The sequence below is a fragment of the Eschrichtius robustus genome, chromosome 12 (assembly GCF_028021215.1).
Source record: "Eschrichtius robustus isolate mEscRob2 chromosome 12, mEscRob2.pri, whole genome shotgun sequence".
NCBI classification, from domain to species: Eukaryota; Metazoa; Chordata; class Mammalia; order Artiodactyla; family Eschrichtiidae; genus Eschrichtius; species Eschrichtius robustus.
In genome coordinates, this window is record NC_090835.1 from 79,260,376 (window position 1) to 79,398,684 (window position 138,309).

At 42.5% G+C, this 138,309-nt stretch overlaps 2 protein-coding genes across 9 annotated transcripts; both read right to left on the reverse strand.

Moving 5' to 3' along the window:
- Window positions 1–4,371: 4,371 nt before the first annotated feature.
- ADGRF5 (adhesion G protein-coupled receptor F5) lies at window positions 4,372–114,288 on the reverse strand. 8 transcript variants are annotated; one of them, XM_068558056.1, is made up of 23 exons: window positions 77,678–77,870; window positions 61,903–62,028; window positions 50,046–50,100; window positions 40,224–40,394; window positions 37,927–38,103; window positions 37,686–37,795; window positions 35,759–35,817; window positions 34,757–34,899; window positions 30,777–30,998; window positions 29,597–29,800; window positions 24,686–24,856; window positions 22,652–22,771; window positions 22,290–22,499; window positions 19,453–19,665; window positions 17,554–17,706; window positions 15,577–15,785; window positions 13,147–13,326; window positions 10,183–11,568; window positions 8,880–8,921; window positions 8,734–8,793; window positions 8,038–8,122; window positions 6,789–6,855; window positions 4,372–6,158 (listed from the first exon to the last, which is right to left on the reverse strand). In XM_068558056.1, the coding sequence occupies exons 2-22, from the start codon at window positions 62,002–62,004 to the stop codon at window positions 6,791–6,793; spliced, it is 4,137 nt and encodes a 1,378-aa protein (XP_068414157.1). In that variant the 5' UTR covers window positions 62,005–62,028; window positions 77,678–77,870; the 3' UTR covers window positions 4,372–6,158; window positions 6,789–6,790. The 8 variants fall into 8 exon arrangements, with proteins under 8 accessions (XP_068414157.1, XP_068414154.1, XP_068414155.1 ...); XM_068558053.1 differs by lacking the exons at window positions 6,789–6,855; window positions 77,678–77,870 and adding an exon at window positions 114,098–114,288; XM_068558054.1 differs by lacking the exons at window positions 6,789–6,855; window positions 77,678–77,870 and adding an exon at window positions 107,304–107,320.
- LOC137773426 (large ribosomal subunit protein eL21-like) lies at window positions 86,340–86,889 on the reverse strand. The gene has a single exon (XM_068558092.1). The coding sequence runs from the start codon at window positions 86,862–86,864 to the stop codon at window positions 86,382–86,384; it is 483 nt and encodes a 160-aa protein (XP_068414193.1). The 5' UTR covers window positions 86,865–86,889; the 3' UTR covers window positions 86,340–86,381.
- Window positions 114,289–138,309: the final 24,021 nt, after the last annotated feature.

Consider the following 138,309-nt stretch of genomic DNA (forward strand, 5'->3'; position numbering starts at 1 on the left):
AAGAAAAACATCAGGGCAGGGAATTCCCTGGCGGTCCAGTGGTTATGGCTGGACCATAACATGTTTCCAGTGCAGGGGGCACGGGTTCCATCCCTTGTCGGGGAACTAAGATCCTGCGTGCCGTGAGGTGCAGCCAAAAAATAAATGTAAAAATATCCACACGCACAAAAAAAAAAAAGAAAAGGAAAACATCAGGGCAAAAGAGCAGAAAATTCCAGACAGAGTGCTGTGACCCATGCAAGAATGTGATGGCAGGTTAACCCCATGAGAGATGGATGTGTCTCCTGAGGTATGAAAACTTTTCCAGTTCCACGGACGGGCCGCAGGTGGCAGCACTTCATTGGGGGTGGGGAACTTGAAGGATGAGAAGTGCCCAGCATAGGAGGAGCATTTTGACTTGGTTTTTAAGGAGTGAGAGGTCAGATGAACAAAAGCTTAGAGAACAGGCCAGCACCTGTGTGCTCAGATCTCTGCCCTGTTGGCCTAAATGTCAAATGTACATTAGACTGAGTACATTAGAGCTCCTGGGCTCACTCTACCTGCCACACCGGACGCGCACCACGTGGGGAAGGCTGTCTGCTACGGAGCTGTGTGCCTCTTTTCATCCGGACAAATCAAGCTTTCCCACGCGGCACTTCCTCTGAATTTCCACACAGTTGGAAGCCATCCCCTTGGGAAGGGTGACTTCTGTCACATTTGCATATTCAGCAGACAGAATAACGTTGACATATTTGCAGCACACAAGCCTTATTACTGATACCGCCAGAGAGACCCTTCTCAGTGTGATTACACTTATGGATAAATGAAAGTTTGCAGGTCACATATCTGCAGCTTAGGCCTCATACAGATTCTACAGAGCAGTGCTGGGTCCTTAACTTTTTTTTAATTAATTAATTTATTTTTGGCTGTGTTGGGTCTTCATTGCTGTGCTTGGGCTTTCTCTAGTTGTGGCGAGCGGGGGTTACTCTTTGTTGTGGTGCGTGGGCTTCTCACTGCGGTGGCTTCTTTTGTTGTGGAGCACGGGCTCTAGGCACGGAGGCTTCAGTAGTTGCGGCGTGTGGGCTCAGTAGTTGTGGCTCACGGGCTCTAGAGCACAGGCTCAGTAGTTGTGGCGCACAGCTTTAGTTACTCCGTGGCATGTGGGATCTTCCCGGACCAGGGCTCGAACCCATGTCGCCTGCATTGGCAGGCGGATTCTTAACTGCTGTGCCGCCAGGGAAATCCCTAACTTTGTTTTTTTAAACAATCTGAAGAAATAGCTTGTATCATTTTCTCCCCTGGACTGAGAGCAGGACCTGTGACTCTCATGAGATATCACTCCCATGAGGAGATTACATCACAGGGGAAAGGTGAAGGAATTTGGCAGATGTAATTAAGGTCCCTAATCACCTGGCTTTGAGTTAATCTCAAGGGAGATTATTGTGGGTGGGCCAGACCTAATCAGGTGAGTCCTTTAAAAGAGGGTCTGGAGATCAGAGACTGAAGAAGTCACAGAGATTCAAAGCAGCATAGAAGCTCTTCTGTTGACTTTGGAGAAGCAAACTGCCTTATTGGGAGAAGACCACGTGGCAGGGGATGGTCGGATGCCTCCAGGAGCTAAGGACCTCAGTCCTATTAACTACAAAGAATAAAATTCTGCCAAGCAATCACTGAGCTCGGAGGAGGACCCCAGCTTTCAGATGAGACCGCAGCCCTGGCCAACAACTTGAGTTCAGCCTGATGAGACCCTGAGCAGAGGACCAGGTTAAGCCATGCCCAGAAACTGCGGGATAACAAATGGGTGTGGTTTTCAGCTTCTAAGTTTGCAGTCATATGTTTCAAAGCAGTAGAAAACTAATACAGGAAATACAGGACCGTGTTGCAGAAATATCTATTGCTAACAGAACCCATGGGGCTCTGTTTCTGGCTGTCCATGAAAATTCCAACCAAGCCACATCTAAATGTCAGAACAGACATTTGTTTATTTGTTTCCCAGACAGTCAGGTCCTGAAAGCATTACTTCCAGGTCCCCTGTTTAAAGCCTCTTAAGCTTCTGGACTCCACATGCTGAGTGGGAGCGTGGATGGTGTGAGGAAAGACATCAGCTCTGCCAGCCAACTGAGCTCAGCTGTGAACTTCTGACACCCCTCACCTTCGCCCCCATACCTGGAGAATAGATGTGACCATTCACTGTAGAAGATGGAATTAAATTCTGGTGGACGTGGGGAAGCCTGAAACAACAGCAGTAGCCTATTCCAAGAGCACAGACAATTTATATAAAGAAAACTTCACTTGATCTTGTTAGATTTTTATTGTTATAAGCACAGAAAAGACACAGAGCTGTATGCTGGCATGCTATTAAGACATGACTGAAAATCCCAAGTCATAATTTAGAAACCTATAGCATCTCATTTCAAAGCTAACATCTTTGAAATGATGAGACACTATTTTCACTGACGTTCAAAAAATACATGAGAGAGACAGATCCACTGAAAGCACCTCCTTTATTTTGGACACTCAGGGAATCAGAGTACTGTTGGCCTGGGTTATTGACTTTCTCTTAGGGATGCAGAGCCCCATTTGACATCACCTTCACCTGCCACAAATAAAATGCATTCCACCTACATGGCATTTCTATGACCACACTTGTTTCCTTTTGTCTTCTCAAACGGTTGTGACTTTCTATTCCACTCGCCTCAGAATAACTCCTTCCCCCACCTCTGTTCTTGCTGGTTGCTATAATCTTTCTCATCTCCATGAAACTGTTTTTTTCAGTCTTGCAACCTCTCTGAGGGTCCCTAGATAAACCACAAAGGGCTATGGCTTCCCACGGTGTTTCTTAATTTCTGGCCTTAGCAATCTATATCCTGAAATCCCCATGGACCTGTATTTACCTCTTTCTCCAAGTAAACAATAAGGCATGGGGAGGAGAATGGCAGATACATGACTCATTCAAGAGATGATGTGTTACACTGGACTTAGAATATTATACTGGGCTTAGAATATTTCTGTAGTTTATATTCATTGCTCGTTGGTGAATGCTCCAACCTCACAACCTCTGAAGCATTAGTACAGATCCCTTTGCAAGAAACTGACTTAATAGAACATCCCTTAATGCAAGAAGGTTTTGGCCCATGGAACCGACTTTATACACTGAGAGATTTCAGGGACGTGGGGAAGTATTGCCCACTTTCCAAGTGAAGTTGACCCCATATCTCACTTCGTATCAAAACCAGAGCCCGTGTTCTCCCTTCCCTCGGAAATCTGCTGTGCAAAGCCTCGGAATTGTTGCTGATTGAGAACTGGTGACCTTGGGGCCAAGCACAGCTCCTGCTTTCATGTAATTTACAGATTCACGGACCACTCTTCTTTACAATTTTGAATTCTGTTGCTTATTTTAGGATCTTCTTGGCAAAGAGCAGTGGCTGAACTATGTGTCTTGCAGCTGAGCAGAAAACCAGCATTTATTGTATTTCTCCAATGTTTTGTTTGTATAGCTTTCCTGGAATTTGGATCCGGCGCTGTGACTAGAGAGGTGGGAGGTACATGCACACCTCTGTGTGTGTGTGTGTGTGTGTTGGGGGTAAGTGAACGCGCCCCCCCCCATGTTAATGAACGTGGACAGAGAGCCAGATCCATATCCTGGGGAGCCCTGCCGGAGGTTCCTGTCATTACAGAGGTCCCCTTCACAAAGTCAAACACAGTGATTCCCAAAGGATCCCTACAGAAGTGGGTGGAAGGTCAGTGTTTCTTGTCCCTTTGTGGTTTTGAACATGAGACCCACAGCCTCCAGTGTGCTGTGCTTTCCTTAGCCAATCACATCAAGGTGGCCATGCTAACATACTGTCTAACCCTGCCTCAGTCCTCACTGATAGAACCTCAGAAAGCAAATCAGCAAAGCCATTCTTTCCCTAATAGCTAAACCTAATTGAGTTGACCCTCCAACCTAACCTCTGGGTCTGTCTTCTAAGTACCAAACTCTGCCCAAAGTTGATCATTCCCTGAAAATTTTTAAGCCTGACAATCATTTCCTTTAGGGACTTTAAATAATGAACTATTCAGCTGGGATAATGATGTGACAATTTGCAGGCAAATGTGGGCGTAGATGTCTGCCTCATTTGTGAATATGTATGATGAAAAAAGAGTTCATTTCCTTGAAACATTAGGACTTCTGTCTCACCTCCCCCTCTCCATAAAGAAAAGAGAGATGAAAATAGAATTTAAAATTTAAAATAAACAGAAGAGATTTTAAAGAGTTAAAACATTTACAGAATACTCTTTCGAACCTCAATAAATAAATGGTTGCTGAATCTCGGACTCTTTTTGGCCTTTCTTCCTGGTGGTTGGACCCATTTAAATTTGTCCTTATGAAGACCACACAACCCACATTTTCAGAGAAGCCCCACATTTTTATTCTGTTTCACTGTCTCCCTGGGATCCGACTTTGATTTGGAATGTATGGTTGCTGTGGCTACAGTACATGGTTAACATTTTTTTTTTAATTAATTAATTTATTTTGGCTGCGTTGGGTCTTTGTTGCTGCACGTGGGCCTTCTCTAGTTGTGGCGAGCGGGGGCTACTCTTCGTTGCGGTGCGCAGGCTTCTCACTGCGGTGGCTTCTCTTGTTGCAGAGCATGAGCTCTAGGGCACGTGGGCTCAGTAGTTGTGGCACAGGGGCTTCATTGCTCCGCGGCATTACATGGTTAACTTTGATAAGGATGCTATTGTAATCTTTGCATTTTTATGAAATGCACACACACAAGCAAAATACACACATGCACATAATTCACAAACAATCTTCACCATCTGTTCATCAAGGTAAAGTGTCATCAGGAGCACAGACTAGCCGGTTGTAAAATTTCTTTCTAGAAGATTTCCAGGTGGTTGGAATAAACACAAATTAGACAGTAGAAAACTCTTAATGTATATTGGTCTAGGAACTTAGGAACTGAAAGAATTAATACATAGAGAGCTATACAACACACCCAGGGCCCCTAAATCCACAGTAACTACAATAATAATATACAATGCTGTAAGGTCATTAAAATCTATTCTATCATGCACAGAAAAGTACCTGGTTAAAGCTGTTAAATATATGACAGTTGAGGGGGATTCTGTATTTCAGTGCAATATATCACATTTGGAAATGAATGGATATAAAAAAATACATTTTTTGCTTTCAAAAAGTGGAACAAAGCAAAACATAAGGCTTTTCTGCTAAACTATAAAAGTGTAATCAGCAGTTGGTCTGCTGTGATCTAATAAAGCATGGTCATCACACTTTCTCTGTCTATTCATTCCACTTAGCTCCAGCCTTAACATACAGTAGCATATATGTATGTGTTTAGCATCAGGAGAATCATGTCTTCTTCTATGAATTTCTTGTAAATATTATCATCCACTTGAAAGCATCTTTGATATAATTTCCTCCCTAAGTTTTTCATTGCCTTTGTGTTTTTTGGTCCCTCTTAACTAAGGAAATACCAGGAAGATATTGAAGTTTCTCCACGGCTAATTTTCGATTTCCATTTTGGAGTCATTTTTGAATTTTCAGTGTTGCAGCACATGAGAAGCAATTGTATTAGGTCATTAACATGGAAATCTTAAAATGTGGTCCTTATGTTGTTCTTCTCTATTTTTTTTCTTTTCCTTCTAGTTTCCTCCATCCCTCCCTTCTTTCTTCCTTTCTTCTTGCCTTCCTTCCTTCCTTCCTAGAATTCACTGAAGTATTTCCTAGGTCCTAGCCTTTCACTTATTATTTTAATTAAAGCTTATCTTTGGGCCCAGGGTGTGAAAAGTAAAAATGTCTCTGAAATTCTATTTTACAATATAGACAGAGAAGTTGGCTTGAGTTTCACTTAAATACTATACACATTCGGTATCACACAAGGGGTGGGGGTAGGGCTGCAACATAAATGTAACAATTCCTTTTAGTCTGTATTTACAAAAGAAAGCCCCTTCCCTAATGAAAAAGTCTCTTCAGCATCTGCTCCCAGAAGCCTGCGGAGAAAACATTTTATCCATGGCTTGGAAAGGATCTCTTTTTCAGAGAACGTCCACTGTTCCCCAAGAGGTTCCATGGGCTGGATTTTCCTGTTCTTAGTTGAGCAATGAATAAGCACTGGATGTGTTTTCCAGGGATGAGCTGGTTATTTCCGGGGTGGAAACATTGTATGTTCCTGAAAAACAGAACAGCAGCTCAGGGGAAGGCCAAGTCTTCATGATTACTGGGGTGTGAACCTCTGCTAACCGCCCAGGGGGCGCTCTACTCCAGGAGCCAGGTAAGCTCAGGCCATGCCTGGATAGGAACACATGCCTGCCCTCCTCCCCAGACCCAGAAGTCCTGGAGAACAAACAAAGCTGTTCTCAAGCATGCGTGGCAGCCGACAAGACAAGCACTAACTATTTCACATCATACCAGCAGCCAGATTTCTACAAAAGACAGGGAGATTGCGACAGGGGCAGCCCTCGGCATGCCACCACATGCACTGGCCTGGGGGCATCCGTGGGAGGGAATATCCCTGGTCCTTTGGGTTGGTGTGACTTTGGGAAGTTCTTGGGAGGGGCCTGGGGGCTGAGCTGGGGAAAGGGAGAAAAGGAAAGAAAAGAGAAAATTACAGAAGAAAAGGCAGGACCAAAAAAGCAGCAGGAGTCAGAGAATGCCAACAAAAGTGCTGAGGATGGGTGTAGCAGGGCGGGTGGCCCGCGAACTACGGCACAGGCTCGTGTCAGCAGGGGGGTGGGGACTGAACACGGGGACGGTAGAGGCTGTGTGTTGGGCAGGGGAAGCCACACAGTGCCCACCCTACCATCAGATGGGCGGAGTGCCACGGCTAACAAGGTTTCCATCATTGCCTGGGGGGCCCTTTGTCGCTGCTGACAACACAAACCAAAGTTACAGTGATTATGGAACCCTCAAATAGGCCAACCTGGATCTGCATTAATGACCCTGAAAGGCTGAGTGGCAATGGCCGGGGCTCTCAGGCCCCGGGACCTCGGGAACAGGACCCCAACTCTTGATCTGACTGGTTCAGAAACAACGAACACATTTTATTGACCTTACATATTGCATAATTCTGATTCTGTGGAATCGTTTCATAGAGTTTTCACTGTTCTTGCTTTCATGCAAATGGTAAACATGATCCAGGGACAGTGCTGGCCAAAGGGAATCGTTCTAACATACCCTGGAGACTTGATCATTTCACAACAGGTCCAAGCAAAAGTGAAGGTCCTCCAGTTTCATGAGTAATGCATCAAAATGAAGCTCAAAACACCAAGTTCTCCAGAGTTTCAATAATTAATAGGCATTCTCAAAATTTGCTTTATATGAAAAGCCTTAGTCAGGAAGGCTTTTGATACATTTGATACATTTCTTCATTTGTGAGATTTGTTCAGTTTTGAGGAGCTGAAAGGAAGTCTGGTGCCTATTTTCCAAAGGGCAGGAGGTGGTGGTGACATGGGACAGGAGTTTCAGCTTGCCAGAATAGCTGAGACCCACTGCCCAAAGTCATTAACATTCTTTATCTTATGTCTACAAGGAGGAAATGTTCACTGCGCCATGCCCCTAATAGAACAGCTAACTTGGGTGATTCCGCATATGTATGCACAGTTTTATAAATGTCGATGTGTAAAAGAAGCACACTCCAAAAAAAGAAAAGGGAAAAAAAAGGGAAATGAAACTCACAGCATGGGATTCTATGGTAGGATTCTCTAAATATATTCTTCGCTGCACTGTAACGCAAAAACATGACCTACCTATTCTTATATAACAGGAATAGAAGAGAACTCCGTGTTTGACCAGGCCAGTAATTTACAGTTCCCAGTTTTATGGTGGATACAGTTTTTATGGAGAACTCTCCACAGGTTGAAGGCAATTGCCCTCTGTACCAACCTCTTGGTTGTTTGGGAAAATATAAGCAAGTATTTAACCTCTGCCCCAAATAAGGCCATTATGGGTCAATGCCATGAAATGGGCAGTGGGACGGTAGGGGTGTGAGATTCCCCCCAGGGCAAATATGTTTAGGTCAACCCAGGAAACATCTAGAGGTCAGCACGTACCTGTTTTACCAAACAAATTGTTAAATCTTCTTGATATTGGAGAACTCATAGAAAATACAGGAGTAGATGAACCTAGGGATGTTGACTAGAAAATAAAAAAAGAATTACAAAGCAAACGTGTTAGACCAAGGCCCAGTTTTGATCTGTAGGATGATTCGTTTGCTGCCTGCTAGTGGTCGCTGACAGCATCTTTCATCTCACTTTAAGGAGAGAGCCTGGATGAGCATGAATTTCTATTTCAGACAAATTAAGCAGGGGAGCCACCTTTTGAAACACTGTAATATCACCACCAGTATTAGGGAAATAGCTTCCAAATACATTTTTTACTGTTTGATAGGGTTTATTATCTTCTGACATGTGAAAACAAATATATTTAAGTGCAATAGTTATTTTCCAAGATGAACTACAGATAATTCTATTCATCATTATTCTTCAAATTTTGTTCTTTATGGCCTTGAGTTTCCCCAGAAGAGTGCTTCTCATTGAAATTTGGTTTTAACCTCCAGTTGATATTATCTGTGCTATTTGTAACCTCTATTTAAAGATGTGGGGACAGCATCTTAATGCTAGTTCCGTTCCATGACTATGTTTAATAGGCAGAATCAGGTAAGAAGCAAACACAGTGGAATAATCTATGTTATAATTGGTAGTGGAGAGAGAGGGGTTTGTGAAAGTCTCTACAAAGGAAGTATTTACCTTTGAGTGCTGTGAAGACCATCTCGACAGTGAAAACTTATTCAGCAAGGCTTCCTGTACCTGCATCATTTAAAAGAAGCCATTGTCAACTCAACATGTCACTGCAATTTAGACTTTTCTAGGATCATGACTGTCACTGTTCTTACCTTCTGATCCCAGAGGCATCCAAAGAGTAAAATGAATAATCCCTGAAAAAAGAATTGGGAAGAAGTGCATTTTAACCATATTAATTATATTAATCATATTCTAGTCTAGCAAAATAGGAAGTATTGTTCACCTGCCATAGAGTTTGTACTACCACTTTCCACATCTGCATTTATGGCCCAGTAGATGACAATGATGTAGTAGGTCCACACCAAGAAGGGACCTTTGATGTTATAATGTCATAAGGATACTTTCAATTTCCCTATTTCCACCCAATTGAGCACTGGAGATCCTGCTGGTTATGTTATTAAACATACGTCTTATGTCTACAGTAGCCCTCATGTAGTTGTGATGAGAACATAGGGCATGAGGTGGAATAATCAGTCCCTTCTAGTCAAGGCATATTATAAACATCATTAGACATGAGCCTTAGAGTTTGGAGCTGTGGACCCAGTAGCAGAAGTTAGGATTTGCATGGTCTTGGCATTAGCATCTAGGGCAATGTCTTGACATCACCTCCAGATGCCCTGGATCCTCACCAGCTCATGGGGACCTAGGTCTACCACTGATCTACTGGTCGAATCAGAATTAATCATCCCCTTCCTTGTGCTCCAAAGGCTTGTTGTCTGTACCTCTGCTAAAGCCCTCCTAACAATGTGGCTTGTATTATAGTTACGTGCGGCTGGAGAGCAAAGAGAATGTCTTTCATTTTCACATAAAGGAGCAAAATGTCTACCTTACATAGAGCATTCATTCTTTCATCCTTCAGAAGAATGTTTCCTGAGAACCCATTATGTGGTACAGAGCATTAATTTCATTTGCCAAATGGTTACCGAGCACCTAGGCTGTGCCAAGGTCTTTGCAGGCACTAGGAATGTACTGATAAATAAGACAGATGCTGCCCTTGACCTCACCAAGGCAGAGCTCATTTAATGCTTGTGGAAATTAACTGGAGAGATTGTTTGGTTTAATGGTGGTATTTTCATTTAGGAGATAATAAACGGCATCAAGATAATGTTAGATAAATAGCAAAATCCAGTGTAGGGAAGGGACTTTCCTCCTATTTGCATTATCAGGGCATTTAGAAGAGAGGTGCATATGCGACTAAGTTATAATGCAGGCGATAAGAGGCATGAGGTTCCATGGGAGCAGAGGAATGTGCCCTTTCTATTTCATTGAGTTCTTGTCATTACCGTTCTTTAGGGCTAGGCCCTCCTATGAACAAAAGTCCTTCCCCGTTCCTACCCCTGTTTGTGTTTCTATCATTATAGATCCTTCCTGAGAGCGCTGCCCTGCAGAACGTACCTGGAAGGCATTGAGGAGGGTAAATACAATATGGAACACAGCATTGCTCCCCTGGAACACGGTGGCGAGACCAAAACCCCAGGTGAGCCCCAAGAGTGGTGTGAGGACCCCAATGCTCTTGGTGATCTGGAACAGGCTGCTTTTTTCCTGCTTGCTTGGCTTGTCCCCGATGGAAGGTCTCAGGATCTTGGTGATGACCACGACCGTGATGGTCACGTTGACCACCACGATGATCAGTGCTGGGATAACGAAGGCCAGCAGGGCCTTAGTATCCTCCCAGTTGAGCCAACAGGCATTTTTCCTCGTGTAGACCTCCCGGGGCTGGGTGGCCCCCACCGTGATGACGGAGATGACCAGAGGGCAACCGTAGCCGAGAGAAAATGCAATAGCCTTCTGAATGGACTTGCTCGTGTCATGCAGGATGAAAACCAAGCGGTAGAAGAGCATGAGGCCCAGAGTCAGCATCCAGAAGAAGACGCTGAGGTAGGAGAAGTGGACGAAGAAGGTGGCGGCCACACAGGCCGTCTGGTTGAGTGGGTAGCGGTAGTTGTGGATGGCGGCGGCCACGATGAACCAGACGTCGGCGACCAGAAGGGAGGCGGCAATGTTCACGATGCAGATGTGGCGCATGGAGGAAGTCCGGTTCTTGGTGACCGATTTCCACACCACGGCTTCCACAGCGAGGCAGGCTGCCAAGCTCAAGATGGAAAAGCACAGCCCGATGTAGGAAATGATATCCAGTAGTATTTTCAGGAGAGAATCAGGGTCTGGGGAATCAGGGGACATGAGGATGGAGAATGATGTGAGGTGGTCACAGCTGCAGGACACACTGTCCTCGGTGACTTCTTTAACATAACACCCACTGCTGTCCCACCCCCCTGTGTGGTTGGCAAGGTTGAAGTTCCAGAAGACACACCTCGGTACCCCGCCCGAAGGGTTGTTGTTTTTGAAAGTCATCGAAATCCTGAATGGCGTGGTTATATTCTGGCTGACAATGGTTGTCATCACTAAGCTGTTTGCAAAAGTCTTTCCTGGAACATCCTGGGCCAGGATGGTTTTGAGAGTTGGGAAAGCCACGGTGACGATAAATGAATCTGGTTGCAGGTGTTCCAGCTGGCATTCATTAATGGTCACATTGCCCCAGAGGTCAGAGTCTAAGAAAACAAAGCTCTTTGTATAGGATTTGGGGTGGCCAGATTTTATGATCATGCTCTTCATCTGAACATTAGGTTGGGAGATGGTGCTATCTTCTGACTGTAAGGCTCGGGAAAATCTTTCCACTGAATGCAGTAACTGTGAGCTCTGATTGGTCTTTTGCTGTTGTGACGTCATCCAGGTATTCAAAATGGGTTTGCCGAGGATGACGTTGACCGTGGAGAGGACGTGCTGTAATTGACAAGGCATGGGATCAAACCAACCGAATGTTTTCAATCATAAGAGAGAAAAAAGAGAACATCTCCCTGGAAACTGGTTAAGTGGGTACAGGGAAGAAGAAAAGAGAAGAGAAAAATGCAGCATCACAGGCTGTGGAATACTGTGATCCACCTTCTTATGGAGGGAATTAGCAGGGGATGGGTCCTCACAACTGCGAGACTTACTAAACATTTAGCAGTCGTGACGGTGAGAACTACCCCCACCTCTCACTAAGGTCGACTCAGCAGGCTGACAGAGATATTTATTAATTGTTTTATTTTATTTTAAATCTCAAGCCTGTAAAGGCTTTTGGGTGGGTGGTATCTCACCAGCAAGGGTGAGGTAGTCTCAGAAGACCCTCTCAAATGCTGAGCATCAAGTAAGCCATGGGAGTGTTGTTAAAGGCATCTTTCTTTTTAGCTCAACATTTTGATTCTCTCTCCCATAAACTTGGAATTGTCATTTGTGGCTTCTCTCCATGGAGAGAAGTGGCTTTTTCTCTCTGTCCTTCTTTGCCTTGTTCTGTTCTCTGAAATGACGAACGCTGCAGTTAGTTGAATGGTGGCCCTTATTTGGAGAAAACCTTATTTGGAGAAAGGGTCTTTGTAGATGTAATTAAGGATCTTGAGAGAAAAATCAACCTGGATTACCTAAATGGGCCCTAAATCCAAGTATCTTGATAAGAGACAGAAGAGGAGAAGGTAAATGGAGAAGAAGAGAAGGTCATGTGAAGACAAAGTCAGAGGTTAGAATGAGGCAATTTGTTACAGCAGCCCTAGGAAATCTGTATAAGCTCCTTGGACTCCTGGTACCCAAGCTGCTTGCCAGTTACCTCTGGTTGGGTTTGGCCAATGAGAAGCATCGGCAGGAGATGAGAGGGTGAGCGAAGAAAGAAGCTGAGATATATTTTTCCTGCTACCCACTGCGCCTTCATTTCACTCTCAGCACACCTTTGGTGATAGTTACCTACTTCCAATACTGTAACTCCTGCTCAGTGATCCCTCCTCCAAGGCTATGGGTGCACTATTTCCTCTCCTTTCTGTATTAGTCCTGTATTATTAGGGTAGTAAGGGCTTCTAAATGTAGCTCGTCTCTGGGTGCCTGACACCTTATTTTTTTTTTAATTCCTGGTTTTACCTCCGTAAGTATCCCTTCATTAAATTCTCTTCAGTTGAACTCTGGTGGGTGAATTCTCTTTCCTCTCAGAACGCTGATTGCTTCAAAGATCATGTTTTGTGAGAGACCATTGAGAATCCCACCTCGTACATATTCTGAAAACCTTTCATTCCTAGTTTTCTTAGAAAGCAGGTAAGACTTCATTCTCTTTTAATGAAGAAACTAAAACAGACCTTCTCTAAAGAAATCTTCTTAGGATCCCAAAATGTACACTGAAAATATTCACTGATATGCTAAAAGCCAGAGCTGGCAAAGCGTTGCTCGGGAAAAGACAGAGAAGAAGTTGCAATGGAGAGAAGTTATGTTTCTTGACCCCAAGTCCTGAGGGATGAAAAGACAAGACCCCAAACTCCTGCAAGGCTTAAGCAAACTCACCATCATCATTTCTGAATTCACTTGGGTTGGAACTGTTGAGAGCAAATCAAGGATGTTAATAATGGCTCCCAGGCTCCCAGGAAATGAGTTGACTTCAAGTTTCACCTGGTTTGTGCTAATGGAAAGATTCTTTAGGTATGAAGGGAGCTTCGCATCCTGAGAGGGGCTCTTCATCAAAGCCTAGTAAAACAAAAGCCGACACAGACAGACAAAAACCAAAAAACTTGCCCATCAGTCATCAAATACTGCTGATACATCCATGACAAAAATCTCTCACATCTGAGTTTCCTTTTTGATTCCTCCATTCTCATAAGTATATCCCATAAGGTAATGTACTTATCTCTTAAACTGTGCTTGCTCTTCAGAATGGAATATTACATGAGACCTCACACACAGAAGGGGAACAGTAGAGTATATGTCAACCTGATGACTAGTTAAAAAGAAAAAGGAAGGGAAGTAGATATGATTGCTAGAGAACTAGATTAAAGTTGCATAAAATTGTCACTTGATTGTCTGGATGAAAGCACGTTTGCCACTCTGCTTTTTCTCATCACTTACCTCGCTGACCATGAGAGTGGTTTCTATCCCAAATTTCCTGGGATGGTTCTGGTTTATATCTGATGTCCCAGTGTAATTATAAACAGTGCCCTCTTTTATTTTCAAAAATGATACAAGTGAACTTATATACAAAACAGAAATAGACCCATATACATAGAAATCAAACTTAAGGTTACCAAAGGGGAAAGGGGGGGAGGGACAATTAGACCAACAAGGACCTACTGTATAGCACAGGGAACTATACTCAATATTCTGTAATAACCTATAAGGGAAAAGAATCTGAAATATTCTTTTTTAGATTCTTTTCCCTAACACAACATTGTAAATTAACTATACTTCAGTAAAACAAACGCACACACACACAAACAAAAAAACCAAAAAGCAAAAAGTATCCTGGTTTGGATGATAAACTATGTGGTCACCTTATCTATAATGATCACATTTGTGTTTTCTAACTATCTGACTCCTCAATATAATTAAAGAATGAACTAAAAGTTGGTCTTCTCCATAAAGAACTTTGATGAGTGTTCTAACCCAGGGGAGTTTCTTCCTCTGAATGCAGAAGTATTTGTTTTACTTAACAGAACTTACATTTGTGACATCTCTACCAGTGTCATCCTGTGTTTTAATTTCAATCTCGCTCCCATTAAATGATAAGCTCCTTAACAATGGGAACCATGTGTTGCATTTCTTTATATCCTTCTCATATCCCATAACCCCTAACATAGTCATTTAACTTCGTATGTAGTAGGTATTCAATAACATATGTTGAATGGATAAATTAGACGGAGCATGACAGGTCAGCATGCCCCCTTTCCATTGAAAGGGTATGTAGTATCTAGAATTGGGACCAGGGCCCAATGTTGAGTTCAAATTATAATTTCTATCTTCCTCAATTGGGATAGTTTATATTCCCGATGCTTTACCCATCAAGGTCTAACTCAGATGCCAAGTTTTTCAAGCAGGACTTCCTGATTATCCTAGCCCAAATTAATACATATATAACATCTACATTCCGTATCCAATCAGAGGTCAAGTTCTGATTTGGCCTCTTTACCCTGATAGCACCTATAATAATGCTTTATACATAGTCGGTATTTTAACGAGTTTGATGTAAGACAAGAGATAATTAGATAAAATGCAAACCAATATCACCCTTTTTTCTCAGTCCTTCTTCCCAGGATGCGAGGATTTGGAGCTAACCAGATGTTAGCTCCAAATATAGCTCATGGTCTGAAGATGTTACCCCACTAATTGCCTCATTTATTGTAACTCATGGAATTTTAGGAGTCTCGACCTTTCAGCAACTTAAGTATGAGAGGTAATTTATATTTATTCTGATGAAGTGAAACATGTTTTTCCTACCACATGGCAGTAACCTCTATTCTAGGTAAGAGAGGTCAGCTAGGCCCTTCTATAACTATAGTTTACCTCTAAGGATTAAGGAAATCTCAGACTTGTAAAAACATAAAGCCCAAACTATTTTTTTTGACTGCTGAACCTTACTTTTTGTGTTGCTCCCCTTTCTGAAAAGATTAGCGCTATTAGCGTGATATAAAAATTCTTCAAAGGAGAGCAGTTAGAGGGGATAACACGACTTCCATCTTGGCGGTAATGGAAACAAGGCATTAAGAAGTCAAGGTGAAGCTGTACAGCTGGTCCTAGGGCAGAACACGTATTTCGCTGCCTCCATATTTGGATTCAAGCAAAATATTCAGCATTTCTAGGGTTGCATCTTCTTTGGAATTAAATAAGTATAGCTTTGAGAGCAACACGAAGCAGCTCAAAGCCCATTTTCCTAAGTGCTGAGAAATAGGATCAGCTTGACACATCTCCCCACCAAGAGTTCAGAGTCAAGGGTTTAAGAATCACCTCAGCCAGCTGGAGCAGAGTATTTATTGGGGCGGAGATGCAGTTGTTTTTCTTGACCTTCCACTGGGAGCCCACACATCTGTAAGTTATGATCCCTCCAATGGGACTCCCAGGGATTCTGGGAACATTCGAGAACTGGCAAAGCTTCTGGATGACTTTTCCGGGTTCCCCAACACCTATGATAGGATCTTGGCATGTGACGTTCTCCCCTGCATTGGAAAAATGGACATAAAAAGGACAATTGAAAAGAGGAGAAAAGATAGTGGAAATAGGGTCAGGCTTAGGTAGAGTTTTGATCTTTGAACTCATCTCCTTTTTTCCTTTTAGTGACCTTTTCGGAGTTGCCCAGTTTCTTTATTTTGCCCCTGATTTTCTAAAGCCCCTTAGCGCTTTCCATGCAAATCTGATTCTAATCTGCGCTGGCTTTTTCTAACAGAATTTATTTCCTCAATGCCTCATTCCCACCTCTGACCTCCAGGAATCTTCTCTCTGATGTCTGTAAAATCTAAGCCATGGAAAATAATGAGAGCTTGATGTGTACTCATCAAGATAAAAGATAGGCAGGTTAACAAGGGTCTTAGGGACATAATGACTTAATCCAAGGGATTCTCAACTCTGGTGTATTAGAATCTCCAGAGGAGCTTGGAAAATACCAATGTCCAGGCTCACTCCAGCCCAAGTAGATCAAAACCTCTTGGGCTGGAATCAGGCATCAGCAGTTTTTTAAGCTTCCCCGGTGATTCTAGGGTGCAGCCAAGTTTGAGAAGCACCACCTTAATCCAAGGATATAATTAGTGGTAGGAATTCCAGGCACCCATGACCTGAATATTCTGGGCAATATTCCTAGGCATTTATTCCTTCTGGTTTCCCTTAAGGAAGACTTTTCTTTACCTCTACTCAAGACAGACTTGAATGGGAAAATGGCATTTATTGCAGAATCTCTAGTCTCCAGGGGACCCTGACTCTCTGATGAGCAGACCCCCTTCTCATCATCTTTTAAATTTAGCATGAATTGAGTTCTCAGCGATTGTGTAAAATCTTAGAATACCTAAGTAACATTCTATCAGGAAAAAGAAGAGGAATCAGACTTGGTATGAAGAAAGAAGAGCAGAACAAAGGTAAGTGAGTAAAACATGATGATGCCTAGGCTAAGATGGGGGGACAGTGGAGACATGACCTTGGCGGCCCCCTGGAAGAGGTGTGCTTGGTGGGGTCCAGAGGACCGTGACTCAGAGAGATAGGGAGCTCTAAATTGCTTCCTACTTTGTTGTCTAGGGCTCAGATACCAACAGATGTGAGAAGGACCTCAAATCCCTCAGTAAACTCAAACATGCTTGGTAATGGAGCCATGGATCCTACAGACATCACGGGTTCTATTAGAGAGAAGATTTCTGGGGGGAGGGGATTGCTTATGATGCAAGCCCAGGAGCATCCTTTACCCACTTGCCCCTCTGTTGCTACTGAGGAGAGCTCTTCGGTATGGGTTATTACAGAGATGGCTCCACAAATCACGACCTTTTACCTTGAAAACAGTATTTAGGGGGATATTGGCTCAGTGATGACAAAGGATGGGAAAGACAGTTTCTGATTGTTTTTACGTGACTCTTTTTACACAGTTTCTGATCCTTTTTACGTACGGAAATATGGCTTCATCTGCAAGGCTTTCTTGATCAATTTCTCCCCACCTAATCACTAGCAGAGTTAAACCGGGCAGCCTCTTCTAGCCACCCACAACTGTCTCGAGTTTAGAATCTACCACATTATATGTGATAACATTTTTAAATCACATTTATCTCTCCCCTAGGCTTGAGGCCAAGAAACATAGCTTATTGCTTTTCAAAGCCCCATGCTTAGCTCAAGGCTTGCTACATGAAAGTGATTAACATATATCTATTGATGGATGAATGAGGGAGTGAATGAATACATGAATCCCTGCTCGTGACTATAACATTTTAAAATAATTTAAAATGCTCTCACCAGGAACCAGATTAAGCTTCATAGATGGGCTCCGGACTGAATTATTAGCGGTATTGGTAATGTGACAAAACACATCCATATTTTCTGGACAGGAAATTGAGTTTGCCACGAAATGGTGTTTGTAGCACACTTGCTTTCCATTAACTTCTTTTGCTAAGGTACAATGAAAGAATGAAGTCAAAGCATTAGTATTCAAAGCACAAATTTTGTTAAAATCATCCAATGTGGATAAACTTGTCCAAACTTTTCCCAAGAATGTGCCACATTCATTTTAATGTGGTTTTCAAAATGCCTCTAGCCTAGAAGTAAGTAAGCCCACATTGGCATGTGTGCTAGCCAAAACCTTACCTCCACCATTCATGGCTCCAAATCTGTGCCCACACAGTTCTGGACAATCAGAATGCTTTCTCAACCTCCCTCTACCTAGCGAAATCCCATCATGTTCTGTGCCTTTATCCTATCCTGCTTTTGCCGCATAGGTTTAGAGGTCATCTTTTTACAGATCTGTCTCCTCCACCAGACCCTAAGTTCTTGGAGAGAAGATACCTGGTCTTATTTATCTTTGCATCTTCCAGTGCCTAGCTCAGTATTTGACACAAAGAAAGCAGTGAATGCATGCGTGTTGGACAAGAATGTTAAAACGCTTAAATAGCTCGGTACCCAGATTGATTTCATATCCCCCCTACCATGCAGCCTTCTCTAAATTGTCCTGTCTTTATGGGATCCCCATTTTTCTGAACTTCCATTGTTCTTTCTATCTGTAGTGTTCATTTTGTATATTTAATGTTCTATGTATTGTCTTTTACAACATATGCCCTTCTAGATATTGATATATATGCCCCACTTCTTTCATCTCCTTTTCATTGCCTACTGTTATGTTTTGTATTAAGCATAGGTCCCAAAGAACAGTCCTTGAAAGTATGAATGAGCTTATAAATCCCTCGTGAAGGTGTCCATGCATTACGATTTGCGGTTGTGAGTTCATATTTGGTTGACCTTAATCTACAGGAATCCTGAGGGATCTGGATGGAGGGTACATTCTACCAGAGAGGATTTAAATTTTTTGCCCAGGTACCACTGAGTGCTACCAACGGGCTACTTTAAGTTGATTACTCCTCAGCTTGGAGTTATTGGACCACATAGGTAGTATAAATTCAAGCCCCAAACCTGAATGAAGGCAGGACAGTTATACGTCTCAGGGGAAATTTTTGCCCACCCAGCACTGAGGCCAAGCTCTTAACTCTGGCAGATGAATTTTGTTTTTCTAGCTTCTTCTTTTACTGAGCATGTCATTATCTGAGGGTCCTGACATTGTGCTGATGGGGTGGGTTGCCTTAGTTACTGCGCTGGGAGCAAGCCCTTTTCTTTCATACACTTCAGACCCTTAAAATTCAAATTCAGGATTCTGAGGTTTCTGATATTGGCAGATGCCCTCAGGGAAACTCCAGCATTAGCTAAAGCATCTCCTCTATTTTTCTTTTCTTCTATGTTTTTGACCCTTGGTTATTTCTCTTACTCTCTTGCCTGCTCAGCTGTGCATTTAAAAGGATTTTTGCCATACTTTTATTGCATGCTGACTCATAGCATAGAGGGAGGGGTGATCAGAATATCGAGTCTACTATACTGAGCGCGTAGAAGGCTTGTGACGGTCACTTAATACTGTCTTCAACAGCTGTCACTAAAAACAGTGGGCTCACAGACTCTCAAGATTTTGTCACAAACCAATGAGCCACTGGTCACTAGCAAAATAGAAGGCAATAAAGCCTCATGGGCTTCCCTCTGTTACATTATGTCTCTGAAGCAATCCCTCTGTCTCTTTACCCCTATTTTAAGAGTAGATGTTTAGACTGCACATATACGGAATCATGTGTCCTTACAATTCAGCAGCGGGCATCTTACCAGCCGGAAAGGACGAGGAACCAGCTTGGAAAATGACCTTGTAGTCTCTGTCTTCCTCAATGCAGCACTTGATGTGACGGGAGCTAGTGCATGGAATGACAGCTTCCAAAGGATCAACCATGATATCGGGCTCTAGGGGCAGCGGGTGGACGGTGACATCTTTGGCCATGACACTGTATGAATTCTTGTATCGAAATATGCAGTGATAGGTTCCTGAGTGGAAGGAAGCCAAGAGGAGATGGAACGAAGTCATCGCTCCAAAAAGACATTTGCTGAGAAAGTTGAGAAGAGGCTTGGTTTTCCTTGTCAAGCTGGGGCACAAGCACAGCAACCCCCCCACCCCCGGGGCCCTGGACTAGAAAATGCTCCATCGGTTCCCCTCCTGGGTTCGCTATGCATTTGAAGGACTGACTCATCGCCACCTAGATATTCACTTACTTTCGAATAAAATCAAGTGGCTATCCAGAGTCATATAGCCTGTTGGGGGTGGAATTGAATTTCAAATCTGGTTCACAATACCTACTCCAAGGCTCTTTCTTTAACCGGGGTTGCAGGGGGGGCAGAATGCGAATTTTGGTGTGTGCTGGGCTGGGGAGTTCTTTGAGGAAAGTTGTCAGTGAGAGGGAGATGGAGCGCGGTGGTCTGGCGAGGCCCCCTCTCCCCATCTTTAAGGGAGTAGGTGCCTCTGGTTTGGGACCTCATGGCACCACTAAGGAATGTGGGGAGGGAGCGGGGAGGGAGGGAGAGAGGTTGACTGCGAGTTCTTGGGAGAGCTTGGTCTGTGGACTCTGAGATCAGATGTCTGACTCTTATCTAGAAAAGTCTAAAGAGGAGAGCGGGCCGACTTTGCAGGAGTGAAAAGAGAAGGCTGCAGCAGGAGTTGCCTGCATGCCCAGTGCTTGGTGAAGCAGAGTGGACTGCGGACAGGGCTTGGGTTGAGCTTCATGAAAGGAACTCTTCCTATTGGACTTCACACCAGACCCCATCAGAGGATGAACCACCATTGGATCAGCTGTCGTCGGGACAGTGGAAGATTATAACAGCATCTACAGTTAAGCAGGTCCTTTCAATGTTCCTGACATTCCTTCTCTTTGCCCCGACTCTGGAGGAGCCAGAGTAGCTGCTAGCCTGAGGGAAAACACGTAGAAGGAGAAGAGAGAGGAAACGCTTTCTGATTCCCATTGGGAGGGAGGGGAAATTTACATTGAATATAAGATAAAAGTGTAGGTGATTTAGATGAGAATAGATGATTTTTAGCACCTGAGTCTGGGACTGTTTAATAGTTGAGTGTGACCGGACCTGCCACAGCTCTTCCTAAGTTATTGCCTGATAGTAGGAAAGGTCAGTTGGGCAGAGCAACCGTCCTGTGTGAGTTCAGCACAGGAGAAAAAGACTCCCATTTCCTGATTGTATCTACCAAGTCCAGCCAGATAATAAGTAGTTATTTCTACAATATTGCCTAGGTCTCATATGAAAAAGTAAAGAACTCACAGGATCTGGACTGATTAAGCTTATAATGAATGAAAGCTTTAGAATAGAGTAGTTAAGAGTTGGCCTCTGTAGCAACAGTCTCTGTTTCCCTTTGACTTTGCTGTCTACTAGATGTATAACCGCAGGTAGTTTCCTTAACCTCACTGGGCCTCAGTTTCCTCATCTGTGAAATGGAGAAAATAATAGCACTCTCCTCTAGGTTTATTGTTTTAAATTAATTCATACGCTTAACTACTTAAAACAATATCTATCACATAGCAACGGCTCAAGAAATGTCAGCTATTATTGAAGCAATTCTATCAAATTCCCTTTTCTTTCAAAAATTTGCATTTCCTCCCAACCTAAACAATGTCTAGGGATAAGTAGAAAAACAAAAATGTGTTTTTTCCCCCTTCGGAACCAGGCATATAAAATCTTTAGGCAGAATTTTTATACCTCAGTTGGGTGAAACACAAGAGTCTGGTAAAAATACTTTAAAAAAACAATCCTCTTAAGAGTTTGGAATTAACATATACAAGTCACTAATACAGTAAGTCCCCTACATACGAACCTTTAAGTTGTGAACTTTCAAAGATGCGAACTTGCCCCTGTATGCCAGCTGTTGTACTGTACTACTGTACTTTTCAAGGTACTGTACTGTAAGATTAAAAATGTTTTCTCTATTTTTTGTGTTTTTTACGTATTTTTTGTGTGAAAAGTATTACAAACCTATTACAGTGCAGTACTATATAACTGATTGTGTTAGTTGGGTACCTAGGCTTAATTTTGTTGGACTTATGGACAAATTGAACATACGAATGCGCTCTCGGAACGGAACTCGGTCATGTGTAGGGGACTTATTGTATATAAAGTAGATGAACGGCCAAGGACCTACTGTATAGCACAGGGTACTATACTCAATATCTTGTAATAACGTATAATGGAAAAGAATCTAAAAAAGTACATATGTATGTGTGTGTGTGTGTTTGTATAAAACTGAATCACTTTGCTGTACACTTGAAACTAACACGACATTGTAAATTAACTATGCTTCAATAAAAAAAAAAAAAAAAAAAAAAATCCTCTTAACTTAATGGCAGAGCACAGACTCTAGAATCAAAGAGATTAGTGCTAATCCTGACTCTACAGCTTAAGTTGTGGAGATCTAGGCTCACTTTGCACATCTGTAAAATGGGAATAGTGACATCTTCCCCCAGAAGGCTGTTGCATTTAGTGTGAGTACATATGTCATATAGAGTGGCTGGCACAGGCATGGCCCAGGGCAGGCCCTCCGTGGATGGTAATGATTACAGTGTGTTTCCAGGGGTCCAGGCATCAGGGTCCAGAGTATCTGGGCTTTCACTCACCATTCCACTCCCTGGTCGAGGTCTTGACTGTCAGCACCGACTCTGCTCCATTAGGATACCTCCTCGTGGTATAAAACCTTTTGTATATTTTGATTCCAGCAGAAGTGTTCCAGTACGCTTCATCATAGTTACTCACATCGCTGATGCACTTTATAGAAAAGCTTTGTCCCTCAGAAACAGAAATTGGGTCCGGGGTTATTTTTAGGTTGGCTAAAAGAATGCAAACAAAACAGACAAAAGAAAACCAATAACAAGTAAAATGTTTAGTCTTTCTGGTGACATCAACACCTGAGTGAAATTTCACATAGAGACAGAAAGCATGGGCTGTCCTGATTCTACTTGGGTCAATGCGGGATTGGTACCTTGCTGCTCCGGAGCTTTACTTGTCTCTAGGCTGTTCTCGGTGGTGCTCTGAACTGTACCCATTTCCATCACATGCCTTGGGAACTCGCGCACTTCCCCTTTGTGGCTGGAATTATCTCCTAATGATCAGCAGGGCAAAAGGTTGTGAACTACGGTGTCGACTTAACCCGAACTCCCCTCCAACCTTTTCCAGGCGCCTCAAGGGGGACTCAATGCCTCAGTTCTTATAACCACATCATTCTCTACTCTTTTAAAATGACTTCAAAAAATACCATACTGTATTTTAATTTCTTTCTTCTGTATCTCTTCCCCATAAAAATGTGAGCCCCTTAAGAGTAGGACCCTCTCATCTGCGTCTTCACATCCCCAGCATTAGCACTGGGTCCAGTACCCAGCCACTGCTTTCTAAGCAGACGAGTGGTTTTTGGAATTACATGTTAAGTACAGGGATCACAGCGTTTACTGCCCAAATAATTTACCCAGCCACTGCTTTCTAAGCAGACGAGTGGTTTTTGGAATTACATGTTAAGTACAGGGATCACAGCGTTTACTGCCCAAATAATTATACCTGGGCTGGGAAGTACAGGCACCCTAATTTAAGTCCCTATTTACTCCTATTTCTGAGAATTTCCTTGTAAGTTCATGAGGAACTAGTCACCGAAACTGTTAACAAGACCGTTATAAATATAAAAGCTTCCATGAACATTCCACTGGTTTTGCCTCTGGTTCTCTTTCTACTCCTCTTTGAGCATAGCTGTCATTTCAGAATGCCATTCACTCTGTCTTCTCTACGTGAACAATGTCATACCTTGAGCCCACAGATGCTGCCCAGCTTTTCCAATCAGTGTGAAATCTTATTCTTAGTCATAAACAAAAGAAATCAGGGCTTTCCATAGTACCCTCCAGAAGCTGGGATTCAAATGTTCAGATGCAGCCCCAAAGTCACAGAGAAGGGATTCATATGCCCCCCACGTTGCCCTCCCTGGCTATAAGGATCTCGAGATGGTTTTCTAAGGCTGAGTTGTTTCTGAGGGTGGAAAGGAAAAGGCGCATGGAAGCCTCAATCTGGTTCTCTTGATTCTCAGGTGCGAATCAAACTACAAGACCAATGGTTTTCAGCGAAGACTAAGCATATCCCTGAGACAGCCAAAAGCCCACGGAATCAACACAACTCTCTGAGTTAAAACTTGCAGAGTATAACTGCTCTCACTTTAGAAAACCGCAAATACCTCAAAAGACCGTGAACTTTTCTGTAGCAGTAATGTTTCAGATAAATCTAATCTTGATCTTTGTAAAAGTGCTAAGTCATGATAGTAGAAAATGTAAACAAGAGTAACAAGTATGTTTATCTCAGTCCTTTCTCCAAATTGTTCAGAAGGGGGAACTGAGGATTTATCTAAATATAATAGTTTGTTTTTGTATGATGGGTGGGTAGAAACACACGTTTGTCTGCCCCATTTTGGCAGATAGGGATGAAGTTAATAATGCTTTATGATATGAGCAGAAGAAATGATACTTTTAAGAGGCCTAGAATTACTTAAAATATTTTTAAAAACCCACTTGTTACAACTGCAAAATAATCACAAAAGACCAGACTCTTAAATCTTCCTGCAGCATTCTCTCTGGAAAAGATGAAATGGGAGAGAAAGAGGGGGTGAAGGATGGTGGGGAGTGAGCCAGGCTATTGGAATTCAAGGGAGGGAGAATGGGATTATGGGAGGAAAAAGTGGGAAATTAGCTGTGTTATCCTCATTCAGTGACTAATCTGAGTGTGAAACCCTACTTCCCATCCACTTTCTGTCTTTCTAGTACAATGCAGGCTGTTCCATCCCTGCAACCGCTGTTTCTTACCCCTACCCTTCCTGCTTTTAAAGACTTCATAAGAATTTAAATGGCAGAGATGGAAATCCCATTATGTGGTTGCCCCCAGTCACACTCTCACTACCATGGAAGGCCCTGCTTTACTGCTCATGGATATTCCCAGTTGATTGGCAGCCCTTAGTTTGAAGTGCAAGGCAAAGAAGAGTCCTTACCCACAGAGACGAATGTCACTTTTATGTCTTTACTGCCTCTGGCTCCGTGGGCACTGATGAACTCACACGTGTAGACCACTGTCGTTCCAGACAATCCGCTCGGACACTGAGTGCCATCAGCCGTGAGGGTATATCTGCTGCAGCCAGAGTCTATGTCTGTTTCAGGGCTTCCTGCAACAACATAAGAGGTTCTTTTACTGTCACAGTTGGCTGACTGTCTGATTTGGTAGCAAAGAAGCCAAATCAGTGAAAAAGAATTCTTATTTCATTCGATTTCTTCTCTTTGAATGGAGAGGCAGGATGGTGTAATGGTTAGCCCTGCCACCTCAGGATCCAGGTGGCCTGGCTGCAGATTCCAACTTTACTACTTACCAGCAGGGTGTTACTACTGGGAAAGTCACTAAATCACTCTGTGCCTCAGTTTCTCCAGATGTAAAATGAGAATAAATAATAACAGCTGTGACCTGGGATTGTAGTCAGGTAAAAGGAGTTACTGTGTAAACACTTAGAACAGTGCCTGGCTCGGGCCGACCCCTAACAAAGACCCTTCGTGATGGCAGTTGGAGTGTGAAAAATAAAAAAAGAAGCCATGTGTTTGGATATGACTTCAACTGGAAGGAAAAAAATGTCAGATTATTTTGACTATTATTATTGTTGAAAGGAGGAAGAAACAGGACATGGACCTCTGATAGTCATCTCATTTGAGACCTGTTTTCATAACTTTTTCCTTCTTATTAGTATATATGTTTTAGTGGAAGCTTCAACGTCACGCTTTCTCAGGGTAACAGCAATTTACCCTTCAGAAGAGCTGCTCTTCCCTATCTTCCTTTCCATTCCCAAGATGCTGTGCCCTCCAAGCCATCCTCACATCCTGCCTGAGGCTCTATAGCAGCTTCTTGGCCATTTTTTCTACTCCTGTTCCTTCACTCTCTCTCCTCCAACCCTGTCTTCTGCCATGTACTTCTGCCATGTACTTCTGCCGGGCATTCTTCAAACACTGGCAGTCTTCCAAAAATTAAAGAAAAAAAAACCCTTCTGATGAACTCTATCCAGCCTTGGCTGGATGATCAATGATATTTAAAATATTTTGATTGATAAGTCACCAGTTTTTCTCCCCAGTCCCCAAAATGGTTGTTCAGAATACCAAACTGATTTCCCACCTTGAGTAAACTACCTCCTAGTTCATAGGTACAAATGTCCCTTTCATCTCCAAGGCTCACCCCTCTACTTATTTTTGGAAAACCTACTTCCTCTAATTCCTCCAGGACCTCACTCCATCCTTTATCGTTCCTCTCCCTTGACTGCAGAACAATAGAAGTTACTGAATGCAGCCTGTAAGTTCGCGTTCTGTTTTCTGGAGTAGAGCTGGTAGGCAGTTGCAAGTTTGCTGCTCAAGGTTAAAGAATATCCAGTGAAAATTTCTCACGACACTGAGGATACGTGAAGGCATGGTTTGCAAAGCTTTCATCCTTACCAGAAAGCAGTTATTGTGGCAGATGCAAAGTATGCAACTCTGTTTTAAATGTTGACATTTATCTTCTTTTTTTTTTCTCCTCTCAAAAGTCTCGCAAAGTGGGTACCATTGTCACTATTTAAAAGATGAAGGTCTGGGACTTCCCTGGCGATCTAGTGGTTAGGATTCAGTGCTCTCACTGCCGCTGCCCAGGTTCAATCCCTGGTCAGGGAACTACGATCCCGCAAGCTGTGCGGCGCAGCCAAAAAAAAAAGAAAAAAAGAAAAAAAGATGGAAGTTCTCAGAGTCAAGATGACCCAACTTGCTCTGCAGCAGGAAGAGGGCAGAGCTGGAATGACAGCTCTTGAGGACCAGATTCTGTCTTACTGGAAAGCACGGGTTGTAAAGCTAATTTTTCTAGAGTAGAAGACTGGGCTCAAGTTCTTTTTTTTCTTTTTCCTTTTTTAAGCCCAATTTTGTGTGCATTCCTACAAGTAGAGAAATCACTATTTAAAATCAGATTTGTCTACGGCATCATTAGGAACACAGAGAGAGGTGTGGAGGGGGAGGAGAGAGAGCGGTGGGTGAGGAGGGGAACCCTTGGTGCTCTCGGGGAGATGGTGGGCAGCTCACGGAAAGCCTCAGTCTCCTCATGCGTAAAATGAGGGATGGGATGAAATCCGTGGTTCTCACAATAACATCTCCTGTGAAACTGAAGAAAATTAAATTGCCTGGAGCCCAAACGTGGAGACTGTGAATGAGTGGCTCTCAGGTGGAAACTTGACAGCTGGTCTTTTTCAAAAAACAACTGTGGGCACCCTCAGGGGCAGCCAGGCTGGAAGAGGCCGCCTCTGACGGGGCTGTTTGCCACTTCTAGCTGCTTCTCTAGGTCTCGCCTCAGCCCCCGAGGCAGGCCTGTTTCTAGCGGCCCTTTATAATGTGACTTGAAGGCCACAAGACCGATTTCTACTCAATAAAGAAAAAAAAAGTCTCACTTATCTCTTACTTATGCCCTACTGGGCTACAAACATAACATTTCAGATGGCACAGAAGCATAAATAATAACACACAATTAAAAATGTCAGTGGGGTCATTGGGAAGAAAAGACACAAGAAGGGAGACCGTGGCGTTTGAGCCTGTCTCCCCACCATGAGTCACTCAGGGAGCTCTTCCATGTGGTCATCTACACCCTGACAGTCAGCCAAGAGAGCTGACTTTACACCCTCTTGTAAAGACTCAAATCTCTTATGCATACTCTGCGTGACCATGGGCCCAGGGAACATGGTAGGCAGGGCAAAGAAGAAGTTGACGAACTCGTCTGGAAACTGTTCTGTCAAAGAGGGGATTAGACTCTGTTATTTTCTCATCATCACATAACAAGAGCTACGGTGAGAATACAAACGCTGTTGCCTTTAAATTTCCCCAAGTGGTCAGTACCTTCCCGTACAGGCAAAGCTAGTGCTAAGTACAGGCGAACTAGAAGCTGTACTAATGACTATTAGTACCTCTGTTATTTCTACTACTAGTAGTAGTACTATTAATACTATTACTTCTGTTACCATTACCGTTTATATCATCAACCCATGCACCATGATTTGAAATAGCCCCAGAAAGCCCTCTCTATTCGAAAAAGACCGCCTTCTTAAAGCTAGAAATTCTGTCACTGCAGATTACTTCCTTTCTGTCTTATCCTTTGCCAGAAATGCTTTGAAAATCCAGTGCAACCGTTTCTGAGAAGAGGTAATACTTTCACTTCTAGAAGCTTTGGGGTGAATTATCTAGCTAGACTGCTTTCTGCTGAGCTGGAAAAACAGGTGATAAAAGAACTGGTGGAATTTGGAGAAAGACTGCCACAGAGAGGGGACGGCAAGGGAGGCGGAAGGAGGGCAGGGTGTTGAAAGCAGGGGCTAAATTCATCAGAGAAACAACCCTGCGATCCCCCGGCGGCCAGCCCTGTGGCAGGAAATCCATTGTTCTGCCAGTCGGTTCAGCCCACCCTGGGCATTACGAATGTCTGTAGCAGGGGTGGCCACAGAGAAGTTCCTGAGCGTCTGCACAGCAGACTTCCTGGTTCCTCTGCCGGATGGCAAGGCTTTTCACCTCTCACAGTTGAAAGCGTCTAAGTCAGTGCTCCGGGAACTGTGCAAGGTCCTTCTCCCATCTGGCAGTTCCTCCAGGATGCCTACACCTCCTCTTCCTTAAAAATTAGGGAAGTGACTAAATGGACCATATGTCAACAGGTTCAACAGTTACCAGATGCTTTTCCCATTCTCTGGAGCACTTTAAGGTAGAAAACAAATGTGCTTTTCAAACTAGATGTGCTCAGAAAACGTTACATCCAAATTGATCCTTATTTTATTTATGATTTAATAATGTCTGATAGCAACGGCTTTATAAAATAAAAGCTCCACCGCACTGATGTATTTCATGGGTAAAGCCACATTTTGCTTTAAGAATTTTTTGCTAAAGAAGGTGAGCAAATAATACTGTCATTTCTTAAGGGAAAGACTGGATTTTGTTATGTGAGGTTTCTAGGCAGAAAACAGTCTTCTGTTTCAATACAAATTCTGCTGGATCAACTCACTCTAGTGCTGGCTCACCAGGCATGTGTGATATAGTTTGACCAAGGCAAAGGCTGTGAAACAAGGTGAGTCCCCATTCTTTTCTTTTCCTAATTATGACAACCTTGGATAAGTCATTTAATTTGAACCTCGATTTCCTTGGGAGGCAAAAAAATGCCAGCTTCAAACTTGTGGTCAAGTTTAAATGGGATTAAAAGTGGTAACATATCTTTTAAAAATTGGTTGATCATAAACTAGTATACAAAACAGAATCACCAATGCTATTTTAATTTCTTCTTCTTCTTATCATTCACCAGTATAAACTGGAAGGTGGGGAATTTCCAGTGAGATCTCAGATCTGCAGACAGTATTGGAAATTGACATTGGTTGAGAGACACACAGGTTGACAGAGAAAGATATAAAACCAGAGGCATGGAGTCAGATAATACAGAAAGAGACGTGGTTACAAAGGCAGAGAAGTGGGAAGGACAGACACCAAGAGGAGAGACACAGGAATGAGACTCTCAGAGTCAGACCCCAAAGCAAAGCCAATGACCTCATCCTTGGTTCTTTGCTGAAGAGGGAAAGGAGAGGGCAGTGGGGACAAGCTTGTCTTGTCTGTAGGCAGGACACCATGGACCTACATCATCCCGTCACTCCCTCTTGGGTCTTCTCTGCCAGAATCTTGTCTACAACCCAAGCATGAAACCTGTGTGTATGTATTTTGGGAATTTTGTTTTAGAATGGCTAAGTTGGAGCTGGCATCAAACCTCATACTTTTTCAGTCTGGAAAAAAACCCAGTCACCTGACATTTGCTCTTTCACCGACCGCATCTCCCATTTTCACTTGGCCAAGAGGCAAAAACCTGTTTGGGAAAGGGCTTCTAATAGTCTCACCTGGAATGTTTACAGTCCCCTCTTGCTTCCATTCAACTTGAATCCAATTCACCGTCATCTCACTGCAGCAGCTCAAAGACACAGGATTGTTGTCACACATCACCTTCATGTCTTCATTTGCCAAAATCTGGATGGATGTAACATCTATTTTTTTTCTGGACCCGTATTCAAAAATATCTAATGTCAGTTTGCAAATATATTCACCTGTATCGAATACACAAAGGCATTTATGATTACTATTACATATGTCTATTTCCTTAGAAGAATGATAGCCTCATCTCACGTGTCATGATGGTACTTCATGAAACATCACTTTCAAAAGCATCTGAGACTTGGTCTAAACAGCCTTAAAGGAACATTCAGGAAGTGCAGAAGGTCAAGGCAGGTATTTCTGATGCCATAAGGTAAAAGAGTAGAGAGCTGTTCTCAGGAAAGAGCAGAAATCTGAGTCCTCGCTAGTAAGAAAAAAAGTGTGGGGATGCTTCAGAGGTAGAAAGGGAAAATGGGAAAACCTTGGAGAATTAGGAGATCATGGATAATTTTGGCATCCTATTTAACTCTGTGGCAGGTCAGAGTCAACAAACATATGATAGAACCCATGTGTCTGCAGCCCAGTTTCTCATTCAGAGAAAAAGAGATGCCCCTGTTGACATCTGGGTTACGATGGGGCTATTAAATTCTAGAATGTCAGGTATAAAACTTATGCTTCTGTGGTTGCTGGGGAGGGACAAGTGGGAGGGATTAAAACAGAGGACAAGAAAATGGGGAGGGGGAGAGCAGGGACCCGTATGTTCACTACCTTGATTGTGGTGATAGTTGTACGGGTGTACACACATGTCAAAACTTATTAAATTATACACTTCACATATGTACAGCTTATTATACACCAATTCTACCTCAACAAGGCTCTTCTAAATTTTTTTAAAATGTTAAAAAAAGGAGTCTACTTTTTGTCTTAGGTTCCAACTCATAAGCTTCGGTAAATGTGGAAAATTATATTTGTCTCCCAAGACTAAATTTGCTTGGCTCATTCGTCATGGGATTAATTTTCAGTTTTGAAAAGTTGAGCTTGCTGACTTCTTTTTGAAGAGGAAAAGGCTATCTACACACACCACCACGGTTTGATTCTTTCTTAGCCCTTCATTCCTTTCCTCGCCCTGGTTACTGGATGGTAACCCACCCGCGTCATCCTGAGTGATGTTGTAAATGGTGAGGCGAGACACGGAGGTCATGTTGTTGAGCACGTAGGTGTAGACGGAGAATCTGCTGCTGTTCTGGATGTCGAAGCCTGTTTCCACGTGCTGCCAGGATACGTTGGAGGACAAAACTTCGTTCTCACACATCAGAGTTACTGTATCCCCTTCAAGGATGATTTCTGGGGTGATGGAGAACTTTGTTTCATCTGGAAACCCAAACAAAAGGTATTAGGGTCCCAAAGCAAATAAATGGAATTAATGCTACTCCCTGAATGCCACCACCACTGGGGTTTTCAAGAGATCTCCATGGCGATGAATGAGGCAACACGTCTTCCTCACTCCATCCCTGGGCAGCTGGGATCTGAGGCGCCAGAGTGACAGTCTGCCAGCTACTAGGGACATGGTTCCCAGTTTGGGATCTTTGCAGGTTTAACAGTCCTCAATGGTACTAATGGGGATCCCAAAGCTATTTTCAATATTTCAAACAGTCTGCCACAGACCTAGAGAACAGACTTGTGGTTGCCAAGGGGGAGGGGGTTGGGGGAGGGAAGGACTGGGAGTGTGGGGTTAGCAGATGCAAACTATTATATACAGGATGGATAAACATCAAGGTCTTACTGTATAGCGCGGGGAACTATATTCAATATCCTGTGATAAACCATAATGGAAAAGAATATGAAAAAGAATGTGTAATATATATGTATAACTGAACCATGTTGCTGTACAGCAGAAATTAAAACAACATTGTAAATCAACTATACTTCAATAAAATGTATAAAATAAAATAAAAATGCAAAACAATTTTTAAATAGTCTGGTAGAAAATTGCACGTTTGCTTATGAAAAAGCCACCCCAGCTAATCTAAACATCAAGTTTCTTTGCTACTGATTTGAAAGATAGCAACTGCTTCTTACTGATAACTGATACCTCATGCTGACTGAAAGCTCTGTCCTGTGTCTCTGATGAATTAAGAGTGGGAAAATAAATTAATTTTTTACAGTAAAGTATGCTTGGGAAATAAGAATGTTTTTAAAGACCTAACACCCATGGGCCCATAAGAGTGGGAGCTTATTAGATACACAGGTCTGTATTTGAATCCTGGTTCTGTACCAGGCATAGCTGTGTGGCCCTGGGGAACTTGCTTAGCATCTCTGAGCCTCAGCTCCCTTGTCTGGAAAATAGGAGCAGTGAGCACTACCACGGGAGGTGATTTGGAGGAATAGTAACTATTCTTATTGCTTTCACAGTAAAATCCTGGGGAACCCTGGTATTAAGCCATTTCACAGACAGAAATGAAAACACAGTATTTGCTAGTGTGTTTTTTATGGCTGTCCCTTGTTTACACAACATGCAGATTTTTCCCTCTAAGCTGTGCTATGTCCTTCATGAGCTCCACGTGTTGAGAAAATCAGAGGAGCTGGGGAAGGAGGTTTGGCAACTCCTCTTTTGGATGGTTCTTTTGGTTTGCTCACACCACACCCTGTTCGTACTGTAAACATGGACTAAAATACCATACAATTAATTTAGGGTGCTATGATGTTCTGGTCAAAATATCAAGGTATCTAAATATTCCTTATCCCGTTTTTTAGGCTCCTGGATAAAATAAGATTTCAGAAAATCACATTCAACTATTAGGAAGCAAGGCCATCTGTGAATATTTCATGTAGTGAACTGACCAGGAAGGCACACAAACTTATGTTACTTACTATGTGGCCTTGAGCAAATGATTTAAATCTAAGCCTCCATTTCCTCACTTGTAAAATGGTGATAATAGTATCTACCTCACAGGATGTATGAAGATGAAAAATGTGTAACACACTGGGTTTAACATAGAAAAGATACAATAACAGTGCCCGCTTTTCATTAGTACCTTTGTTAATTACAATGATCAGGAAAACTGCCGGTTTTCCATGGTTATATGGAATTGATCATAAATATATTGGGAGTGATTAAAGAAAGGGGTGTTCTGGTTAAGGGACCCTGCTGATTGATCAAACATCACCAGAGGATTAATATATGACAAAATAAAAGGGACTATTCTGAAGATTGCCATGTGCCTTTCCTGTTTCATGAAGATGGACTTAAAAATAATTTCCTGATACCACCTCATTCATTCAGCATGTTTCTTTCTTATTCTCTTCCTCTCCCCTGCACCCCTCACTCCTGCCGCCAGATAAAATTATAATTTAAGAAAAACCCACCCAGGGACTTCCCTGGTGGCCCAGTGGTTAATCCTCTGCGTTTCCAATGCATGGGGCGTGGGTTCGATACCTGGCTGGGGAACTAGGATCCCGCATGCTGCGCGGCCAAAAAAATAAATAAATAAAAAACAAACCTACTCAGCTACTTGACTTTTTTGGATACTTGTATTCTGGATAAACCCCACTAACCCTATGGAGAGCAGGCTGGTATTTAAGCTCCCGGGGGGTGGGGTTGCATGTGACATAGTTCATGGTCATTGGTCTAAGGCTGTGTGTATCAGGGACAGAGACGAATGTAGATTCTCTTGCAAAAAGGGGCATCGAGTGTCATTCACAACAACTTCATGTCTCTTTGGAAGAATAAGCCACAGACACTAGAGCACTTTGGTGGTTTTGGACTGTCAGCCGCCAATCAGGAAAAGTGCTGGATACTTATTCCTGGAAATGGCTGACTATATTCAGCACAATTGAAATTTTGGGGAAAGGGTCATCGTAATTGAAGCTCATGTATGCTAGAGTTTGCTATTCTCCTGTGCCCTCAGAACCATAAAGAAAAAAATTTTTTCAGGCCAAAGCATCTGCCGGTTGGTGGGATGGCGTTAGGGGTCAGGAATGGGGTGGCGATGCTGGGATTACTTCCGTGTGAGTCTGCACCTGGAGGCCACTTATTTCCCTGCCTTGAATTTTTCAGTTTTCATCTATGGGGTTGCTGCCTTATTCATTCTGAATTTTTATCTTGCTGTTTTTCTCTTTCTTATGTTGTAGCACTTTCTTACCGTTGTGTATATCCCTTTCAATATTTTATTTTTAAAAATGATCCGATGTCTAAAAATATTAGCAGTGAATGTAAAGAAAAAGAGTATGAACCTGTTGTAAGGATGGTCTGACTCCTGAGAAGGGGCACTTTTCCTTCCAGCTGTGCCTCAGACAATCCCTGCAGTGCCCTCCCCATGGTGACCTGTGTTGTTCCAAAGGGGAGTCACCTTCACTCTGGAACCACGGACCTGAGTTACACAGAACACCTACTGGCCAGTGCTGGTCCACCAAATCTCTGCTCAGTTGGCTCCCCTTTCTATCCCCCAAGTAACAATCGATCCACCCACCTAATTATACAACAGAGCTCAACTCTATACCCCACTTGTAAAATGAGGGAGAACATCTACAATATCAGGACTCTTACCACTGCTACCTCTGATCCAAAGCAGTGTTTCTCAAACTCTCCGTGCATCAGAATCACCTGGAGGGCTTGCCGAAACACAGATTGGCCGAGGTTGGTCTGGGGTGGCCCCAAGCATTTGCTTTTCTAACAAGTACCCAGATGGTACCGATGCTGCTGGTCTGGGGGCCACACTTTGAGAACTACTGCTCTAAAGTAACAACGGTCCCCCTAGACAATATCAGTGTATTTCATGAATATCCCCCACTTCCACCACCACAACGTTAGTTCTACTTTTTTGGATGTTTGGGGTCTGTTAATTTAAAAAAATCCATAAACCCAGATGGCTCTGTGGCCCCCTTGTAAAATCTCTCCCTCCTGGGACCGCCCGCCTTCCCCAGTCGCAGTGATATTAGCAGTGTAAGGAGGCTCTGAACTGGTCTAAGATGGGGGGAAGGCACCAAACTTCTATGCCAGGAACTGGAGAGTCCTCTCTCCGTGGAGGACACTGTAATGTGATTTCCCAGGTTTAATCATCATGATAAATGTCGTTACGGTATCTAAGTAGAATCTACATATTGGAAAAATGTAGCGATGTTCTACTTACTGCTGTAAGTAACCTGGAAGGAACTGCTGTCCATCTTGTAGGTCTGATTGAGGTTCTGTGTTACTTGCTCGTTTGCTCTGCTCATTAATTCAGGCGATGCTGCTGATGTCGTGACTTCATACACCACAACCACACTTCCAGGCCTGGATGGAGACCGCTCAGTTCAGTAAAGCAGTGAGTGAGCTGGAAGAGTCTAGATCCTTCTGGTTTATTTGCATAAAGAAAACTAAATGGCAGGAAGAGCCCGGGGACTTTATCTTCAAGGGTCCACTGAAATCCAACCTGTTTCTAAGCTCTAGCTGAAAGCCTGAGGCAGGGCTCGAACACTCAAATGTCTGCGGATGGGTAACATCAATGACTGGAATAGCCAGATGGGGAGGAGTGAATTGAATCCTACAAGGGGGTCAAAGGATATAAGCCACAAGGTAGAGACTGTTGTCACACAGTCTGCTGGCCCAGGTTACCAGCTGTGCTGAATATCCAGTGAAGCCCAAATCCTCAATGTTTCTGTAAACATTCTGCATTTTTTAATTGGCAACTAACTTTTTGAAACACTGTGCAAACACACTCAGGGCTGCCCGGTGCCTAACTCCACAGGGGTGCATTCACGTGACAGTGTGCAGCTCTGTGGCCAGGGCTAGCTGGCTAACTTTTTTTAATAAAGGCATCATTGCATGCATGACTTTATTTCATTTCTGTATTTCTGACTTCCCTAGATGGCAAACGTATCCCACATCTTTGTTTGCAAAATTCTTGCGTGCATAGAATGAACACAAGTCTTTTTCTCACCTTCCTTCTAAGTAGGTACATCTCTAAGGAGTGAGCTGCTGTTCTCAGTATTTCCTTTCACTTTAAGCCCTGGAAATCTGACATTGTCTTCACCTTGACCAGACTGCTCCCATTGGGCATCCCAGATGGTGCCCTTCTAACGGGCTTTTGCTTTTTCACTAACGTTTTGGTATCTGCCATTGGATAAAAATGAGCCGGTTATAGCGTTCTTACCTGAACTCTGTCACTGTCACCAATTTGAAGCCTGGTAAAATACTGTAACCCTCCCGGAACTGGAAAATAAAGCAAGACAAGTGTCATGGATCAAGGTCCACGGAGAGACGGGTCAACAATTTGAAACAGAGTAAAAAGTGTCTATTTCTTATCACCCTGGGTAAAATGCTCTCCTGTATATTTTGTTAGCGCTAGCACTGGCAGATCTTTGAAGAAGTAATTCCTATCCACCTAGGTCATCCTGGGTTCTCCAGGAAGCAAACACCAGAGTAAATGTGCAAAAAATTTACTTCGGGAAATGCCTAGGGGAAAAAAATGGGAAGGCAGTGGGGAAGGCAGGGAGAGCCATCAGACCCGAGTGAAATTGGACAGGAGGGGAGGCTGGATGAAATCATCCTAGACTGAGCCTGGGAAGGTTCAGTACAGCCTTCAAAGGAGTCCCACGTTTGCTAGACAGACCCGCCCTGCTCATTCACTAGCAGCAGGCAGCAAGCACTGCCGCGCGGCAGCAGCCGGGGGCCCTCAGTCAATTGCATTTCCTGTAGTTGGAAATCTTCGAGGTGCCTTCTCGCAGCTGCCACACTGCCGGAACGGATCCCTCACTTAACATATCACAGCTTTGGTTGAGCCAATGTGTTTTTTGCTGATGTTTTTACTTCCTTTTGTTTCCCTGAATTCCAACCCCACAGGAAATTCAATTTGGATCCAGTCATATTTACAGGGCGGATGCCACGTGCAAAGTGCTGTGTTAAGTAGCTGGATGGGTGGGATCCAAAGATTAATACGTAAGTCTCCTTTTTTCCTCAGAAGTGTATACTTTAGTGCGTCATGTGTGTGCATGAGGAGAATTCTTATGCTGTGCAGAACTATTACATGCCGGATATGCAAATCAGATATCCTACAGCTCTTCTGTATCAGAGTTTCATCATGGCGCCCATGAACAGTGGCAATATTTGACTGGGTAAGCAAGAGGCTGCTCCTGGCTTGAGGCAGAGGGTTGGCTGCCCAGAGAGTTGAGGGGAGTCATTACCTCCGCCCACCTGTAGCAATTTGTACCACACCCGTTGAGAAGCTCTGTTCCAAATGAATTGACTCAAGCAAAGCATTTAGGTTTAGATGAATTAATCCAATGTAAAGCACTTAGAATAGTGTCTGGCACACAGTTTCCAATGAGAGAATATCTTCTTTTTTTGCATGAGTAAATTTACATATGTGTACATTCTTTTTAATATTCTTTTCCTTGTGGTTTATCACAGGATATTGAATATGGCTCCCTGTGCTGTACAGTAGGACCTTGTTGTTTATCCACTCTATATGTAATAGTTTGCATCCGCTAACCCCACACTCCCAATCCATCCCTCCCCTTCCCCCACGCCCCCTTGGCAACCACAAGTCTGTTCTCTAGGTCTGTGAGTCTGTTTCTGTTATGTGGAACCTACAATATGACACAAATGAACCTATCTACATGAGTAAATTTAAATCTGCCTTAAGTGTGAATGCCTTGGGACCTCCAGTGTAGAGTGGTGTGGAATCCTCTGTGCCAGACTTGGGCTGGTCTGCACAAAAGATGTTAGGGGTTTCACCCATGTGATGTGTGAAGATGAATAGAAAGGCACCATCTGGTGCTTTTAGACCAGGTTCTTGGACCTTTTAGTAGGTTTCTGTGAGTTGATGCCACCAAATTTTATGTGAATCAATTCTATCCTGGGAAGAAGTTCCACCTATAGGTCAAGATGATGTCAAATCTTCCCCTGAACACCGTCTGATTTGAGCGCTTCTTAATTCATCATCCCAGAGGTATAGAAATAATTTCAACATTCACATTCATAAATCCTGACAGATTCAAGCAAACGACCCACTGTAAACGCAATAGATTCAGTTCAGCTCAGAGTTTGTTGGTTAAGAGCCTCCTGGGACCAAAACCCACCGCTGTTTCCAAGTCAGTCTTGTAGGACCTATAGAGGGCAGAGGAAGAGTTCCTGAGTTCTTCTTGAAAGCCCACATTGAGTCTGACCGACATTCGCAGGGTAATATCTGCTGAAGAACACAGGGCAATATTTTAAAAATCCCATGTCAGCATTTGAGTACACACAGGACAGAGAAGCATTTGGTTGAGTTGATATCAAACAGCCACTCAACAAACAAACATTCAGTGAGCAGTTACTTACCTCCCTGGAGCTGGCAAAAAGGTCCCTTGGGAGGCAGTCCCTTAAGGCAACTGCAATGATGCCCTGAAGGGGAGCCATCATGCCCTTGGCAAGTGAGATTGTGGAAGCACCTTTCCTGAGGCCACTTATAGCCTTTCTCACAGGAGCACCAGGTTTCATTTCCAGTAGGTCTGCAGACTGTCATCAACCAGAACAATGAGGAGAGAAAAGGTAGTTACCGCCTTTGTGTTTATAGATGACAAGTATTTATACTTGTAGGAAACCCTGACTCCACTCCATATTGCCCTTCTGGGAAGTTCAGTAGTACTGCATGAGATTCTCATGATTCCCGTACATGTCACCTTGCTGTTAGGCACGGCCCCCTAAAAGATGACAGCTCTGACTATCCCAGGGGCTGCCTACAATGATGAAGTGCTAAACAGATTCCCAGACTAGAGGGTATGGCAGCCAGCCTCCAAGATGGCACCACCCATCCCTGCCTCTGGGTACTCACACCCTTTTATAACTCCCTCTCATGTTGTACTAGGTTTGGTCTGTGTGCCCAAGAGAATATAGAAAGAAGTGGCGGTGCATCACTTCTGAGATTAGGTTATAAAAGACACTGTGGCTTCCCTCTTGGCTATGCTCGCTCTCTCTCTCTCTGATCACTTGCTCTGGGGGAAGCCAGCTGCATTGCATGAGGACATGTCATAGAGAGGCCCACATGATTAGGAACTGAGGTCTCTAGCCAATAGCTAGGGAGGAGCTGAGGGCTGCCAACAACCGCATGCGTGAGCCTGAAAATGGGGTTTCCAGGCTCAGTTGAGCCTTCAGGTGATTGCAACTCTGGCTGACGGCTTGACTACCACCTCATGAGAGACCCCAGAGCCAATGCCATCCAGCTAAGCTCTTCCTGGATGTTTGGCCCTCAGAAGCTGTGTGACATAATAAACATTTGTTGTTTTTTGTTTGTTGTGTTTTGGTTTCTTTTTTGGCCATGCTGTGCGGCTTGTGGGATCTTTGTTTCCCAACCTGGGATCAAATCCGGGCCCTCGGCACTGAAAGCACAGAGTCCTAACCGCTGGATCGTCAGGGAATTCCGAGTTTGTTGTTTTAGATGCTAATTTTGGGGGTAATTTATTACGCAGCAATAGATAACAAATATAGAGTATAAGTAAAATTCTAAACTTGTGCCTTTTACATTTCAAGTCAAATGTGAACAGCCTAGACTCCAATCCCATTAAAAATTGACATTGAAAAATGCTCTGAAAACAGAGGGCTTGGAATTTATGTCTAAAACTGGACTAAAGCCACATCACTGTGAGCTGTTTGTTCTGCAGGTGGGTATCTAGGCAAAGGCCCACAGAGTGACCACCCAAAGGAAAGCCATCAAATAATTGTTCCTGAAATAGGAGGGACAACCAAGTCCCCCGGAATCCTTGGACATCGCTCCCGTCCTGTGGTCCAGCAGCAGGAGGGGGTGAAGCAGAAGCAGAAGCAATGGAGGAAGTCAAGGCTGCTAGTGAGTGTGGTGAACATTGGCCGGGGGTACTTCGAAGGGAACCTACAAGATCCCCTTTGTCAAAATCTCTCTCCCGCTGACGTGAAAAGCAGTTTTTTGGTTGTTTTATTTTTGTTGTTGTTGTTTCTCACTTACTTATTTTTGAGATGGATGTGGAGGTGGTATTAGCAGAGCTTTTGACTCCCATGTAAAATACAAATGTGCCTTAAGAGGATGGCAAAAGCGACCACCCCTGGACCACCTAACTGCATTTAGTGCTTGATACACATTGGCCTTAAAAATCCTCAGTTTTGTGTACTGTGATTAAAAATGCCTTTCAGATAATCAATAAGAACCTACTGAATAGCACAGGAAACTCTATTCAATGCTTTGTAATGACCGATATGGGAATAGAATCTAAAAAAAGAGTGGATACATGTGTATGTATAACTGACTCACTTTGCTGTACAGTGGAAACTAACATTGTAAATCAACTATACTCCAATTAAAAAAATTTGATCAAAAAACATGCCTTTCTTGAAAGGATCATAAGGTAAGCTGTTGGAAGAGTGGGTGGGGGAGGCACAGGAAGAGGGGAACGGAGAAAATTTGGGGTGCTTAGATATGAGTATCACGGTCAGTAAGTCTAATCTTCCTTACCCAGCCCAGCCATCCCACTGCATCCTCTCTGAGGTCAACCCTCCCCAGGCTACCCCCCTCCACACCCCACATCCCCCTCTAAAAGGAAGGAGCTCAGAGCAACGTTTCTCCTGATTGGCCCAATCCTCCTATTTCAAGCAATGTGTCTTTTACTCACCTGTTGTCACCTCGATGCTCAAAATGTTGGTATCTGGGTCAGTGTCATCCCCTTGAACTGGAAAACTGAGGTTATTCAAGTAAGCTTTGCTAAGCTCCAGGAAGGAGGCGTCTTCAAAACTGACCTCAACATCAACAGTGAACTCTTGGGCTGCAGGACGGCTCATGGCAACTGGAACGAAAAGCATACGAAGGCTGTGAGAACTCACTGCGGCGGGCAGAGAGAGAACATGATGGACCTTTCAGCACTTAAAGCCAATGACGTTTTAATTAGGTGGTTGGGATGAACAGATGCACACTACTATATATAAGACAGGTAAACAACGAGGACCTACTGTGGAGCACAGGGAACTCTGCTCAGTATTCTGTGATAACCTATCGAGGAAAAGAATCTGAAAAACAACAGATATATGTACATGTATAACTGAATCACTTTGCTGTACACCTGAAACTAACACAGCATTGTAAATCAACTAGACTCCAATATAAAACAAAAAGCAGAAGTTTCTTGGGAATTCCCTGGGGTCCAATGGTTAGGGCTCCGCACTTCCACTGCAGGGGGGTGGTCGGGGAACTAAGATCCTGCATACCGTGTGGTGCGGTTAAATAAATAAATAAATATAGAAATTAAAATTAAAAAAAAAAAAGCTAATGACGGGGACATGTGGATGCCAGACACATCAGCCTTTAAGAATTTCTAATGAACTTTTTTAGAGAAGAAGAAGTTTGTTTACTGATCACCACCAAGCCCTCCCTTCATGATTCTTCCTCTCTACGACTCTGCTATATTAGAGGAGAAAGGAAACAGATCTAGCTTGTATCAGCGCTGTGGTCTCTGGCCATTTGAAAGCTTCACAGGCCAAGCTCAGGACTTGTCCGTCCTCTCCATTCCCACATCCCCCTTGGTGTCCAAGGCCAAAGGTGACTGTGTGGAGAATGGACTCGAATGGGACGCGAATAGAAGCACGGAGACCCAGCAGGGAGGCTTGGCAACCGTCTAGACAATAAAAGCCACGGTCCTGACTCACCAGAATGAGTCAGTATGTTTCTGACACCATTCAATGGTCACGCATGTATTTTGAGAGCTGAAGGATGCAAGCACGGCTTGAAGACCTCTGGGAAATGTCATGTAGTTAATTCCCTTTGTTCTTAGCCTGTGTGCACAGCGTGGGCTCTTTGTTCTTACTCTGTATCTCTGGTGTCCAGCACATGCTAGGTACTCAACGACAGCAAAATTGGCAAATTGGAAATTAAAATGAAAGGGATCTTCAGCAGTTCATTGTTCTTCCAAATTGTCTCAAGACTGGTTGCCCGGCTGGCATTCTAGGTGAGTCTGCCTCCCAATCCAGGCAAGCCAGACAATAGATCTATTGGAATGTTCCTGCATAATTACCACTATTACATCATGTCTGGGCTGTTGGTTGTAAGTTCTCAAGGGCAGGAACTGCTTCTTTCACTTCTCATGGCCTTACCCCCTCCATCTGGCATGGAGCCCAGCACATAATAAATTCATGTCCAATCAATTCTTGATAAACCTGTGATTTCTGAGTTGAGTCACAGATTCACCTTTCTGTCATGGCCAGAATCTTTGGCTCATTCCTGGTTGAAATACATAACTGGAGCAGAAGCCATGGGCTTGGTTAGTAGCTAATGAAGAACCTTCAAAAAATAGGAGAATTTTTAATACAGATGCCTTGAGAAGACAAGTTGTGGCTTATTTTGTCTTGCCAGTCGAATAAGGAAAAGATTAGTGAATACCTGCAAGACTTTTACTTTAAAATATAAGTAAAATCTGGAAGTATGATACATATATATATGTATATATATAAAACCATAACATTAAAATTCTATGTCTGTTTTCTAAAAAGACAAAGAATTTCCCCCATAATATCACGAGATTTGTTTTAAATATTCCAAGGATTATTTATGAGAAACACTAAAATGGAGTAAGTTTACCATGGGAAACTCCAACTGATAAATGTTTATTGTAGAAAATGGTAATATTTGTCCACTTACAGCTGTAAACTATGTTTGTCTAGGAGTTTGGTTTTACTTATCAACCTTGTTGAGAATTATTTCATTTTGGCGTCCTTCAACTTGCTGTAATTAACTTGCTGTAAAAAATGTCTGGGCACATTTTCTTAAAATTAGGAATGCATCTTAAGGTATGTTTCCTCCTTATAAAAATGTATTTACAAGTAGAACACAGTGACTTTTAAAACCCAGTGCGGAATCTCAGTTTGTCACGATATTATGGCATTGCTTGAAATTTCCTGTTTTCTTTCTGATTTGCAAACGGTTCTGTGATGCAAACAAGCTTCCTGGAAGGACTGCTAATCTTAATCTGAGTGATCCTAACCCTAGACATAGTATGTGGCCTGCTGGGAACATTTGCAAGGAGGGCGGCTGCATGATATTTGTAAGGTCTGTTTTAGAGCACATTCTTTTTCCTGAAAAGTAATGCAGCAATGTTTATACCCTCCGGAGGAGTCAGAAGCTCCAGGATCCTCTTTGCTGTGGTCAGTCTACTCTCCTCCCAGGAATGAATGTAAACAGGATTTCCTGGACGGTAGCTGCTTTTGAGATGAGTGAGGTCAGTAACAATCCCGTAGCACCCACTCCATCACCTGCATTATTGCCTCCCAGGGTCTGATCCCAGCATGATTTCAATGCCTGCCTGAGGGTCGTCAGTATCACCCATCCCTGGGCCCACCTCTCTCTGCTCTTTACAGACGTAATTGGAGAATGAGCAGTGTGCCTGAAAAGCACATGGTGCTTCCTGGATGTCGTCATTCCCCACTGAAGCCAAGGTAGTTCTTCCGCTGAGATCCTACAAGGAGCTGAGCCAAAAGCTTAAAATACCACTAAGAGGACAGTTCCTGTGACTTTAGCGAGTTCTAGTCTATGGCATTTGTGCAAATATTAATTAAAGCACCAGCCTCTAAGACCCCCTTCCCCTCAGCCACCTTTTACGTGCTTGACAACTTCTAAGGGAGTTTCAGAATAACCCTCAGCCTGAGCACCAGTTTTCCATAGAGACTGGTAAGGATGGGGAACATTTAATAGAGAAAGAAATGTCTTCTTGAAAAATGGTCAATTCTTCAAAACAGGCTCAAAAACACCATAGTAACTCAGAAGGCTACAGGCTTGCCCTTGGAAATCATCTATTCCAGTGGTCCCCACTCCTGACTGGTGATTATCCACACGTAGGGATTCTACACACACAGATATTGTGGAACCTCAACCCAGGTGAGTCAAAGTAGAATCTTTATAAGTTAGTCCCAGAAATCTCTGCTTTTAGGCGTGAGAAGAATGATTCCCCCAAAGAGTAAATGACTTGCCCCAGCTCCTGCTGCTTGCTGGTGGTGCCCAGAACTTGGATCTCTGGACTTCTAGAATGGGGTTCTTTCCATTACCTCACTCTGACAGTGTGACTGATAGAATCGTATCACCCCTAATGGTGCCATGTGTTCCTCAGGAAAAGAGAATAAAGGATGTTTTGGAGGTGGGGTGGGCATGCAGTAATTAATAACTTCAAAGATAGAGATAGCTTGGCTGGACCTACCAGGGACCATTGGCTTGGCCCTGAACCCAAAGCATCATGGTGTTACGGGCAAGCAGAACACAGAAACACCACTGGGCCTCCGGTCCCTGTAATGCCCAGGGAGAGCATCTGAGTTTAAGGGAAGAAGCCCAGACGCTCAGGATTAGTATGACTTGTGTAGGGTGGGGTCAGGGGCCCAAGATTTGGGGTCGAAAGGCCACGCCCTGTCCACCTCACCTCCTCCAAACCTGAGGACTTCAGAGCTTCGGAAAGTGATACTGGTGGGCTTGCCCCAGGCTACAAGGGACCCAGGAGGAGCAGGACGGTTCCTCCCGCTCTGTGTAAGTGTGTATTTTAGAGGCCCTTCCATGCTTCTCTGCTGCCTCTGGACCACCTGATTCCAGACAGTTCAGTGTGTTCTCTTTGCCTCGGGCTCCTTCGCCCTGGTGTTATTTGTCTGAGTTCTTCTGACTTACCGATGCCCCAGTGGAAGGTAACACATTCCAGGGGTCATCAGTGTCACAGATGCAGGCCTGGGAGGCACAAACCAACCAGGATTTCCCCTCTCCTTTCCCATTAATCACTGCCCGCCACACTGCGCTTATCTTAAAGAGACGTTTCTGGAAAGTTGGCCACAAACTGTGACAAGCAGTTCTGGGTCTTCATCACAGCTGTTTAAGCAAACAAGACTATTTTTGCCTGGCCACTCTCCTGGGAATTATGGCTTCTCAGAAGTCGGGGCCTAAGTCAATGTATAAATGAATCTGTCACCTGCAAGAGAGTGAAGCCTGCTGACATCACTCGGGAGAAATGAGGTTCGTATGGTTTTCTCTTGACCAAAGGGGCCCATGCATCTTTATCACTGAAGATTTGGCTCTCGTTTCTCCCCCTTAGTCCTGTAGCAGGTAAATATTAAAAGCTACCTGCTCTGCTTTTTTCTTGACGTGTTCTCGTAGGTACCAATTTGGCAGCATCTTCTGGATCTGCTGTACCTTTGTCAGCAGAGAGTCAAAGATCCTGTTCTCCCTTTCGGTTTTGAAAGGTTTGTTCACACAGAAGAAAACTGCCAGAACCCCAGGCTATGGTCTGGGGGGCAGGCATGGATGGGGGAGAGGGAGGGCAGCACTGTGGCATAAAACAATGGGCTGTGAGGCCTGGAGAAAAGAATCAATTCTACTAGCTCATCACACACCCAAATCATCAAAGTCAGCCCCATGTAAAGCGATGCTAGTGGCCCTCACTCAACAAATCTGCTCCGAGAATCACAGCTGCGTAAACTTCCTCTAAATATGGTTAGAGAGAACGCAGTTTCCTTCTGCAATATATGCATAAGAAAAACCCCAGACCGTCATTAATCTCCTCGCATTCCCTCTGCCTGGACCTCCCTCCCCCCTCCCTTCTTCTGTCCCATTTCTGCTCCTTCTTTCATGCCTCAACCTCAATCAATTCTTTCCTGGTCACTCTCTGAGTCCATGCGTGTTCAGTGACCTGAGGACTCACAGAATCAAGGCATCGTGAAGTTGTTTGAGTATTTTAAAGATCACCTTTAACCACTCATCAGATGCCATGATGCCCTCTATAAACACTCCTGCCAGGTGCTTATTCAGATTGGCTTAAGTACCTTGCATGACACGAAACTCACCTCCGTATAAGACGGTCCAACCCACCTTTAGTTAGTTCTGTTAGAAACTTACATTTAGCCCAGACCTATCTCTCTGTAGCTCCTACCATTTTCTAGGCAGTAGCTTTGCCTTTTTCAGGCTCCCAGTATGGGATGACTCTGCTTTGGATCTTACAGACTTTGAATTTGACTTATGGTGCGTGCATATCCTATCCTTACAACCAGATTAAAAGTTGATAGCAGCAGTCAGCATGTTTTATGTTTTTTGTGCCCAATAGGTGCTTAATAAATGTATACTAATTAAATATTAAAAACACTTCTTTGCTAAAAAAAAAAAAAAAAAAAAAAAAATCATGGCACGGAATCTCACAGGCAAGATCCAGAAAGTCATGTTGAAAACTCTGACTCTTAACTATGAGCTAGGACTTGGAGCCAGAGAGAGCTGGGGTAAATGCCCTCTCACCTGGGAGGCTACTGAACCCCAGTGAGCCACGCTTTGCTCATCTGTAAATTAGGAGCACTATTTTCTCTGCAGAATTTGTTGTTAAGGAGTCAGGGTATGAAGACCCCTAGCAAATTGCCTGGCATAGAATAGCCATTCTGAAACAGCGTGTAGAAATAATAATACTGATCATAATAAGTGTAAGGATTATCATCTATGCAGCCGTCTGCTGGTAGGTCAACTAAACCTAATTCTCTTCCAATCAGGTCTCACTTTTGAGATAGGTAAGCAAAGAAAATCCCCACCAGGCAGAGAGCACCAGCCTCCTCTTCTTACTTTGCCTCCACTACTGCCTGCTCGGAGCACGAAATGCCACATGTTATCATAAGAAAGATTAAAGCCAGGAAAATCCCCAAATCTGTTCCTCAACCTGGAGAATGCACAGCATTTCCTGAACACAGATCAAAACGAGACAGCACACCCGGCCGGGCTGCAGGTCTGCAGAAAGGTCAGGATTTCCGAGCTGGCAGCTGGCAGCCCAATCTGGTAGGAACCTTGCTCTCACTGAATCTGTGAAGATGTAAGTGCCTCCAGCTCGGGCTTAGGACATCCTGGGTCTCCCTTTCTCCTACCAGCCATTCCTTTTGAAACCAAAGAAGAACCAGTGGGGACTCTTCAGCCCAGGACCCAAGACACGTTCCCAGTTAAGCTCAGAAATCTGACCTGGGTAACTTCATAATTGATGTTGAGGACACAGTTGCGTTACCTCCAACCTAAGAAGCCTCTTTTTAAAAAAAAAAAAAAAACTTTAAAATCAGTCCATCCCGGCACTTTATTTATTTTTGGCCGCACCATGCAGCATGCAGGATCTTAATTCCCCAACCAGGGATCGAACCCGTGCCCCCTGCAGTGGAAGCATGGAGCCTTAACCACTGGACCCCCAGGGAATTCCCAAGAAACCTCTGCTTTCAGTCCCCTGTGAAGATTGCCCTTAAGACTAAATTTCCCGCTGACTGTTGTACTTCCAAAATAAGATTTTCATTCCAGCTCCGGCTTCTACCTGTGGCCTCCACCTCCCCAGTCACCCGGGTCTGTGCACTCCCAAGTATCATATAGATCATCCCTCCCTGTCACCCCCATGTCAAGTCTGTCCCCAAGTCCTTTTGACCCAATTCTCAAAATGTCTCTCACAAGCGTTCGCCATGTTCCTTTCCTAACGTCATTCCAGGTACCAGGGCCAATGACGGTCCACACTGCTGAGGGTCCTTGCTGGTCTCCCGGCACTAACCTCTTCATCTAATTCCTTCAACCGCAACCATCTGGCAAATTTTCACTTCAGATGGCTTCCACCAATGCCTTCTCTGTGCCAGCCTCTGGGCTGGTCTAGAATCCACTTCCTGGTGGAATCAGGACAGAATTCTGGAGGCTTTGATGGATGCTTATGTCCCTCTGCTCCCCAATAGCCACTAACAAGCAGGTTCATACTCTTCTTGCCTCTGGCCTCCGAGTTTTTGGTGAAGGTTTCTCTGCCCCCACAGAGTTTTGAAATAGTTTTCCTAAAATGCTAATATTGTGGCAATCAACCTCCTGCCTTCAGTAGTTCTACAAAACCTTCTCTGTACCAGGGATATTTCAGGCTCTGTCAAATGCAATATTTTTATAAATCAATCAATTAAATTTGTTTTTAATTTTAAAAACCATTAAAACAAATAAAAACATCAAATACCCACCCCAGATAACTATATTAACATTTAAAAAATAAGTACATAATATTATTTAATCCTCTCAACAACCCTGTACAGTAAAAATATATTTGTATGTATGTATATATATGTGTGTGTGTTTGGATGTGTGTGATATATTTGTGATACATAATATGTGGTAGAGGAAGAAGTCCATAGCTCTGAGAATCAATGTGAGTATTGATCCTACCTTTATAGGATCAAACTTTAAAGCTCTAAAGAGTTGGTCCAGTGCCTCAAAAGGAAATTCCTTTTGAGAATTCTCTTTCTCTTGGAAACTTTGTTTGCCCCTTTCTGGCATGAAGGCTTCAGAGCACAGACACTTCTGTGTGGCATCTGCTGCATGTAACCCTCCTATTGCTTGCTTTCCTAGTTTTCCTGGAGAGCGATGCTCTTAATTGCAACTTATATTCTGAGTATCTGCGGCCTAGTGCCTGGGCCTTTCCATGACCAGTTCTTACTTCAGTGATTTTGTACAAGTACCAAGGCCAATCCTTCTTCTGCAGATGATGGGTTGAGTCATTAACACTTCCAAAGTGACCCTAGAGGCCCAAACCATGTATAAAAAATGGAAAACATGTTTTCATGGTGATTTATCATCATCGTGACTGTTTTTAATGAAAGCACGTCTGGAAAAATTTTGGAATGTCAAATCCTTAGAAGAGGAAGTGGTTTCCTCTCTGAGGGCTAACCTCTCATGCTGTCACCAAGGATCATAAATAGCTAGGCCAGGAAGTGCAGAAAGATGTTATTTTTCCAGGTGTAGGTCACCAACTGGTCCTGAGGCAGGTGGCAGCCTGAGCCCTAGAAGAAGCTGGCAGAACCTGGAGCTGGAACTTAAGTGGTTTGATTTTAAGAAGAAAAGTCTTTCAAAATATTGAGTGGGGACATCTCTGGTCCTGTTCCTGTCATGGGGGTGGGAGGGTTTAAGGGGTTTTCAGGGAGGGGGTAGAGGTGATAATGCTTGTTTTAAAGCACAGGAAGTACAGTCTGTGCTGTAGATCACTTTAGGGAAGGAGAGGAGGGCAAGTGAGGATCCCATAGGGATATAAAACAGGGTTAAAATAGAAAAAAAAAAGAGAAGGAAGGGAAGGAGAGAGGACCAATGGTATGAACTTGCGGCGAGCATTTCAAAAGCTTAATACAATATGGTTGAATTCTCATTTCACGCACGGGGCTGCAGGCGGATCTTGTTATGGCCCTGTAAAGGGCTCTACCGGACGCCTTTATCCTGCCCTCGGGGCAAGCCTGCTCCCTCTGGCTGCCTAAAGTCTCTTTTAGACCACCAGACTGAACAGACCAAGTCCCAACATGCCTGGAAAAGGATTCAGTCCCAATGTTACAAGTGAAGAAGTTTCTAGATGGTTGGCCCAGCCACGAAGCCAGCAGACTCTTAGCAAAAAGGAACATATCCTCTGAACTCACACAGGGGCAGCTATGACAGAGACTCTTTATTTGTTCACTCATCTTTTGGGACACTGGGCTACATGCCAGGCTGCAGAGAGGAAGAGGGTTCAAGGGAGCTCGTGTCTCCTGGGAGTGGCAAACAGGAAGCAAAAGAATTACAATGCATTGGGATAAATGTTGGGCTACTAGGATGTATTGTGGGTAATGGGAACCCAGGAAAACAGCCCCTCCCTGTCTGGGGAATTGATGGAAGACCTTCCAGGGCAGGAGCCCATGGGAATTGAGTCCCCCAGACAAGCAAAGGTGGGGGGTGGGGTGGGATACAGACTCTGTGAAAAGCAGCAGAAGGAGAGTGAGTGGGCAAAGCACATAGGGTCCAGTGAGCGGATAATGAGATTTTATCTCCAAAGCAATTGGCAGCCCTTGAAGGATTTTCTGCAGGGAAATGAGAAAATCAGGTTGATGCTTTTGCAAGGTTGCTGTGGTGGAAGAAGGAGCTGGTTCTTGGAAAATGCAGCCTCCAGATGTACCCACCTGCTCAGGGTCCCACACGAGGGAGGGGACACTGAGGACCGGCATGCAGGTGCTCACAGCTCACAGGGCTGCCCCCAACCCTCCAAAGGGCAGAGCCCTGTGTTTTCCAGACAGCTTCTTTGGAATTCAGTGGCAGAAAAGGACTTGGGTCTAGCGATTCAACTGATCCACAAAATAAAGTGCTGAGTGAGAGGAGACAAGGTTAAAAGAAAAGAAAAAAGGCAAGGCTGCTGGGCTGAGAAGAGAGAAGCAGGCTTTTTGGTGGTGGCGGAGGGCAGCTGAAGGAAGGGGCCTCGGGGAAATCTTCAGGCTCTGAGGAGAGGTGATGGGAGAGGACACGAGCCTTGAATGTGCTGATAAGATCCCTTTAATGTCATTTGATAGAGAATGGAGTTCCTTTGCAGTTACTTCTAGAAATTGAACCCTGAGGTGCTCAGAGACTGAATTATGTGGATCCCAGTGTTTCAAAAAGTTACAACAAATGTCATTTGATGGGATTTACTAGAAAAATGGCCAAGCAAAGAGTTACATACCAGCTCGTTTTTGCCTTACTGGGTCCTCCCCTGCTAGTTCGTGTTCACGGAGAAGCTGAAAGAACATTTTAGAAAATAGTCAGTGAATGTTAGAGACGTCTTTTCACGATGGTTCTCTGTTCACGTGCCCCAGGATGTGCAAGCTGAGGGTAGGGCTGCAGATTCTGGGTCAGCACCTTGTGCCCCGGGGATGGCGGGCAACCGGTGATTGAAGGGTCGGGGAAATGAAATGGATTCGTCTCTGTGGTATGATCTGGGCATCGACTTTTTATAGACCAGTCTCTAGATGCAGGAGCGGAAGAAATCAGCCTATCTGAGTTTCTCAGAGTTCCTGCAGCCTGAGGCTTGTCAAGAAATATAAATGGTGCTGTCCTCCACTGTACTGAGACATGAACCCTGAGTCATTCGCATGACCTTTTAGACGAGTCTCACGACCTCTCCTCCACACTCAGCCTGTCCCCATCCCAATACTTCTGCAACATTAGGGCTGTTTAGATTGTGCACACTTAGAAATTATTTTCTCCTCCTCTGGCCCTTTTTCTCCTAGATGGTTCGATGGTTGCCTTCTGAGGCGGGGGCTTTGAGAATCAGCTCTAGAGCCAGAATGCCTGGGTACAGGCCCTTACTAGCTACGCGACCTTGAGGAAGTTACTTGTCCTCTCTGAGCCTCAGTTTTCTTTTCTGTAAAATGGAATAATAATAGTGCTGACCTGATAGAATTGTTATGAGAAATAAGCCAACCACAACGTGGAACATAGTAAACTCTTAATAAATGTTAGTTAGATCATATAGTACAATAATTAAGCATAAGGACTCTGCAGAAATTGAATTCAAATCCTAACTCTGCCATAAAATGGCTGTGTGACCTTGGGCAAGTTACTTAACCTCTCAGTGCCTCAGTACTCACATAAAGTAAAGGGATAAAAATAGCTTACCTCATGAGGTTGTTGTGAGGATCAAATGATTAATCAATGTAAAACACTAGAATAGTTTTGGTGACAGAGTAAGTGCTATTCTGGGACAGGACATCACGCTGTTCTGGGGGCACCATTCACATGGACCCCCCCTATTTGCATACTGCTACTTGCTTCATCTCCATAAAGCTCATCTACTGTCATCATGTGGCTTCTTTGTTTAAGAACTGACATTGATTGGCTTTGCTGCTGAGTTCACTGCCAGCTCCGTAGCTTATAACCTTACCTTGACCTGATATGGGGCTCCTAGCTCATCCCTGCCTCCAAGTGAATTTTCCTGTGATGTGTTTCCCAATCCAAACTTCCTTAAGTCTCAGTAGAAGAGCCAAATAACCCCTGCCCTCCAGGGTGTGTGCTTTACCATGAACCCCACACACCAATGAACACCACCCGAGAGACAGCTCGCTCTGCCATCTGTGGTCTCTACCATTTTTTCCTAGTTATCTCACATCATAATGATAACAAAAATAATAATTCCTAAGACTTCTTCAACACCCTGTGCCAGGCACTGTTAAGTACTTGGTGTGTGCTTATTTATTTAATCCTCATGACAATCTAAGGCATAGATACCGTTATTATCTGCATTTCACGGATGAGAAAACACAGGCACAGAGAGGTCAAATAACTTGCCTAAGGTCACACAGCCTTGAAATGGCAGAATCAGGACTCAAACCCAGCTAGCCTGCACCCTAAGTTTGCGCTTATCCACGTAGGCATCGCATTGTCTTATCAGGAGATACCCCGGAAACTGTGGGGGAACTGGGTTCCTCTCGGTGACCCAGTATCTCTTAACTAGTGCCTTTTCTCTTTCTTTCTCTGTTGTCTCCTCCACCCCCTCCTTCTTTTCAACGACTAGTATTCACGTCCACAGGAACTGTGGAGGGACCTGAGAGTTCACAAATGTTCTTGAAGAAATGAACAGAGGAATGATGGCTGATGATTAGAATTTCCAAAGCCCAGGGTGCTGCTTCGTTTGCAGTGAGATTATTTCAGGCCTACCGAAATGTGCAGAAACCAAGAAATAACAAAGTCAATGTATAGGGCTGGTTCCTGCGCGGCTTGCCCTGGAGCCTTCTCTGGCTCTGTGCCTGGGCAGAAGAAAAGGTTCTTCCACTGCCTTGCTGCCTCCATCCTCCCTGGGGCTTGGGGGTGGGGAAGGGGAGCCACCAGGAAGCTTTCTCTGTCCACTCTTCATGGCTTGCTGCTGGGGAACTCAGCCCAGGAGAAGGTGACTACCGGTGGTCACCTTTGGGAAGCTCTCCCAAGCTGAGATTTCATTTCTCCCATTTTCCAGGGGTGCTAAAAAATTAAGGACTTGCTGCCGGCAGTTGTGGGTTAAAATCAAGGTACATTTCAATCCTCTCGTGCAGAGCATTTCAAATCTTTGTGAGCATTAAGGATCACCTCCCTCCCTCCCCTAATCCGATTTAGCAGGTCTAGAATCGGGTGAAGAAAACTGCTTTTTTAGGGGCTTCCCTGGTGGCGCAGTGGTTAAGAATCCACCTGCCAATGCAGGAGACACAGGTTCGAGCCCTGGTCCGGGAAGATCCCACATGCCGCGGAGCAATGAAGCCCGTGTGCCACAACTACTGAGCCCGCGTGCTACAACGGCTGAAGCCCGCTCGCCTAGAGCCCGTGCTCTGCAGTAAGAAGCCCGCGCACTGCAACAAAGAGTAGCCCCCGCTCGCCACAACTAGAGAAAGCCCACACGCAGCAACGAAGACCCAACACAGCCAGAAATAAATACATAAATTAATTAATTTAAAAAAAACTACCATACGATCCATTTGATGGATAAATGGATCAACAAAGTAGGATATACATAGAATGGATCCATATTCAGACTTAAGAAAGGAAGGAAATTCTGATGCATACTACAACATAGATATATTTTTAGGAGATTATTCTAAGTGAAATAAGGCAGTCATGAAAAGACAAATACTGTATGATTCCACTTGTATGAGGTACTTGTAGTAGCCAAAATCACGGAGACAGAAAGTAGTACAGTGAGTTCCAGGAGCTAGGGGGTGCAGAGTTAGGGAGGTATTGTTTACTGGATACAGAGTTTCAGTTTAGCAAGATGGTTCTGCAGATTGGCTGCACAAAAATGTGAATATATTTAACACTACTGAACTATACGCTTAAAAATGGTGATGATGGTAAATTTTGTATTTACCACAGTTTTTTTTAAAAGCTCATCACCCCATGTTGCTTTTAAAATGGTAAAAGTGGGAGCTGAGTGGCAGCTTAGGGCAGCATGAGCTGATAAGGCAGGTTCAAGGGCACCTCTCCAATGGAGGTCTTCAGCCTCTAGGCTGGATAAAGATATTATATCTTGAAGGCAGATCTAGGGGGGACAATTGGGGCCTTTTGGCATGGTGGTGGGAGCTTTCAGGAAGACAAATTTAAAGTTCCACCCGCAGTCCTGGGAGGCCTATCCCCTGATCAGCCTGGGCCACGAGGCAGATGGAGGGGCTTTGTTAAGGACGCTGTGATGAGGGCCGAGCCGGCCCAGTGGGAGGGCACTGCTGCAGCTAGGAACACTGGGAAACTCTGGAACAGAGGTAAGGCTGACCCCATTGCTGAGATCACTTCAGGCTCCGGCTTTCTCCCTGCACGCTTGGGGTAAGTAGAGCTCTGTACTGACCGTGCAAACTCACAGGAAAAGTAATGTTTCCCTCCTCTATTTATAAGAGCGAGCTGCTGCATATGATTGCATGGGCTGTATCTTGCATATCGGAGTTTGGAAGAAGACATACAGAGTATACCTCCCAAGTCATGAGAGAAATAAAAAAGACAAAACCTAGGTCCAAACAAAGAAAGACACAAAAACAGAAGAGAGGAAGGAAATGCATAAACTCATAAAACAACATCCTGAAAGTAAGAGCAAGCATTTTAAATATGACATCAAATGTGAATAAATTATACTCCCCAAATCACAGTCAGATTAAAAAAAAAAGAACCTCAAACATTCCTTGTTTATAAGAGAACCGGTAAAACAAAGGAATATACTGAAAGCTAAACAAAAAATAAAGAACAAAGATCAGGCAAACACAAATAAAAAACAGAACTGACCATTGGAATATAAGACAAAGAATTAAAATTGAAAAGTACCAAGCAGGGCAAAAAGAGACATTTTATCATGGTAAAATCTACCAGCGAAGCTCTAAAAATAGTGACAGACTGGATAAAGTAGCACTAAAGTATTTTAAAAAGTCAGTAGAAAAAAATACTATTACAAGAGGAGAAATCATAATAGCAAACACCGATAGAGCCTTTTTAAACATGTATCAGGCACAAGGAGTTTACTGGGTCAGTGGATGGAGGGCGGTCAGGACTCATATTTCTTTTCTTTTTTTCCGAATGCCTGTTGGAGAAAATCTCATGTAACCTGTGTGAGTCAGTCGTGAGTGTTTCTGCTTCTGGAAGAATACATCTGTGACTATATTCGAGTGTATCAAATAAAGGGACCCTGCATTTTACCCTCTCCAGAGAATAAACTTCCAGACTCCTGCCAGAGTGGAGGAAGGGCAGCTTGCCCAAGTGCATGGCATGGGAGAGGGGATATAGGGACCCAACCACTTTTCCCACATCCTTCAACCGGTCTCCTTGTATCAGCATTCTCTTCATGCCCCACTTTCAGATGGGTTTCATCAATTCTTGGACTTTTTTTTTTTTTTAATATTTGTTTATTTATTTTTGGCTGTGTTGGGTCTTCGTTTCTGTGTGAGGGCTTTCTCTAGTTGTGGCAAGTGGGGGCCACTCTTCATCGCGGTGCGCGGACCTCTCACTCTTCTTTGCTGTGCACGGGCCTCTCACTATTGCGGCCTCTTGTTGTGGAGCACAGGCTCCAGACGCGCAGGCTCAGTAGTTATGGCTCGCTCAGTAGTTGTGGCTCATAGGCCTAGTTGCTCCACGGCATGTGGGATCTTCCCAGACCAGGGCTTGAACCCGTGTCCCCTGCATTGGCAGGCAGATTCTCAACCACTGCGCCACCAGGGAAGCCCAATTCTTGGACATTTTGATGAATATTAAGCTAGCTTTCTCCACTGTTGGCTTAAGATTCAGCTTTCTTGAGTTTTCCAATCTGATTGCCAGTTGACTATTTGTCTTCTTGTCTCCAAAATTCTGTTTTATAATTTCCTTTTCTGCTCCATCATTATACTTTTACTTTTATTGATGCTGCATCAGATTTTAAGAGGAGTGTGTTCAACATTATTTTGTTGACCAAGCATATTCCTGGCTCTGCTCACTGCTACTGAAAAGATTTACCGCAAAAATAAAAACTATATTATCGGGACTACGGGAGGCCTCACACCAAAGAGTACTTCCCAGAACTTCTGCTGCCAGTGCCATTGTCCCCGCAGTGAGCCACAGCCATGCCCCGCCTCTGCAGGAGACCCTCCAACACTAGCAGCTGTGCGACTGGCTGAATCACAGATGGGAAGTAGAGCTGTGGGAAATCAGAAGAATTAAAAACTGTGTGGCTGACAGGGTCTTGGTGCTCCGGCCAGATGTCAGGCCTGAGCCTCTGAGGTGGGAGAGCTGAGCTCAGGACATTGGTCCACCAGAGACCTCCCGGCCCCACGTAATATTAATTGTCGAGAGCTCTCCCAGAGACCTCCGTCTCAACGCTAAGACCCAGCTCCAATCAACGACCAGCAAGCTCCAGTGCTGGACTCCCCATGCCAAACAACTAGCAAGACAGGAACACAACCCCACCCATTAGCAGAGAGGGTGCCTAAAATCATACTAAGTTCCCAAACACCCCAAAACACACCACTGGACGTGGTCCTGCCCACCAGAAAGACAAGATCCAGCCTCATCCACTAGAACACAGGCACAAGTCCCCTCCACCAGGAGGCCTACACAAGCCACTGAACCAACCTTAGCCACTGGAGGCAGACACCAAAAACAACGGGAACTACGAGCGTGCAGCCTGCGAAAAGGAGACCCCAAACACAGTAAGTTAAGCAAAATGAGAAGACAGAGAAACACACAGCAGACGAAGGAGCAGGGTCAAAACACACCAGACCTAACAAATGAAGAGGAAATAGGTAGTCTACCTGAAAAAGAATCCAGAGTAATGATAGTAAATATGATCCAAAATCTTAGAAATAGAATGGAGAAACTACAAGAAACGTTTAACAAAGACCTAGAAGAACTAAAGAGCAAACAAACAATGATGAAAAACACAGTAAATGAAATTAAAAATTCTCTAGAAGGAATCAATAGCAGAATAACTGAAGCAGAAGAACGGATAAGGGACCTGGAAGATAAAATAGTGGAAATAACTACCGCAGAGCAGAATAAAGAAAAAAAAATGAAAAGAATTGAGGACAGTCTCAGAGACCCCTGGAACAACATTAAACGCACCAACATTCGAATTATGTTGGAGTCTCAGAAGAAGAAGAGAAAAAGAAAGGAACTGAGAAAATATTTGAAGAGATTATAGTTGAAAACTTCCCTAATACGGGAAAGGAAATAATCAAGTCCAGGAAACTCAGAGAGTCCCATACAGGATAAATCCAAGGAGAAACACTCCAAGACACATATCAATCAAACTATCAAAAATTAAGTACAAGGAAAAATATTAAAAAGCAGCAAGGGAAAAGCAACAAATAACATACAAGGGAATCCCCATAAAGTTAACAGCTGATCTTTCAGCATAAACTCTGCAAGCCAGAAGGGACTGGCAGGACATATTTAAAGTGATGAAAGGGAAAAACCTACAACCAAGATTACTCTACCCAGCAAGGATCTCATTCAGATTTGATGGATAAATTAAAACCTTTACAGACAAGCAAAAGCTAAGAGAATTCAGCACCACCAAACCAGCTTTATAACAACTGCTAAAGGAACTTTTCTAGGCAGGAAATACAAGAGGAGGAAAAGACCTACAATAACAAACACAAAACAATTAAGAAAATGGTAATAGGAACATACATATCGATAATTACCTTAAATGTATATGGATTAAATGCTCCAACCAAAAGACGTAGACTGGCTGAATGGATACAAAAACAAGACCCGCATATATGCTGTCTACAAGAGACCCACTTCAGACCTAGGGATGCATACAGACTGAAAGCAAGGGGGCGGAAAAAGATATTCCATGCAAATGGAAATCAAAACTAAGCTGGAGTAGCAATTCTCATATCAGACAAAATAGACTTTAAAATAAAGACTATTACAAGAGACAAAGAAGGACATTACATAATGATCAAGGGATCAATCCAAGAAGAAGATATAACAATTGTAAATATTTATGCACCCAACAGAGGAGCACCTCAATACATAAAGCAAATGCTAACAGCCATAAAAGGGGAAACTGACAGAAACACAATAATAGTAGGAGACTTTAACACCCCACTTTACCAATGGACAGATCATCCAAAATAAAAATAAATAAGGAAACACAAGCTTTAAATGACACATTAAACAAGATGGACTTAACTGATATTTATAGGACATTCCATCCAAAAACAACAGAATACACTTTCTTCTCAAGTGTTCATGGAACATTCTCCAGGATAGATCATATCTTGGGTCACAAAGCAAGCCTTGGTAAATTTAAGAAAATTGATATTGTATCAAGTATCTTCTCTAAACCACAACGCTATGAGACTAGATATCAATTACAGGAAAAAAAACTGTAAAAAATACAAACCCATGGAGGCTAAACAATATGTTATGAAATAACCAAGAGATCAATGAAGAAATCAAAGAGGAAATCAAAAAGTACCTAGAAACAAATGACAATGAAAACACGACGACCCAAAACCTATGGGATGCATCAAAAGCAGTTCTAAGAGGGAAGTTTATAGCATTACAATCCTACCTCAAGAAACAAGAAACATCTCAAATAAACAACGTAACATTACAACTAAAGCAATTAGAGAAAAAAGAACAACAACAACAACAAAAAAAACCCAAAGTTAGCAGAAGGAAAGAAATCATACAGATCAGAGCAGAAATAAATGAAACAGAAACAAAGAAAACAATAGCAAAGATCAATAAAACTAAAAGCTGGTTCTTTGAGAAGATAAACAAAATTGATAAACCATTAGCCAGACTCATCAAGAAAAAAAGGGAGGACTCAAATCAATAGAATTAGAAATGAAAAAGGAGAAGTAACAACTGACACTGTAGAAATACAAAGGATCATGAGAGATTACTGCAAGCAACTATATGCCAATAAAATGGACAACCTGGAAGAAATGGACAAATTCTTAGAAAAGCACAACCTTCTGAGACTGAACCAGAAAGAAATAGAAAATATCAACAGACCAATCACAAGCAATGAAATTGAGACTGTGATTAAAAATCTTCCAACAAACAAAAGTCCAGGACCAGATGGCTTCACAGGTGAATTCTATCAAACATTTAGAGAAGAGCTAACACCTATCCTTTTCTAACTCTTCCAAAATATAGCAGAGGGAGGAACACTCCCAAACTCATTCTACGAGGCCACCATCACCCTGACACCAAAACCAGACAAAGATGTCACAAAAAAAGAAAACTACAGGCCAATATCACTGATCAACACAGATGCAAAAATCCTCAACAAAATACTAGTGAACAGAATCCAACAGCACATAAAAAGGATCATACACCATGATCAAGTGGGGTTTATCCCAGGAATGCAGGGATTCTTCAATATACGCAAATCAATCAATGTGATACACCATATTAACAAATTGAAGGAGAAAAACCATATGATCATCTCAATAGATGCAGAAAAAGCTTTCGACAAAATTCAACACCCATTTATGATAAAAACTCTCCAGAAAGTAGGCATAGAGGGAACTTACCTTAACATAATAAGGGCCATAAATGACAAACGCACAGCCAACATCACTCTCAATGGTGAAAAACTGAAATCATTTGCACTAAGATCAGGAAGAAGACAAGGTCGCCCACTCTCACCACTATTATTCAACATACTTTTGGAAGTTATAGCCATAGCAATCAGAGCACAAAAAGAAATAAAAGGAATACAAATTGGAAAAGAAGAAGTAAAACTGTCACTGTTTGCAGATGACATGATACTATACATAGAGAATTCTAAAGATGTTACCAGAAAACTACTAGAGCTAATCAATGAATCTGGTAAAGTAGTAGGATACAAAATTAATGCACAGAAATCTCTTGCATTCCTATACACTAATGATGAAAAATCTGAAAGAGAAATTAAGGAAACACATCCATTTACCATTGCAACACAAAGAATAAAATACCTAGGAATAAACCTACCTAAGGAGACAGAAGACCTTTATGCAGAAAACTATAAGACACTGATGAAAGAAATTAAAGATGATACAAACAGATGGAAAGATGTACCATGTTCTTGGATTGGAAGAATCAACATTGTGAAAATGACTATACTACCCAAAGCAATCTACAGATTCAATGCAATCCCTATCAAACTACCAATGGCATTTTTCACAAAACTAGAACAAAACATTTCACAATTTGTATGGAAACCCAAAAGACCCCGAATAGCCAAAGCAATCTTGAGAAGGAAAAACAGAGCTGGAGGAATCAGGCTCCCTGACTTCAGACTATACTACAAAGCTACAGTAATCCAGATAGTATGGTACTGGCACAAAAACAGAAATATAGATCAATGGAACAGGATAGAAAGCCCAGAGATAAACCCACGCACCCATGGTCACCTTATCTTTGATAAAGGAGGCAAGAATATACAATGGAGAAAAGACAGTCTCTTCAATAAGTGGTGCTAGGAAAACTGGACAGCTACATGTAAAAGAATGAAATTAGAACACTTCTTAACACCATACACAAAAATAAACTCAAAATGGATTAGAGACCTAAATGTAAGACCAGACACTATAAAACTCTTAGAGGAAAACATAGGCAGAACACTCTATGACATAAATCACAGCAAGATCCTTTTTGATCCACCTCCTAGAGAAACGGAAATAAAAACAAAAATAAACAAATGGGACCTTATGAAACTTAAAAGCTTTGGCACAGCAAAGGAAACCATAAACCAGACGAAAAGACAACCCTCAGAATGGGAGAAAACATTTGAAAATGAAGTAACTGACAAAGGGTTAGTCTCCAAAATATACAAGCAGCTCATGCAGCTCAATATCACAAAAACAAACAACCCAGCCTGAAAATGGGCAGAAGACCTAAATAGACGTTTCTCCAAAGAAGATATACAGATTACCAACAAACACGTGAAAGGATGCTCAACATCACTAATCATTAGAGAAATGCAAATCAAAATTACAATGAGGTATCACCTCACACCGGTCAGAATGGCCATCATCAAAAAATCTACAAACAATAAATGCTGGAGAGGGTGTGGAGAAAAGAGAACCCTCTTGCACTGCTGATAGGAATGTAAATTGATACAGCCACTATAGAGAACAGTATGGAGGTTTCTTAAAAAACTAAAAATAGAACTACCATATGACCCAGCAATCCCACTACTGGGCATATACCCTGAGAAAACCATAACTCAAAAAGAGTCATGTACCACAATGTTCGTTGCAGCACTATTTACAACAGCCAGGACATGGAAGCAACCTAAGTGTCCATCGACAGATAAATGGATAAAGAAGATGTGGCACATATATACAATGGAATATTACTCAGCCATAAAAAGAAAGAAAATTGAGTTATTTATAGTGAAGTGGATGGACTTAGAGTCTGTCATACAGAGTGAAGTAAGTCAGAAAGAGAAAAACAAATACCATACGCTAACACGTATATATGGAATGTAAAAATAAATGGTTCTGAAGAAACTGGGGCAGGACAGGAATAAAGTTGCAGACATAGAGAATGGACTTGAGGACACAGGGAGGAGGAAGGGTAAGCTGGGATGAAGTGAGAAAGTGGCATGAATGTAAAATAGATAGCTAGTGGGAAGCAGCCGCATAGCACAGGGAGATCAGCTCGGTGCTTTGTGACCACCTAGAGGGGTGGGATAGGGAGGGTGGGAGGGAGACACAAGAGGGAGGGGATATGGGGATATATGTGCACATATAGCTGATTCACCTTGTTGTACGGCAGAAACTAACACAACACTGTAAAGTAATTATACTCCAATAAAGATGTTAAAAAAAAGTATCAGGCACAGTTCTAAGGCATCTTATAAATATTAACTAATTTAATTCTCATAAAGATCAGTAAATCAATACTCTTATTTTCATCATTTTACAGATGAGAAAACTGAGACACAGAGAGAATCACATCAGTCTCGTGAGATTTCATAACCACTAACACGCCCTGTCTCTGGTGCATGGAGTAACCTAAGGAAAGAAGATCCCAAGGATCCCCACAAGGAACAAGGGGGTACTTATCACCCTCTTGAGTTAAGCTAAACTCCCATTAACTTCCCAAAGGTAAACGACCTGGCTAATTTGTTAGCAAAAAGCTTGGATGATATCTATGGCCCTTTCAACTATATCAGTCTGTGATTATAACACAGACACAAATTAACACCTTTTGAAATGTGTTCTAGTCTGATGCTCGTGTTCAAGTGAATCCTTTGAGAACATAGGTCCCGCTCAGTCCTCAAAATCTGCTTTATAGGTGTTGTTGTCAGTTTCACAGGGTGGAGCTTCAGGCCTAGAAGTGGCAAATTCATTAAGGAGGGAAGCCAGGAGGATGTTCCCTTGACGCTACCACTGATTTCAGAGCGTGGCCAGTTGTAGCCCAGTAGATACCTTAACATCCATTTATGTTCACCACCCCCTCCCACCATTTGTGACATTTTCTCAAAGACCCTAAATATTTGTTTAAAGCAATTTCCGTCTGTGACATTCCCAGGAAATCAGAAAAAATGTGACAGGGAAAACACAGCAGACATTTACTCACAGCAGACATTTACAGCAGGATTTACTCACCGAAGGATAAACAATAGACTCTAAATTCAAGTTCAGTGTAGCTTGGGAAGAAACAATCACAATAATCAAGAAGCGCAAAGTGGTTCTCCTCAGGGATTTCATGTCTTCAAGTTTGAGTTGCCTTGCCTGAAATGGAAATAAGATGGTTTAGAGATACAGTAATTCATTTATCAACCACAGAAAGAACTAGCAAACCCTGTCTCAAAGTTTGCACTACAAAAGGACCTTTTCAGTGAAGGGGAGAGAGGAAAGAGCATAAATACATCAACTGTAGAGAACAGTGTCTGCTCCAGACCCCGGGTGAGGGAAGGATGATTTTAGGAAGGATGGGGGTTCGGAGGGCTGGCGATGGTACCTGCAAACAGGACAAAGATGGCAGATGTTTGGGTACCTTTCCTAGAGACATAGAGAAGGAGAGAGAGAAGGGAAGAGAAAGGAGAAAGAGGAAAGAGAGGGAAAGCAAGAAAAAGGGAAAGACTACTCAGTAGAAAATACTTTTAACCTTGTGGTTCAGTACATAGCATATGAACAAAAGGATTCAGAGAACAGTACTTTCCTTCGCTATGTGCACCACACTCTGATAGTTTCAATTCTATTCTTTTATCTTACACTATTTTTTTCTTTTAATTCTGGCATTAAACCATTACATTGACTTTATGACCCACATTAATGGGCTATGACCCATTAGTATGAAAAATCCTGGACTTTGTCATAAAAATACAAGTTGTATTTTAGAGATTTTTAGAGTGTATAATATGGAATACTCAATATATTGATTTTTTATAGCTATCTTTTGCAATGCTGGTAATGAAAACAAAGTTTTTCAGCAAACAGATTAATCATTGTTGCATTTGAAAGTTAGAGTATCACGTGGAATAATCCGACCTCTCATGGGTCTGAGGACCACGACAAACTACTTTGTGTAGATTCCTTTCCTTACTGACATTTTTATGTCCATGTGTTTTTGTGAAAAGAATACTTGACTAAGGAGATATGGCTTAGGATCCAGGATGACTACAAACTAATTGCATCCTTGACACTTCTCTGCATCCAGTTTGCTCATCTATGAAATGGGGATACTTAGACCTCCTCTAATTCTCTCACAGACTTCTCTGAGGCTCAGATGTGACTAAAAGCCATGCAGAGCTCCAGGGATGCCGGCTGCAATGGTTTCACCCTGACCTTAGTGGAATCCAGAGGGCAGCCATCAAGAAGGACAGCCCTTGGTCCAGGCGTTGCCGGGGGCACCAGGGGACCTGGCCAGGATAACACACGGAGAGATAGCCAAGACTCACATGCCAGGGAGGATTGTGTTTCAATCACCAGTTGTCGCTGCCTCCCTTTCCTCTTCCGCAGTGGAAAAGAAGGAAGAATAAGGCCCTGGAAAACTGACCCAATTTGCAGATCTGGCAATCAAATACATTTCTAAAATTCTACAACTCAACGGCTTTTGGAAAATGCTTTGCAATTTAGGTTACAGGAATAGATATTTAAGACCAGATGCATCTACTGCAGGGAAAACATAACCACTCATTCCTTGTTGAAGGGAGTAGGCTTTTGTGAGCATGGAGCAGGCTGATTTAGCCTGGGGATGACAGCTGTTTTGGGGATGAATCGGGTATTTTGGAAGGAATTTAATCTTTCTAGGCATTGACTTAGTGCACTGTACTGGCTGGTTCCATTTTGAGGCACTTAATCAAGGAGACGAGAGTTAGTAACTGAATAGTTAATGAGCCTCCCTTAGTACGTGACAGCCACGGAGGGACTCAGGTATTAAAGGAATTCAAGCTGACTCCACATCTTTCTCTCGTTTCCCAATGTTGGCCTTTGTCAGAGTTAGCAAGGATTATCTTGGTCATGATAATGACCAAATAAATGGTCACAACCTAAATGGTCATGTCTGGTCCTTTTGTATAATAGCCACTGGCCAATACTGTCCACTGTCCCCATCTTCCCCCAGCCTCCTTGGACATAGTTCTTGATGAAATTGACATCCTTTTCTCTGTTGACCTATTTTGTGGCCACAAAATCACAATTCAGTAGAAATACGGATGTAGGAAGGATTGAACTGTGAGGAGGGGATGTTCTCTGGATACAGAAGAAAGATAACAGCTACATACAGTCATCAGTTACATGGTAAGGGTGAAGGGCGGGTCCTCCACTTGAAGGAAGAAGGCCATCATTTTGAGGGCGAGGTAATATTAAAAATATTTGACAACCAATATGGCGCGAGCCTGACCAATCTGAACAGTGATACCAGCTGAAGATCAGTTCAGTTTTTAGGGTTCCTGCTATGTTTGAGGAGAGCCTTCTGAAGACACACTATTCTCACCTATATCAATAATGTCTCAGTAACCGTCCAGCTGTTCTCGTCAGTGAGGAAGCTAGTGGAGGCTGTTTAACTTGGCTAACGGGGAAGAGAATCCAAATCCATCCAACGAAAAGCCCAGAGTAGCACCCCACGTCAAGGCAATGTATCTTCAGTAGGGCCCCTTTAATTGTAAATCCCTGAGAAGTTTATATTTATTCCAAATTCCTGGAGTAAATGGCAGACCACAACTAAGAAACTCAGAGACAAGCAGAGGCAGAAAGGGAAAGAAAAATATCTGATGTCATTTCCAATTTCTTTCTCCTTTTAAATTATAAATTCTGGACACTGTCTACTAAAACTCACCAACCTATATGAGCCTGCTATATCTTAGAAAAAGCTGGGAGATATGACCTCATGCTCAGTAGTAACCCTGGGGTGATGAGCAACTTCCTGGTTCCTCAGACTCTTGTTTTCCTGTCTGTGAAATTAGAAGAGAGGGGGAGGGAAATCAAGCACCCTGACATCATATGTCTCATATGCCGGGAGGAAGTCGCCAAGATTCTCAGCATCACTGCACTTGGAGGACGAGGGTCTGTGTTCCTTGGAGCAGTCTTTAACAACATTCCCTTTTGGAGGGATGTGCACCAGGAACATTCATTGTGAAACTGACCTGAAACACATCAGGGAACAGTTCTCCCAAATCTTCGAAACAACCAGTGTTTCAAATCAACTGGTCTCCAGGAAACCCTTCATCAGCCCTGAGCTGCCGTGATTTGATCGAGGGGGTGGGAGGAGGAGTCAAGAGGCTTGTACACCTTGCAAGTTGAGAAGGCTGTTCTTGAAATGGCCACATCTGTGTGGTCTGATGACCCAATGTCATCATCAATTTATGATTCCAAGCTCCGTATAAATAGGGCAATCGTGAGACTCGTTCTGGAAATGATTTCCTAAGCTCTACACAGCTCTGCCCTCCTGTGCTCTCTGGTGTTCTCGGCCCCTCTCCCCTGGGGACCCCAGCCTCGATACTCTCCTTGGCTCCTCCTGGGGAGAAGGAAGGCAAGAGGTGAAAGCAAGGCCACATTTGATCAGCCTCTGCCCAGGTGCCTCGTCCTTCCTGCAGTCCAGGGCTCTGCCCCTGGCTTGCTCCCTGAGCACAGCCCCTCCCCTTAACATTGCCTGGGTACCACCACCCTGGAAGGAAGTCCCCTGGAGTATCTGAGCATCATCTGCTTAAATGGTTCTTATCCCTGGCTGCACATCAGAACAAGCACCTGGGGGAATTTCTCTTTTTTATTTCCTCTTTTCATTGGTTGATTTGTTGTTTTAATATCATGCCAGACCAACTGAATTAGCATTTCTGGCAGGGTAGGGAGCTGAGCATCTGTATGTGCCCCAGCTGTTTCTGATGCAGAGGGAGGTTGGAGGTCTGCAGGTCCACGTTTTCAGCATCCCATTTCTCTATCCACACTCCTGCCACTTTCCATCACCAGCCTATAGTCCTCTGTCTACTAAAGAAACTACGTAGAAACAGAATCTTAAGGGGGATGCATTTAGGAGGCAGTCAATCAATGGTGGATGAATGAATGGTTTCATGGGAGTATGGACTCAAATGTGATCTACCCAATAGTTTTTGATGCAATTAAGCAGCCAAGTCTGTTATTTGAGGTTGTATTATATATCTCACATAGAATCAATCATGGTGCACAATTACGAACCAACAAACATTGAGAACTTTCTGTAGGCCTAAATTCGTGCTACGCATTCATGAATTGACATGGTCCTTGTCCCTAAGAAGTTCTCAATCTCATCGGGAAGGCATAAACAGAAACTGGAAGAAAAAATGTAAGCTTAAAAGACGCTATTTACGGGGCTTCCCTGGTGGCGCAGTGGTTGGGAATCTGCCTGCCAACGCAGGGGACACAGGTTCGAGCCCTGGTCTGGCAAGATCCCACATGCCGCGGAGCAACTAAGCCCGTGAGCCACAATTACTGAGCCTGCGCGTCTGGAGCCTGTGCTCTGCAACGAGAGAGGCCGCGATAGTGAGAGGCCCGCGCACCGTGATGAAGAGTGGCCCCCGCTGGCCGCAACTGGAGAAATCCCTCGCACAGAAGCGAAGACCCAACACAGCCATAAATAAATAAATAAAATTAAAAAAAAAAAAAAAAAAAGACGCTATTTACTAAATGCCTACTAGGTACCAGGCACAGCCCTCAGTGCAATTAATATGTTCATTCATTTAATTTGCCTCTCACAATAAGCCTGTGAGGTAGGTGTTTTAATCCTAATTCATAGATGAGAACGTGAAGGCTCTCAGAGGGGTTACCGAACTGACCCAGGCCGCCCAGCTAGTAAGTAACAGAGTGACAATCGCCCCCAACTTGGCCTGTCTCCAAAGTGAGCTGCAGTGTGAAGGGATGAGATGACTGGATGAAGTTGGACAGGGGGAAGTTGGGTGAGTTTGGGAGTGACCGAGGTCGCCAGCCAGACCCTGAAGGATGGGCAGTGTTTTAATGCATAATGGGGCAAGAAAAGAGAATCCCAGGCAAAGGAGAAGAGCATAAGCAGAGGCCCTTGTCTCTGTTTAAAGGGAACAAAGCAGCCCAAAGGGCGATGTTTAGCTGTCCCTTGAACTCCTTGTGGACGTTGCCTTGGTCAGCTTGTCCAACCACTGTGATGAAGGCTCGGCCACCGTCCCTGGGAGTGCATTGTTCTCCTGAGCAATCACCATCAACAGAGAAGGCAGAGCTATTTTTTGCTCTGACTTGGAAAGAAAATGAATGTAATGACATTAGGGGTCCAGTGATTCTCCCCTTCCTATAATAGACTGTAGTGGAAAGAGCACTAGCTTTGATGCAAAACAGGCCTATGTTCTGATTCCAGCTCCATCACTTAGTAACTGTTGGTGAGACACTTAACCCCATGGAGCCTCAGTTTCCTGATGTGAATAATGGGGATCACAGTACCCGCTTTGCAGCATTGTTGTAAAGATTAGAGATCGTGCCCACGAAGCACAAAAATGCCTGGTCACAGCTGAATTTGTTAAGGGCTGAGTTGTGTCCTCCAAAATTAATATGTTGAATTCCAACCCCCCAGCAACTCAGAATGTGACCTTATTTGGAGACAGGGTCTTTAAAGAGGTCATTGCATCAAAATGAGGTCATATGGGTGGGGCCATAATCCAATATGACCAGTGACCATATAAGAGGAGATTAGGACACAGACCCACGCAGAGGAATGACCACATGAAGACACCAGAGGAAGACAGCATCTACAAGCCAAGGACAGAGGCTTCTGAAAAAACCAATTCTGCCAACACCTTGATTTCGGACCTCCAAGCTCCAGAATTGTGAGAAAATAAATTTCTGTTGTTTAAGCTACCCAATCTGCAGGACTTTATTACAGTGCTCCTAGCAAACTAATATAGAATTCAATAAAAATGATACCTCTTTTTATTTTTTATCACTCAAAAAGTGTGAGTGTGGCCCTCTGGTCTGCTGCCCAGTATTTACTATTTATTCTGGAAATGTTTTTATGAAAATTGAAACATAGATTATTGGTGTATCTGAATAGAGCATAAAACATACACAGTTTAAAACTGAAAGACAAATGAGAATTCATCTCTAGTTCAAGCACTCTTGCCAGCCCTCTACAAACACACACACACACACACTAACACACACACATGCACACACACACACCTCTTAGTTTTTTAGATGAGAAAACTAGGGCTTGGTAAGGGCTATGTGTCTCAAAGGCAGCTAGGTGTTGAGTCAGTCAGGACTGAAGAGCTCAACCAAGGATTCTTAAAATTCGATCAATAGATAATAATGTTGTCCTACAGTCAGACAAGTTGTTTGTGATAGGATGGTGGAGAATAATTATCAGCAATGATGGTGATGATGCTGATGGTGATGATGATGCTGATGGTGATGATGATGGTGATGATGGTGATGATGATGGTGATGATGGTGATGATGATGGTGATGATGGTGATGATGGTGATGCTGATGGTGATGATGATGGTGATGATGGTGATGATGACGGTGATGATGGTGATGATGATGGTGATGATGGTGATGATGATGGTGATGCTGATGGTGATAGATCCCTGTCATTTACTGGATCTGTTTCAGGCATGGTGCTAAGCTCTCTCCAAGGATTATGTCATTTAACCCTCTCAATGATCCTATGATACCACTAAATTATCCCTAATTATTCCATATTCAAAAATGGAAATGGAAGGTTAGAAGGATGAGTAGCTCACCAAGATTGCACAGTTGATATGTGGTAGTGACAAAATTATAAATTTTGCAATCTATTCCATTGGGAAAAGGTACCATTTGGCCTATGAGATCTTCTCAGTGGGATATCAATGAGAATAAATGAAAAACTTTCTCTATATGGACCTTAGACCAGGCAACTGAATTCTAGCCTCACTTTGGCACTGATTGGTTTGTGAACTGGGGCAAGTCACTTCACCTCTCTGAGTCTCAGTTTTCTTTTCAGCAAAGCCAGGGAGCTGATGGTCCCTGGTGATTTCAAATTTGGGGTGGAGGAATTGGCCTCTGAAGGTGCCAATGCTGTTCAAAGAGTCTAAAATTTCTCACAATTATTTCAAATCCATTGTAACCTCACTTAGGCTTCTGAGCCTAATCGAAACTATCTCTTGCACTTATCTCTCCCATCTCTGGTTGACTACACAGTCCAGGCCTTCACTGCCCCTCACATGCACCACTGCGATGGCTGGATTCTTTTCCTCTCTGCCCATCACCTATGTAGATGCAGGATTGACCTTCTGGAAGTGCTCTTCTCATGTGTTACCTCTGTTCAGCTCCCAGCTGCTTTCGGAACAAAGGCAATGGCTTTTGCTGATGCTGAAGGCCCTTGTGACCTGGAGCTGGCTTATTTCATAAGCATCTATCATATTTTCACTACTGTAGCTGGCTGCTTTTTCATAATTTAAAATAGTGCAAGAGATTTCCCAGTGTTCATGCAAAAGTAATAATATGAACATTAATCTTTGAGACTTAATCCTGGGAGTGGGGAAAGGTAGTTATTATGGTCAAACTATCTTTCAGTGTTTGGCAAAACCAAAGTAATCCTGTCATCATTTACTTGGTTTCTTTCTTTTTTTTTTTTTTTTTTACTTGGTTTCTTGATCTCCCTTTTTTTCCTGCCCCTTTGCCTCAACATAATCACCACATATTCAAATTCTATCCACCCTTTAATGCTCAGGCAAACGACTGCCCCCTGGTTGGAGATTCCCTGCTCTGTTCAGCTATAAATGGGAGGTCAGGACTTGTGAATATTGTGGGCACATAAAACTCAAGATGTTTGGTTAAGAAGTGGAGGAGAGAGAGTAGCGATTCTTCCCATAGGTAAACTGCTTGGTTTCTGTGTCATGCACAGAAGGTGATGTTATATGCATGGCTTTCTTTTTAAGAAAGGAAGAATTGCATTGCATGCTAGGACACTAACAAGGGAAGCCATGCATCTTACTAACCCTTGGCCTGTGTGTGACTAACTAGACAGGTATTGTATCCTTTGAAAAAGCCAATGGTATATCTTCCTATGCCCGGTTCCCTATGTTCTGGGGCACATACTATATTATACTACTACTAGAGAATAATTCAAAGCAGAGTTCCTCTTGATGGCAGATGATGAATGGTAGTACGAAATTTCAGGACTTCCATTGCAAATTTGACTGAGATTATTATTCTTTGCTCAGGGTTGCAATTAAGACAGGATGTCATCAATAACCTTCCTCCTGAATTGCAGAAGTGCAGATTAAAAGTCCTCAAGGGCTACTTTAAGAGCCCGCCTTCACAGATCTGTATTTTCAAACACAGAAGTGATAAAACTTACCTTTGCTGACCTTATCTAATGAGATGATTCATCCGTCACACATGCAGAACTATAAGCTAAATATTTATTTAACACAAACACGAAACACAATACCAATGAAAGAACTGCCTTGAAATTTTTTTTTTTCTATTTAATTTTCCTTTGCCTTAAAATAAAGTCCTGCAGTAGCATTGTGTCAGGGTAGCTCAGTCCTATCAGATTACAGAGGAACATTTGTTTGTACACAATGGGGTCAAGTTTTCTAAAACACACTGCACATGTGTGTGGCATTGATAACCTTTTATCCTTCTTTCCTTGTAAATCACTGGAGGATTTTAACCTTTGAGCAAGAGATTGCCATCTCCATGAAAACATTAAGTTCCTAACTCTGCTCTTATCTCAACCATCTTGCTACTTTCATTTACCACATGGAGGGGGGTTTCCCTAAGCCCTAGCAAAACAATGCATTTCGACTGCCATGGAGGGTGGCCCTGGGGTTGGCTGCCAGGCTGTATAGAGCCTCAGGGGGCTTGGGTGTTGGTCCAAACCTTTACAGTTCTGTGGTTCTACTCTTTACGAGGTGAGATTCAAAATAATACTGAGTATTCTAGTAACAACAATAGTGGACCAATCAGAGCAGTCCCCGGTCGCTGCAAGAGGAGGGGCCTCAGGGCCCTCATTGCCATTAGTGGGGAGGTCTGTGCAAGGGTCCAAGGCAAGCAACTGGGTGACCGAGGCAGAGGTGGGAGGGGGCACTCCGGACACTCCAGGGGCCCCGGGGCAGCAGTTATTTATCTACCTTGTGGTTTCAATTATTCCAACATTTTAATATTCGGCAGGGCCATCTTAGCCCTCTGTGTTCCCTCCTTTCCCAGCCCCCATTCACTCCATATCTCTGACATCAGGCATTGGTGTCCCTAGCCAGTGACTTCACTTCTCTTAAATTTCCATTTTGTTAGACTTTAAGAATAATGTATGTATGTGTGCTACTTAAAATGAAAAAAGTATCATTTTTCCCCCCAAATACAGTAGCCTGAGAAGTCATGGCCATTCCAAAATTTCCTTAATCTGGATAGTCTGACGTTAGTCCTCACCTTATTATGAAAAGTATTTTCTAAAGGGTAAGCTGGGACAAAGTGAGAGAGCGGCATGGACACATATACACTACCAAACGTAAAATAGCTAGCTAGTGGGAAGCAGCCGCATAGCACAGAAAGATCAGCTTGGTGCTTTGTGACCACCTAGAGGGGTGGGATAGGGGGGGTGGGATAGGGAGGGTGGGAGGGAGGGAGATGCAAGAGGGAAGAGATATGGGAACATATGTATATGTATAACTGATTCAGTTTGTTATAAAGCAGAAACTGACACACCACTGTAAAGCAATTATACTCTAATAAAGATGTTTTAAAAAAAAAAGGTATTTTCTAAAGTGTGACATTCTTCACTAGCGCTCGTCCTCCCTGGTTTCTTGTTGGTTTCTGACCACACTTAATACCTCCTCCTTCACAGCCCCCTCTTTTCCCCTGGGGTCTCTCCTCGCTCCAGTCTTTGTTCCTTTCTCTCCTCCTATGATTCCATCCTCCTCATCCTACACTGTCTCACTGTAGGCCCTCCAAACCTCCCTTGGGTCCTTGGATGATCTCCCTTGACACCCTTTCTCTTAGGGAGCTTGTCCACATCTATAGTTTTAATTATCAATTTACATGAAAAGTCCCCAAACTTTATTTCCACCTTGATCTCTTTGCTAAATATTAGGAGCATCTTTCCAACTGGACTATTTCCACCTGGGTCTAAATTCAGCTCATCCAGAACTAATGTGTCTCTTCTCTCCTAACCCACCTCTTCCCAGGTTTGCCAGCTGCTGGCTTCATTCTTCAGTTTCACAGACTCACAACCCCACAGGTATTCCTGGTTACAAGAATCCAGGGCAGGAGTGGGTGGAGCAATTCCACCATTTGCTAAGTCCTGTAAATACCTCCACTGCCATGTTTTCTTTTCCTCGGCCTCCATATTGGTGTGGACATTACTATCTCATCATTATCATTATCACCGGGATGACTGCAGCAAAATCTCCTGAACCCTCCCTCCTTTCCTCCCTGTCCAATATCCAGTACCATCAGCTGATTCATTTGCCTAGAACACTATTTTTCATAGATTGCTACTGTACCACATTCAAGTATTCTGAACATTCTCAAATGCCCAGAGAATATTTGGGCTGATTCACCTGGCAAGCATGGTCACCGCCACCTAAGGAAAACCCCAGCCCTGCTACATTTTTCTTCCATGACACTTGGATACAGAACAGGCTGACCTACTCACAAGCTTTTATTGTACCTTTTTTTGTAAAATGTGTCCTAAATATGAACAACAAATATTCGTTGAATGGATTGCTACCTCTTAGCTTCTTCTCACACTATTCTTGGCAGCTGAAATGACCCATTCCTCCCTTCTGAGATTTACTCATTACTTCAGGTCTTGCTTATTCCCTTAGTAACAACAATTGCTATCATTTATCAAGCCCTCGCTATATGCTGGCATTAGACTAAGCGCTCTGTATGTACTAGGCTCATTTAATCCTTAAATCCTATATTGTTTGAAGTAGCAATATCCCCATTTTACTGATGGAGAAACTGAGACTTCGGCAAATTAAATCACAAACCCCAAGTCACACAGTATGTAGCCAACTCTGTTGCCGAGTCTGAGCTCTTACCCTTTATAGCACATGCCTCTTTTCTTGGTGTTTCGAGAGATACATCATTCTTTGGAACACAGTGCATTTCTCTCCTCCGCTACTCTGCTGGCCCTGGCATTTGGATTTTTTTGCAGCACTATTGTGGTTTTTGGAGCACAGCATAGTAATTAGGCCTCTGGACTGGTAAGTCAGACTGCCTGAGCTGGAATCCCAACTTCACTACTTGCCAGCTTTGTGTGCCTCGGGCAACTTATTTAAAATTGTGTGTCCTTTTGTCTATAAAGTAGGTATTATAATAGTACCTGAGGTATTGGATTATTGGAATAACTATATGACTTAACAGTCTTTGTAAAGCACTGAACACAGTGCCTGGCACATAATAAATACTCAGTAAATATTACCTGTTATTATTAAAATTCCCAAGGCCTGTGCCTTGCCTCCCATTCCGAGTATAAGCTGATTAAAGGAAAGGATTCTCTGTCTTTGTAATTCCACAGCTCTTTGCACACCTATCAACGTAAATGCTTCCACTAAGCTGTGACTTTAAAGGTTTCACCTTTGTGATTATCTTTTAGGAAATAGGCAAGACTCCAGTTATTTTAACCATCATCACTAGAATCAGACAATGTGAGTTGAAATGCTGAGCTGGTAAATAACGTGTGAATTCATAGCGCCTCCACAGTCAACACAGATATTTAACCCAACAAGCCTTCCTGCAGCACCTACTCTGTGTTGAGACTCTCAGGACCTGGGGAAACTGAGGCTGAGAGGGCCCCCCCCCCCAGTGCTCCTTATAAAGGAGACAAAAATTACAGCGATGAGTGATACTAATTTGGATTATACTGAGAAATGTCGGTGAGGAAGTTTCTAGGGACACATCTTCTGATTAAAATACAGCTCTGGGGATTCCCTGGTGGTGCAGTGGTTAAGAATCTGCCTGCCAACGCAGGGAACACAGGTTTGATCCCTGGTCCAGGAAGATCCCACATGCCGCGGAGCAACTAAGCCCCTGAGCCACAACTACTGAGCCTGCGTGCCACAACTAATGAAGACCGTGCATCTAGAGCCCGTGCTCTGAAACAAAAGAAGCCACTGCAATGAGAAGCCTGCGAACCACAACGAAGAGTAGCCCCCGCTCGCTGCAACTACAGAAAAGCCCGCGCGCAACAATGAAGACCCAACGCAGCCAAAAATAAATAAGTAAATAAATAAAATCTATTTAAAAAAAAACAAACAGCTCTGAATTATTGTCTATCCATCCAGAAAGTGGCGGATCATGCAAAGGATAATTAGTATTTCTTTTTCTGGGAACTGAGACACATGTTAAAATGACATTGAGTAGAATAGATGACCCCCACCCCCGTAGTCATTTGGCGGTAGAAGAGCACGTCCTGTTTACCTAAAACATTTCATCTGATTTTGTAAACTCTGCAAGTAACAGGGAGCCAGTGAATCTGCAGGGAAGCCAGTGGGGTCGTTCTGATTTAAACTTGAAAGGCAGTGCCATTGTCTGGGGAGTGGAGATGCCTCTTCATTCTCACCTGCAGACGTGAGAGGGGGTTGTTCCTCTCATAAATAGGAGCCGCCAGAATCCTAATACATGATGTTCACAGCTGCTGGCACTTCTGGCCCCAACTTCTCGGCTCCATGAAGCGGTATCACTTCTGCTTCTCAATTTAGACTTTATCTCTTACAGTTTGGACTCAGTGGTTCTCAACCCTCACTGCGTAACAGAATCACTTTGGAGGTTTAAAAACAAACGAACCAAACAAAAAACCATGCCCGAGCCCTTTCCCCGGAGATTCTGACTCAGTTGTTCCAAGGAAGTGTCTGGGCATTGTTTTCTTCTTGTTAAGTTTCTGGGGGTGATACCAATGGACAGCAGGCATTAGAATCTGCTAAAATCTGGACCAGGCAATAGCTTAGTCTGTCTACAGACTTCCAGCACAACTGGGAATCCATGCTGCTACCAAGTTGATAGAATCTAGCCAATCACATTCGTTCTCTATTCCACATGATTTTTATCCTTATGTTGGAAAGGCAGAGATCTGGGCTTCTTCTTATTTCAGTGCCCCCAGAAGATTAATTGAGAGATGCTGAGCAAACAACGAAACCTCTGAGCCTCTCATTTTTGTATTCCATAACATGGGAACAAGCTACCTGCTTTAGCTATGACATGGTGAAGGATGAGGAGGTCTCTATCAGGGGCTAGCACTCTGCAGCAGGGTGAAGTGATTAATTGAATTACCCCGAGAAAGAGTCAAGGCAGGCAAATTTAACAGGATGGTCAAGAAAGCACCAGAGAATGTCCAAAATCAGCAGGGCCAGCTGGCCCTCTAGTTTGGGGTAGAGAAACCTTGGGAAGGGCAAGAAAATGCCAAATAGCAGCTGAAAGTATTTTGTGATTATTCTTGGACTTGACATTGCTCATGCAACTTCATTCCAGATCCTCTCTCCGTGACCCATACCGACTTGTTCACAGTGTTTTTTTCTTATTCACTTGTCTCATAATAATGTTATGGAAGGAAAAAAATAAAAGGTCACCTTTTTACAGAAAGCTAAAAGAAATAGAAAATGAACCCATCTGTTAAACCCAACTATTATCCATTAAATAAAAAGGGAATCTCTCCCACCCTCTCCCCATTTTTCCAGAGCCAACCACTTAATCTAGCTGGCTAACTGTCATCTACCTATCTATCTATCTATCCATCCATCCATCCATCTATCTATCCGATTAATTTTCTTTTCTTTTACTTTCCAGAACAGAATGCCTTTGATGGCCTTCAGGAGAGAAGCCCAAACTACTAGTTGAAAAATCTAGAATCTAATCCCTGGGAAATTGTTATGAATACTATTATTTGCCAAAGCCAAAACCAACACAAAAATAATAATGCTGAAAATGAATAAAACTCTTTCAAACTTTTCTAAATATTAAAAGAGCTGTTCACATTCCCCATGTATTATTTTTTCTTTCCAGTGAGAGGAAGGTATTGTTAAAGACCAATACATGGATCTGACAATGAGAATTTCTTGTACTCCTACGTGCCCTGACTTGTCCTAAGAGCTGGGAAGACAGAAAAATAAGTCATTTAACTGGTAATACACACAGCAAACAACTGCTGGGATAACTTTGGGGAGGGGAAAAAACTAATGCATATCGGGTGTGCAGGGCTTGAAAAATTGTTAGACATAGTCTATTATAGTACGAATATAGTCATGCATTACTTGTGTAATTCAAAAATGAAAAGCCCCAAACATTAGCCCTTTATGAAGGGAAAAACTGGGCTGCAGTGAAGTGGTGTGGCCTGGCTTTCTACAAAGTACAAGAAAACGTGGTTTAAACCCAAACATGGGCAGAAGACCTACACAGACATTCCTCCACAGAAGATACACAGATTGCCAGCAAACACATGAAAGAACGCCCAACATCACTCATCATTAGAGAAATGCAAATCAAAACGACAGTGAGGTATCACCTCACACTGGTCAGAATGGCCATCATCAAAAAATCTACAAACAATAAATGCTGGAGAGGGTGCGGAGAAAAGGGATCCCTCTTGCACTGCTGGTGGGAATGTAAGTTGATACAACCACCATGGAGAACAGTATGGAGGTTCCTTAAAAAACTAAAAATAGACCTACCATATGACACAGCAATCCCACTACTGGGCATATACCCTGAGAAAACCATAATTCAAAAAGAGTCATGTACCACAGTGTTCATTGCAGCTCTATTTACAATAGCCAGGATACGAAAGCAACCTAAATGTCCATCGACAGATGAATGGATAAAGAAGATGTGGCACATATCTACAACAGAATATTACTCAGCCATAAAAAGAAACGAAATTGAGTTATTTGTAGTGAGGTGGATGGACCTAGAGTCTGTCATACAGAGTGAAGTAAGTCAGAAAGAGAAAAACAAATACCGTATGCTAACACATATATATGGAATCTAGAAAAAAAAAAAGGTTCTGAAGAACCTAGGGGCAGGACAAGAATAAAGACGCAAACATAGAGAATGAACTTGAGGACACGGGGAGGGGGAAGGGTAAGCTGGGACGAAGTGAGAGAGTGGCATGAGTGTAAAATAGCTAGTGGGAAGCAGCCTCATAGCACGGGGAGAACAGCTCCGTGCTTTGTGTCCACACAGAGGGGTGGGATAGGGAGGGTGGGAAGGAGACACAAGAGGGAGGGGATATGGGGATATACGTGCACGTATAGCTGATTCACTTTGTTGTGCGGCAGAAACTAACACATTGTAAAGCAATTATACTCCAATAAAGATGTTAAAAAAAAAAATGGTTTAAGCAAACCACACATCATACGGCATTTCCTTCCTTCTAGAACACTCGAGACAAGCCTGCCTGCTCTTGATCCCAGCACTTTTCTTGACATCCTTCCCAGCGCTGACTTGCAAACCCCTTTCCCCTCAGTGTGGGTAGGGCAGCATCTTACATTTCACATTCCCAGGACTGCCTGGGACCTGAGGATACCCGTGCCCCTCCTGCTACACTCGGGGTAGCCCCCCCTGCTGCCTGGCATGGAAACACTCACATAGCAATTCAAAAATGCTCTGGTCTTTACGGTATTTTCTGGCTCAGGGATGGGATAACTCATTAAAAAGAAAGAAAAAGAAAAGGAAAGCTTTTTTATTTTAGAGGAAATCCTAAAAGCATCCCAGCTCGCTGCCTGACACTCAGTCTCCCTAAACGCAGTCTCACCAACGTAACCAACAGCCTGCATGCAAAATGCCCTTGACCAGACATGCTTTGTGCTCCCAACATACGTGTCACAGCTACAGAAAAGAAAATCAGGCAGAGGGTCGTAACTGAAAGATGCCTTAAAGGAGTGTCAGAGTGACCTAGCTGCCCCTGAGGTCCTGCTACAAAGGGAGACAGACCCCCATTAGGAGAAATGCCTGTTACCTGCCCAGCACCGTTGTCCCAGGCCGGCTCCTGCTCTGATCAGACGTCTAACAAACTTCCAGGTCTCCACTACGAGGCCATTCACCCCATAGCCTCATGCTCGGTGAAGGGAGAGTCAAGCAGGACTCATCGGGAGGGCTCAGGCAGGTCCGGCAGCTCCAAGCCGAGCTTAGTCTCGCTGCTGACCGGTGCCTTCCTGCCGTGGTCCTCCGAGCCTCACAGGGCCATCCCCGATGGCTAGCCGCTGTTTGAAAACAAGAAGTGATTTCCTGGTCCTCTTCCCTGGATGGCGTATGCGATTTCCCTCACGCCCATGGGAAGTCCTTCAGGTCATTCTTATCTGGAAACCTATTCACTGAGTGGCCGGACTTGTTTGGCCAATGCCCTAGTTTTTGCTTCCCTTTCTCCAAGAAAAAGTTCAGAAAATGAAACCAGAGAGAACCCCAAATGTGTTCGAGCTCATGGCCGGTGTAGGATGCCTGGTTTAAACCTTTGAAAGATGTCCACTAAATGAGATTGTGTTTTCAGAAGGGAAATTAAAATTATCAATGAGTTTCATTTCTAGTGGCACTAAGAAATCAGAGATTTAAAAAATCTTGAATATGAGAAGACCTAGTGAGGTTGTTCAGTCCTAGCCCTGGGCTTAAGGGAGGGTTGCACTTCAAATATGTCACGTTCAGGGGCATCCAGATTTCCAGGGAAACTCTATGAATATTTGTGCATCTAACTACAAATTCTGTAACACTTAAAATATCATCTCAATAACACTAATGTTTAAAGATAAGGAGATACCTGGAAAAAGGCAGGTTGGCAGGCTGCAGTCAGGTGGTTGGGTTTAAAATGAATTAGAATCACTATGTATAAAATAGATAGCCAGTGAGAACCTACTGCATAGCACAGGGAACTCTACTCAGTGCTCTGTGGTGACCTAAAAGGGAAGGAAATCCAAAAAAGAGGGGATATACGTATACGTATAGCTGATTCACTTTGCTGTACAGCAGAAACTAACACAACATTGCAAAGCAACTATACTCCAATAAAAATTTTTTAAAAAATGAATTAGAATCAGAATCAGAGTTTTTGAGCCGAAAGTGACCTTACTCATCCTCTTTTTACAAGGGAGGAAACTGAGGTCCAAAGAGAAACAGTGACTTGCCCAAGGTCAGAACACAGATGGGAAGTAATAGGTGGTCATCTAATTGTTCTTAAACTTCAGTGTGGGGAATGGTCTTCAATTTCCTACCCTAAAACGCTGCCCACAGAAAGTCTGATGAATGGCTGTCCTAGAGCCCAGGAATCTGCATTGTAAGTGCTCCATTAAGTCTGACGCAGGCCTTCCCCAGACCGCATTGAAAGAAACCCTCCTAGTGTCAGGACTGTGTGTCAGTGCCAGGACCCCAGAGTCAGACTGTAGGGATTCAAACCATAGGGCCACTGATTCCTATTTCTGTGGCCTTGGACACGTTATGAGACCTCACTGAGACTCAGTTTTATTATGTGTAAAAGTGGAATAATAATACTGCTGAGGCTGTATATTATATAGGCTCTGGTAAAAGACTGGCATAGAGGAAGAGCTCCAGAACTGGAGACCTGGGCTCAAATCCTCCAAGCTCACGGGCCTTCCCTGTCCCACACCATCTCCCTCCCTCCTTGCCAGCCTTCCTTTCCAGCCAGAGCTATCGCCCCGAAGGAAAGTCAGCAACCAGCAGTCGCACTCAGGCTGGGGACAACGGTGAAGTATTTTGTCAAAAAGAAGATGAAACTTCAAAATATTGTTATTCTACTTCTCGGTACTGATTCTCAATTGTATCCTCCAGCCCACTCCATGCCATTGTGGAAGACGTTGTTGGTTGCCCCCTGACAGCTTACCCTCCACTTCCTCCCTGCTGCCAGCCTGGGCCTGGCTGTGCTCAGGGGGTGCATTGTGATAGGTTTAAAACACAGTGAAGTCATTCTCCTTGCTGAGCCCTGGGTGTGCTTGGACATGTGGCACGTTTGTGGATGTACTTTACCTCTGGATTTACTGTCAGTGGCACAGTAAAGGGCCTTATTATTTAATCCAGTTCTAATGGCATTACCTATAGTAAAGTGTGAATCACTATGAAAAATAAATCTTTTGATTCTATAGAAAATACTCACTGTCATACAGAGTGAAGTAAGTCAGAAAGAGAAAAACAAATATCATATAATATTGCTTACATGTGGAATCTAGAAAAATGATACAGATGAACTTATTTGCAAAGCAGAAATAGAGTCACAGATGTAGAAAACAAACTTACGGTTGCCAAGGGGGGAAGGAAGGGTGGGATGAATTGGGAATAGGGATTGACATATACACACTACTATACATAAAATAGATAACTAATGAGAACCTACTGTATTGCACAGGGAACTCTCCTCAGTGCTCTGTGGTGACATAAATGGGAAGGAAATCCAAAAAAGAGGGGATATATGTATACATATAGTTGATTCACTTTGCTGTACAGCAGAAACTAACACAACATTGTAAAGCAACTATACTCCAATAAAAATTTTTAAAAAAAGAATAAGGAGCAAAATAACATCCCTATAGATAAGAAAACATGGCCTAATCTTACCCACAAACAAGAACTGTGAATTTCTATTTCAAAATAAATTTAAATACATTTTTAAAAAACATAGTAATCAACTATACTTCAATTTAAAAAGTAATTCTATAAAAAATAAATAAATAAAATACTACCCTTGACCAATAAGTAAATAAATAAATAAGAAGAATATTAAGACACATACACACAGAGCCAAGTAGCTTAAATCATATTTTAGAATACAGTTGATCCTTGAACAATGTGTGTTTGAAGTGCGTGGGTCTACTTACATGCCGATTTTTTTCACTAACTACACATGACTGTATGACACGATCCACAGTTAGCTGGTTGACTCCTTGTATGTGGAACCAGGATACGGAACGCTGATTGTAAAGTTATACACAGATTTTCGAGTGCGCGGGGGTGGGTGCCCTTAACCCCCACGTTGTTCAAGGGTCAAATGTATTCCAACTTTCTTATGCTAAATATTTGTGGTATTGACTTTTTCTATACGAAATGGACAAAGACATTCCAGATTCTTTTTTACACTAAAAACTTATAATATTAAATTTAAGTAGTAGAAAACACCTGAGTCTTGAAAACGCAAAGTAGCCTGGGGTTAAGCGTGTGGACACGAGATCTGCCCACTAGTAGCTCCTCAGAAACTTAACAGGTTATTTCATCTTTCTGTGCCTCAGTTTTCTCATCTGTAAAATCAGAGTAATAATAAGACCTACCTCAGGGTTGTTGGGAAGATTAACTGAGTTCCATACATGTATAAAGGCTTATAACAGTGCCTGGCACTTAGTGAGCATGTGTGTTAGCTATTGTTATTTCTGCAGAAAAGAGGTTTTTGTTGTAATATCATGTAGGGATTTGGTACCGTCTTTGCCTTTGTTTTCGGCTGGCTTTGCCTCTGGTTCCGCACAGACTGCCACTTTGAAGATGCCTCTAAAATATACCTTCTTGTGTTTGTCATGAGATGTGGTTCCTTTGGGGGTATCTTGAGTGGATTAGTATAGATGTAGATGAATGACACCAGTTGCGTTGGAAGGAATGAAGAAAACGTAGGAGGAACCTGTACATTTTCATGGGGGTAAAGGACACTAAAAGAACTTTGCGGGCTGACGGCTTTGGAAAGTAATTGCAAGAGAGAACTGAATGTCTGGTGACAGAGTTCGCCCACTCCAGGAGAGAAAAGCTTGCAGACCTTGATACTTCAAAAAAGAGTGACGACGTGGGAGACCTTGACTCGGATGCATCTTGTCTTAAAAAACACCCTGGTGTCAGTCAGCTCCTGGGTTAACGCTTCTTTGAAAGCTCTGTCTTTTCCCTGTTTGCGTTGGTTTGTGGGACACCATCAACTCTGACACGGGGCAGGGCGCTGTCAAGGTGGCTGTCCCTTTGCCTCACTGAAGAGCAATTCCGCTCTCATCCATCGCCCGGTTTGTTGCTAGGAACACTCTGTGCTCGTGGCACTCACTTTACAGTGAAAACAAAGACAAATAGAAAACGGGACCACCATACGGTCTCGGCTGCAACCCAGAATTCACTGCTGATGGGAAGACTTTGCCCTGTCGCAGCTACAGCTGCCCTGTCGTTGGCTGGGACGGAGCCCTTCTCCCGAGTTCTAAGATGTTGTAGTTGGTGGCAAATTGAATCCAGACTTCAACCAGACTGCGATGGTGCAGCCTGCGTAACTAATTCACTAGTCGTGTTAATCTATGTTTGCGTTAGTATGAGGCGTCTCTTAAGACTTGAGTGGATAACCTCATTGGAGACAGAGCTATTTGCCCAGGCAGAAATGTCAGCACCAAATAAATGTGTCTTTCCCAGCATGCTCCAGGCTGTGTCACGCCTCTGCCCTTCTCCTTTCTTCATCTGGCTAACTTTTAATGTCCAGTTAAATTGCAGATGTTATTTCTTCCAAGGACCCTCCTAGCTCTCCCCGGCTGGGCCATGTGTTTCTTCTCCCTGACCCCAAACTATCAGGTATGTGTCTTTCTGCAGGTACCAGACTGCACTCAAATGATCATTTTAATGCTTAATGCATTGATTGTAAGCGCCTTGAGGGCCGGGCCCTGTCTTATTTATCGTATGCCCAGCTCCTCACTCGGTGCTGGCATGTCCTAGGTGATCTATAAAAGCAAACAAAAGGACTACCATATGGTCCAGCAAGCCAACTCTTGGGCGTGTATCTGAAGACAACCATAATTTGAGAAGATACATGCACCCCAATGCTCACTGCAGCACTATTTGCAATAGCCAAGCCATGGAAGAAACCTAAATGTCCAGTGACAGAGGAAGGAATAAAGAAGATGTGGTACATATATACAATGGAATATTACTCAGCCATGAAAAAAGAATGAAATGATGTCATTTGCAGCAACATGGATGGACCTAGAGGTTATCATACCAAGTGAAGTAAGTCAGACAAAGAAAGACAAATATTATATGATATCACTCATATGTGGAATCTAATTTTAAAAATGATACAAATGAACTTATTTACAAAACAGAAACAGATTCACAGATTTCAAAAACAAACTTATGGTTACCAAAGGGGAAATGTGGGGAGGGAGGGATAAATTAGGAGCTTGGCATTAACATATGCACACTACTATATATAAGATAGATAACCAACAAGGACCTACTGCATAGCACAGGGAACTCTACTCAATATTCTGTAATAACTTACATGGGAAAAGAATCTGAAAAAGAATGAATATATGTATATGTACAACTGAATCACTTTGCTGTACACCTGAAGTTAACTCAACATTGTAAGTCAACTATACTCCAATAAAATTTTTTTTAAAAGGCAAACAAAAGGAAACTGCTTCATCTCATTCCATTGCTGGGTTCTCCTCTTAACATTGGCATGTCCCATGGCTCAGTCTTTGGAACTCTTCTCTGTTGACACTTATTCCCCAGGTGATCTCCACCAGTCTTGTGGTTTAAATCTTTGTGCTGATGACTTCCAAACATCTACCTCAATCACAGACCTCACTCCTGCACTCCTGACCAGTATATCCAACTTCTCACTTGATAAATCCACTTGGATCTTCAATAGGCTCTCAGACTGAACATGTCCGAAACGAAACTCCTGATCCTCCCTCCCAAGCTAGCTTTTCCAACAGTCTCTCCCATCTCAGGAAAGGGCGTCTCCATCCTTCCAGGTTAGCCAGACCAAACCGCTAAGACTCATCCTTGAGTCCTCCCTTGCACACTTTATATTTAATTTGTCAACAAATCCTGTCTACCTTCAAAATACACACGTGGTTGGGTATTTCTTACCCCTTCCACTGCTATCACTCTCATCAAACCATCATTACCTCTTGCCTGGATGATCATCATTACCTCTAATTGGTCTCTGTGTAAGACTGCAGTTAAAATGGTCTTCATAAGATATAAGCTATGTAATATCCACCTGTGCTCAGCCGTGCTCTCATCTCACACGGTCAAGGTGAAAGTCTTTTCAGTGGCCTGTAAGGTCTACACCACTGGCAGCCTTGCTCCTCCCACCATATCCTCCCTTAATTCCTCTCCTTCTTTCCACGTTGCTCCAGCCATGCTGGCTTTCCTGTGAGCCAGCTTGTTCCATCCCAGAGTCTTGGCACTGGCCATTCTCTCTGCCTGGATGCTCTTAGCCCAGATATCCTCGTGTCTCACTCCCTCGCCTCATTCCCACCTTTGCCCAAACATTGCTTCCTTAGTGAGGCCTTCCTTGACCACCATATGTCACACTTCAGTCCTCCCAACCCCCTTCCCTGATGAAGTTTTTCCATATCACATATCACCTCTAATACACTATAATGTACTTATTTATTTTATTGGCTGTCTCCACCTTCTAACCCTCCACTAGGGTGTAAGCTCCCTGAAGGGAGAGATGCCTATTTGGTTCATTAAAGAAGCATATTTGAAAGTGTAACATGCAAGCAAAGGTAAGAATGCCATGATGCTAGTATATACACAGCAGAAGTATACACCAAAGTCCATAATTATTCTACTTGTAAAACACTCACACTTCCACGTCTTGGCAGGGTAGGCCCTGTTTGTTTTTTTTTAATCCACAACCAGATGTTGGTAACGCTTTTGACCCAGTGTGACTCAGGGTCAGCTCTCCTTTGTTATTTCTATAATGAGGCCAGGAAAATTCCCCTCTGGCACTGACCTGTCCTTATGCAAGGAAGAAACCGACAGAAAATTGGGCGGTTTTATGGTATACAAATGGTCTTATTCTTATCTTTCGTGTGTATATCTTGGCAGAGACTCTGCTAATTGGAGTTGGTCATATTTGTACTCAGCTGCGGCCTCTCAGGTTTTATTTGCACTTGCTGTTACTGGATCCATTCCACCAATAGACAGATTTATTATGCCTTCTTGGCGTAAGTATCTTTCAGATACTTACATTATTTTGCTGTGGTAGATCCCAGAGCTTTCCATCTTTTGGACCAATTGGATACAGTTGACTGCCATATTCTACCCACCTTCTTATGTCTCCCATGATGGTCCTAGCTTTGGTCAGAAATCCAAAGCACCCTCCAAGTGAAGTCCTGTTTTGGACCACTGCCAAGACTACCTTCCCTGCCTTTTCTTGGAAGAGGGAGAGACAGCATATGGGAAAATGGAGACAGATTCAGGACACAGGTCTGTAGAGGTGTCATCAACAGCCCTTTCTTGGCCTTTGTTGGCCTTTTCTTATGCAGGGTTGACCATCAATGGCCTGGCAATCATCTCTAGCCTTTAGATTCCACCTTTGGCTCTTACAGGTGACCCACTATCCCATCCATGTAGCAGGAAGTGCATACTGTTGCCCATAAGTCAGCCACATGCTGCAGCCTTGATGCGCATGGATGTCAGAGTTATTGATGGACCACGTGTATCATTGACTCCTCCTCCTTTATTCCCGCTCCCATCCCCACTACCCTCACTTTCAGCAACATGGAGAAGAGCTAGGTATTTGAGGACACGGGCATTCCTTCTTGTCTTGGTCTGGGAAGGAAGCTATCTTGAAGGAAGCTGCATCTGGTCTCAAGTGTGCAAGTTCCTTTGTACATGAACATGGGTGGTCACTCCTCTTCTAACTTCTGCTCCTTCACTGTGTGTCCTGGGTGCAGGTGCTCCGCATCGGCAGGTATCATATGCCTCAGGCAGCAGTGAGGGTATCTGCTAACATCCGGCAAACCCTAGTCCCCATAAGGGCACTTTCCATCCAGATTCCCTGGCTCTTTACTGTTTTCAGGGCCTCAACACTTCCTCTGCCACCAAAACAAAGGTTCCCCCATTTTTGCCTTTGATTGGAGAGGTGATTTCCTCAGAATTTATCAAGTCAATGAGTGAATAACCATGATGCTAAAACCACCAGACAAATATGAGCTGAAGAGTCATACATGCCAAGAGAAAAATCAGAATCACAGGATTTGAGAGTCAAGGGGACCTGGTGATCATTCATTCTAGCGACCATGCTAGAGGGAGTTGAGAGGCTTCACCAAGGTCACAACATCCATTAGTGTCAGAACCAGAATTAGAATTGATATCTCCTGTCTTCCCAGGCAGGACTCTTAACATTGTGCTTTGGCGCCTGCCCCAATCCCCTCTGGATACTCAGATACCCTTTCTTCTTACCTCTAAATTAAGACAATTCCCCAGGTACAGGTAAGGGGTTGATCCCTATATCTAATGCCTAAGATACAGTGATGATTTCTGAGTAGAGAGAGACAGTATTAAACTTGTGTTAAACCTGTAGTCTTTTCTTTATGATGCTTGGTCCACAATTTAATTAGTGCCAGAAATGATGCTCTAAATAAATTATCCCAATGCCTATATTCTTTCAAGAAAGAATGTTAAATGATTCTTTCTATTGTGTTAGGATACAGCTGAACTGAAAATGTAGTGAAGGGCACCATAGTGGTCTGAAAAATATGGCGCCAGGTAACATCAGCAGTGTAGACTGTCACCTCTGTGGGAGGATTTGAGAAGCAATAGAAAAACCTATGTCCACCTGCCTCTAATTCCTAAACTTACACTTTTAGAGACAAATTGCTTTAAGTGAAGGAACAACCTCTGCTCTGACTCAAATGCCTTTGTTTTTTTGTTTTTTTCACAGTCCAGGTCTTTTATTTTCTTTACACCCATCATGCCATGAATTCATAGGGAATGGGCTCCAACAGTTCAGGCTCCTTTCCATTGGTTCTCACGAAGTGTGCTCCTCTGGGTGGAGCAGGCTGGCGCTTCAGCTGAACCCAAGTACTTTTCTCTTTGGCTTCCTTCTTTTTCTGATCATTTTCCTTCACCCGTTTCAGGAAGCTGTCTCGGCTCTTAGAGTGCTTAATATGCTCGATACGCACATTAATTCTCTTGGCAAGAATCTTGCCCTTAACTTGTTTGTTTACAATGATGCCAACAGCATGCTGGGTAACATTGTAGACTCTCCCAGTTTTGCCATGGTAACACTTGTGGGGCATTCCTTTTTGAACAGTGCCCATTCCCTTGATATCTACAATATCACCTTTCTTGTAGATTCGCGTGTATGTGGCCAAAGGAACAACTCCATGTTTTCTAAAAGGGCGAGAGAACATGTAGCAGGTGCCCCTCCTCTTTCCCTCTGTGTTGGTCATTTTGGCGAATTACTGGAAGATGGCGGTTCCGGCCGAAAAGTCAAATGCCTTTGAAAGGTGGACGTGTTGTCCATTTCCAATGAGTTACATATAAGTATGAATTAGTTTAAGAAGTCATCAAAGAGGCTTTAATAACAAGAAGGCAATTGGGTAAGGGGGGAGGGATAAATTGAGAGGTTGGGATTGACAATATACACACTACAATATATAAAATAAATAACTAATAAGGATCAACTGCAGAGCACAGGAATTCTGCTCAAAACTCTGTAGTGGCCTATATGGGAAAAGAATCTAAAAAAGAGTGGATATATGTATATGTATATGTATAACAGATTCACTTCGCTGTACACCTGAAACTAACACAACATTGTAAATCAACTACACTCCAATAAAAAGTTTTTTTCAAAAGAGGGCAATGGGGTTAGAGAGAAGTGGGGGATAGTGGAAAGGGGGGAGTATTTCAGAGAGCAGTTCTTATCTGTGCCTGAGAGCAGACAAACAGCTTATTTATTAAAATTATCCTGCTAACTGTTGGTGGAATTGCTACAATCACATGGCCCGACAATCCTCTTATTTATGTTAGTTTTCTCACTCCTCAAAGTCACCATTTCACATCTTCTCTTCTCTCCTCACTCTTGGCTGTAGTCTTGCCTCCTACTTCATTGAGAAAACAGAACCAATCAAATGCTCATCTTCCTATGTGCAAACTTCCCACACTCTTGCACCTGAACTGCCCTTTCTGACCTCTGGTTTGAGAGGATGACTCAGCCCTGCTCCTGCCGACGACCTGCCTCTTCCTCCACTTGGCTCTGGGCGCCATTTCCTCTTTCATCTTCAGCACTGGATCAGTCCCAGTAGCACACAGACATGCTCTAGAATCTCTCTTGAAAAACCATTGAGATCTGTCTCTTTCTTCATTGACTGCAATATTTTTCTGCTCCCCTTTACAGCAACTCTTGACCAAAGAGCTGAATACATTGACTCTGTCTCCATTTCTTCACCCCTCTTCTTTGGCTCCCAAGTCAGTCAAATCCATCTTCCTTCCCTAGTTCTGTGCTAGTGACTCTCATGACAGTCACCATGGTTTCCACATCACCATGGTCAATGGTCCATTTTCTGTTCTCATCCTCCTTGACACTGCAGCAACATATGACAGAGTTGGCTGCTCCTGCCTCCTTGAAATCCCATTTTTTTCAGGCTCCTGTGGCATCCAGTCTTCTGATGTTCTTCCTACCCCACCAGTTCCTCCCACCTCTCAATCCCCTTAGTGTCTTTTCTTTCTCTACCTGCCCTCTAAATTTAGGCTGCCCCAAGCCTTGTCCATTGTCCCACCATCCTTTTCCACCTGTACTTTCTTCCAGGGTGGCCTCATCTGGTTCCACACTTGAAAAAACATTCATGGATGAGGACAAAATAAAGATATTTCTAGACATGTAAAGACTGAAACAGTTTGTATCTCCCTGGCCCTGGATGAAAGGACTGTAGGATTAAAAAAAAAAAAAAAAGATTTTGGGGCATGGACCCTTTTGGCCATCTGGTGAAGACTATGATTCCTTCTCAGAATAATGCTTTTAAATGTATAGAACAAAATACATAGGATTACAAGAGAAAATAATTATATTGAAATATAGTTATCAAAATATTAAAATGATGTGATTTAGTAATATATTTACTTCTTTCTTAATTTATTCAATTAAAAGATTTAATGAGGCAGCTTTAATAACTATCACACATTTCATGTGGTGATGGGAATAAACTAGATTTTTGAGGGTCTGCAACATAGTAATGTGATACCAAAATATCTGCGATTTCTATTGGTGACAAAGTCATAGGTACCGCTAATACTGCTGTGGCTTGTTACCTAGGTTCCTAATTAAAGGAAATCCTAAATTGCAGTTAGAGGTTAGTAAAAGTAAAGATATATTTTTCCCATTCAAGTTTGTGGACCCACCGCCAAATTTTATTCATGTGACGTCCATGAACTTAAGATAATGTAGTTAAGAAAGAAAAATGGACACTCAAGAACTGATCACTTAAAACCTATTTTTTAACTATTAGTTTTTAAAATTATTAGTTAAAATGACTAATTTGGAGGAGAGATTATAATAGAAAATATGAAACTACTATGTAGCTGTGACAAGGAACATAGTAGGTATTCAATGAATACATTTTTAATGAGTGAATCAAGGGGAGATTTTGTTTTACGGCTCATTCCCTTTTCAGGGGCTAGGATGTCTATCCCATCAGGAGAATCCTGTGTTTTCAAGGGCACAGTCATGGCGTGGTTTTGGCTGCTAACACACCATGCCCACCAAGGCCCCCCAGGAGGGTTGCAGGAGTCCCCCTACATAGATGGGGAGGTATTCCACCATCTTAGCCAAAGAGTAAAAATAACTTCTAAGGTAGAGCTAGAAATCCCCAGCACATAAGAGGTGCTCAGTAAATTTCCCAAGACCTACAATACAAAGGTAACACTACTAGGTCAATATCACCTTCTGGTCAACCAGCGAAGGCCATTCCTGTGCTAAAGATGGCCACCCCCCATCCCCCAGGGACACATCCCACCTCCCTCCTGAGTCCCTGCTCCATGGCTCCTGCTTCACGTCTTAACAGTGGGGTTCCTCCACCACCACTTCCCTCAGTTCTTCAGAGCCATGATGTATTCTTTTTAAAATGCTCTTTCAAGAATACATACTATGTCAGGCACAATGACAACATTTGTTTGAGAAAGAACTCGGAAAAGGTTGGGCTGATGCCTGTGTCTGTGAACAACAATGGTTCTGAACTCCAGCCCCAAGAAGGGGCCTAAAATAAGCTCGCTGAGGAGAAGCATAAAGTTGGGAGAACAGTGGTGAGAATGGAAAATGAAGCACAAATGGAAATTAATCAACATTTCTGAAGTTCAGCTACTTGGGGAGCAGGAAGAATGTGCTTTTAAAAGCCTAGAGATGTGGAATGCTGGAAAACCAGATGGCTTGTGATTGAACCCTGGGGAAATGAGCTATTCCATCATTAGCAAGACCTTGTTAGACCACGAGCACCACTTTTTATTTTACCTGAAGCGAATCTCTTTTAAAGAAAATGGAAAGGTACACACTTTCCAGATACTACACATATTACTCAGTAACCTAGCTCCTGTTCAAAACAACTTGCTTGTTTTAATATTAGGAAAAGCATTAGTTGTTCACTTCAAGTGCCCTACCCATAGGTTTATGAAATTCTGTCTCCCAAAATCTAAGTTGTGCATAAGCCATCTCTTTGGACTCTCCTTTATTCACTGGTCTGTTCCGTTTCATACCATGATGGCAAACTCTTGAGACCCTGTCTGACCTTCCAGTGTGCTTGGTCATCAAGTTGGTAAATCCAAAGTTTAGTTGCCCTGCATTCTAGCCTGTACTTTTTGAGTGTTTCAGGGACAGATGGAGTTAAGAGATGAAGGGAAAGGTGTTCACAGTGGCCGCTACAGCCCTTGGCAATGGCCCAGCACTGTGCAAACTGTCACTGTGATGCATGGAAGTTGCCCAGCTCCCCACAGTTCCACGACCTACCCCAGGACAATGAGTCCAGGTTTCCAAGTTCAAGACCGTTCCTAACTACATCACCACCTATAATTTAAAGCTGGCTTCTTGGGACCACTGAACTGTTTTTAGACCTGATGCATAGTACACAAAAGCATAGCTACCTGTTAACAATTACATGGTGATTCCAGGACCACACCCCTTCAGTTTACCTTGTCTGACCTGGAACATTAAGAGAGGGAAAACAACATATATTGATATTTCTAGTCTTTTCCTGAATTCCTCAAATGTTGTTCCATTTTGCATTTGACTTAGGGTCAGTGAGATCTGGACTTTGTGCTTTACCCAATGGGATATTCACACACATACCTCTTCCTGGGACTCTCTATTTGAACCGGCTGGACCCTCACTAAACAAGGGCACTCTTATGAATGAGCTCCAGCCCTTGGATCACTTACTGGTCTACATGAGAAATGTTCCCATATCGTCCCTTCTGAAGTGCCAGAATCACCTTATACATCAAATGCCTGATCAGGGATATTTATGTATACTAACAGGAGCAATATTTAAGTATACTTCTATGGTTGGCATCATAAAATTTCCCAGGAATCACGTAACGACAAAGAGTGAAAACTGGTTCCCTAAACCCATGAATACACACATGCACACGGGCACACACATGCACGTGTACACCTCCCTCTCTCTGTCTCTCTGTCTCTCTGTCTGTCTGTCTTTCTCTCTCTCTCTCTCTCTCTCTCTCTCTCACACACACACACACACACACACACACACACACACACACACACACTTCTCTGCATTGTAAAATCCAATTGAAGAAGGCAACAGCCTGCACTCATAATTCCGGACCATGGAAGCATCTAGTATATTTGACATCTGGACCAGATTTTTTATTAACTCTACCCTCTTTTATATGAGAACATTATTTTCAGTAATAGTCCTTATTTTCTTGATTAATTCTTTAGATTTAAAACAACTAAAAAAGAGAAAAATTTTTCACTTAAATATTAATTTTCGGTAAAACATTGAGGTGTGAGCTAAAATGTGTAGTTATCAAATAAAAAGAGTACACCATGAGGGTGGTACTCTCCTTCACTGTTTTCAATTTTAAGCACAAATCAAAACTCTATGAAGTCCCACAGAATGACAGAATTGAAGCAACTCTTGTTCAGTTTATTTGTCTATACAATTACTGTGCTAATATTACTTATTTTTAGCCTACTGTTCAAATGCAGGGATATGTCATGCCCCAGGAGATAGAGTCACTTCAAGCAACCTCAGACAGTTCCAAACCATTAGGAACTTATTCTTGGAACAGGAACATGTAGTGGAGTCCCTCTGTGCCAGGAGCCAGTATATGACTGAGTTTTCTGAATTAACTTCTATGTAGGACACAATCTTTATTAAATATATGTGGAATCTAGAAAAATGATACAGATGAACTTATTTGCAAAGCAGAAATAGAGACACAGACATAGAGAACAGACATATGGATACGGGGGGAAAGAGGGGTGGGATGAATTGGGAGATTGGGATTGACATATATACACTACTATGTATAGATAACTAATGAGAACCTACTGTATAGCACAGGGAACTCTACTCAATGCTCTGTGGTGACATAAATGGGAAGGAAATCCAAAAAAGAGGGGATATATGTATACGTATGGCTGATTCACTTTGCTGTACAGCAGAAATTAACACAACATTGTAAAGCAACTATACTTCAAAAAAAATTAATAAAAAATAAGTAATACAAATATGGTAACTAGCAGCTTAGATTCTATTACTGAAACCCGTGATGAAAGCAATTGTTTAGAACTTAGACCAACAAAAGTTTTTTTTTGGAAGAGTATTTTGTCACTGACATTGTTTGGAATTGCCACTGCATGGTGATCATATTAAAAAAAAAAAAAAAAAGACCTTTAGTTGGTTTTATTATTGATTTTAAGTTCTCTCCAGACATGTACCACCTTATTGCCTGCACCCAGGGGGACATTTCCCCACCACCCACCCTCGTGCCCCGGATTCCAGAGTGTTTCTTGTAAGCTTGTCATGCAACTACAGGAGACCTTGGTGTCAAAGGGTAGCTCATTCTCTCTTTATCAGCCTCCTCTGTTTTAACTTGGAGCAGTCATTTTAGCGATACAGACCCAAAGAGCGTGGAGGAAGGACTTGCCACCAGCCAATGTAAGTGGAGGCGAGCCCTTAGTAAAGGAAGACCACGTGAACCCCCAGACTCTAAAGGCATTGCCCATCTTCTCCAAGGGAAGCTCATCTTCCCAGAGTCCCCCACCTGCTCCTCATTTCAGCTCCCTCTGGAAACATCTCCCTGACCCTGAGGAAGGAAGAACTGCACAGTCTCTTTCTCAGTACACTTCTAAGCCACACTAGGCCACCGGGGAAAAAAAAAAAAGTGTGTGTGTGGTGCTGACTGGGGGTCAGAAGGGAAACCAGCTTTCGCTCCACTTAATCCTGAAGGAAGGAAGCAGGAAGCCCTGCTTTGGGGATTGGGCAAAGCCTCCTCCAGGATGGGCTATCCTGTTCCCTCCTGACCCTCTCCCTGATCAAGGATCCAGCACAGAAAACAGAGCCTCTGCCACATGTCCCACGCCTCTCCCAGGAGCAGAGACAAGAAACAATCCTTAAGGCTACTACTAAGTGTTTATATACGCCAGGCAGTGGGTCAGGACCCAGCTGGGCCTCACATCTCTGAAAGGGGGGGACGATTTTCATCCCCATTTTACAGAAAATCTGTAAAGCTCAGCCTCAGAGCCTCTGAGTTGGCGAAGATAGAACCAGAGCAGCCCATGTCCTAGGCCTATCTGTCCTGCCTGGGGTAGGGTTGGCTGGGGGTGAACCCTCCCATGCCTCTAGCATCTGTAGAAACCAGAGCATGAACCTTCAGACCCCTGCTGTTGTGCTGTTGGATGTACAGCTTTGGGGCCCATCTATTACTGTGAATCAAGTCTGGCTGCTCACAGAGTAAGACTGAGAAGTGGGCATGAAACTAACACAATATTGTAAATCAACTATACTCTAATATAAAATTTTTTAAAAACATAAAAAAAAGAAATGGGCAAAGTGAATTTCTTGATAACTTATTAGTATAATATGTGTATAATCAGATGCCGGGCATCTTCTCATTCTTACATCCAGGTCTTCCTGCTGTACCTGCCCCTCAAAATATCCCTTTGCATGAAAGCATTGTAAGCAAGGATGAATTGAGTTAAATATCATAATAGGGACGGTGTGTGGGGTTTGCATCACACATTCTGTGGAATTCTTTCAATATGCCTCTTCTTCCAAGTCATGCATCATTCATTCCTTCACCAAATGTTGTTGAAAACCTGTGCACCAGACACTAATGGAGACCTTGGAGATAAGCAGTAACTAACACAACTGTCCCCGAGGAGTTTCATTCCAGCTGGAGGAACGTGCTGGCTGGCCTCTCGGTTCATCTCCACCCTTCTCTGCCCTGCTCTGTGCCCCGGGGGACCCACCCCACACCCTGCAGTGCCTTGTCATCTGGGAGAGCGGGAGATGCCAGCAGGAGATCGTAGAATGGGAGGAAAGGGGAGCCAGGGATGTACTCCCCCCCTCCTTTTGGGGCTCCACCCTCAGCCATGGATTCTGGGGAACCCCCTCTCCCACATCCACAGGTCTTGCCAGGCTCCTCTGACACCCCACCCAAAACTTCTGGCCCCTTCCTGCCCTACGGGAGGTGATCAAGGGCTTCCTGGTGCTGCTAGCGGCTTGTTGACCAAATGCCTTCACCTTTTCAGTTAACCTTTGAGAGCGATTTCCTTCCTGGTGTGGCCTTGACTGATACAGTAATATTGACAATCAACAGACAAATAAGTTATGTACCAGATGAGCAAAAATGCTATGTAGAAACATAAAGGCAGTAAGGAGTGTGTGTGTGTATTCACATGTGTTGGTGGAGGTGGCGTCACGCCCCTCTTTCTAACAAGTTACTGGAAATCCCCTTACCAACCCTTGCCCCATCCCTCCCCAGCCTCACTAGCTCAAATCTCACGTTATTGGGTGTCCCACTGGGTCCTCAATTTTTCTTATCTGTATGAACCAGGGCAGGTCAGCCTATGACAGCGCCAGCCTTCAAATGTGTATCCCAATTTCCCAAGCAAAGTGCCCTCCACCAGTTACCATCCTAGTTCCGAGGTGATAGTACGAATTATCGACAACCAGAAATGTTTTTTATGACATGTAGTTTGTGAGTCAACATGATTTATAGTTTAATTTTCTGTGTTTGGGAAGCCTGTACACTCTTCAACCATGGAAAGCTTGCAGAACAAATTCCAATACTTGCCCTGGAAACTATTTGCTAGAAAAAGGACAACGCTCAGGGTGCCTTCAAAGTATCTTCCTCTCCTGCCCTGCCTTTCTGCTGGTCTTAGACCACTTGTTGACTGCCAAGTCACGCTCATCTATTTCTCTATTTTTTGTTGTTCTCCTCCCCTGCACCTCAGATCCATGGGTGAGACCGTGGGGCCCACTGCTCTTCCCACCATATGAGGGAACCTCTTGGTGGGTACCCATCAGCACCTGGACTGGATCCCAGTGATTCTCATGAGGAGGATGTTTAAGAAGCCCACATGGTCCACTGACCGGGACTTCCTGGTCCTGCCTGCAACCTTCTCACCAGAATCTCAGGGTGGAGTCCAGAATCATTATGAACAAGCTCTCTGGGTGACTCCTGTGCAAACTAAACTCTGAGAAGTACTGTCCTAGAGACCACCCACCTTGTTCCACCACAAAGGGCTTTGCAGGGGCCCTTACCTCTCCCCCCCCCATTCACCTTATTTTTCCTTCTCTTCCCCCATTTTTCAGATGACTGCAAAGCAAAAGAGACCCACTCTTCCCTCGTTTAACTAGTGATTCTTTTCTATGTGTAGGAATCGTCCCATAACATAGTCAGCTGAGTGGCCAAGCTCCAGGCATTTGGATCGAACACGAGCGGGCAGGGCTAAGCTGGGGCTGGAACCCAGGTGAGTTCAAAGGTGTGGGGGAGACATCAGGAAATGTGAGAGCACTGGGCACCTGTGAGCTTGGGGAGGCACAGGGTAACTAGACAACCAAACTGGTGTATTTGGGGGGCTTCCACTAAAATCCCTAGGTGAAAATTAAACAAATGAGGGGAAAGAGCAAGTTAATAAAATTTTATTGTTTCTTGGACTCAATGAAAGTAGTTTTCTGCTTATTTCCTTTTCATACAATCACAGTTCATTCCGATTATTTTTAGTAACGTCCCTTTGACCTCATTGTTTCAAAACTCCAAAGTGACTTTCAGTAAAGGTTGAATTTTATTGTAAGGATATAGAATGTGGAACTCCACTAATTAATTTTCCTGGCAAATGAAGGCGAAAAATTGTGCAGTACTGAAAAATCTTAAAGCATATATTTAGCCCATTTCTTCTTTTTCAAACAGATATAGTTAATAAAATTGATTGTACTTTGGATGAAAGAGATGCTTCCAGATATTCAGAATGGCATTTGCATTTCAATACTCCACATAGAGGAGTTTAAGATGCCAGACTGGTAATAAAACCCTCAGAGGAACTTGGATTTTTATGATTTGTAGTTATTTCTGTTCCTGGGAGCCTTGCTTTGATTCACCACTCACTTGTACTAAGGACTGTTAATTTGGTCACATGAATATTTTCTTCTAAATCTTTGGTGTGAGAAATTTAGTTTGTGACCATGACATTTAAAAAAATGGTAGTTTTGGGGGGTTCTGTTTTTTATAGGCAAAGGGAAACATTAAACATCCAGGATTCTTTTTCCCCATCTATCCTTTCCCTCCTTTCTTGTTCTAGGTGATTTTGGGTTTCCCAGCCTCTTCCTGCCTTATCTATGAAGGAGGAAATAACAACCCTTGGGACACATGTTGGCCTTAGCCATGGCTACCCTCAAAGACACCCACATTTCCACATTCCACATCTCACATTTCCACATTCACAGCCCATGCCATCAAGACTCAGATTCAAGTTGTTCTAAAAACATAGAGAGACCATTCCCTCCCATCAGGAAAGTTGCACAAGCCTCTTAGATAGACTCATCCACCAGAGGACAGACAGCAGAAGCAAGAAGAACTACAATCCTGCAGCCTGTGGAACAAAAACCACATTCACAGAAAGATAGGCAAGATGAAAAGGCAGAGGTCTATGTACCAGATGAAGGAACAAGATAAAACCCCAGAAAAACAACTAAATGAAGTGGAGATAGGCAACATTCCAGAAAAAGAATTCAGAGTAATGATAGTGAAGACGATCCAGGACCTCAGAAAAAGAATGGAGGCAAAGGTCGAGAAGATGCAAGAAATGTTTCACAAAGACCTAGAAGAATTAAAGAACAAACAAACAGAGATGAACAATACAATAACTGAAATGAAAAATACCCTAGAAGGAATCACTAGCAGAATAACTGAGGCAGAAGAACGGATAAGTGACCTGGAAGACAGAATGGTGGAATTCACTGCTGTGGAACAGAGTAAAGAAAAAAGAATGAAAACAAATGAAGACAGCCTAAGAGACCTCGGGGACAACATTAATCTCAACAACATTCGCATTATAGGGGTCCCAGAAGTAGAAGAGAGAGAAAAAGGACCTGAGAAAATATTTGAAGAGATTATAGATGAAAACTTCCCTAACATGGGAAAGGAACTAGCCACCCAAGCCCAGGAAGTGCAGAGAGTCCCACACAGGATAAACCCAAGAAGAAACATGCCGAGACACATAGTACTCAAATTGGCAAAAATTAAAGACAAAGAAAAATTATTGAAAGCAGCAAGGGAAAAACGAAAAATAACATACAAGGAAACTCCCATAAGGTTAACAGCTTACTTCTCAGCAGAAACTCTACAGGCCAGAAGGGAGTGGCATGATATACTTAAAATGATGAAAGGGAAGAAACTACAACCAAGATTACTCTAGCCAGCAAGGATCTCATTCAGATTCGATGGAGAAATCAAAAGCTTTACAGATAAACAAAAGCTAAGAGAATTCAGCACCACCAAACCAGCTCTACAACAAATGCTAAAGGATCTTCTCTAACTGGGAAACACAAGAGAAGAAAAAGACCTACAAAAGCAAACCCAAAACATATTAAGAAAATGGTAATAGGAACATACATATCGGTAATTACCTTAAAAGTGAATGGATTAAATTCTCCAACCAAAAGACACAAGCTTGTTGAATGGATACAAAAACAAGACCCAAATATATGCTGTCTAAAAGAGACCCACTTCAGACCTAGGGACACATACAGACAGAAAGTGAGGCGATTGAAAAAGATATTCCATGCAAATGGAAATCAAAAGAAAGCTGGAGTAGCAATACTCATATCAGATAAAAAAACTTTAAAATAAAAAATGTTACAAGAGACAAGGAAGGACACTACATAATGATCAAGGGATCAATCCAAGAAGAAGATATAACAATTATAAATATATATGCACCCAACATAGGAGCACCTCAATACATAAGGCAACTGCTAACAGCTATAAAAGAGGAAATCGACAGTAACACAATAGTGGGGGGCTTTAACACCTCACTTACACCAATGGACAGATCATCTAAAATGAAAACAAATAAGGAAACAAGCTTTAAATGACACAATAGACCAGATAGCTTTAATTGATATTTATAGGACATTCCATCCAAAAACAGCAGATTACACTTTCTTCTCGAGTGCTCATGGAACATTCTCCAGGATAGATCACATCCTGGGTCACAAATCAAGCCTCAGTAAATTTAAGAAAATTGAAATCATATCAAGCATCTTTTCCGACCACAATGCTATGAGATTAGAAATGAATTACAGGGAAAAAAAGGTAAAAAACACAAACACATGGAGGCTAAACAATACGTTACTAAATAACCAAGAGATCACGGAAGAAATCAAAGAGGAAATCAAAAAATACCTAAAGACAAATGCCAATAAAAACATGACAATCCAAAACCTATGGGATGCAGCAAAAGCAGTTCTAAGAGGGAAGTTTATAGCTATACAAGCCTATCTCAAGAAACAAGAAAAATCTCAAATAAACAATCTAACCTTACACCTAAAGGAACTAGAGAAAGAAGAACAAACAAAACCCAAAGTTAACTGAAGGAAAGAAATCATAAAGATCAGAGCAGAAATAAATGAAATAGAAACAAAGAAAACAATAGCAAAGATCAATAAAACTAATAGCTGGTTCTTTGAGAAGATAAACTAAATTGATAAACCATTAGTCAGACTCATCAAGAAAAAGAGGGAGAGGACTCAAATCAATAAAATTAGAAATGAAAACGGAGAAGTTACAACAGACACTGCAGAAATACAAAGCATCCTAAGAGACTACTACAAGCAACTCTATGCCAATAAAATGGACAACCTGGAAAAAATGGACAAATTCTTAGAAAGGTATAACCTTCCAAGACTGAACCAGGAAGAAATAGAAAATATGAACAGACCAATCACGAGTAATGAAATTGAAACTGTGATTAAAAATCTTCCAACAAACAAAAGTCCAGGACTAGAGGGCTTTACAGGTGAATTCTATCAAACATTTAGAGAAGAGCTAACACCCATCCTTCTCAAACTCTTCCAAAAAATTGCGGAGGAAGGAACACTCCAAAACTAATTCTATGAGGCCACCATCACCCTGATACCAAAACCAGACAAAGATACTACAAAAAAAGAAAATTACAGACCAATATCACTGATGAATATAGATGCAAAAATCCTCAACAAAATACTAGCAAACAGAATCCAACAGCATATAAAAAGGATCATACAGCATGATCAAGTGGGATTTATCCCAGGGATGCAAGGATTCTTCAATATACGCAAATCAATCAATGTGATACACCATATTAACAAACTGAAGAATAGAAACCATATGATCATCTCAATAGATGCAGAAAAAGCTTTTGACAAAATTCAACGCCCATTTATGATAAAAACTCTCCAGAAAGTGGGCATAGAAGGAACCTACCTCAACATAATAAAGGCCATATACGACAAACCCACAGCAAACATCATTCTCAATGGTGAAAAACTGAAAGCATTTCCTCTAACATCAGGAATAAGACAAGGATGTCCACTCTCACCACTGTTACTCAACATAGTTTTGGAAGTCCTAGCCATGGCAATCAGAGCAGAAAAAGAAATAAAACGAATACAAATTGGAAAAGAAGAAGTAAAACTGTCACTGTTTGCAGATGACATGATACTATACGTAGAGAATCCTAAAGATGCCACCAGAAAACTACTAGAGCTAATCAATGAATTTGATAAAGTTGCAGGATACAAAATCAATGCACAGAAATCTCTTGCATTCCTATACACTAATGATGAAAAATCTGAAAGAGGAATTAAGGAAACACTCTCATTTACCATTGCAACAAAAAGAATAAAATACCTAGGAATAAGCCTACTTAGGGAGACAAAAGACCTTTATGCAGAAAACTATAAGACACTGATGAAAGAAATTAAAGATGATACCAACAGATGGAGAGATATACCATGTTCTTCGATTGGAAGAATCAGTATTGTGAAAATGACTATACCACCCAAAGCAATCTACAGATTGAATGCAATCCCTATCAAATTACCAATGGCATTTTTTACAGAACTAGAACAAAAAATCTTAAAATTTGTATGGAGACACAAAAGACCCCGAATAGCCAAAGCAGTCTTGAGGGAAAAAAACAGAGCTGGAGGAATCAGACTCCCTGACTTCAGACTATACTACAAAGCTACAGTAATCAAGACAATATGGTACTAGCACAAAAACAGAAACATAGATCAATGGAACAAGATAGAAAGCCCAGAGATAAACCCACGCACCTATGGTCAACTAATCTATGACAAAGGAGGCAAGGATATACAATGGAGAAAAGACAGCCTCTTCAATATGTGATGCTGGGAAAACTGCACAGCTACATGTAAAAGAATGAAATTAGAACACTCCCTAACACCATACACAAAAATAAACTCAAAATGGATTAGAGACCTAAATGTAAGACCAGACACTATAAAACTCTTAGAGCAAAACATAGGAAGAACACTCTTTGACATAAATCACAGCAAGATCCTTTTTGATCCACCTCCTAGAGTAATGGAAATAAAAACAAAAATAAACAAATGGGACCTAATGAAACTTCAAAGCTTTTGCACAGCAAAGGAAACCATAAACAAGGCCAAAAGACAACCCTCAGAATGGGAGAAAATATTTGCAAACGAATCAACAGACAAAGGATTAATCTCCAAAATATATAAACAGCTCATGCAGCTCAATATTAAAAAAACATACAACCCAATCCAAAAATGGGCAGAAGACCTAAATAGACATTTCTCCAAAGAAGACATACAGTTGGCCACGAAGCACATGAAAAGTTGCTCAACATCACTAATTATTAGAGAAATGCAAATCAAAACTACAATGAGGTATCACCTCACACCAGTTAGAATGGCCATCATCAGAAAATTTATAAACAACAAATGCTGGAGAGGGTGTGGAGAAAAGGGAACCCTCTTGCATGTTGGTGGGAATGTAAATTGATACAGCCACTATGGAGAACAGTATGGAGGTTCCTTAAAAAACTAAAAATAAAATTACCATATGATTCAGCAATCCCACTACTGGGCATATACCCAGAGAAAACCATAATTCAAAAAGACACATGTCGGGCTTCCCTGGTGGCACAGTGGTTGAGAATCTGCCTGCCAATGCAGGGGACACGGGTTCGATCCCTGGTCTGGGAAGATCCCACATGCCGCGGAGCAACTAGGCCCGTGAGCCACAACAGCTGAGCCTGCGCGTCTGGAGCCTGTTGTCTGCAACAAGAGAGGCCACGATAGTGAGAGGCCCGCACACCGCGATGAAGAGTGGCCCCCGCTCGCCGCAACTGGAGAAAGCCCTCACACAGAAACGAAGACCCAACACAGCCAAAAATAAATAAATAAATAAATAATTAAAAAAAAAAAAAAAAGACACATGCACCCCAATGTTAATTGCAGCACTATTTACAACAGCCAGGTCATGGAAGCAACCTAAATGCCCATCAACAGACGCATGGATAAAGAAAATGTGGTTCATATATTCAATGGAATATTACTCAGCCATAAAAAGGAATGAAATTGGGTCATTTGTTGAGACGTGGAAGGATCTAGAGACTGTCATACAGAGTGAAGTAAGTCAGAAAGAGAAAAACAAATATCGTATAATAATGCATATATGTGGAACCTAGAAAAATGGTACAGATGAACCGGTTTGCAGGGCAGAAGTTGAGACACAGATGTAGAGAACAAACGTATAGACACCAAGGGGGGAAAGCGGTGAGGGGGTGGGGATGGTGGTGTGATGAATTGGGAGATTGGAATTGACATGTTTACACTGATGTGCATAAAATTGATGACTAATAAGAAACTGCTGTATAAAAAAATAAAGTAAATGAAATTCAAAAATTAAAAAAAAAAAATTAAACATAACAAGAACTTTAAGGATTACCTTTTCCTCACTTATTTATAAATAAAATCTAATAAATTAATTAAGATTATTGTTAACTTAAGGAAGTAACTATCCAGGGAATCAATAAAAGTTTTTGAGTGTAGTGATTTTATTGTTTATTTGTTTTGTTTACTGTAATGCAAGTGATGTCTCTGCCTCAAGAACGTACCTAAAGGCTGGGTCACTGGAGGCCAGGTACAGCACATGCACAGTGGCTTGCTGTTCCAAGATATCAAATTTAGATCACTAAATATTTCATATTTTAAGAGCAGCAGGCATTACTAGTATTCATTTATACAGTACACTTTTGGTCTCTCTATATAGATAGATAGATATAGATAGATAGATGATAGATAATAGATGCATGTATATATATATATATATATATATATATATATATATACACACACACGTAAAAAACAAAAAACAAAAAGCAACATAGAGAAACTTGATCAAAAGCTGCAGAGCTAAAGCCTCCAAAGGGACAAACCCTCCACCTGAGTGTTTGCCCTGGGTAGCAAGTGACTTCCTGCTTTGCAAACAAACGTTTCAAAGGGCTGATATTTAAAATTCCAAAGAACCCTACATGTCACCATTTTTTGACCATTTACAGAGCAAAATGAACCAGAATATCAGGAATATTGGGGTTCGATTTTCTTAAGCTACAGAAATATTTAAAAGTTAAAGGAGCATTACAGCAAAGAAGATAAGAGATTTCAACCACCATTCCTCCCAGGAATTTTCAGGTTTTAGTGCAGCTTAAGAATCACCCAAATACTATGGCCTAAGTTCCTGGCTTCCTGGCTTCACACTCGGAGATTCTGCTCTGTAAAGTGCCAAAGACCAGCAGCCTTAGCACCACCTGGGAACCTGCTAGAAATGCAAACTCTTTTTTTTTCTTTTGGCCGCACTGCTCGGCTTGTGAGATTTTAATTCCTTGACCAGGGATTGAACCCAGGCCCTTGGCAGTGAAATCATGGAGTCCTAACCACTGGACTGCCAGGGAATTCCCTAGAAATGCAAATTCTTGAGCCCACTCCAGACCTCCGGAATCTAAAACTCTGGGGTAGGATCCAGTCAGCAGTGTTTAAACAAATTCTCAGAGGTGATTCTGATGCACACAAAAGCTTACTAATCACTGAGATATAGCATGGTTATTTTTACCATGGTGGTTCTCACTTTGCAAAAGTACTGATGCCTTGTCTCCAGGTCCAGGCCAGTAGAATCAGAAGCTCTGCCTACATTTAGAGAAACACTGGCAGATAAGAGAGCTGCTGGATTAGTTTGTGGAAAGTCTCTCCTCTCTCTAAAATGACACACAACTATCTTCGGCTAAAACCCTGAATAATTATAGCTTCTGCCTACACACCCATCTTCACTTCTCTCCATCACTTTCTTCTCTTCCTACTCTCCCCTCTCTGAAGCCCCTCAGTGCCCTGCAAGCACTGTGCCCTCTAGCCTCTGCCTAGAACTGCCACCTTGCCCCATTTTTATTGGTCTAATACCCATTGTCTTTCAAGGCCCCAGTCAGGTCATTCCAGGCAAGAATCTGCTTTGACTCCGTCTAGTTTTGCATACATCTCTGCCCCTCACTTCCCTCCATCAAGGCATTTCCTGAACTGCATTAGAAAGGTTTATTTGTGAGCTCCTCCTCTATCCTATGATTCTCCTAGCCCCCACCTTCACCGCCAAGGCAAGGCCTTGTTTGTCTACTGCTGTGTGCTTAGCATCTAACCCAGTGTAGACTGGTGCTCCATCACTGTCTGTTAGGAATGACTCCCCAGGTGGCACATTATTAGAGGTGCTATAAAATGTTAAGAGCATGGGCTTTAGCACCAGACTACTTGGGTTCATGTCCTAGCTCTACCATTTACTAGCTATGTAAGTTTGGACGAATTACTTCATCTCTGTTCCACAGTGGTTGGTGTTGATGAAACTTTTGTTGTTATTTTTTTATTGCAGTATAGTTGATTTATAATGCTGTGTTAATTTCTGCTGTACAGCAAAGTGATTCCGTTATACATTTATATATACATTCTTTTTTTTATATTCTTTTCCATTATGGTTTATTGTAGGTTATTGAATATAGTCCTCTGTGCTATACAGTGGGAGCTTGTTGTTTATTTGTTGTTATTTTTAATTGCTCTCTCTTGCTGAGAAACTACTCTGTCCACAGGGTCTGTGCTGAGTGCCTTTAAAAAAAATTGTGTGTGCATGATGTCATTTAATTTTCACAACAATCTGGGAACTGGTTAGCTATTCCCACTCAAGGGAGGGAGGCTTGGAAAGGTTAATCAACTTGCCAAGCCCCGTTTAAAAAACAACGTAGAGGGGCTTCCCTGGTGGCGCAGTGGTTGAGAATCTGCCTGCCAATGCAGGGCACACGGGTTCGAGCCCTGGTCTGGGAAGATCCCACATGCCGCGGAGCATGTGAGCCACAACTGCGCGTCCGGAGCCTGTGCTCCGCAACAAGAGAGGCCGCGATAGTGAGTGGCCCCCGCTTGCCACAACTGGAGAAAGCCCTCGCAAAGAAACGAAGACCCAACACAGCCATAAATTAATTAATTAATTAATTAAATTAAAAAACAACAACATAGATTGGAGGTCACATGCAAGAATTTGAGGCAGAATCCAAACTCCAAACCCAGCTCTTGCCTCTATACTATCTCGTATCTCTGAGACGAGCTGCCAAGATTTAAATACACAAAGAGTTAAACACACGATGGTGTGAAGGATGGTACAAAGCGGTATAGGATTCTCTTCCAAACTTGTGGCCCAGAGAAGGGCTACAAATTCAGCAGGAAGGATGTCGCAGCAAAGATGAGCCCAGATGGCAAACTCATTAACCTACCCGGTGGGATGCACGGAGGGTAAGGAGGCCCAGTGTAGACACTTTTCTAAACAGAAGCTGGCAGGCATTTCCTAAATATTGTTACTGATGGGTAATAAAATGTCCTTCCCACCCCCAGCCTCACTTCCCCCCACAGGCTTGATTTAATAGAACCAGGTAGAGCCTGGCGATTTGCACAATGACCAGTGCCCCAGTCCGTTCACCTCTTGGTGATCTCTAGACCACACTTGGACAAATGATGCTTTGTATCTCTCATATTTTACATGCCATTTTCCGTTGTTTTGTGCTAATATTTTACATGCATTATTACAAAAACCTAACACAGAGATTTTAAAGGGATGACCTTTTTCAACATAAATAGCGATTCTCATATTTTCTCCTCATAGCCCTAGGGAGGATGCAGAATACTGTCACCGCCCAGGGTTGGGTGAGCCTCTGCCCTGCCTTCTGAGACCCATCCCTGCCCTATGCGCTCCCGGGAGACAGGACCTTGGGTGGATTCAGCCCTGACTCAGTGATCAGGCTGATTCTCCTGGGGTCCCCCTGGTTCTCCTTCAAACAACTCGGCAAATCAATCTCTGTGGCTTCAACGGACCTGCAGGTGCAGCTGTGGAAAGTTTACATAATGCCAGCTGCACAGTGAAGTGGCAAAACCTTGACAAAATATTAGCTCTGTTCCACCTGGCAACCCCACTTCAGGTGCACGAAAATGCAGTGTCATTCAGGACACATTCAGACATTTTCCCTGAGGGGAAATTTAAATTTAACATGAAATCAAGTTGTCATTCCTTTCGGCTTTTAAACAGAGATTGAACACTCAGATAGGAAGTGCTCGGAACTGTGATTTTGATTTCAAGGAAAAGTGAAATATTGTTAGTAGTCTAAATGTGAGTAATTTAACCTTAAAGATTATATTTAAATATAATTTTTATATTTTTAATTTAATTATATATTTAAATAAAAATTTACTAATACTTTTACCCTCAAACAGTAAAGATGTTATTTAAGCTCAGGGATAAGTTCACCAAAATGTCTGTTTGTTAAATGACACTCTGATGTTCCCAACTCTTTATCAAACATTTATCGGAAACCCAATGTGCCAGGTGCTGTGCTGGGGGCTAGGAATAAAAAGATCAATGAGATGGCATCTCTATGTACTAGGAAAGAAGTGCATGGGAACAATTACTGAGAATACAAATACAAAAAGCACTATAACGAAGGACTGTGACGACTCGGGAGAAGAGAGGTCAGATCTGCACGTGGATGGAGAGACTTGTAAAAAGGAAGTAATCTGGTGGCATGTAAAATAAGCTTTGAATAAGAACCTGCTGTATAAAACAATAAAATAAAATAGACTTTGGATGATCAATAGATTACTTAACAGAGAAGGGAGAAGAGAGGACTCTGGACAGAGAGATGAATTGCAGCAGGGTGGTGATGCAGATGGAGAAGGGAAGGTGGTCCAGATCACGGCCATCAGGAAGTGGAGGGAACAGCAGAGGGAAAGCAACCTGCAAAGAAAACTGAGTAGTAGTTGGGAAGCCAGGAGACTGTAGAATCCCAGAAGGCAGGACAAGAGCAGAGAAGGTGGTAGTCCATGAGGTCACATGCTGTAGACAATGAAGTGAGAGTCTTGGCAAGACTAAGGTGCCAAGGTGCAGCTAAGGTGCCCCAGCGGGTCGGGCAGATGAGGAGACAGAACAGAATGGTTTCCTGGGTGGATGGTTGATGATGACACGAGGATGTCATCAACAGTTCTTTCATGCATTTCCTGGTGGGGAGGAAAGGAAGATGGAAGAGTATCTGCATGGTCGGCAAAGGTTGTTTTGCCATGAGGAGGTCTTAAGCAGATTTAAATGACAGTGGAAAGAGCCAATCAGAGGGGAGTGTAGTGAGGCCACTGGGAGGGTGGGAGGGGGTGAGAGTCGAGCTTTGGATGCAGGGAAGGGCCGTCTCTTCCCTTGAGGCAGGAAAGGAGGAGGAAGAGATGGGTGTGGGAGGAGATACTTTCGTGGAACTGGTGGTGAGAGGCGATTTCCTCTGAGATGGCAAAGCTGTCTTCCGAGAGTGAGGTGTGTGTGCACGTGCGTACGTGTGTGTGTCCCCCATGCGTGGGTGGGGAAATGTGTCTGGGAATCATTAGCGTCTCCAGCAGCACGAGGGCTCAGGTGCCTCTTCTGATATTTCTGGACTTAGATCACACTGTTCCCTGGCTGCTTTGTGCTCTCCCGTACAACGCATGAGTGTGTGTGTCTGGATTTAGGTATAAAAATTCAGATGTGCTTGCACTTTCTTGCCGGCAGAACTTCTGCTTTCCCTCGGTTCCTGGTGGAGCTCAGGTATGTAGCATGTGCTCCATAAAGAACTTGGTTCATGAAAGATCTTTCCACTCATCGTGCCCCTGCTTTAGCCCGACTCCAAAGGGAAGAGCAACTATCATTCTAGAGGGATCCCGCCCTGGGGACAGGGAACTGAAATTGCGTCAGCATTTTTAGTACAAAAGTCTATTATGGTAAATAAAGCAGAAATTTTACCTGGTCTGAACAATGCCTGGGTGTATGCTGTGATATTGAATGAGAGCTTTAAAAAAAAAAAGTAAGTTTTATGCTTTATTGCCTATCTCCTCCACCAACACACACACACACACACACACACACACACTCTCACACACACAAAGCCTGTTCTGCATGTGCACTTGTGGGTGCCCACACACAACCCAAGTCTGAAATCTTTCTGCTCCTTCAAAGGCCGGCAGCAGGATTTGTCTGCAATGCGGCAGGCAGACAGGAGAAAGGGTTAAGTAAGGATCTGGAGCAATGCTTCCCCTTGTCCTTTGAGGAGTAACAAAGAGAGGAAGCACAGCCTTTGTGGAAGGAAATTCCCAGGCCCCACATGACCTGCCCTGTGAACCCCTCAGGGGTGTCTGATAATAAACACTTGCAAACAAAACAATCCATAAAGGTGTTTTTTTTACTAACATTTGCGCATTTTTCACCAAAGGGCTAGAACAGCTTTTCCTGCATCTGCAGACCCCAGAGGGGGCCTGGCCATCCACCTGCTGGCAAAGCCCGACCATCTTCTCCAGGCTCAGGGCTGGCGTTTCTATGTGCAGGTCCCCTGGCCCCTGGGGTCTCTGATTGTGCAGGGGCCCCGTCCTCATAGCAGGCTGCTGGGATGCAGATGGTAGACCCCACACAGGGTGGGTATGGACCACTGTGTGCAGACCTGAGACCCACCTTTCCTCTTCCGTAGTAACCCCCAGACGCAAGCCTGAGCATTGCAACCTTGACTCATAGTGCAGTGACCTTCCCAGGAGTGGGGAGCGCTTGACAAAGGCATGAAACCTCTCCTAGTAAAGTGTGTCCATTAAGTAACAAATTAGGCTTCCTCCTCTGCAAGGAGGAAAAAAACCCAAACCTAACCAAAACCAAAACAAAAAAGCAAACCCCCCAAACAACAACAAAACCCCCTGGAGACTTGATGGCAAATATTCTTACAAAAATTTATTGGAAGGAGCTCAAAGCATATTAAGACCAAAATGCAAAACTCTGAGCAAAAGTCTAGTTTGGGTCAGTTTATTTGTAATATTGCACCTTATTTCTCCCAAAACTAATAGGATGTGAGGTTTATTGCATCCATTTTGTAGATAAATAAATCAAAGATCAGAAACTGGTCTAGGATAATAGGAAAGATCTAGGTGACTCAGGTGTCTTTTCTCCTCTGTGTGTGTGTGTGTGTGTGTGTGTGTGTTGGCGCTGTGTGTACATGCATCTATGCTTTTTAAAAACTATAATATGCTTTAAAACCCCTTTATTAATTGCAATCTAACCCAGGATCTTAGCATGACAACCCCGTTTCTGGGCTAGACCTGAATCCACTTCACGACAAGGGTGAGGGTTGAGTAGATCCTCAACTACAAATAGAAAGCTGAAACTTTATTTCCGAAATGCCATTACTGATCTCTGGGATATTTTTAGATGAGATAATCATACACGTCTACTCATTTGCATGTGCCCAGAGCTGCCGGACGACCTGCACGGTGACCCCAGCACTGAGGACCATGTAGACCGAGGGAACGATAAGTTCCAGATTTCATGGGGGCAGGGTTACCCGGAGCTTTGCACTCAGGCCCCCTGCTGCCCTTTGTACTGTGACAATGCGCGGAAGCACAGGCTTGTTAGAGGAAATTCCCAGGGCCTTAGTTTGGACATTAGACCGCTGCTTTGTGGTGCTGGGCCGGCATCTAAAAATAAACATGCGGGTCTGCACCAGTTTCTGTGATTTTGTCCTGCATAGTTGATTATATCTCAAGGGATTTTTTTAAAATTTTGTTTTCAAGAAAGTGAGCTTGGGTAAAGCTGGAGAATAAAATATATTATAGTTTTGTTTCAATTTGACAAAATGCAGCATTTGCTGACATCCACTTCTACTGAAAGAACGACAGCTTCTTTTCCCTGAGATTTCAAAACAAATATGGAAGAAATGAAAAGCACGTGGAGGTGCTGCCCAAGCAAGTGCAGAAAAGATGTGAGGGTCCAAAACTGCAAGACCAGAAAGTTCTTCTGAGTCCTGGAAGGATGAAGTATTAGCAAAGCCTCCAAGCAGACCTGGAGCAGTGAGTGATGTGTGTGCAGGCCCCTCTCCCCCTAAGCTAAATTCTCCCTTTTGTAAAAGCCTCCAGGTCCTTGGCGGGCAGAGAGGCTGTTATCATGTGGCTCATTTAGCAGAAAAGGAAAGGTGGGTGGAAAACAATGGCTGATGAACTTGACTCAGAGCAGGCAGCCAGCTGCAGCCAGCTCTCCTCTCCCCCCAAAAGTCAAATACCACATTCACAGTCCCCGTAATTTAGAGGATGGTAGAACCATTTATTTTGCACTTTTTAAAATTAGATTTCGGGGTGGCAAAGAATACATAGACATATCGTCGTGTTTTCATTTTATACATAGAGCAAAAATCAGGGACAAAGCTCGGAGTCTTGCTGTTAACTTGCTTGATCCCAGTTTGGCTGAAAATGTACCAAAATGTGGCAATTTTCCATCAAATAGGAATGTGTTTGCAGCACAAGAAGTAACCCACGATCTAGTTAAAGAGTAACCCAAGAAGAGCGGTTTGGAGTGAACTTTTCCCATCTCATTGTTCTCGTTTCTTTTTTTGCTTTTTCCTGGAAATCCAACCTTTTGACTGTTGCTGCAAAGACCCTATTTAAAAAGCATCTCAGCTGATGGGTAGGGCTAGCTAGTCAAAAGGCAGCCCTGATCACTCTGTAGTCTGATGCTTTTTCTTGCAGACTTTTATTTTGTGGCTTGGGCTGGAACCTTGGCATCACGAGACTCTTGGTAGCTTTGAGTGGGAAGGACCTCGAGGTCATCACCCAGACTCCACCCAGTACGGGCATCCCTTTGGGAACACCCTGGCCATGGTCTTCCAAGGTGCTGGAACACTGCCCAGGACAGGGTGTTCACCCTGCCACAAGGCAGCTCACCCAGTTTTAGACAATTCAAATGGTGGATAAATCCTTCTGTATGTTGAGCTAAGACCTGTTACCCTATAATTTCCACGGATCCATCCTCTGTTGACCCCTTTTCCCACCTTGAGCCATCTTTAAATATTTGAAGGCAACCTTCACGGGCTGCAAGACTTACTTCTTACTTCAAATGTCCTCTGGTTCTTTCAACTATTCTGCACATGACAATTTTCTCACTTTCACCCTCTTGGTCAGCCTCCTTTTTTCAGAGCTGATGTATTTTTTGAGGCAACATACTAGGCACTTAAGCTAATTAATCTTCTCTACAACCTTGCTTGGTAAATATTATCTGCATTTTCAGAAACAAATCTAAGACTTGATGAGATACAACCACTTATTGAAGGAGATGGGTCTACCTCTGTCTAGCCCACTCCATGCCTCTGATGAAAAAACAAATGTTGGTCAGGTACAGGCAAGGTTGATCTCAGATACACCCCGAGATCTGCAGTAGGTCATTAGAAACCTCCCATGTAGGTGAGCCTCTTTTTTCTGTTGCTACAAGGTGTGCTTACTGATAGAGATTAATGTTAACTTGAGGAGTGAGGAAATGACCATCAGAAAACACTCTGCCTGCTGGGAGGCAACTATACACAAGGTGGGTATGCAGGAAATTTGGAGGCAAAGAGATGCACGAGGAACAGGAAGCAAGAAGGAACTCAGAAGGTTTGGAAGGCATTTCGTTTGGAAGCTGCACACAATGATGGAGCAGGAAGAGAAGGCTCAGACAGGGAAAGGGTGAACCCTTGCGAGTGCCTAAAGAGTGTGCTGCAGCCTAAGCCTGGTGGCTGTATCTGGAGAACAAATAGAAAGTATTTGTTTCCTCCCGGCTGTGCATGCACCCCATGGGGGTGCAAAGCTCGGGGACAAAGGATACTATGCCCGGCCCCCAACCTCTGATTCTAGGTGAAATGAACACAAATTCGAAAGAACCCAAGTGTAATCAGAAAGGGAGTCCTTACAACTATGCCACAGCGAGGGTCAGGGGTCCCTTCTTTGCTCTGTGTCTATAAGTTTCCAGATTTTTCCTACACTACTTGGTGGAGCTACTTCCTTCCCTTCTCCTGACTGCTTTCCAAAAGCAGAGACTGCCTGAGGATGACATTGCCTTCCTCCTCGGCTGCCTTACTTCAAACCAGCTCTCCACCCAACAATGAATACCGAGTGGATTCCTCTAAGCTTCAGGGCGCTGCTCCCTGGAAGCCATTGCCACATAGCGTTTGACGGAAGGTGCCAAAGGACAACATTAATGTCACAGCTGAGCCCATGGGCATAGTCATGAAATGTCTCCCTTAAGATCTCCTCTTTGCCAGTTTGACCCAGAGAACGGCAGAGCCCTGCCCTTCAAATCATCACGTAACATGACAGAAGTGAGTGCAGAGGCTCCCTGGATATTATCTTCTCTGTACACTCATGAAGGCAGGGGGCCTCTTTTCCTTCTAATTCTCCATCTTGTTCACCACTTGAGAAAATCCAGGTCCAGCAAATGGATGTGGACCCACCCAGGGTCACCTGGCTAGGGAATTGCAGGTGCTGGACTAAATCAAGGTGCTGAAACACAGCCCAGCTTCCTTTCTACTAAATCACTCTGCCTTCAAGCTCCTGCTGTCTTTACTTGGATGTGCCAGCTTTGGTTAAAGATAAGGCTTTCAGTTTTCCTTCAGACTTTCTAAGGAAAAGCAAGACAGAGGATGATAAAAGGCACATCTTCTCTATGGGGAGCTGCATGGAGGCAGGGCTCGCATTTGTGTCGCTGGTCATCGTATTTGAAGCAGGTAGCATGGTAACTGGTATGGGAAAGGTGTTCAGTACCTATTTGCTGAAAAATGAGTAAGTCTCTGACTTGGAGTGGTGGCGAATGAGGGGCACTGATAGAGAAACACCTCCTGGGAGAGACTATTCACAGCGACATAAAGAAATAGATTCGAAAAGGTATGGCACAGGGTAGGTACTCAAAATATTTGGTGAAAAAAATGAATCCAGCAAGTCTCATAAAGGAGAGTGTGGAAAAATATTATAGAGTGTGGCAATCTCCTTGGAAGACTTCAAACTATAGACCTCCGTCTGGGGATGATTTGGGCCTCTTCAGACAATGTATCCATTCATTTGTTCATCCATTCATTCATTCATGAATTCAAAAACACTGAGCACAGGCTATGTACCTGGCATTGGTTCAAGTGTTACGGATTCAGAAGTCAATCTCCAGTAACTCCTCAAGGATGAAAATAATAAACCTAGCAACGATCATTTAATGTACTAAGGGCTATGGCAGAAGCACTTCGCTAAGTTGCCATAAAATTGCAGACTTGATGGGCATTTAGTTTAAGGTGGAGTGGATGGGGGAGGGGGGAGGAACAATCAGGCTGCAGTGGGTAGTTGGGTGGAGAAGATGAATGAAGTTATCGGGGACAGAAAGAACAGCGCACACAGACATAGGTAGGCATTAGAGCTCTCTCATATTGGGGAAATGGAAGGTATTGGGTACAGCTGGAAAGTCAGAGGGTGAGAGGTACGGCTGGCCGGATGAAAAGGGCCAGACCTTGAAGGTGTTGTCTACCCTTCCTTAAGCTGGGGCTTCACAAACTTTAATGCATGTGAATCACCCAGGGACCTGGTTAAGATGCAGATTCAGTAAATCTGGGGAGCAGACAGAGAACCTGCATCTCTAACAAGCTGCCCAATGAGGCCTGATGCAGCTGGTCCTTGGACTACCCTTTAGGAAGCAAGGCTGTAAGCAATGGGGTGCAATGGAGATATTTCACTGAAGAGAGTGACATTAAGAGAATTGCATTTTCCCAAGAACCCTGTAGCAGGATATGGAGGATGGAATGGAGGGAGACTCTGCTGGGGTAAAATACAGAAGTGGCAAGAAATTTTGAGCATCTGAACTAAATAAAGTTAGGAAAGAACAGTCAATGTTCAAATAAACAGGTGTAGACTGGTATTCTATGAAGTCGCTATAAAATCTTTCTCCCAGAGGAAAGGTGGCTTGTGAGGACGAAGATGAAACAATGAAAGCATAAGAGGCAAAAAAAAAAGTCAAAGAAGCATGTAGTGTTATTTGAATAAGTCTAGACCCACCTCTGGGTCTCAGTGGACACGTCAAATCTAGCCCCAGTAATGACTGAAAAAGCAGCCAGCTAAGGGGAGCAGCATATCTGCAGACAATTATCACAACAGAGCAAATAAAATCAGCCTTCTCAGCCATCACTTGAGAGACACTTGCATCTAGTTTCAGGAAGCTTCAGGAAGAACAATTGTTTCATAGAAAATTCTGGAAAATAACATGGCAGTCCACCTGGTCCTGAACACAGTGCTTGTTGATTTCTTATAACTCACAGGCACCGGAAATTAGAAACACCTATTTATATTCCTGTCAGAAAATACCCTATCAGCTCTAAGGCATCTTTAACTGAAAGGAAAAACTCAGACAGGAGTAAAAAAAAAAAAAAATCAAGGGAAGGGTCTACATTGTTGAAAAGGAAAGGCAGGTGGTAAACATTTTCTCATATACTGAAGCCCCCAAAATGCAACTTCTAATGGGATTTCCCTCCAAAGAAAAGAAAAATCGGCTTCGTGTTCTAGGTACTATTCTGGGTGGCATTCTGTATCCAAAGATGTACAAAAGCAAAACCCCCAAGAGTCATCTCCCCTCTCACTCTTTTTCCCCACATCCTGTAAATGAGTAAACCTCAACCAGACGCAGAGGTTGAAAACACGCAGCCAACTGGAAAAGCCATATGGACACACGCTTCAGAACAGCTTTGTTCACAGTACAAGACAAAAGAAAAGAGTGCAGGAACCTACCTTGCTCGTCTGTGCTTTGCAGCCTCGTGAAATTTAACCCTGTACTGGAGAGCTTCCCAAGAACCTCTTTGGGGAGGTGAAACTGAAGGGCCTCCCCTTCAATCACAGCCACGGAGAGGGTGGGGTTGCCCAAGACCAGACTTCAGCTCCTCGGCTCACGGGGACCTCAGGGAGCAGAGGTGAACTGCCGTCTAGTCTCTGCTGCAGGAAGAAACTGGGTGACTCGGTGTGGCTGGAGGTGGGGGGTGGAGGCTGGGGGAAGGGAAGTAATCTGGGAACCGTATTAAATAAGAGATCCTCGCCGCATGATTTCCTGTAGTAGGTGCCTGTTGTCTCTCTCCAGGCTCCCCAGAGGAAATAAGACATTTAAATGTGTCCTTTGGCCACTGGCAAGAAGAGAATAAACATGCTAAGAATTGTGGAAGTGAGAATTAGCAGGGCAGCAGGCAGGGGGCTGATGGGCCAGCTAGCTTTACCTTGTACCAAGTGCTTTCTTCCTGAAGTTTCTCCAAGTGTTTAACTCTGCAAAAGTCAAGCATGTCCTCATCCTCTTCCACCGAGCTGAAGAATTTTCTGGCCACACTCCAGATGCCATGCTGCAGAGCCGTCGGTAAGAGGCAGGCCGGAACAGGCCTGAGAAGGGTCTGCCTGCCAGCTGAGGCAAAGACCCTCTCAGCTCTGTCTCTGGAAACGCTGATGACAGTCTGTGTCTAATTCTGGAACACTTCCTCAAGTCCTCGGGCCATCTTACCCTAGGGTTTAAAGAATTCTCTGAAGGCAAACATCCGTAGATTGCTAGAAGCAGGACTCCCCGCTACATAATTGGTGGGGCTCAGTGCAGAATGAAAACGTGAGGTCACTCCTTCAGAAATTAAGGATTTCTAGATGACAGTAGAACCTTAAACCAAGTGCGGGCCCTTCTGAGAACAGGGCTGTTTGCGGCTTATGTAGGTGGTACATCTGTGAAGCCCATCCTGCCACTGTGTCACCGAACGCAAGTTGTGTGCCCGACGCACAGTGAGGCCAAACAAACCGAAACATTGGAGTTTGGAGCAGAGAAAGGTTTTTTTGCAGGGCCATGCGAGAAGAACGAGGGGCTTATGTCCCCCAAACCCCACATTCCCTGAAGGGTTTCAGCAAAGCATTTTTAAAGGCCAGATGAGGGAGAGGGGTCCCAGGGTATGTGATCAGCTCGTGCACAATTCCCTGATGGGCTGGGGTCACAGGGGTGAACATTATCAATCATCAGGTGCCAGAAGGTCCCGGGGGCTACATGCTCATGATCATCAAGTAGTTAATTTCTTCCATCTGGTGGTTGTTTTTAGCATCTGAAAAACTCAGGAAATACGCATGAAATACGATTATCTGGGTACTTCAGAGAGGAGCTAAAGCAGAGGCCATGGGGGAGGGGTCCGCCCTGGGATGGCCCCATAGGGTCCTGCTCGGTTCCAATAGGAAGCAGGCTGGAACTGTGGGCGTGTTGGTTTTAACAAGCTGTGTTATCAAGAGGCCTGGACTATTGCCACCTTGTTCTGAGGGGTGACAGTCAGCCTTTGAAGAGCAATGTACTCAGAAGCTGGTAGAAAGGGGGGGAAAAGCTGGGTTGTGGGTGTGAGCGGGCACAGACCGCAAACACATCCCTGGGTTAAAATCCCACCAGTGGTCTCCTCAGTGCTTTTTGGTCCACCACCTCACCCCCATCCATTCTCTTCCCCGAAGTCAGAGCAACCTCTCAATTGCTGTCTTCATGGAATTATCAGCATGCTTAAACTCTTCCAGTAGCCTAAGGATAAAGGCCAAATGCTTGAGCATGGTTCACAGACCCTTCAGGACCAGCACTGGCTATCCTCTTGCACCTGACCTCAAAGCCCACCTCCCCCCCCTTTTCCTTCTCCTCACCCCCCTTTTCCTTCTCTCCATCTCCACCTCTATCCTCTCCTGGAATTCGCTCTCTGAAGGATGCCCTCTACCAACCCCTAATCCTTTGAATCTCACATCTTCTAGAAAGTCCTTTTCTGATTCCTGGGCCCCTTCTGTGTTCTTCCGTAGCCAACCATGCTTATCTCTCCCGGAACACGCATAACTCGAAGTGGTGAAGGTCTGTTACTTGCCCACGCCTCCTGCTGGGCTATAAATTCCATAAAGTCATGGACGGCGTCTATTTCAGCATTACACCCCTAGACCTAGGACCCACGAGGGCGTTATTTGTGTAAGGTGGCATTAGCAGGAAGCGCACTATTAATTACAGCTCTCCACTTTTTGAAAAAGGGAAAACATATGACTCAGAGGAAAACATAAGATGATTGTTACGGTTTTACAGTTTAAACTCTGGCAGACAAAGTGGAGCGATTTCACAGGCAATACGGCAGGGCTATTATTAAAACACCACAGTTTGTCATGTGCTGTCCGTCCCTGTTCTTACAGGGACTGTATTATGAGTAGAAAATGACCTCTATTCTGAAACTGAAGCTCTGGACATGCCAAGAGGATGGAGGACTGAAGTTAAAAGAAAGGGTGAAGGAAAATAGGAAGTGGTTGGAGGTGAGAAGGGGCTGGGGGGATGCCAAGTGGGAGAGAGGAAAGGAAAGAGGGAATGAGGAGGGAGGAATGTAGGAGGAGGGAAGGGAAGACAGGTAAAGATGGAGAGGTGGGAAGAAACACAGGGTCCAGCAAAGGCTGGGAAACTGTGGGGTAGAGGGACAGAGGGATGGAGGGGGATGACTCTCCAGGTCACCGTTTCATCTAGAAGCATCTAGAAACTCCTTGTTCCCTCCATGACTCCCCGGTGCCTTTCCTGTGCTCCCTGATAAATCAAACTGGTGTTTTCTAAAACCCAAAATGCAGAAGGGGGTCGAGGGTTGTGCCACAGAGCTGCTGTGATGACACAGAAATTAGCTTCTGTGTTTTGCTTGGATTTGGAAACATCTTGAAAGTCACCTAATTAGTTTTCTTTTCATGGTTGTAAATACTTTGTGACAAAGTTCCTGCTAGAATTTCCGAGCCTGTATTAGTGTATTCTGGTCATTTCTCATAGTTCCTATGAACCAAAGGGTCACTTCATGTATGTATAAGGGCTCTGTTTAGCTGAGAGGCCTCAGCTGAGGCTGTCGGATTGGAGCACGAGCTGTTGTAGTGGAGACGCATAATCTAACATCTATAAAGATAAGGTTAAAGTGCGTTATTCTGAATGTCTAGTTTTGTGCAGTTAATTGTAATTTAGTATATGCAGAGATCTATAATAAAGCAAAGATAGTCCTTAAACCAACGGTTTAAATTTTCTTCATGGAGTCTCAATTTTGTTCCTACTTAATAGGCATTACTTCCACTGAAGATGGAATAGTCGAGAAACACAGTGAAAGACGTTAAAGTGGAAAAAGATGACGGGGTGTCCTGTCAACAGGACGTTGAGTATCGGCTGCAGACCCTTTGTGAGGCGCTGAATCTATAGAGGTCTATACCTTTGATTATTCTGGCTGTTTTATAATTCTGAAAGATGTAGAAACTGATAGAAATGCAGATGATTCTTGTTCATAGAAACACAAATTACCTTTCTCCAGTAGAGATACCGTTGATTTTTACACTGTAGAAATGACTATCCCAAACATGGCATTTTAATGCTCTATAGGCTATGAGTCAGTTTTGCATCTATGAGCCAATTCGGTTCAGCATTCCTGATTTGCCTGCACCAGTATGTCTGCTCTTGAGATTTGTCTTTGAATGAGCTTTAACGTCTTACCACCCCTTCATTAATCGATGAGTTAAATAAAAACTTTGTCACGTGCTCATTTTATATTTGTATGAGAGTGACGATTTCACCTTTTGATAATGATCTTTTAACGGAAGTCAGGTGATAATCAGTGAATACAGTAAGTCATGTTAGGAGTTTGCCATAGCGGAACTCTTTTCCCTCAGGGAAAGAATGAAGCATGTTGATTACCAAAGTAAATAGAGAAACTGCCTCAGCTGAACAATTAAGAGGGTACAGAGTTCCAGGAAGGGCAGAAGTATAGGCAAAGCCCAAAGTGGGATGTTACAAAATGTAACTGGATGTGGATTTACCAGGTAAGGAAAAAGTGCCAAAGCTGGACTCATTGAAACTAGTAGCTTGGAGGAAAGAGGACCTTGATAAACAAAGGGCACACATTTCGGGTGTTTGATAATTCTTTAAAATGTTATTTTCAGAATCTGTAACCACATAGACAACCATCCAGAAATATCTTACTATCAATATATTTGTGTGGTTTGGTTTTTCTTTAATTTTGGTATTTGTTGTGTTTTTAATTGATGTGACTTGCAAAATACATTTTTTTAATATCAAAGATGTAAAGCGATTTATCTCTAAGGAATGTTCTGGTCAATCAATCCAACCTGCTCCTTAATGCTCTTGGATCCAGATAAGCAGGTCAACATAAAAGCTTTTATGTTTTGTTTTGTTTTTCACTTTTGAAATTAATTTGTCATTGATTCCATTATTTTGAGGGAAAAAAAAAAAACATACCTAAGAGCTCAATGTGGAAGTCTGGATGTTTTCCTGAGAAGAATGTTTCCTCATTTGGGAGGCATGGTGAGAAGTATGAACAATCATGGTAAGTAACAGAACAAGTGTGTCTGCTGGATGCTCAAAGATCACTTCCTGCAAACACGGGGCTCTTTCTGCACAAGCTCGAAGTGTCTCCTGAAAAGAGAGTCAGTACCGCCAGCTTTGGCTCCACCTACATTGGAGGTGAAATTAGTCATGTTCCATTAGCCTTTTTTTCTCTTTGCCAAATACTAATATCACATTTGTCATTGAAGACGGAGCACTGAGAGGCGACTCCTAAGGAGTTCTATGACTTTCATTGTGTCACTGAGAGATAAAAAGGAAACGTGTGTTCCATAGTATCAACCCTGTCAAGGAGACAACATATGCAAGAAACATCAATAGGATTGTTCTTGGAAAATAAATGTTCGCCTTAGGTAAAACCACTGCCATATGCTTCCCTGGAAAATTAAGGTGTTAGGAAAAATTAAGGCAGAAAGAAAGAAGGAGAGAGAGAGAGAAAGGGAGGGAGGGAGGGAAGAAGGGAGGGAGAGCTAAGTCCAAGTATTTTGGGGAACTAGGAATTCTCATACACTACTGTTTAGGGGGGCAATTAGTAACTCACATCGCTGAGTGCGTGTTACTTAAATCACTTGCGAGAGCAATTCGGCGTATCTAGGAGAGTTCAAAATTCTGGATATATACTACTATATATCTGAGAGAAATGCTTGCCTATATATACAAGGAGAAAATACAAGAGTGTTCAATTTCATTATTATTATTAATAGAATCTGAAGAAACCTGTATGTGCGTCAGTAGGGAAATGTATAAAATATTTTAGTATTATTACAGTAATAGTGAACTAGATGTATATGTGTCAACATGGATAGATAATTTTTTTAAGTGAAAAAAAAAAAAGGCCAGAATGAAAAAAGCCAGCTTCAAAAATATATATACACAATGATATATAATGGAAAAAATGCACTATACAATCCAGGAAAAAGAAGGTATGGAATAGGACTAAGCAGACGATATAAGATTTTGCATTTTATTCTATGTCTTTGGTATTAAAAAAAAAGAAAACTCACAAAATATTAATAGTTTAATTCTGTTTGGCATGTAATACAGATGCTGGTTTTTCTCTATAGTTTGTCTTTATAAAAAGAAAAAAGTCACTAAAATATTATTTTAAAAAATAGAGACATGTTGAGTCATAGACTAGACACATTCTTTTCACACCCTCCACCTGCAACTGTGGTAGAAAAAAATTAAGGGAAAAGAACTCTGGGAAAATGAGAATTATCTCCAATCCTTGGTGGAATTGCAGTACTATCCTTGGCTAGATCTCAGATTCTCTCACTTCTTCCACGTGAAACAAAACCTCGAGGGTCCTCAGGGCCCCCTTCAGGTACACAGTCACCTGCATGTTTACTGACAGCTCAGCAGTCTACCACCTGCTCTTTGATATAGTTCACAAGAGAACCTGTAAAACCTCCATGAATACATGTAAAAATTTCCCCAAGACAACGTACTTTAAAAATGTATGTATCTTAGGAAGTTTGAAAGAGAAATCATTTTATTTGGATGATGTAAAGAGAAACTTGTTTTTAAAAACTAAACTTAGGCATTCTGCTTCTGAGCATAAATCCTGTTTTCGTTTGTTTGGTTGGTTTGGTCGATGAAATTTTAGCAACAAACTAGTGTGGGTTGAAGAAAATTGTGGGGGGGCCGTTATAGTGATAAAGGAAGAAGCTGTGGGTTTGTGAGATGTGTCCTAAATTTCTCTTAACTCTGACTTTCCTACCTGGTAAGGAATGAGACGTAAGTGAGTCTCAGACTCGCTTCCAGCCTTGCTAGTCAACATCTCCGATGTAAAAATGAATAAACAGAGACCATGTCTCTTTAAAGATGTGAGAGGGAAATCACTCATCATCCAGGAGATATTACTGTGATGATAATCATCAGCCCTTGGTGATGCAGGGCTTCCTGGGTCTCTGCACCCTAGATTGTCACCCTGAGGCATTTCCGTGCCCCATCAGCACACACAATGTGGGTCTGGGTTTAAAGCCTTCTTCCTTCTCAGGAGCTTCTGCCCCCAGTTCCCTTTCAATCTCCCTGGGTGTCGAATCCTGGTCATCACACCTGCCCCACCCCGTGCCCCTGGGCACAAATCCTTCCCCCTCCCTGTTCCCCTCCATCCCCCTCGTACTTACTCATCACCACTTGCTTTTCCACTGTTCCTTGATCGCTGACATCTAGCTCATGCTTTGACTCTTTCCTCTGCAACCGTTCTCTGGGATTTCTGCATCCTCACATTCAAGACCCTGGTCTCTCACCTCCTTGAGCTCCTCCATGCCAATGACCTGCATCCCACTTTAGCGAATTGCCATGTTCTGCCACAATGTGACCATCGGGAACGGCTCTAATTTGAAAATACATGATTCTAAGTTTGAATATTTTTGGTGGGGAGCACACCCTTTTACCGCCTCTTCCTCACTTTCATGGGACATCTGCCTTCATTGAGAGGCCCAGCTCTTCTACACCTCCTTCCTTAGCTTCCAACTATTCAAGCTACAACTACCTTCCTATTAAACCAGATGCCATGCAAAGCTATTTAAATACTCTCTTTGTCAACCTTCGCTATATCTTTCCCCCTTGACATTCCCCTATGCCACTGGTCCTGGGGGACCTACCAATCCTCCCTGCTCTCTCTGTGACTGATGGGGAAGGCCACAATACGTTAGTGAAGAGATATTCCCACTGCAAAATACACCTGGATCTTCATAGCTGCTTGACAAGGATGTGCAGGACCCAGTAGCCTACTTGAGCTCTTGAGAACTGACCTCTCACACGTGCTTTGTAACAATCCTCTTCTAGCATATTAATCTCTCCCTTTCTACTTGCTCCTTTATCCTTTTGCCTAAAAAGGTGTTCATACCTCTTACTCCAAAAACATTTCAACAACAAACTTTTTGTTAACTCCACCTACTCTTGAATTACCATCCTATCTTTTCCCTTCTGTTTTCAACCAAACTTATGAAAAAAAAAAAACAATTATTAATCACCCAGCCTCTTCCTCCTCTCTCTGAAGTGCTAGTAATCCATTCTTTCTAAATCTGACTCTTAAAGTCACCAATGACTGTAGGCTAGCAAGGGCTTTTCTCAAGTCTCCTCTTTCTCAACTTGAAGCTTTTAACATGTCAATCAATTCTTTCTTGAAACTCCTCTCTCACCTTCCCTGCATCTGTACTGCCTGGGGTCTCTATCCTAGGACTTCCCATTTCCTCCCTCCTAATCTGGCTTTTCTTCATTCCTCTTTAAATGAGGGCGTTTCCCAAAATATCTCACATCCTTTGTCCTGCTTTTGGCACCACCATTCTTCTAGTTCTTCAGGTTCAGGGGTGTGATAATTAACTTTGCTTCTGTCTTTATTTTTCCAGCCCCCTCATCCTTTCCCCAACCCCAAATCAGTTTCCAAAACCAGCTGATTATGATTTAGACAGACCACTCCCATACGTCTCTTTCTTTGCATATTCCCTGCCATCGCTTCATGTTTTCATTTATCTCTTCCAGCCTGAATGACAAAAAAAAAAAAAACTATCCTCAGCGGTTCCTCTCCTGGATTCCCTCCTCCCAGCCACTGACACTCTGCTGTCAGGTGAATTTCCTTAAAGCAGTGCTGTGATTTTGATACTCGCTTCTCAAATATCTGTCCATGACATCTGTGTTGCATATACACGCTACCTACCTATCAAGAGACTTTGCTCTTTGTATTGCTATTCAAAACGCTCCCAGTCTATGCCCAGTCTGCCTTTCCAGTGTAACTTCTGCTCTTCTGTACTTAGCCTTGGCTCCAGACCCAAATGAATCTCCTTCCCTCCCTCTAACAAGCTTTGTCTTTTCCTTTCTGCAAAGAGCTGGGCTTTCAGGTGGAGTCATCCTTCAGTCTCACAGAAGTCCACATGCACAGCATAAAGTCTGGCTCTTCCATAAACTTTTCCCTGATAAATGATGCCAGAGGTAATCTCTCCCATCACTAAAATTCTAGAACACATATTGTTTGTACCATTTAGTAACTTTTCCCGGTCTTGTATATTATCTGTTTATGATTTCATAACCCAGCTGTTCAAATAATAATAAAATTAATAATACTCCAAACCCACTGAGAGTTTACTATATGCCAAGCCCTTGACATATTAACCTATTTGATTCTCCCAACACGCAATCTTTAGGTATGATTTCAGCCTTTCCTATATGATAGCAAAAGGAATGGCTGGAGTTTCCATCTCATGCACTGTGGGAAATCCACCACCAGTCTTCCCACCCTCCATTCCTCTGGGATCCTCAAAGAAGGAGGTGGGGGAGAGAGCTGAGTTCTTGTGAGCCATCCTCACTGGAGGCTGTGCTGGACCCAGCACTAAATGACTTGCTGCCAGCATATAGCTCTTGGTTCCTGCCTTTGAACCCTAAATCCTTCATTTCCCCAGAGTCTCATTAGCATAAGGCTGCTGGGTGGAACAGATTTTTTGTTGACAGTTTGAGAAAAGAAAGAGGGTAATTACATCAAAACCCAGAAAACAACTTAAATTGATCACTGGAATCATTGTCCTTTAGTCCCTCTGCCTCACCCCACGTGGAATTTTCCTGGTTAACGTTCTCCTGAAGCCTTTATCTGTCTCATATGTCTGGGCTCTTCTTCCTTCCCAGAGCCTCTGACATCTCCCTTTTCCCATCCTCTCACTGCTGAATAAATTCCTAGTTCTTCTCACCCTCAAGATACAGAGTAACTCATCTCTCCTTTTGTTTTGCACTCACTCATCCGAATGCCCGGTGGGTTTCAGCTTTCACCTCCAAAATGATCCAAGTGAAGTATCTTCTAAAATAAGCTTCCATCTTTATGCTACTCCCTTAGAAGGCTGCTGTACTTTTATCAATTTAAACAGCAACATTTTATTTTTCTTCCTCACCTGTGTATATCGTATCTTCCTGGCATATGCATGGCTTATCTTTTATTCTATATTGTAAGCATCTTGACTGCATCTTTTAATCAGCTTTGTATCCTTCTTTGTGCCCCATACTTATTGAATAAATACATTAATAAGAGAAAGAAAAGGCATGAGGACAGATGGCTTTTAAGATGGATAAAGAGAAGCGACGACTGGTTTCTATCGATGGCTAGGAAAGCTTAGAAAGCCTCTTTTTCATGGTTGCAGATAACCCAAAGCTGGGAGATAGAAAGTACACAGAAAAATTCAGCAAGGTCTTGAGAGTTCTGTACTATTTCCAGAATATACTGACTCTTACTAGGGCCAAGATTACAAAAAATGTATTCTGTAAATACTGAGCATCTCAGGAAATGACATGAGGTATTCTCCCCCGGCTCCTTTTCTTCCTGGAATGAGAAATGTAGGGAAAACTAAGCTGCCATCAAGATCTCCCTGGACTAAACTCTCTCACCAAGGCGTGGGCAGCCCTGGGCAGCCCTGGGTTGAAATCACTTCCTCTGGTTTATCGTTGTTGAAATGGCCACAAAGCTAATGACTCAGTTCATTCCCAGGGGATAACTTTCATTCTCTCTGTCTCAATAAGCTGTCATTTCTTCTCACAGAAACAGCAATGTTCCCAGATCTTAATTCTTCACATCAACTGGAGTTTATAAAAACATGTTCTTGATTCCTCGGAGAATCACGAAGAATCTTCTTCATTTAATGTTTGTTCCTAATCATCCCCAGCTACCTTAGGGAGAAAACCTGCCAACAGCACCAAAGATGTGACAATTCCAGCCCAGTCTCCCTCTGAGCAGGTTTTGTTCCCAAGACTAGAGACCCAAGAAGCTCACAGTCTAAGCGATTAAGTAATTTCATAACTATTTAAGTTTAGAAACATTTTAACCTCAGAATGTTAATGTCATCCAGAGTCTGCATACAACTTTAATGTCATTTGGAAAAATTTACTATCTACTATTATTTCAATTGTTCCCCTCATACTTCCATATCAGATGGAAATAGGATAGAAATGAGGATAAAGCAGTTTAGAAGTCACAAACAAAGCTCTACTCCAAAACATAGTCATTTATTTGGGAATGCAGAATGTATTTTTAACAAAAACAAAATTTCTAAAATAACAACAACAGCAACAAGAAAAAATGCTATCATTTTCTGAGTACTTATCATGTACCAGATACTATACTAGTTTGAATGATATTTCGCTCAATTCTGATAACAACTCTGAAAAGTGAGTATGAGGCCTTCCATCTTTGCTAGGAAAATAAAGCTCAGAGAAGTTGTGTAACTTACTCATGGACACTTAGCTGTACTTTAAAAATATAGAGTTACTTTTTGACTATCATAGTAAATACTGAATAAATAAATTAAGAAAAGAAATAAATAAACCAGTGGCTTCTTGAAACCATCCATGCAGACTATGTATTTGTCCATATGCAGAGAAAAATAAGCACAAAAATTAACTACAATCTTCGTAATAAGATTATGCAGAAAATCAATTATTTTGGATAAAAAAGGTTTTAACGCTGAAGTCTGATGTTTGAGAGAAACTGGTCTAAATAGAGGAGGGAGATGAATATTTTGGGGAGATAATTCTAGTCACTTTGAATTGTACTCGAAAACTTTTGGCTTCACTTTTCTTTAATACACAAGTCCCCTACACATGAACTAGTTCAGTTCTGAGAGCGTGTTCATAAGTCCAATTTGTTCATTAAGTCCAACAAAGTTAGCCTAGGTACCCAACTAACACAATCAGCTATATAGTACTGTACTGTAATAGGTTTATAATACTTTTTGCACAAATAATACATAAAAAACAAACACAAACAAACACAAAAAATAAACATTTTTAATCTTACAGTACATTACCTTGAAAAGTACAGCAGTAGAGTACAACAGCTGGTGCTTCTTAGTGTACCAGCTACATCACCGCTGATTTTATGCTTGTTTCCGGACATCCTGGGCTTGAAATAAAGACTCTGTACTATTGTACTCTATACAGTACTGTACAGTAAAGTACACAAAAGCACAACCACTTGTAGAGGATGCAAGCACATGACCATGTACACCACACACGTGAACTAACTCATGTGATTGGACATGCGAAATGCACGTTTACATCTTTGAAAATTTGCAACTTGAAGGTTCGTATGTAGGGGACTTACTGTGCTAGTATTTCTCTTCACACTTTTATATTTATCATCATGAGAGGTTTCCTTTTACTGTCATACGGAACAAAATGAAACATCCCTAAGTTACAGGTGGCAGAAATCCGGGCAGTGACTCTTCCATATTTTATACCTTATGATCCTTTGTCATTATTAGAGACTCTGGATCAAATCTTGATATCAACAAAAATCCCAGGCATCCCCCTTTCCCCAACCCAAATATTGAAATAAATCAGCTTTGTGGTTACCGGGGGGACAGGGGAGGAATTGGATGCAGGCAGTCAAAAGGTACATACTTCCAGTTATATGGTAAATAAGTACGAGGGATATAATGCATAACATGATAAATATCATTAACCCTGATGTATGGATTATATAAAATTAAGAGAGTAAATCTTAAGGGTTCTTTTCACAGGAAAACATTTTTTTTCTATTTCTTTAATTTTGTATCTTTAGGACATGATGGATATTCACTAAACTTGTGATCATCATTTCATGATGTATGTAAGTCAAATCATTAGGCTGAACATTTTAAATGTATACAGTGCTGTATGTCAACTATATTTCAGAAAAACTGAAGGAAAACAAAACAACTACTTTACAAAAAAAAAAAAGACTCAGTGTCTGAAGAGTCACCAGAACTAAGGGAAGGTGTGGGCAAGACAATGAGAGAACAGGGACCCACACCAACCAGAGTCCCACACTCCTGGGGAAGTGTGGCCATTTCAGCTTCAAAAACCTTTACTTGCCTCACCCAATTCCATATGCAAGTGTCCAGGAGGTGTCAAAAGGAAGCTGCTGACAGCAAAGAAGGGAGAAGGACGAATTCTTCTTGGGCCACTGGAAAAGAATTGGTAGCAAGGAAGGCAAAATAGTATTAGAAGCTGAATGGTTATGGGTGAAAAATAAGAGCCTAAGGAGTACCTAATTCACAAGTAAGGGTCAAAGATATTAGCTTATGAGGGGCTTTGCTGCCCCCCCGCCGACCCCAACTCTCACATCTGAGGAGCATTTGTCCTGGGCCATCAGCATCTGGGCTTGCGGGAATACTGGGTAAATCTAGAGAACAGAGGAGGTCAGAGAAGATAACTTGATTCTCAATGGAATGGTCAAAATCCTACCAATGGGCAAAACAGAACAGACACAGTAAAGAGAAGATAAGGAAAGAGAAAAGGTAGCTATTTCAGGTCAGATTTGGAGAAGACATTTTTGGGGAGAAGTACCATGCATGTAGGCCTGTCCCTCCATCTAGAGAGCTGAGTAGTGGACATGTGGAGACTCACACACTCTGTGTGCCAATATTTAAAAAATTATCAATTAAGCTAATTGTATCATTCAGCATTCCACTGTTGAAACAGATCCTGATGGAGATGTATATTAGGAGATTTATTGGAAAAATTGGTTTATGCAGTTGGGTAGGCAGGTGAGTCCAGAAGCTGTAGGGCAGGCGATCAGGAAGCATAGGCTGAACACTTGGGCACCAGCTGAAGCCCCTGCCCACAGGCAAAATTTCTTCTTCCTCAGGAAAACTCAGTTCTGCTCTAAAGACTTTTCTACTGATAGAATCAAGTCCACCCAGATTATCTAGAATAAACTCTTTTACTTAAAGTCAACTCATTATAGATGTAAATCATAACTACAAAATACCTTCAGGGCAATACCTCCATCAGTGTTTGATTGAATATCTGTGGACTCTAGCCTGGCCAAGTTGACACATAAAACTGATCAACACACACTGACAAACTGTTCAGAAATAATGCAACAACTATCTACCTTGACAAATAAGCATCACGATGATAATATTAAAAATATATATTGAGCAATGGTTTTTAAATGAGTGAAAAAACAGCAAAATATCAAAGATGGTTGAAAGTTATTATTACCTATTTCTGGGTATTCTCTTGACCAGTCAGGGATGTTTGGATGCTTCATAAAATAAAGATATATGTAACTTTCCAATTATTTATTTATTTCATAAAATCTATTTTTCTTGCCTTAATGTCCACAAAATTGCAAAATATGTTGTTATCAAGATTTTGGTATGTTAATAATAATGTCACCTCACACAACTTCTCTTGAGTCATCATCATTTCTAGGTAGTTTTATAAATTGATTTAAATTTGGAAAATTTTGCTCTGTAGGGGAAGAGGCAACTAGAGTTGCCAATAGATGTCTTAAAGAAATGCTTAGATTGAGAAATAATCAGGAATTTCATATATTTTGCTCAAGTATTATAATAGAATCACATATGATAAATTAGCATTATCAAAGAAAATTCTATATTTTATCATATAAATTGCTATCATATATTGCGATTTTAGCCATCTCAAGGCAAAATTTAGATCCATATGATGTTTTAAAATTGCCTTTTCTTTCAAGTTTTTCAAAGCTGGGATAGTATAAAGAAAACTGAAAATAGCACTATGTTGCTGCATTTGCCCAAACCTCTCTTTAATAGGAGCACGCCATGATCCGTAAAGACCAGGAAATCATCCTTACAGAAATACGTTTTGGGATTATTTATACATGAATCTTCTTTATATTCATGTACACATTTTTGTTTCCTTGTTCTAATATTTTATTGGAATGTCAGTTTACTTGTACAGGTTATATGCAGTTTCTTTTGATTTATAAAAACACTTTTTCCTTAAAAAAAAAATTGTAACCCTTTCAAAGTGAAATGGCCAAACTCTGATCTTTTCTTTTTATAAGGTTTTGCTTAAATGCTTATACCAAATAAACAAAGTTCATTCCAAGTAACAAAATAACGTGGGAAGCTCACGTTCAAAATGAATTTAATTTTCTGCTGAAGACCACAGTTGGCTGTTTATTTGAAACTCTTCTGTTATTTAACTTAACTCTGCTATACATCTGACATCTTGTCTGAATTAAATCTTACTGCTTTAACAGCATTCAGTTAGCATTGCCATGACGTATTTAAGGATAGTTGCATGGCTGAATTTGATATTGGTTTCTTCCATTTTCCCCCTTTTGGCAGATATAGACAATGACATATATAATCTTTAAATTGGTTCATAGAATGCCGTTGTTATCCACAAGTTGAAATCTTGTCTCTTGGTAACAAATTCAAACTATGTTGAGTTCTATTCTGGCTTAAACGTGTTTTTTTCTTCATCTGAGCACAATTCTCAGCAAACTTTAAATCAATGCCTAAAATTAAAAGTTTTTTTTTTCAGCTTCTTACAAAAGCCAAAACTTAGCTTTACAAAGAATGTAAAAGCCAATGAAACATTTATAAATGTTCACTTCTTTATTTCTTCATCTAGTAGTTTTTAATAATTTGTATGATAAATGTAGGCATACAAGAAGACTTTTATTACTAATATAATCCAGTTGACCTGAGATACGTATTCTTAACATTTTTATATATTAAGTATTCTTATTTTACTACTGTTTGTTTTTTTTTTTTAGAAATTCACGTTCTTTTATTTATTTATTTATTTATTTATGGCTGTGTTGGGTCTTCGTTTCTGTGCGAGGGCTTTCTCTAGTTGTGGCAAGTGGGGACCACTCTTCATCGCGGTGCGCGGGCCTCTCACCATCGCGGCCTCTCTTGTTGCGGAGCACAGGCTCCAGACGCGCAGGCTCAGTAATTGTGGCTCACGGGCCTAGTTGCTCCGCGGCATGTGGGATCTTCCCAGACCAGGGCTCGAACCCGTGTCCCCTGCATTGGCAGGCAGATTCTCAACCACTGCGCCACCAGGGAAGCCCCTTTACTACTGTTGATTAACAATCCCTTTTACAATTTTCCATTCTAGATACTGATCATTTGTTTCATTATTTTTTTAATCTGTGTTTTTAATCTGTGTTTGGCTATTTTAGCATCAAATTTCGAAATCATTTCCGCTTAACCTAGAAATTTTCCATTGTTTTCTGTAAATATTATCCTGTTATTGCCACAAAAACATTATGCTTGGATAAATATTAGACACAATATTATTCTTTTAATAATATCACCCAATGTCCAGTGGTCTATTTTAGTGATTAAATACTATGAATTGTTTTCCAGTTATTCAGCTTTATTTTTCAGTTCTAATAATTGCTATTTTTCCTGTGTATATCATTTTTGTTCCTCTTATTGAGAGCGTAAGAGTTTGCAGTCACAAATATCTTCATTGGCCAAAGCTGATCTTAAAAATGGATTATAAAACTTGCACCAGTAATATCAAAACACTCTGTTTTTGAATTTAAAATAAAAACCAATTACATAGTTAGAAGGCATAGGTTTTATTTGTTTTGTTAAAATGCCCAGAAACTTTCATACAAAGATGCCTGTGAATTTTAAAAAGAAAAATTTTAAAGACCATCTCTAATTAGGTGTTTTAGGATCCAGTCTAATATTTATATCTGTAAATAAATATGTTTGGAAGATAAGGCCATTTTGTCATACCATTCAAATTACCAAGAAGGACTAAGACGAAAGTTATAAGCTTTTTCAGTGGTAGTTCTATTTATTTGCAAAGACCAAGTTTTCTCCTTTCAAATTATTTTGCCTGCTATATTGGAATTTCAGCCTATTTCAAATGTGTTAATGAAGCCACTTCTTCCACGTTTAGCCCTTCTGATAATAGTATGGCCCTTCCTCCCGTCCCTTGGGCTGGACACTCATTCCTCTCCTTCACCCCATGATCAATGGCAGTTGTTAAGCACCGACAGTCTTATCTTAGCAATGTCTCTCCTATCTGTCTTCCCCTTTCGGTTTCTACTAACACTTCCCTACTTTGGGCCATCATTACAACATGTCTAGACTTTTAAATAGGTTTCTAAGTTGGATGCTCTTCTCCTGCTCAAGTCAATCCACCCACTGTTACACATTCATTCTCCACAATCTCAGCCTGATTTTCATTTGTGGATATCCTATGCATTCTTCAAAATTAATCTCAGTTGCTTCCTCTTCCATGAAGTTTTAGCTGATCCTCCCAACCAGAGGATACCTCCCTTTTGGAATCTCCTAGTCTCCTCTGGGAAGAACGTTCTTCTTGCTTTGTTATTGTCTGATTCCTTCTCTTATTCCCCTTATAAACTGTGAGCTTCCTCTAGTCAAAGTCTTTCTCTCTATTCTTTATCTCCCCTGTATCCCTAACATGATCCCACATATACAGACGGTATCACTAAAAATTTGATGAATTAAATAGTGTACAGGTGTTCCCTTTTCTCTACATCCTCTCCAGCATTTGTTATTGGTAGACTTTTTAATGATGGCCATTCTAAGCCGTGTGAGGTGGTACCTCATTGTAGTTTTGATACAAGGGTAACAATCTAATTGCCGATTCAGAAAAAGATATCTCAGTTTTCATGGGAATGAAAACACCTGTAGAAAAAGGAATAAATACTGCTTTTCAGAGGTAGGAGACTGTGGAACACATTTGTTTTCAAAACTTCTGTTTGAAAAATCTCAACAGGAACCATAACATCAAACAAGCAAAACTCTCTCCAAGCATGTTTTTTCCTGTTGTTTCAATGAGAATATGCTATGATATTTTGGCTACCTGGTCTGCTTGTTTCCATGCTGAGGGACATTCTGTACTCTGGAAGGAAAAAGGAAAGAACAAAACTTGAGCCTGGGAAAAGTGGAAGTAATCTCTTTCCCTAAAGCTAATCTTTTTGCAAAACCATAAATATGACACATTATTAATGGAGGATAATTAATTCATTCCTCATAAATGTCATTCTTATTTCATCAATGTGGCTATTTTCTCCAGTGCTCTTATTTGACCCAAAAGTACAGAAAACTCCTGATAAGACGCGGATTGCCTGATGAAACTAAGTCCCTCCCTCAAGAAAGCAAACATTTTGAGATTTACTAGGACAATTCACATTGAAGGCAAGTGATACATTTATTTCAACCCTTTGCTCCTATGCCTCTGAAACTTTAAGGCAAATATGTAACCACGCCATCAGGAAATATGGCTGTGATCAACACAAAATTGATTTTTCATATACATGTCAGTCTCAGAAAGGTAAGTTATAAAAGAATAGATTCATGGGTCCACAGGGGACTTAGTAAAAATTTGAAAAGGAAAACTATTTTTCCTTATTCTTAGTTTGAGGCGAGGGGGCTTTCAAACAACATGATTTTAGCAGTATAATTTTAAATATAAAGTGAAAATCTTAAAGGTCTGCAGTCAATTATTAGCTTGTGTGATTTACACATGACTTTATCACACAAAGTCCTGATACAATACAAAATATTTGCAGAAACAACAGTATAACACACCTGTAAAGGGCAATGGAACAAAGTGAGAGCATTACAACCTTGAACTGTTCTTCAATCCTTGACACTTTGGGGACTACTGGTAATCCCCAGACCTGGCCTTGAGAACCCAGGGCTTAAGCCAAGCCGGGCTTTGTACATTCAGCTGCAGAGTCCTTCTCTGAACTAGTGGATGCAGTGGCGATAAAGAGGAGGGGGCAGATGGGAGAAATATTTAGGATTTGCTAGTAGACTGGTTGATAGAGAGCATGGTGAGAAATTGAAGGAGCTGAGACAATGCCCAAGGTGGCTAGAGGGACCGAGGAGATAAATGATGGGGACATTTTCTGAGACAGGGAATATAAGAGGAGGATCCTCTTTGGAGTTTAAGATCAGAAAGAATCGTGGATGCCTGCCCTCACTACAAAAGGCTTCCTACATAGGTGGAGGCATTAGCATAGAATCTGGAAATCTCCCAGTTAGATTGTAAAGGCTCCCTACAACTCAGACTCCACCTGCATCACTTCTTGTGCCCTTAGCCTAGCTGCATGGGTGTTCGCAACACATTTAACGATCAAAGTTAAACTGATTCAACTATGCGCCATCAGCATAGTTGGTGTGAATAGGTACATTTTAATTGAGGCTTGGAGAAGTTAAATACTTGCCCAAAGTCAGTCACACAGTTAGTAAGTGACGAAGCTAGTATCTGAACCATGCTGTCACTCCTACGCAATGGGGGAACCACCAGCCTATACCACTTTCTTATTCAATGTCCTTGTAGTCTGCACACAGCCTCATACAGCTATCACTTCTCAAATCCTTTGAAATACAGTCAAAAAGCGAGAGAGAGCTGAGCATGAAAACTAGAGAGGAGACAGCCTTTTGCTGAGAGTGAGACCTTGGTTAAGGGACATACATGCTTGAAAAGAGAATATATTTCTCCCTGGTTACTTAGGAGCCCAAAGTAGGCTCACTTTAGACTTGACCTTGGTTCCAAATGTAGTTCCAACTGTCTCTTCTTGGAACTCAGGGTTGCAACTTCCGGGAAGAATACAGTCTGCTGATGACATTTTTATTCTTTCCCCGTGAAGTGAGGAAATATTTAATATGTCATCCAGATGGAAAAATCACTTGAATGAGCTTTTTCTCCCCCATAATGCTAACAGTGCAAAAAAAAAAGTCTAGCTATCCAAATGAAACAATGTGATAAAATACATTTTCTCCTAGTAAGTTTTGCTCAAAACATTTCTTTTGGTGAAACTAGCATTTCTCACACCAGTTAGTCTCAGGAACTCTTTACATTAAAAATTAGAGCTTTTGTTGGTGTTTATGTTGTTATTGTGCTGTTAATGTTTATCAATATTAACCATATTGGGAATTAAATCAGAACTTAAAGTATATATATTTAGTAATTCATTTCATTTCTTTACAGTTATTTCAAAATATTGACTATGTGCCCCATGTTGTACAGTACATCCTTGTAGCATATTTTACACTCAGTAGCTTGTACCTCCCACTCCCCCACCCCTGTATTTCCCTCCCCTGCACCACTGGTAGCCACTAGTTTGTTCTCTATATCTGTGAGTCTGCTTCGTTTTTGTTATATTTACTAGTTTGTTGTGTTTTTTAGATTCCGCATATAAGTGATATCATGCAGTATTTGTCTTTCTCTGTCTGACTTATTTCACTAAGAAGTATAATGCCCTCCAAGTCCATCCACACTGCTGCAAATGGCAAAATTTTGTTCTTTTTTATGGTTGAGTAGTATTCCATTGTGTGAGTGTGTGTGTGTGTGTATATATATATATATACATATATATATATGTATATATATAACACATCTTTTTTATCCCTTCATAAAGGATGGACATTTAGGTTGCTTGCATATCTTGGCAATTGTAAATAATGCTGCTTGAACATTGGGGTTAGTAATTCATTTTAAATGGCAATAGTAAACCCATTACATGTTAAAAAAATTTTGTGTGTGAAAAATAATCGTGCTTTCCAAATAAAAAAACAAACTGAGTGACTAGTGGCACTGTTTTATATTTTTGAAAACCTCTTTAATGTCTTTAATAGGAGACATGGACCCTCATGTTTGCTTCTGTATTCAGTCTGTGCTGTATCACACATCGTGCAGCCTTTAGACAAACCCACATGTGGGAAAACGAGAGTAAAAAAAGGCAAGTTGTATTTTAATATTATTTTGAAAATAGTTCTGACCTCATGATCTTCTCAGAGACTCTGATCACTGGCTTATCCTTTGAGAACTTCTGAATTAAGCTCTGCCAGTCTTTATACATTTGTCTGCAGGGTCCTTCTCTGAAGGACTTCTCCTTCAAAGAAGACTGAAGACTTCTCATAGTCTATCCTGTGGTAGGCTGAATTTTGAGAGGACACCATGGTCTCCACTCCCTGGTGTTACTCCTGTATTAGGTTATTTCATGTGGAAAAAGAGATTTTTGCAGATGTAATTGAGGTCAATAATCAGTTGACCTTAGGATAGGAAGATTTTCCAGTGCATCTAACCTAATGACATGAGTCCCTTAAAAGCAGAGAGTTGTCTTCAACTGGGAACAGAAGAGGATGTCAGAGATCTGAAGTGTGAGATGGAGGGGTCCCTGGAGCAGGGAACTGAGACAGTCTCTAGTTACTGAAAGCAGCCCCAGCCAATAGCCAGCAAGAAAATGGGGACTTTTCCTTAGAAAGGGCCCAAGTCCCAGATGAGAATGCATCCAGCCAATACCTTGATTTCAGCCTCAGCAGAGAGCCCAGCCATGCCAAGCCAGACCCTGACATACAGAATGTGAGTCGATAAATGGGTATTGGTTTAACCTGCAAATACACATTAATGGAAAAGTTTAGAACCATTTCCTTACTATCATTTTTCAGAAGGAAGCCTATCATTGTTTCAAGTTGTGTGTAAGAACTATAAGAATTTTGAGGTCTTAGTAATTACCCTTCTATTAAGAAGCCTCTGAGTCTAGACTCTGTCCATGTGACAAATGATCTGCTTGCTACCTATTTCCTCTGGATGCTCTGGAATGATCAACTTTTAAATAGGTTTTGATGGGAGTTTCAGCTCCCTCAAATCCTTTGTGGAATGAGGTTCAACAACAGCTAGCCTCTTGCAAGGCCTGAAAGTCTTAATTTCTCCTGCCTTGCAGGCCTGAAAGCATCTTGGATGACTTCACTATCATAAGAAGATTTACCTTCTTAATACTTTTCCTCAAATACTCACCTGTCCAAGCTTTCATTCTGTTCAGCCCAGATCATTCTCTCACTGGCCTCCCTGTCTCCATGCATCAGCCTCTTCTCTTTGACTCACCTGGAAGGCTCTTCCCCTCCTTCCCCATCTCTTGCTGCACATTCAAAGCTCCACATCCTTCAAGCTTGATGTCCAGGCCTTTCAACCAATTAATTCTATTTTTATGAATCTAATGTAAAGAAATGATCAAAGATACATATCCAAGTGCATACTATACATTACTATATTATTTTATATTATAAAAAATTGAAACAATCTGCTTAATTTTCTTAATTCTAAGAGCCATATCTTAACACATTTAGCCTTTCTAATGCATATTACAAATGATGTATATGTCATGTAAATTTTTCTTTATTCTACAAAATGTTATTTTAAACTCATATTTCATTTTAAAATTATTGACAACTTAGAACAAAGGGAAATATTAATGCTCCTGTGAAGTTAGGGAGTACAGTCCACAAAAACACCCTCATGTCTGATGCCAACTGCAGAGTTGGGGGTTCTCAAGGTCACCCTCTGATTTGATCATTTGCTAGAAGGATTCACAGAACTCACTGAAAGCTGTTATACTTATTTTTTTTTTTCCAGTGGGATGAATATCAGGAGTCCCACTTTTTTTTTTTTTAATTAATTAATTAATTTATGGCTGTGTTGGGTCTTCGTTTCTGTGCGAGGGCTTTCTCTAGTTGTGGCAAGCGGGGGCCACGCTTCATCACGGTGCGCGGGCCTCTCACTATCGCGGCCTCTCTTGTGGAGCACAGGCTCCAGACGCGCAGGCTCAGTAATTGTGGCTCACGGGCCCAGCCGCTCCGCGGCATGTGGGATCCTCCCAGACCAGGGCTCGAACCCGTGTCCCCTGCATTAGCAGGCAGATTCTCAACCACTGCGCCACCAGGGAAGCCCTGTTATGATTATGGTTTATTACAGTGAATGACTGCACATTAAAATCAGGCAAGTGCAAATGTGCACAGGGCAGAAAATTCCAAAGGTGGAGTGTCCATTTGGCCTCTCCCAGTAGAGTCATGGACAGCGTGAAGTCCCCTTGCAACAATGTGTGACAATATGCCTAGAGTATTGCCACCCAGAGAGGGCCACCTGATCCTTGGGTGTCCAGAGTGTTTACTGGGCTCAATCGCGTGGACTTGAGCGGTTGCCTGTGTCACTGTGTGGTGCATCCTACTTAGTCTCCTGCCCCTCTGCACGTGGGGCAAGTGCTGTGTGGCCTAAAGGGCCCATTATAAATCACACCGTTAGACTGTCCAGTTTAGCACAAGACCCCAAGTTAAACAAAGACATTCTTATCAGGCAGGACATTCCAACGGCCAAGAGAATACCTCCCCGTAGCCAAGGTCAAAGGCCAGATCTCTCTCTGGGTGAGATTAATTCTTTGCTACAGAGCCCCCCCAAATGAGTTTAATTCGTTAAATTAAATGTAGTCCAACATCGTGATGGAGGAGCATGCAGCTCACTAAAAATATATTTTGAAAGTTACTTATGACATGGGGAAATTTATAGAGCATAGTCTTTGTACTTCTTTTAAATTGTGTGTGTGTGTGTGTGTGTGTGAGATGTCTTTCAGCTAACCAATGATATATTTACATTCTGCTTTAATGATTTTTCAAATTGTCCACAAATTTAGTTTCTATGAAATGTATTTTTTATTCCCCAGTTCAAGTTCTGAATTTTCTTACAGAATAACAGAAGCCTCTCCTTCTTTCCCATTACGTTTAGCCCCAATCCAGGACTTGTGGCAATGTTTAAAGTCAAAGAATGGAAAGTCACTTGGGAAAGTCAGTTGTAGAGAGCAGAGAATTTCTCAGCAAGAATTCTCTGTTTCTCCACCTGTAGAATCTATTCCTCATTCCTTCTTTCATTGAACAAACCCCATGGAATGTGTGCAAGGCTGGGGCTATAGAGATGCATGAGCCATATGGTCTCATACCCAAAACACCGGAAATCTGGTGACAAAAGGAAACATATAAAGGCTAAGCTACCATATAGGACAGTGGTGTCCTCTCACCCACTAAAACCCAAAGTGCCACAGCAAGTTCCAGTCTATAAACTTACAAAATCAATGAGAGGTTACTCTAGCTGGAGCCATAGAAGTAGGGCATCCACAGTAGAACTCACCTCTCTCCATAGGTCCTATAGCTTCCAGGCCACAAACAGATACCAGGATGCAGTATTAGGATGGTGACCCAGGCATCTGCCACCTTATGGACCCAGAATCCCAATTATCTTTCTTTTCTTCTACTTACTTTGGAGTTTGACCACTTGCTCCCCTTCCAACCCTCATACTCAAAAGGCATATTTCATTGCTTTTCAAGACATTAGAATAGCAGGACTGTCACTTAAAGGAGGTGCTTCCAGTGACTCCAAGGTTTCCACACCTAATCCGTACTGATTTCATGGTCATTCACCTGGCACCATTTCTGGTTTTGCCATTTGTTGCAGAGCAAAACAAACAGACAAAATGAAACAAAATAAAATATAAAGCACAAGTTTATTTTCCATCAAAATAAAAGATTGATTGAATGAAAAAATAAGTTATAAAAATACTGTTCAGTATATTCAGGTATACACACACATTCACACAAAGCGGAAAATACCATAACTTCTGAAAAAAGACTATAAAAATACAGAAAAAAAATTGGCATATCCTACTCAGGAAATAAGATGTCACTCCCCACCCCCTCAAACACAGAATCTACCCCAATGTCATTTGGTCTGAGGACCCATAAAAATTGTCTTTGACCCTGTCTCTAATGACAGTCACCGCTGCTATGTGTCACATCTAAGTCAGATGTTTTTGATGCAGCCTTAGGTATTTTCTCAATTGCTTTGTAACAGCATTGTTATTACTAAGTTAAAAAACAATCTCCACCTTTCTGCTCTATTCAAAGGCCAAGGGCGTGGGGGAAATCTGTCTACCTACCAGCTGGGCAGTGCACACACAAGCACACGCACACACAGGTCCACAGACCAAACAATCACCAAGAAGGAAATACGTTTCATTTTGCCTTGTCCAGAAGGACTTGGC

What these genes read in the sequence shown, in the direction of transcription:
- ADGRF5 (XM_068558053.1), bottom strand. Translation starts at nt 62,004, where the DNA reads ATGAAATCCCTGAGGAGAACCACTTTGCGCTTCTTGATTATTGTGATT. An exon ending in AGTAAGGCAAAAACGAGCTG is followed by an intron (nt 40,395 to 50,045) that starts GTATGTAACTCT and finishes TTTTCGTTCCAG; the next exon opens with TTGCCATGAGCCGTCCTGCA. An exon ending in TAAAGCTCCGGAGCAGCAAG is followed by an intron (nt 22,500 to 22,651) that starts GTACCAATCCCG and finishes GCATTCTTTTAG; the next exon opens with CCAACCTAAAAATAACCCCG.
- LOC137773426 (XM_068558092.1), bottom strand. Translation starts at nt 86,864, where the DNA reads ATGACCAACACAGAGGGAAAGAGGAGGGGCACCTGCTACATGTTCTCT.